Source organism: Mauremys mutica, chromosome 2 (assembly GCF_020497125.1).
Source record: "Mauremys mutica isolate MM-2020 ecotype Southern chromosome 2, ASM2049712v1, whole genome shotgun sequence".
Classification (NCBI taxonomy): domain Eukaryota; kingdom Metazoa; phylum Chordata; order Testudines; family Geoemydidae; genus Mauremys; species Mauremys mutica.
The window spans coordinates 144,819,434-144,936,426 of NC_059073.1; the positions used below are offsets into that span (position 1 = coordinate 144,819,434).

General features: G+C 50.2%; 4 protein-coding genes across 9 annotated transcripts; 2 read left to right on the top strand and 2 right to left on the bottom strand.

Moving 5' to 3' along the window:
• Nucleotides 1-6,853: 6,853 nt before the first annotated feature.
• LOC123364695 (STAM binding protein) lies at nt 6,854-33,053 on the bottom strand. The gene is made up of 11 exons (XM_045007019.1): nt 32,848-33,053; nt 31,432-31,499; nt 30,258-30,473; nt 19,832-19,907; nt 18,344-18,439; nt 17,187-17,562; nt 15,739-15,863; nt 14,019-14,156; nt 11,886-11,998; nt 10,550-10,649; nt 6,854-9,616 (listed from the first exon to the last, which is right to left on the bottom strand). The coding sequence occupies exons 3-11, from the start codon at nt 30,458-30,460 to the stop codon at nt 9,560-9,562; spliced, it is 1,284 nt and encodes a 427-aa protein (XP_044862954.1). The 5' UTR covers nt 30,461-30,473; nt 31,432-31,499; nt 32,848-33,053; the 3' UTR covers nt 6,854-9,559.
• Nucleotides 33,054-33,984: 931 nt separating this feature from the next.
• On the bottom strand, nt 33,985-47,974 carry DUSP11 (dual specificity phosphatase 11). 2 transcript variants are annotated; one of them, XM_045006157.1, is made up of 10 exons: nt 47,739-47,974; nt 45,363-45,438; nt 43,280-43,411; nt 42,043-42,166; nt 40,404-40,464; nt 39,930-39,976; nt 38,694-38,769; nt 37,656-37,781; nt 37,171-37,215; nt 33,985-36,416 (listed from the first exon to the last, which is right to left on the bottom strand). In XM_045006157.1, the coding sequence occupies exons 1-10, from the start codon at nt 47,762-47,764 to the stop codon at nt 36,146-36,148; spliced, it is 984 nt and encodes a 327-aa protein (XP_044862092.1). In that variant the 5' UTR covers nt 47,765-47,974; the 3' UTR covers nt 33,985-36,145. The 2 variants fall into 2 exon arrangements, with proteins under 2 accessions (XP_044862092.1, XP_044862091.1); XM_045006156.1 differs by lacking the exon at nt 47,739-47,974 and adding an exon at nt 46,617-46,876.
• A 96-nt stretch (nt 47,975-48,070) lies between these two features.
• On the top strand, nt 48,071-64,896 carry C2H2orf78 (chromosome 2 C2orf78 homolog). 5 transcript variants are annotated; one of them, XM_045006153.1, is made up of 4 exons: nt 59,042-59,196; nt 60,083-60,290; nt 60,491-61,285; nt 63,049-64,895. In XM_045006153.1, the coding sequence occupies exons 3-4, from the start codon at nt 60,568-60,570 to the stop codon at nt 64,686-64,688; spliced, it is 2,358 nt and encodes a 785-aa protein (XP_044862088.1). In that variant the 5' UTR covers nt 59,042-59,196; nt 60,083-60,290; nt 60,491-60,567; the 3' UTR covers nt 64,689-64,895. The 5 variants fall into 5 exon arrangements, with proteins under 5 accessions (XP_044862089.1, XP_044862086.1, XP_044862087.1 ...); XM_045006154.1 differs by lacking the exons at nt 59,042-59,196; nt 60,083-60,290 and adding an exon at nt 48,071-48,187; XM_045006151.1 differs by lacking the exons at nt 59,042-59,196; nt 60,083-60,290 and adding an exon at nt 48,216-48,978 and having other exon boundaries at nt 63,049-64,896.
• A 5,152-nt stretch (nt 64,897-70,048) lies between these two features.
• On the top strand, nt 70,049-111,858 carry PROM2 (prominin 2). The gene is made up of 25 exons (XM_045004092.1): nt 70,049-70,226; nt 78,773-78,964; nt 79,283-79,362; nt 80,141-80,343; nt 81,146-81,266; nt 86,880-86,943; nt 87,966-88,055; nt 88,547-88,746; nt 88,949-89,023; nt 89,113-89,176; nt 90,461-90,620; nt 91,409-91,561; nt 93,557-93,680; nt 97,067-97,158; nt 98,402-98,486; nt 100,847-100,993; nt 102,045-102,116; nt 102,303-102,395; nt 102,826-102,879; nt 105,369-105,449; nt 105,822-105,890; nt 107,212-107,301; nt 108,715-108,821; nt 110,043-110,129; nt 110,315-111,858. Exons 1-24 carry the CDS (start codon nt 70,049-70,051, stop codon nt 110,104-110,106), a joined length of 2,658 nt encoding a protein of 885 aa, XP_044860027.1. The 3' UTR covers nt 110,107-110,129; nt 110,315-111,858.
• Nucleotides 111,859-116,993: the final 5,135 nt, after the last annotated feature.

The window sequence follows — 116,993 nt, forward strand, 5'->3', positions numbered from 1 at the left end:
GATGTAGTCCAGAATGACTGGAATGGGGGTCCCCGAAGGAGTAAGAGCCTGTGACGCACACCAGGCTGAGAAACGCTTCCATTTGGCCGAATATGTGGACCGAGTGGAAGGTTTCCTACTACTGAGCAGAACGTGCTGCACAGGGACGGAACAGCGCAACTCCGAGGTGTCTAGCCACGCAGGAGCCACGCCGTGAGGTGGAGAGCCGTGAGGTCCGGATGACGGAGAGTGCCGTGCTCCTGGGTTATAAGGTCCAGGCAGAGGGGGAGGGTGATCGGTGTGGCTACGGAGAGGCTGAGGAGCGTGGTGTACCAGGGCTGCCTGGGCCACGCTGGGGCAATCAGTACTAGATGTGCCCTGTCCTGCCAGAGTTTTAATAGGACCCTGTGCACCAGCAGGAATGGGGGGAATGCATAAAGCAGCTGGTGCTTCCACGGAATGAGGAATGCGTCCGAGATCGAGCTTGGTGAGTGACCCTGGAATGAGCAGAACACTTGGCACTTCCTGTTAGCGCGAGAGGCGAATAGGTCCACCTGGGGAAAGCCCCACTTGCGGAAGATTGCATGGATAATGTCCGGTCTTATGGACCACTCATGACACAGGAAGGATCTGCTCAGCCGATCCGCGAGAGTGTTCCGAACTCCCAGGAGAAAGGATGCCACCAGGTGTATCGCATGAGCTATGCAAAATTCCCATAGATTGATGGCTTCGAGGCAAAGAGGGGAAGAGCGGGTCCCTCCCTGCTTGTTTATGTAATACATGGCCGTTGTGTTGTCCGTAAACACGGAGACACAATGGCCGTACAGAAGCTTGCGGAATGCATGGCATGCCAGGCGAACCGCTCTGAGCTCTCGGACATTTATGTGGAGGGAGAGCTCCTCTGATGACCACAGGCCTTGGGTGTGCAGGCGACCGAGGTGGGCTCCCCAGCAGAAGGATGACGCATCTGTCGTCAGAGACAGGGTGGGCTGCGGTGGGTGGAACGGTAACCCCGCACACACCATGGAGGCGTTCAGCCACCAGTCGAGGGAGCGCAGTGTACTCGGCGGGATGGTGACTAACGTGTCCATCACATCCCTGCCCGGACGGTACACCAAATGGAGCCCTGTTTGAAGCGGGCGGAGGCAGAGCCTGGCAAATTTGGTGACGTATGTACATGCCGCCATGTGGCCTAGGAGACCGAGGCAAGTGCGGACCGAGGTCGTGGGAAAGGCCTGCAGACTTCGGATGATCGCGGACATTGCCAGGAATCTTGGCTGAGGCAGACAGGCTTTGGCCAGAGTGGAATCCAAGGTAGCTCCTATAAAGTCCAGCCTCTGAGTGGGGACCAGGGTGGATTTGTCCACGTTGAGCAGTAGGCCGAGACGTGTAAACAGGTCCTCTGCCACTCGTATATGTACCCTCACTTGCTCCTGGGAGGCTCCCTTGATGAGCCAGTCGTCCAGGTATGGGTACATGTGGAGCCCTTGACGACGGAGGTGGGCAGCGACCACCGCCATGCATTTCGTGAACACTTGAGGTGCTGTGGAGAGGCCGAAGGGAAGGACTGCAAATTGGAAATGCCGATGGTCCGCTACAAAGCGGAGGTATCTCCTGTGCGGAGGAAAAATGGCTATGTGAAAGTAAGCGTCCTTCATGTCGAGGGCAGCATACCAGTCTCCGGGATCCAAGGACGGGATAATGGTCCCCAGGGAGACCATCCGGAATTTTAACTTTATCAGGAATTTGTTGAGGCCCCGTAGGTCTAGGATAGGCCTGAGACCCCCTTTTGACTTGGGGATCAGGAAGTAACGGGAATAAAACCCTTTGCCTCATTCGTGCTTTGGCACCTCCTCTATTGCACCGATGGTGAGGAGCGTCTGGACCTCTTGCAAGAGGAATTGCTTGTGAGAGGGGTCCCTGAAGAGGGACTGGGAGGGGGGGTGGTAAGGCGGGGTTGAAGCAAATTGGAGGTGGTATCCTTGCTTCACGGTGCGCAGGACCCAGATGTCCGAAGTCAGGTGGGACCACGCAGGAAAAAAATAAGAGAGGCGGTTGGAGAAGGGAGGGAAAGGATCCCGAACGGGGAGTGGCATGCTGTCCTCGGGCGCATCTTCAAAAGGACGACTTCGGACCCGCCTGTGGCTTGGAGGGGCCACGGCTTTGACCCGTTTGAGGACTAGAATATCGTCTGCGGCCACCGCGCCCTCGGCGCCTGCCAGAATCTTGCCTCTGCCTAGGCACAGAGTACGGTCGGAAGGTCTGGGGGCGGAAAGTGCGACGCTGGGTCACGGGGATATGCATGCCCAGGTTCCGCATAGTGACCCTGTTGTCCTTTAAGCTCTGGAGTCTAGGGTCAGATTTCTCTGAAAATAGGCCCTTACCCTCAAAGGGTAAGTCCTGGATGGTGTATTGGAGTTCCGGCGGAAGAGTGGAGGCCTGCAGCCAGGAAATACGCCTCATGGTGATACCGGACGCTAAGGTAAGGTAAGGCTTGGGAATCACCTAACTGGAATGGATAGGAGCAATCACTCGAAGAAGAAAAGATGGTTACTCACCGTTATAACTGTTGTTCTTCGAGATGTGTTGCTCATATCCATTCTAAACCCACCCTCCTTCCCCTCTGTCGGAGTAGCCGGCAAGAAGGAACTGAGGAGTGGGAGGGTCGGCTGGGGTATATATCCGGGGCCATGGTGGCGCCACTCCAGGGGGTGCCCAGCCGACCCACTGAGTGTTGCTAGGGTAAAAGTCTTCTGACGAATGTGCATGTGGCGCGCGCACACCTAACTGGAATGGATATGAGCAACACATCTTGAAGAAGAACAGTTACAACGGTGAGTAACCGTCTTATCTTTGCCCCAAATGCTCAGGGTTAAAGCTCAGCCCAGATCGGGACATGTTATGTTTGACGATACAGACAGCAACCATGATACCTTCATTAATTGGGGTGGGGTGGGGGAGCCCTCAAGAACAAAACTAAAGTCTGCCTAAGAGAGCAAGCTGTGCACAACTCTTCTAACACGCTGTGTCAACTCTGCCTCTCAGGACGGCAGCTGCCTTGAACGGACTGCTAGATAATTACAGGTGCAGTCCCCAGAATCCACAATCAACACCATCTCGGAGCTACACACACCAGGGGGAGGCCAGGCACAGTCCCAGAACAGAGCAGTGCGCTCAAAGCAAGTTAAGATGTGCCAAAGGCATCGTTTACCATGAAGTTGGGTGACCCTCTACCATGTCAAAAGTATTAACCCAAGAGTTAAAAAAATAAAATCCCGTATTAAGCCTCCCAAATCACTACCAAAAAAAAAAATCATAATTTTTAAGCCAATGCATTAGGGTTCTCTATTTGCCTTCTGGTTTATGAGCCTTTGCGGTGGACTTGGGTCACATTTTCAAGCTTTTCACCCAAACCTTAAAAACTTTACAATAAAAAAAACCCCTTGCTTTAAAAAAAAAAAAAGGAAGCAAGCTGAGATTCTTATCTATTCCCATGAGTCCAGGAGCTGGGCCTCCAAGACACACACCAAACACTGGATGACCGTTAAAAATCACAAGTCCTGCGTCAATGCAGTTTGCCTTTCAGGCCAGAGGAAAGTAAAAATTCAGAGCCAAACGTCAGGTGTGAAACAGTGACATGGGCACCTCCGCAGTTCTGTAAGCCACAGGATAAACAGAGCCGCTGGGAAAGGTAAGTGAGCCCAAACTAGAGGTCAGTCCAAAGCTCTTTCTTCAGGACTGGCCTTATCCTCACAAAAGGATTCCAAACAAGAGCAAAGCAACTCAGAACATTTGGTCCCAGCCACCAAGGCTTTTCCAGCTTACAGTAAAGTGGTATGAAAGCGCAGCAAAGAGTCCTGTGGCACCTTATAGACTAACAGACGTTTGGGAGCATGAGTTTCCGTGGGTGAATACCCACTTCGTCGGATGCACGTAGTGGAAATTTCCAGGGGCAGGTATATATATATGCAAGCAAGAAGCAGGCTAGAGATAACTAGGTTAGTTGAATCAGGGAGGATGAGGCCCTCTTCTAGCAGTTGAGGTGTGAACACCAAGGGAGGAGAAACTGCTTTTGTAGTTGGCAAGCCATTGACAGTCTTTGTTTAACCCTGAGCTGATAGTGTCAAATTTGCAGATGAACTGAAGCTCAGCAGTTTCTCTTTGAAATCTGGTCCTGAAGTTTTTTTGCTGCAGGATGGCTACCTTTAAATCCGCTATCGTGTGTCCAGGGAGGTTGAAGTGTTCTCCTACAGGTTTTTGTATATTGCCATTCCTAATATCTGATTTGTGTCCATTTATCCTTTTCCGTAGAGACTGTCCAGTTTGGCCGATGTACATAGCAGAGGGGCATTGCTGGCATATGATGGCGTATATTACATTGGTGGACGTGCAGGTGAATGAACCGGTGATGGTGTGGCTGATCTGGTTAGGTCCTGTGATGGTGTCGCTGGTGTAGATATGTGGGCAGAGTTGGCATCGAGGTTTGTTGCATGGATTGGTTCCTGAGTTAGAGTTACTATGGTGCAGTGTGCAGTTACTGGTGAGAATATTCTTCAGGTTGGCAGGTTGTCTGTGGGCGAGGACTGGCCTGCCACCCAAGGCCTGTGAAAGTGAGTGATCATTGTCTAGGATGGGTTGTAGATCCCTGATGATGCGTTGGAGGGGTTTTAGCTGGGGACTGTATGTGATGGCCAATGGAGTTCTGCCAACTCTGCCCACATATCTACACCAGTGCCACCATCACAGGACCTAACCAGATCAGCCACACCATCACCGGTTCATTCACCTGCACGTCCACCAATGTAATATACGCCATCATATGCCAGCAATGCCCCTCTGCTATGTACATCGGCCAAACTGGACAGTCTCTACGGAAAAGGATAAATGGACACAAATCAGATATTAGGAATGGCAATATAAAAAAACCTGTAGGAGAACACTTCAATCTCCCTGGCCACACAATAGCGTATTTAAAGGTAGCCATCCTGCAGCAAAAAAACTTCAGGACCAGATTTCAAAGAGAAACTGCTGAGCTTCAGTTCATCTGCAAATTTGACACTATCAGCTCAGGATTAAACAAAGACTGTCAATGGCTTGCCAACTACAAAAGCAGTTTCTCCTCCCTTGGTGTTCACACCTCAACTGCTAGAAGAGGGCCTCATCCTCCTTGATTGAACTAACCTAGTTATCTCTAGCCTGCTTCTTGCTTGCTTATATATACCTGCCCCTGGAAATTTCCACTACATGCATCCGACGAAGTGGGTATTCACCCACGAAAGCTCATGCTCCAATACGTTTGTTAGTCTATAAGGTGCCACAGGACTCTTTGCTGCTTTTACAGATACAGACTAACATGGCTACCCCTCTGATACTTGGTATGAAAGAGGACATCTCCTCTTGTGGGACTGCCCCTCCAGGTCTTTCCTCAACCTTCCTCTTCCAAAGACTGAACCAGGAGCATTCCTTTATGTAGTCTCCAAGGTAGTCACAGTGTGGTCAGCTGACCACACTATCACGTGACCTGTCTGGAGACTAAACTCCCAGTAACATTCTATGCCCCTGTGAAGGTACATCTACACTGCAAAACAGCTGCGTTTAACTTGGGTGAGCTCTCTACGGTTACAATAGCAGCGAAGACGCGACAACTCGGCTTTTAACTCAGGTTAGCAGCCCGAGTTCTACCCCAGGTTGCCCTGTAGGCTTTCACCCAGGCTGCTAACTAGAGTGAAAAGCCAAATTGAGTCACCGTGTCTTCACTGCTGTTGTACCCCGAGTTAAGAACAGGCTCTTTTGCAGTGTAGACGCACCCTGACAGATGTGAGGGCAGTGCCCTGTTACAGTCCTGCCCCGCTCTAATGCGGCTGTGTAGGAGTGGAAAGAAAGCTTTAACCTAGCACTTAGGGACGGGGGAAAGGACAGGTTACAACAGTTAAGTCTCCAAAACTCAGACACTATAAGAGGTCAGACCAGAGCACCATAATGGTCCCTTAGTCTACATCTCTCCACAGCCAGATTAAGTTTATCTCAGGCATTCAAGTCGTTTTCAGCCAGTGAGGGCAGCAGCACTGCAGACTCATCTCAGCTGTGGGTGTGTAAACCTGAAAGGAAACCCACAGGGCTCAGACAAAAGCAAAGACAGGGCCCCTCCATCCCCGGCTGATTTCCCTTCCCCTCTTTGGAGAGGTATTGAAAAGATCACCGAAGTTACTTTCCCATGGCAGCAGCTGCGGTAGTTGCTGTTGGGGGCTGCGAAGAGGTGGGGAGGTACCTATGAGGTAACATCGCCACAGAAGCATGAGCCACACTATGAATCAGTTGGCAAATGCCTGGACTGAAGATTTTGAAGCTGAATTTAAAGGAGTCATTGTCGTCGACAGCCACAGGCAAGGTGATGAAATTCTCTGCAACACTTCGTATAAAATCCAATCCAAAAGGGAAGGATCAATTCTCCATTCTCTAGGACCAATGGCCTCCACCTTGTAGATGATACATCTTTAATGTCATCCTAGCCAACTTCGGAATGGGGTCATCACTAGATCGAAGGGTCAGATTCTGAACCCCTTACTCCCATTGGATAGTTCCTTACTCCGCCAGCTGGTCTACTGAGGTGAGTGGGAGCACTCATGGAATCTAGGGCTACTAAACAAAGTAAGAGTAATAGAAACAGGCTCAAAACCAGTGGTTCTCAGCCAGGGTCCGCGACCCATGGGTGTCCATGAGTAAGTTTCAGGAGGTCCACCAAAATAAACCCGGCTTCAGCCCCAGGTGGCAGGGCTCAGGGAAGGAGCGCCGCCTCCATTCTGACTCACCTCAACGGGCCACCCAGCGTGCGGGTCCGCACCAGCAACAAGTTTCACACGAAGTAAAGCAAAACTAATATTCAGGATTTTTATTTTTGTACCTATCTTATGCTTTTCTTTTGTATAGTACAGGTAGGTAGGTAGGTAGGGGTGTGTGTATGTGTTTAGCTGTACAACTCAGTTTAATATGGCTTTTCATCTGCTGGATATGCAAGAAAACATTTGCTGTGGCACAGGTGGGCCATGGAGTTTTTATAGCATATAGTGGTGGGGTGTCTCAGAAGGAAAAAGGTTGAGAACCCCTGAAAGTCTAAACAGTTCCCAAGTAAATGAAATCTGTAACGGCAAGCCCCTAATAGTATTATCTGCTCTGCTCCTTTCTTGTTGCTAGGAACAATCTATTTCCAATTATGACCTCAAGGTCAGAGCAAGAACTCGGGAGGTAGTAAACCAAGGTCTCTCCTGGTTGCAGGACAAGTGCCCCCCCCCCCCCAAAACAGGGATCTCTCCCTCCTTTTGTATCCTGAGATGAAAAGGGTTAAATCAGTGCAAACTATTACTGCTGTACAAATAATGATCAAACAAACCCATCCAAGATAATATCAATTTGTATTAAACTGTACACCAAAGAATTTTGTTTGCCAAATATTATACAGCAAAACAGGTCAGTAAGGGCACATATTATATTCCAGACGAAAAGCCAACTGTGCATGTGTTGATAAATAGAGGCTCCAAATGTAGGATCTCATATACTACCATCAGCTGCTCCAGAACGAAAGCCTAAAATCTTTCACTCTACGCTGAGCCAAAAGTCCAGCTCATTAACATTTAATGCTCATTGACAATCTAACACATCACAGAGTTAGAATGTACGAAGAGTATTATAAAGTGGGACAGTTTCTAACACATGGTTATCTCCATTTCTTCTCCAGACTAACAGACACAGACAGACAGATGCAATGGGGGGGGGGGGAAGGGGGGAAGAGTCAGTATTTGGCATCTGACGTGAACAACGTATTACACTTGTCTACGACATTCAGTGATTCTACACAACAGGCTCTCAAACAGATCATCTCAGGACTTCATGGGAGTGTGAACTTTGGCAAGGAGAGAAACTTTCTATGACTTTGGCTTCCTAGGGGAGAAGTCCAGCAGCAGCAAGGGGTTACTGAGGTGAACAGAGGATTCTTCACCACATGACTTGAATACTAACAGGGAGGCATTTCGATCCCAACTTTGCCAGTCATCAGGGATGGCTGACCCAGAGAATGAGGACCGACCCATTCTGGACCTCGGGCCTGGTGAGTAGTTCAGATCCAGGACTCTCTGAATACAGTTAATTCTGGCATGGTTCTAACAGTTTCCCTGACCAGTGTGGATAGAGAGTCTCTGGGGTACCCTGCCCCAAATGCCTGAGAACTGCACTGCTGCTATTAAAGCATAGTTCTTCCAAGATGCTTTTCATCTGTAGATCTCAATGCACATGACAGAAAAAAGGTCAGTTTCATCCCCATTCTATAGACTGGGAAACAGACCTAGAAAAGGGAAGCAGCTAACCCAGGAACAGAACCCTGGTCTCCTGACTCACAGCCCAATGCCCAATCTGCTGGACCTTGCTAAAAAGCCCCACGTGAAGTGCCTCTAGCTCGGTTAGACTAGATAACACTTCCCATTCCTCCGCAGGAATTACCCTATCAAGGGAACACAGTGTTAGAACCACGACAACACTAGTTCACCTCTCTCTCCAGCCAGCTGTTAACACACCTTCAATGTTCTATCACATGGACTTTCCTACTGCTACGCTGTTAGAGTAATCCATAAGAAATGACCCTCTTCCATCCATATTGCACTATTAAAGAAGCAGAACAAAGACCCAAGTTATTTCCCATTTAGGAACAATAATAAAATAAAGGATCCTATTTCTCTCTCCTCCCACCCCCCCGTTAAATCTGTTTAAAATGACAAAAATGTAACCAACTATTTATGGCAACTGTGCAACTGAAACCAGTTTCCTGTCTAGCATCTATTCCTTCCATTGTGCTCACGCTACTCATTTATTGTAGGGCTGCTCGTTAGTGGCGGAGCTGTTGGCACCAGTTTCCCCCCCCCCCCACTACTCTAAAGTAAAAGAACTGAACCATTGATTTGGGGGGGAAAAGATGGCTCATTTCACATTGTTCTCAGCACACAGGAGGTCCAAATGCGGGTGAAGATGTCACTTACACGAAGACCCCTTTACAGGGGAAGTGAGTGAGTCTCGGCCCCATTGGAGCTTTACAAAAGTCCTGATCAACAGCCCACTGAAGTCAACGGAAAGACTTATGACTGTTCAACAGGCTCTGGATCAGACATGAGGGGCAAAAAAAGAAGATGGGCTAAATTTGGTGGATCCGAGTTTGGAAAGAGCTTCCTTTCAAAGGCTCTCCAGTCAGCCCAATCCAAATTCCAAGCTTTAGGAGCACCGTTATTGCCATGAGTCCTTCTGGAAGGATTGCGGAGTGACTGATTATTAGGGAGTTAAATAATCCTCATAGTGTTAGCTTTTTATTTTTTTTTTAAATCCACATTAATATTCCCTTTCACCTCTCAGAATCTCAACGTCTCCCGAGACCAGAGAGAGGCCTCAGAGATCTCGTGCGCTCCAAGTGGAGATTACCAACCTCACCGTAATTACTGAAAATCACTCTGTACGGTGGGAATCATTTGCTATGGGAGAAAAAGCTTCCCTAGGCCTACAAGTTAGATCTTTTCTGGTAAAGAAGTAGGTTAAGGCAATGGGCTTATCGAAGATCCATCAGCACCACGTCTCTCTCAGCTACTGACACATGAGTGCAGCTCTGAAAGAAAGAAAGAGGAGAAATGGGAAGGTTATTTAAATATCTTCCTCCCTTACATTCTATTGACCCTACTTATATGGCCCTCACTGTGGCCTCGAGCAACTCTCAGTCAGTGGATTTTATTCTTACACCCCCCCCCCCATTGGCAAATCAGGAATTAAGACACAGGGTACATTAAGTGACTTGCCCAAGGTCCCACAGGGAGTCTGTGGCTGAACCAGGGCCTGAACCCAGGACTCTCTAGTCCAAATCCAGCGTCCCTACCCGTTAAACCATCCCTTCTGCCAGGAATAAGTTATACTTCGCACTTAAAGCATTAGTCATCAGTAGACACTGAAGTATTTATAAAATCTGAGGCAGCATTAGCCCCTTCATTTTCTAGCTGGAGAACTGAGATACAGAGAGGGCAAAGTGACTCGCCCAAGGTCAAACAGCAAGTCGTTGGCAGAGCTGGGAGTAGAGCCCAGATGCCCCCAGTCCTATTCTCTGTCCACTGGATCATGACACCTCCATTAGAGGAGGGGCAAGACAATCTTAGAAACAGGAACAAGTCCTACGGATAAATTTGTTCCATGAATGAACATGATGACTCTGCCCCCTTAGCAAGACATTCCAAGTCCCCTCTCACAACGTTCTCAGTAGGAATTTAGCCCCATTCTGCAGGTGGGGATGCTGAGGCACAGGGTGGGGAAGCTACTTGCCAGAAGTCACAGCGCGAGTCAGTGTGAGAAACAAAACCCAGGAGTCCGGCCCCCCAGCCCTGCACTGATTACCCCAGACCAGGCTCGCTCATACATTCCATGGGGGTGGTCACACATCCCCTTCCTTCCCTGGATTACAACCCAGCCTTGCAGTATAGCTACCACTTCGGTGATTGATTGAACAAGCTGAATGAGCTGCAGTTCTCAGTGTCCCTTCTCTTCAGGTACTTACGGTGAAGAGAGGTGGATCTTTGCTGTGTGGATGAAAGCCCTTCTGCCGACAGGAAGAGATCTCCTCCAGGCCATGGTCTGTCAGCTTGAAGAATCCCGTCCTACAAAGATAAGATGCTTTTAACAACCCAGGCCTCTTAAAAAGATCAGTAGAGCAAATCCCTTTAGGTCAGACCTGTTTTGGTTTCTCATTTTCCTTCTGATGTCATCTTAACAATGCAACCCTCACCGACACCACCTCCTAGCCACCAAGGATACGTCTACATTGCATTGTAAACCCAGACTCAGCTCGGAACTCAACCTCCCCTCCCATCCCCACACCAACCTCCCTGATTCTGGTCAGCAAGCACTGGGGACCTGAGTGCTGCTGAGATTCAGGTCCAACCTCTCCTTTTGCAGTGTGGACGCAGCTCAAGCCGCAGACCCAAGTCAGAAGGTTGGCCTAGTGCAGTATGGACACATTTAGCACGGCTGCAGGACACAGGTCCAGCAACTGTACGCCCTGGTTTACAACGCAGTGTAGACGCTGAAGAGTAGGCTTGGAAACACCGAGTCCACAAGCTTGGGTCCCACAGACCCAGGTTTACAAATGCAGTGCAGACCTACCCCTAGAGGGCCCAGTGGTGCTGCCAGGAGACAGAACCATCCCTGCCCCAAAGAGCTTACAGTCTACACAGACAAAGGAGGAATTCTCTGCATTTTACAGATGGAGAACAAAGGGCCAGCCATAGGGGGCAGGTCAAACAGGACACGCGTAGCAGAGCTGGGAACGGAACCTAGATCTCTGGAATCTCATAATGCGCCCTAACCCCAAGCCAACCCCTCAAGTCCACACGATGATTCTACAATAGTTTCCAACTAGTTCTAGTGAGAGCTTGGGATGGGCTGTTCAGAAGTGTCAAAGCAACTTTAGAGCAAGAGTCCAGGGGACACGTGCGCCTAAGGCCTGCTGTACAAACGCCTTGTACTGGGTAGAACTGTCGGGTTGGGGGCCCCACGAGATTTGACTGATACAGTTATAGCAGCACCTAGTGTAGACACAGTCAGACTAATATGAAGGTTCCTATAACTGCATCCACACAGAGGGCTGTGTTATTTTAACTACACCAGGATAGCTAAAGCAGCAGAGCTTGGGTGTGTAGACAAGGCCTAAGCTGACAAGACTGTCAGCTCTGGAAGGCCTGGACCATCTTTGTACAGTCCCTAGCGCACCGGGATCCCGCTCCATGCCTGCGGCTTTGAGGCACTACCGTAATACACCTAATAAACACCACTTTTGAAAATTCCATCTGCCCAGGAACGACATGCTTGGGAAGCAAACACACTCCCCTACTTACTCCTGGTATTTGGGTGCGCACACAATGGCAATGGACTCAGCCAGCATCATCTGATAGGAGCAGTGCGTGTGCAGATCCACGCTGGAAAGAAAAGCTGTTTGCGTAGGGTGAGTCTAAACATGGATACATACAAAGGAAAGGAAAGAGTTAAGAAGCCTGGCTCAGAGATCAAGGTGACCGAAACAGCAGCAACCACTGACAAAGGGGTCACAAAGAGTATCGCTTTTTTTATTCAATGACACCGATGAACAGAGCAGTAGCATGCTAAACCTTTACCGTATTTGACAGTCCAAACACGCCTCCCACTCCCAAAACAGCCATTTCAAACTAAGATTCCCCTCTTTGTTTTAAACTAGACCGAGAAAGACACAGAAAAGGATGTAATCTTGCATCTCAAAGCACGCTTAAGTACAGTTATAAGCTACATTATATGCACCCCCACATAGGAGTCCCTTCACACACTAATGAAATGCAGCCCCTTCTGGGGTGGAACACATTAGCTGTTTAACACAGTACAGCCACACCAAACAGGGCAGGGGGTAAGAAGATTCTAGAATCCAGTCAACACTGCCGGGGATTTTAGGGTGGCACAAAGCAACTGGTCACTTAGAATTTGGCCAGAACCCTGGATTTAAACCCCCCCAACTCTTATGAAAATGGTCCTGGGGTCTGTCGGGACCTTTCGTTTTGTGTCAAATCCCGGCCTCCTTAGCTGTAACATCTAAAATAATGAAGATCAATTGGCATCAGATGGATTTAATGGGGTTAGATCCCTTCAGATGAGAACAAGTCTCCCACAACCCTTCACCCGCCCCTACAGGAAAAAGGAAGGTCTCTTTCTGCAGGTCCCTTGGCTCTTTGAGAGGGGAAGCTAGTGCCTAGAGGGACAACCTGGCCAGTATCTTGCAGTTGCCAGTGTTTTCAAGGCAGCTGCCACATTCATGCTGCGGAACGCGGTTTCCAAATATTTTGCTTGGCGTTTGGCATCACTCTGAAGGCTGAGACTGGTCTGGGAACAAGGCCAGCTCTGGAGGCAGTAGAGGAATCTGGAGCTGGCTCGCCATGTGGTGGGGCGTCTGGAAGAGGAGCTGAGGAAAGCACCATCCCGGGGAACCGCTGGGGGGTTAAGCAGAGGCACCTGGCTCAGAGCTGGACCTTCAGAAGTGGAGTTTAGCATCTGGGACAATGGCTCCGTTGAGGCAAAATACCAGAGATGTCTGTGTAGCTCAACTTGCGTAAGTGATACGCTTTTCCTCTTGAGCGCTCCAAGGGCAGGGGGCTGGGAGAATGGGGTCACAAGACCCTTCTTCATCTCTCAAAGCCCCGTATTAAACAGGCCAGCTTTCCTAGGTTGACGATGAGTGGAGCTCCCTGCAGCAAACTCCAGCGCTGCTCTCTGCTCTGATGGAGGTGGCACTTAAGACCAAACAGAAGTTATAGAGTAGTGCTTCTCAAACTGGGGTCACCACTTGTTCAGGGAAAGTCCCAGGTGGGCCGGGCCAGTTTGTTTATCTGTCGCGTCCACAGGTCCAGCCGATCGCAGCTCCCACTGGCTGCGGTTTGCTGCTCCAGGCCAATGGGAGCTGCTGGAAGTGGCGTGGATCGAGGGACATACTGACTGCCGCTTCCAGCAGCTCCCATTAGCCTGGAGTGGCGAACCACGACCACTGGGAGCCGCGATCAGCTGGACCTGCGGACGCGGCAGGTAAACAAACCGGCCCGGCCCGCCAGGGCTTTTCCCTACACAAGCAGTGACCCCAGTTCGAGAAACACTGCTATAGAACTTCTGCTTGGTCTTAAGTGCCACCTCCATCAGAGCACAGAGCAGCGCTGGCGTTTGCTGCAGGGGGGGAAGGAGGGGGGGGAAAGAGGCCCAGAGAAGGGAAAGAACTTGCCCAAGATTTTGTTTCTATGCACACGCAATGATCATTGCAATATAATGACCTAACAAAGAGGGTTTGCCACACTGGATCAGACTACCTAGCCCAGGATCTCACCTCCAGCAGTGGCCAGCACCAGCTGCATCAGAAGAAGAAATCCCATAGAGGACACTTTACCTATCCCCTTAAACCGACTTTCCAGATATTTGCTAGGTGTTTAAGATCGGGCCTGCAGACTCAGGGAAACACTTACATGGATCCAGCCCAGAGTGATGAGGCTGTCCTGATCCTGAATCAGGAAGAGCTCCTCCTCGTTCTCCGTGTTGCAATAATCGGGGCCTCCATGTTGTTTGGGGACAATGACATGTGTTATCGTGAACTCGTTCCTCAGCTGGAAGATAGCAGGGAGACAGTGGTTACTAAGAGGACAGTGATTAATTGTTCTCCATGTCCTCAGAAGGCAGGACAAGAAGTAATGGGTTTAATCTGCACTAAGGGAGATTTAGGTTAGATATCAGGAAAACCTGTCTAACTCTAAAAGCTCTGGAACAGGCTTCCAAGGGAGGCTGTGGAATCCCCATCATTGGAGTTTTTGGAAAACAGATTGGACAAATCACTGTCAGGGGTGGTCTAGGTTGACTTGGTCCTGGCCTCAGCGCAAGGGCCTGGTCTAGACAGCCTCTCAAGATCCCTTCCAGCCCGACATCGTCTGATCCCACAAGGCACTCTATGGTGGACAGAGCAACGCATCAGAACATTAGCAAGTTTTAGTGCAGCTGTACACGCTGCATTGACTACACAAGGCCCCAGTCCTGAGCCCAGAACTGAGGCCAAGGTGTCCTTTTACCACAGGATGCTAGACAACCAGAAAGCTTTGGGATGTACATTATTTAAAAAAAGCTTAGGGTCATATACCAATAGAACACTTCTACATTAAGGCGGTCGAAGTTATGAACCAGATGATGAAATGGGGTCAACAAAGGGCTGGACCCGATGACCCAAGAAGTCCCTGCCACAACTAGGTCCCCAGGAAATCTTGTAATGATGAGGTTAGCAATTTGACTAATCCACAGGAGTCATGACTGGATGTTACTACCCTCTGACAGCAGCTCAGTGACTTATTGGGTGGGTCTGAGTCCTCAGTGGAAAACTGCCCATTTCACTACTTTGATTGTAAGCCCCTTGGGGCAGGGACCATCGTTTTGGTCGGTGTTTGTACAGCACCTAGCACAATGGGGTCCTGGGCCATGTCTGGGGCTCCTAGGTCCTCTCGTAGTATAAATAATTTAAAAAACCACCCCCAGCTGCCAATGATTAATAATTTAGTAATGATAAAATACTTTGCTCTTACACAGCACTTTGAGAGGAAGAATTTATCACCGGGGGTGGGGTGTGTGTGTGTGTGGGGGGAAGCTGCAAGCACCGGGGAGAAGCTGCTATAATTAGGAAGCCTTTTTGGGGAAAGAAGCCGGTAGATGTTTAGCCGTGGGGAAGGATGGCTATCAAGGTGGACAGAGTATAAACACCCAACAGGGCTTCAAAAGAGTGACCCGATTGCCAACCAAACAAGGTGCCCAATCCTGCAATCAGATGGACCCCCGTCGATTTCAGGGACACCTGTCCGCACGCAGTCCCATTCTGCGTGGATCCGATCGCAGGATCGGGGCCCACGATGCAATTGCAGAAGGCGAGCAGCGGAGCACAAATACCCATCAAGACAAGGCTCGTGAAGGTGGAATGAACATGAAGCCACAGCCTGCACTGTTCGGGTTTTTAAAGAGTCAACAGGGCCAACTTAAGGTCACATGCAATGACAATTTAAAGGCAATGTAGGATCTGACATTAGAGTCAGAGTCAATGCAGGACATTGTAACAATTTTTTTTTTTTTTTTTTTTTTTTAAGGAGATCAAGGGGCCAAAGGGGAACCTAAGGCAAAGATATTGACATGGCTTTATCCAGAATGTGACCTTACCAGTTTCCCACAGAGGATTCCACATGTCTCCACGCCCCGGGCAGTGTTAGCATCTGCTACCTGGAGGAACTTATGGCAGAGCCCCTTGGGGATGATGACATGGCGAAGGCCCTCTGTCATTACGTCTGTGGGGACAGGAAGGGTAGATGTGAATACAAGGCAAGATTTGCTGCAATGTGCATCAGGAAAGGTCAATACCTGAAGGGGTAGGGGAAATCATTTCAGCCCAAACGACTCAGGGCTGAGGTTTAAAAATCAATAAGCTAGGTACACAAATAGCTGCTCGTCGTATTCCTAACAAGTACATGAAATCACTAGTGTTACTTTGCTCTTATACAGCACTTCTCATCCATAGATCGCAAAAGGCTTTACAAAGATGGAGATGGGGAAACAGAGGCAGAGAGGGGAAGAGGCTTTCCTAAAGACAGGTTAGCAATGGAGCCAGGAATAGAATCCACAGGAGTTTGCACTCCCAGTCCAGTGCTCTATCCGTTGGACCATGCTTCCCAAATTGTGTGTAAATCAAGTAATTGCGCAAGTGCAAAAGCCAAGATGCAAAACTGAACTGAATCAGAAAGTGAAATGGACCAGCTCATTTTCCCTCTCTCTAGCCTGGTAAAATACCAAGAGCATCAAGTGGAGAAAGGAAGTTTGATTTAAAAGAAACCATGCTCCACTGCCATGACCAAAAGGCTGAGTAACACAAGACAATAGCATATTGGGCTCAACTGTGATCTCACACTAGCGGGACTCCATTGATTTCAGTGAAGTTCCTCCCAGTTTGCTCTCATGTGAGTGGTCAAAATCAGGCCCGTTAATATTCCCCCTCTCCCCCATCTTGACAGCATCCCTTTAGAGACCAGAAATGCTTTCAGATGGGTATTGAGATTTTTAGGGCACATGTGGAGGGAAAGGCCAGAGGGAGCCTTTCAGCACTGACTTAGCTCCAAATTTTGATCTCTGATTAGTCACTCCGGTGTGTATGTAAGAGGAGAATCCAGCCCTGGATCTGAATCTGACTAGGGACTGAAGCCTGCCAGGAGCTGAAAACTGATCCCCATCCTGCAAGGCACGCAAGCACGTGCTTAGCTTTAAGCCGGAGAACAGTCCTATTGAAGAACTGGGTTAGATCAGGACCAGAGCGCTCAGCAACCTTCAGATTCAAATGCCTACTCCTCTTAAAGGGGAAGGAGCTATTTCCGGATACTCCAGAGACACACACTCAGTCAGCGCAAGCACTCATCACCCACACAGTTAGGGTGGAAGCCAGTCTCCTTGCAGGGATGAAGAGGACTAGAAGTAAAGCTGAAGGGTTTCCAATATGTTATGTGGGTGCATTTTTGCATAGGACACTTGAGACTGATACTATTTGTGGCATCTCTATTAGTGTCCAGCCTAGGTTCAGGCACCAGTGTCACTAATAGGGGTTAATTCCAAAAGGTACTAACTGTTTTCCGGACTCCCCAAAGCTCCAGGTTTCAGAGATCTGTCCACAACAGGCAGTTTTGGCAGCACTGTCCCTACCACTGGGCTTGCAGGTGGTACAGGAGATGCAGGAAGCTTTGGGCTTAAGTCAGTTGGGGGCTTTTCCACGCCTGGTATCAGGGGTCCCCCCTGAGACTCAGGACCTAGCCCTGGCTTCCCAAATTCCTGCAGGATTCTCAGACGCTCTTTCTCCAGCTCCTTGCGCCGGATCAGCTCCTCGAAGGCATTAAATTGCTCCTGCTCCGCCTGTTGCTGCTTCATCTGGGCTACCCTTTGCCTCTCCTCCTCCAGCTGCTGTTGCAGAGCCAGATTACGTGCAAACTCCTCCTCCTCCTTCTTCTGCAATGGGAAACGTGTAGGGACAACAGACAGGATGTCACTGGGTCTTGTGGTACAAACGGGTTAACTGAGCAGGGAACAAGCCTAGGCATTGTCAATCCCTTAGACTATCCTTTCCCCAGCAGGAATCCTCTGCAGATGAGCTTCCCTTCGACATGACCTGCCGAAACACATCCCCACACAGGAAGGGGCAACCAACCAGCTCACATGTTAAACAAGTGGAAGACCACTGCAGCTTTGGCCCATGGACCCCAACGGGCTCCCACATACAGCTCCAAGCTTGTTCGGACCCCCATTGTCTGGAGCATGTCTTAACTGAGTGGTTTAGGTGTGAGCCTGCGGATCAGACAAACAAGGAGGCCAGGGTGGAACAGACGGGGTAACAAAAATAGGATGTGTGAAATTCTTAATAGCAATCATGTCGTGCCACCTGTCCTCAGCTGGCAGTTTTCTCAGCAGAGGGGAGATTTGAGGAACGACCTGCAGGAGGAGGTGACTGGCTTTATGGACTCAGACAGGGAGTCTTTCCTTCCTGCCTGGCCCTTACGCAGGGAGGAAAGTACAAAGGTGATTTGGGAAGAAGCAGGAGACCCGTCTGGGACAAGGCAGCAGCGACACGCTCAGGAAGGTAGCTCCCAGCACTGTGCAATACGAGGCTGCAATGCTACATTGCAGAATCCAGCTACCCAGTTTGCAGATTCAAAGACCCTGGATATCAGTTTCCTTTGCAGCTGCAGGTTTTATTTGTGACGCTGACGTTTCACCTCGCACCATTACTCACCTTTCGCTCACTGTATTCCACATACTCTTTGGTGTAGCGCTTTAGCAGCTCCTTCTTCAGCTCCTCGGCTCTGGGAAACGCAACTTCTTTGAGTTTCTGGAGGGAGAGGGAATAAGTACGATGTCAGGACAGCAAGACCAGATGGGAATCTAAGGTCATCAAGGCCACGGCACTGAGACAAAGTAAACTCAGCTCCCATACTTACTGCAGTTAGAGGCATTAGGAGAGGTTAAGCCACAAACCGGCAGGGGGCTAGGATACGGACGGCTACAGCAGAGAAGCAGGAGTCAGAGAAAGGAGCACTCAACTCAGAGAGAAACAAATAAATGGTGCTGCAGCATCCTGCTGGTGCATCCACACGCGGCACCAGTGGGACACATTGATCACATACTGACGTATCAAGGGCGTACGGTCCTCATTTCCCCCTCCTCCCTGGCTGCTGGGCGGGGAGATGGTGTTCCATGCTGCCTGGCACCAATGGGCACTGCGAGAGCCAGCGACACACTCACGCATCTACCCAGACGTGCACATCTGCAGCCCTGAAGAGCTGCACGAGGTTTGGGGGAAAACATGCTCACAATTAGAGGGGCTCTACCCAGATGCACCGCAACCTGAGCACAAGACCGGCACTCAGAAAGTCCCGTGTCCTAATCCCTGGCCATCACAGAGACTTGTCATTTGGGGCGCTATTTTGAGAGGTGCTAAGTGCTCTGAATTCAACAGGGGCTGCAGGCAATGACAACAGACTCAGCCGCCCCTTCCCCTCCACCCCAGAGCCAAACCTTTGGAGCATCCGTGCTCAAGACTCAGCGAGCCAAGCTTGGCTGTTCTGAAGCCTGTGTCCACAACACCCCCAATGCCCACATGCAGGATAGGGAGGTGAACATGCAAGTTGGCCTGACACACCTGTGCAAACGGTGCATTCCACGTACTGACTTAAGAGTTTGGGCCAATGAATACCAAGGAGAGGAGATGATAGCAATCCAAGGACCAAAACACTGGAAGACCTAGGCTGAATTATTAGGGAAAGATACTTTCTAACAAGACCTGCCCAACTGGGAATGATCTCCCACGGGACAGGGTGGAAGCCCCATTACTTCAGAGAGCGAGTAATAGACAGGACAATACCACAGACAGTGTAGCAATAGGAACAGGGCTGGAAGCCTGGCCGACAGAGGAGAAAGGGAGGGAGAGGAACATGAACTACCATGATGCACCGCGGCAGCATTTCCAAATTGGAATTTCAGTTTTGGGCTTTTCTGTTTTCAAGTTTTTGACCAAAAGAACAACAATTTTCCACAGGAACCACCTCCCCATTTTCCTGACTGGCTCCAATAGAGAACAACCCAGCAATGGCAGGATGACAGACCACGCGACACACCAGGTCCTTTTCTAGCACCAACATCTATTATTTGAATGTTGTGTAATAGAAATTATTGAGCGAGAAAGAGACTCTCGGTAACACCATTGCGAGCTGCGACAACTTACCTTCACCGTGTCTTTCTTCTCAGGGAGGACAGCGGTTTTGTAATCGCGATGCTTCGGCAGCTTCTCTATAAACAGCCTGCAAACGCAGAGCAGAAAGATTGTATTTCCAAACAGCGGCTGCAAGACGCAGGAAGAGATGGAAGACAACAGTCGTTCTAAAAGCTGAGTTTCTTGCACCCCAGCACAGATGTGCTCTGCGTTCTCACTTGCAGTGCCCAATGCTTACATCCACTACTATGCTGTGCTTGTGTGTTCCTCATCAATAGCAACTTCCAAAGATTAACCTCCTCCCAGGCTCTTTGGGATAGAGACGGTCTTTGCGCAGCACCTGGAACACAATTATGTGTAATATCAAAGTGTCCAGGAGTTCCAGTCACGGACCAGGACCCCACTGTTCCTGGTGATGTACAAACACTCCTAGTCATTCCACAATAACAATTTCCATTAAATGATGATAATGGACAACAACAACAATTTCCATTAAAACAAATTCAAACTGGAGTAAAATGGAATAGACCCAGAATACGGCATACTATTCATGATGGCCCCAATTCAGGGTGATACCGAAGCACAACAGTTGAAGCATGACAGTTGTTCCATTAAAGTCAGTGAGGTTACTCACATACCTCAAAATCTCGCTAACTCAGGGCCTGCAGAAGGGAAATGAAACCATTTACGCAGCAGCTGGGGAAATCAGCTAATTTCCCCCATTCTTATGACTTAAATAAAAGCGAGCATCTGAGTTGAGAACCAGGAAGAGACAGAGGGAAGAGACCAGGAAGAGACAGTTGAGAACCAATGAACAGAACAGGATAATTATTGACTGATTCATCCCCTGCTGTCCAGTCCAAGCTTCTAGCAGTCAGAGGCTTAGGACACCCATAGCAAGGGATTGTATCCCTGACCATCTTGGCTAATAGCCATGGATGAACCTATCCTCCATGAACTTTTCTTCTTCTTTTTTGAACCCTGTTATACTTTTGGCCTTCACAACATCCCCTGGCAAGGAGTTCCACAGGTTGACTGTGTGTTGTGTGAAGTACTAGTTTTAAACCTGCTGCCTATTGATTTCATTCAGTGACACCTGGTTCTCGTGTTATGTGAAGGAGTAAATAACACCCCCCCCCATTTACTTTCTCCACACTAGTCATGATTTTATAGACCCTCAATCATATTCCCCCCTGCCCGCCTCTTGTCATCTCTTTTCCAAGCTGAATAATCTCCGTCTTTTTAATTTCTCCTCATATGGAAGCTTTTCCATCCCGCTAATAATTTCTGTTGCTCTTTTCTGTATCTTTCCCGTTTTTTGGAGATGGGGTAACCAGAACTGGATGCAGAGGTGGGCGTACCATGGATTTATATATCAGCATTAAATATTTTCCGTCTTATTATCTATCCTTTTCCTAATGGTTCCTAACTGTTAGCATTTTTGACTGGCACTGCACACGGAGCAGATGTTTTCGAAGTCATCATGGATAGTTCTCCAAGATCTCTTTCTTGAGTCGTAACAGTCAATTTAGACCCCATCGCTGAGTATGTGTAGTTGGGATTATGTTTTCCAATGTGCATTACTTTGCGTTTATCAATATTGAATTTCATCTGCCATTTTGTTACCCAGTCACCCAGTTTTGTGCAATCCCTTTGTAGCTCCTTGCAGTCAGATTTGGTCTGAAACTATCTTGAGTAATTTTTCATCATTTGCAAACTTTGCTACCTCACCCCCTTTCCAGATCATTTATGAATATGTCGAACAGCACTGGTCCCAGTCCCCTAATGCCTAGAGGGACCCTGCTATTTACCTCTCTCCATTGTGGAACCTGACCATTTCTTCCTACTCTTTGTTGCCTATCTTTTAACTAGTTACTGGCTCATGAGAGGACCTTCTCTCTTATCCCAGTGGGAGAAGAGCACCTACTCACAGGGCATATTAATGCTTACACGGCACTCACATGTCTAGACTTCAGGCTAAGCAGCTATAAATGCCAACTATGATGTATCTGCTACAAGGCACTTTTGGCTGTGTCACCATCTCACAGCGTGGCATCTGCTCCAGTGTCTGAACTGGACTTTCAGCCACCCTCCCAGCTAACCAGCTAGGAGCAGCAATAGTGACTGGCAGATACCCAGTGGAGGGAAGAGGGACAGAAAGGACTAAGCCGTAGCCCAAGGAAGAGTGGTACAAGGAAACAATCAGACCATACCTGACCCAGTAAGAGTTAGAGCTGTCACGGTGATCACAAAGATGAGCAAAGGGATGGAGTGCAAGCAAAGGCTGAGGGAACGATGTTTAGTTTGGAAAAGAGGAGATTAAGGGGGGATATGAGAGAGGTCTTCAGACACTTGAAAGGCTGCTGTACAAAAGATGGAGAAAAGTTGTTCTCTTGCCACACAAGGCAGGACAAGAGGCGACGGGTTCAAACTACAGCACAGCAGATTTATATTAAATCTCAGGAAAAAACTTCCTAACTGTAAGAACAGGAGGACAATGGAACAGACTGCCTAGGGAGGTTGCGGTAACTTCTTCACTGGAGGATTCCAAAGGAGGCTGCATGGTTTAGACACAACAAATCCTGCATCTTGGCAGGGGGTTAGACCACCTGACCCTTACGGTTCCTTCTAACCCTCGGAGTCTATGACCACAGTTTATATTGGAGAGCGCATGTGTGCGCTAAACCTAAGCTGAATTAGAGCTGCAGTCCCGGCTTTCCGGAGCCTAGATTGCTCCTCACCTCTATGGTGAGTGCATACACCAGTCCCCAAAGACCAGAGCGAGAATGGCCCAATCGGCCAGCAGCCTATTAATTAGCATGAAAAACATTCCTCATGCCGACTGGTGTTCCTGGCTGGCCTGCTGCTCCCTGCACGCAGTTGCAAAGCAGGCGACGTGACCCTTGGATCATTGCAAACCACTTTTGAAGCTGAAGAGGAGGGAGAGTCATTCCGATGGGGCAGGAACAGGAGCTGCACATCTGGGGTGTGGGAAGAAGGCTGGGTTTCAGCACATGCTCCAAAGGGGGATTCCACAGATGAGGAAAAGCTACGTGGCAGAACCGACATGATCATTAAGGAAAGAGAGGAAACCCAGGTACCATGAAATTAATCAGGTCAGAGAACAGAGACACGAAATAAACCCACCCGTGTGTTACAAAAGTCTCTGTTTATGTACCCCTTACTCACAGAAGTAACTCCTTACTTGTGGGGGTAAAGGGGGTAAAGAAATACCTATGGCCAGCGAGTCTCACAGCCTTGGTCTGCAGACTGAGGCTTGCGCTTCAGTGCTAAAACTAGCCATGTAGACGTTCCAGAGCGGGCTCTGAAACCCAGACCCCAAGGTCCAGCCACCCAGGAACATCTACACAGCTACTTTCAGTGCTGCAGCATGAGCCTGAGTCTGGAGAGACGGGCTCTGAGACTTGCTGCTGCGGGGGGTGTGGGGGGGTGGCTTTTTGCTGTGTAGGCGTACCTGATGGGGCTACGGGCATGGGTGGGCAAGTGCTGCGGGTTCAGCTTTCAACAACTGCTTTGCCCCGAAAGGGTGACACCACCACTTGGCTCCCAGGTGACCTTTGCAGACGCACAAATCGGGAGCAATAGGTCCAGAGGATTGCAATGGGACACAGAGGGTTTCCCCTCCCTCTCACGCACCAGCGAGAATCCAAGCCAGGCCAACCGGGACTCAAAATCCCTGACCATCTCATGGCTTTTCACTGGCTTGTGTGGAACTGGTGACCTCAGTCCATCAGCCAGCCGGCAGGTGCCCCTAGAATATAAGTCACTCCCCAATTGGCTTCTTGCATTGGCAGGCTCAGCAGAGAGGCCAAGAACTGAATGTACCAAAGAAGAGACAACTCTGCTTGAGATCAGGGGGCCCAGTCAGCCCCATGCCCCTCCAGCCAGCTGGGCTGGGAGCACCAGACGCAGTGACAAGGTGGGAGCACGTTCTTATCTGGATCCAACTGAGCAGATCTATGCCAGGCAAAGCTCCTCTGAAGCTAATGCATGGATCCCAATGTAGGATCAGGGCCTTAATGCTCCATAGAACTTGTGATTCTAACTGCAAGACTATCAGACACGAACACAGAGCGGCACCTGTTAGCATTGGCTGTCTCCCTCTACGGGCTAGATGAACTCTGGAAATGAAAGTAAGAGCCACCACTGCCTGAGCCTCCAAACCCGGCCTATTAGCATAACGACAGCAGCAGCAGCCTGTCATCCAGCCACTGGGGGCGGATAAATAGCCCCACTGTGTTAACACGAGTTACACATGGTTAAAAATCAAAGTTAGGACAATCAAGAGTTAAAGCTCCTACAGCTGAAACCCACCTCTGTGCAGAGCCAATCACAAGCCCCTCCCCCTCAATTCTATTTAAGCTCAGTGGGATGAGGGACTCCTCTCCACCATGCAAAACCAGACCTGGGAGAAGGCTGGATGCTGCAGATCTGTTGGAGGATGTAACAGACCCAGTGCTGCAGGAGATCTCGTTACAGCCCAATGCTTGGGGAGAGCATGCAAGACAGCAAGTCTGCGCACCCCACCCCCATGGCAGTGTGCCGTGCCCGCTAAGGGAACAAAGTAGCCCTGAAAATATTGGATATTTCATGGTCAGGCTGTTTACAGCCCTGATCCCTGGCTGTGGAAAGGGGAAGTGGCTTGAGGTGCCTGATCTTGAGACTGCTCTGTGCTGGGGCAGTCCCCTAACAAGGTAGAAAAACTCTGCTCTTGCTAAAGGCAGCCAGGGATTTGCTGGGACCCAGGATGTCAGCCCATGCTGCTTTCCCACAAACACGTCCCGAGCTGCAGGAAGCGTCACGGCTGTGTGCCCCACCGGAGGCATCACGTATGCTGGAGCGAGCTTCGTCCAGCTGCCTAAGGAGGGCTGAGGGCAGTTTGGGGCCAGAAATGTATTTGTGTAATTAGAGAAATCAAGTCCAGCCGATGCAGAACACACTGCTGTGCGGTATCTGGCTACAGCACGTAGCCACACCCACCCACCCACCCGTTTGTTACGGGACAATCTCTTGATCGCCCAACCAAGCCAATTCAGGGTAACGACCACTGACGTGCCTTTGGCGTTACACTGATGGAACAGGGGAGTCTGGTCCTATAGCTGGAAAGGGGCGAGCAGGGAAGATTCATAGGGTACAAGGCCAGAAGGGACCATTATGATCCTTTACTCTGTGCATTACACAGGCCAGAGAACGTCACCTCGTGACTGTTCCATCAAGCCCATGATGCCTGCTTGGGCTAGAACAGATCTTTTCACAGTCTTGTCCTAAACCTCTGAGCGATGGCAAATCCACCACAACTAGGTACATTGTTCCAGGGGCTAATTACTCTGACCGTTACAAACGGGCACCTTATCGTTAGTCTGAATGCGTCTAGCTTCAGCCTCCAACCCGGATCTCGTTCTGCCTTTGTCTGCTGGATTAGATGACACAGGAGCAAATGCAGAGGGCTAGATTCGGGCCTCCTTTACAGCGACACAAGTCCAGAGTAACTCCACTGAAGTCAATGGAGCCATTTCAGGTTAGCGCCGAAGTAGGTGACACCAATTCTGGACCAGGGGAACTAAATAAAATATCCTGCCGAGTAAATCAAATCTAGGTAGAATGAAAGGCTAATTTCAATTTACCAGCAAAGTGCCAGGACCCAGGTCTCCCCGCCCAGACCACATAGCTTCCAGGGAAATGTACGTGCCACAGCTCCTGGAGAGGGAACCCACCACCATCTGCTACCATCAGCATGGAGAAGCGATTAGAACATTTGTTTAGCTAAAGGAGGTTTACGCAGCAGCGTGTGAGGAAAGGAGCTGGAAAGATTCCACTTGGTTTTACACTTACCAGCCTCCCACAGAGCCCAGAGCAATGTCCATAAAAGCCCAGGAAGTGGCAGGGGGGGAAGAGAGGCTGGAGTCCAAGCTAATCAGAGAAAAATGTATTGAATTTAACAAGGTCGGGTGAGGAAAACTGTACCGACGCCCTGGAAAGGCAAGTGCCAGCAGGACACTGAATGGCACTGTGGGTAACCATCATACTTTGGGGAGTGGGCCCTCTTTTTTTAAGTTCCTGATTAGATTCAGGGAAAGTGCATAAAATAAATTGAAGCTGGAGTTTGCAAATGAGCCTAAGGGAGTGTGATGTTCATTGGGACTCAGGCATCTAACTCCCTTAGGCACCTGTGAGAATCCCAACGTTAATGCATTAAAGAGAGCAGCCTACGCAGTTCAACCTTTTACAGCTTGAGATCCCAGCCTGACAGAACATAAAAGCTAAGCAGGGCCTGGCTGGGTTAGAAATTAGATGGGAGATCTCGAAGAAGAAGCCACAGATCTGCGGGAGTAGGTGAGGGCAATTCACAGCTAGGTTCCAGATGGTGCTGAGCACTCATGAAGGTGGGTGGGCGTCGATAATGGCCTCTCAGGATCAAGCACTTAACACATTCCCATACTGAACCAGTGTCCTCAAAGCAGCCTTTCAAATGAGCCTCTGACCCTTGGTAAAAATCCCAGGCACTCCAAGAAGGTATTATTCACAGCCTGGGGCTAAGCAGCTGTCAGGTTTCACCCCGGGGTGGGTGAATTTCTGTGCTGGGCAAAGCAATCACCCAACATAGTTACATTTGGAAACCTCCATGGCATGACACTCTATAGAGATATGACCATTGCCCCTATGTACAGCCGGGCAGCAAGAGAGGAGCTGGTGACAAGGAAGAGTCTCTCCCTGCCAATCCAGAGCAGAGAATAAGGATCACAATGCATCAGATTCAAAACAGGGTTGCAAAGACCACCCTGAGGAGACACTGTTGGACTTCACACCATACAGCTGCAGTGCAGAGGACAGTCTTTATAGGTCAAAGGCATAATCAAGGAAGGGTAGAAGGGAGTACAGCAAAATAGAGACAATGGATTTCAGGAAGGCGGATTTTGGTAAGCTCAGAAAGCTGATAGGTAAGGTCCCATGGCAATCAAGACTGAGGGGAAAAACAACTGAGGAGAGTTGGCAGTTTTTCAGAGGGATACTATTAAGGGCCCAAAAGCAAGCTATTCCGCTGGATAGGAAAGATAAAAAATGTGGCAAAAGACCACCTTGGCTTAACCACGAGATCTTGCATGATCTAAAAAATAAAAAGGTGTCTCATAAAAAATGGAAACTAGGACAGATTACAAAGGATGAATATAGGCAAACAACACAGGAATGCAGGGGCAAGATTAGAAAGGCAAAGGCACAAAATGAGCTCAAATTAGCTACGGGAATAAAGGGAAACAAGACGACTTTTTATCAATACATTAGAAGCAAGAGGAAGACCAAGGACAGGGTAGGCCCACTGCTCAGTGAGGAGGGAGAAACAGTAACAGGAAACTTGGAAATGGCAGAGATGCTTAATGACTTTGTTTCAGTCTTCACCGAGAAGTCTGAAGGAATGCCTAACATAGTGAATGCTAATGGGAAGGGGGTAGGTTTAGAAGATAAAATAAAAAAAGAACAAGTTAAAAATCACTTAGAAAAGTTAGATGCCTGCAAGTCACCAGGGCCTGATGAAATGCATCCTAGAATACTCAAGGAGCGAAGAGAGGAGGTATCTGAGCCTCTAGCTATTATCTCTGGAAAATCATGAGAGATGGGAGAGATTCCAGAAGACTGGAAAAGGGCAAACATAGTGCCCATCTATTAAAAAGGGAAATAAAAACAACCCAGGAAACTACAGACCAATTAGTTTAACTTCTGTGCCAGGGAAGATAATGGAGCAAGTAATTAAGGAAATCATCTGCAAACACTTGGAAGGTGCTAAGGTGATAGGGAATAATCATCATGGATTTGTAAAGAACAAATCGTGTCAAACCAATCGGATAGCTTTCTTTGATAGGATAACGAGTCTTGTGGATAAGGGAGAAGCGGTGGATGTGGTACACCTAGACTTTAGTAAGGCATTTGATACGGTCTCGCATTATATTCTTATCGATAAACTAGGCAAATACAACTTAGATGGGGCTACTATAAGGTGGGTGCCTAACTGGCTGGATAACCGTACTCAGAGAGTAGTTATTAATGGTTCCCAATCCTGCTGGAAAGGTATAATAGGTGAGGTTCCGCAGGGGTCTGTTTTGGGACCGGCTCTGTTCAATGTCTTCATCAACGACTTAGATATTGGCATAGAAAGTACGCTTATTAAGTTTGCAGATGATACCAAACTGGGAGGGATTGCAACTGCTTTGGAGACAGGGTCATAATTCAAAACGATCTAGACAAATTGGAGAAATGGTCTGAGGTAAACAGGATGGAGTTTAACAAAGACAAATGCAAAGTGCTCCACTTAGGAAGGAACAATCGGTTTCACACATACAGAATGGGAAGAGACTGTCTAGGAAGGAGTATGGCAGAAAGGGATCTAGGGGTTATAGTGGACCACAAGCTAAATATGAGTCAACAGTGTGATGCTCTTGCAAAAAAAGCAAACGTGATTCTGAGATGCATTAACAGGTGTGTTGTGAGCAAAACACGAGAAGTGGGTATTCCATGAAAGCTCATGCTGCAAAACGTCTGTTAGTCTATAAGGTGCCACAGGATTCTTTGCTGCTTTTACAAAACACAAGAAGTCATTCTTCCGCTCTACTCTGCGCTGGTTAGGCCTCAGCTGGAGTATTGTGTTCAGTTCTGGGCACCGCATTTCAAGAAAGATATGGAGAAACTGGAGAGGGTCCAGAGAAGAGCAACAAGAATGATTAAAGGTCTTGAGAACATGACCTACGAAGGAAGGCTGAAAGAATTGGGTTTGTTTAGTTTGGAAAAGAGAAGACTGAGAGGGGACATGATAGCAGTTTTCAGGTATCTAAAAGGGTGTCATCAGGAGGAGGGAGAAAACTTGTTCACCTTAGCCTCTAAGGATAGAGCAAGAAGCAATGAGCTTAAACTGCAGCAAGGGAGGTTTAGGTTGGACATTAGGAAAAAGTTCCTAACTGTCAGGGTGGTTAAACACTGGAATAAATTGCCTAGGGAGGTTGTGGAATCTCCATCTCTGGAGATATTTAAGAGTAGATTAGATAAATGTCTATCAGGGATGGTCTAGACAGTATTTGGTCCTGCCATGAGGGCAGGGGACTGGACTCGATGACCTCTCAAGGTCCCTTCCAGTCCTAGAATCTATGAATAAGTCTAACCTGTGACTTTAAAGGGAGCATTTTACATTTTAACACTGTAACAGGCTCACAGCCTTTGCCAGACATGCTCTGCCTTATTAGCAGGCGTTGAAAGGGAGAAATGGGTTCACTGAGGCAGAGGACTCATGATCCCCACCTCAATATAGTGGAGAAGGGATCTTGCATGCGGGCTGAGCAGTCCTGAAGGAGAAACTGGAGCTGCAGGCAAGCCAGGGAAATTGCTTGAGATAAACTTTGATTGTTAATTTCTTTGCCAACAAAAGCAAACCCCAGGAAGTGGTAAACTGACTTTTCACCATGAGTGGACTGTTTCCAAACAGATTGGGAAAGGCCCCTGCTCCCAGACCCTTACAAAATGCTGCAGTCACCTGGCAGCAGGAGGAGCAAAGGCTGACAGTACCGGCTGGGCAGGGGCCTCAGCAGTAGAACATTTAGTGATCGAGTGATGAGGCGAGGGCATTTCCCAGTTTGCCTGGGACAGCAATACATCTTGGCTGCCATCACAGCTAAGGTTGTGCTGGTGCACCAGGGAGAGCTATGCCAGCAGTCAGAGAGAAGAGGCAAGTTAAGATCTTGAGTGCTATTCACTCTGCAGTCCAATGAAGGAAGCCCCAACATCCAACCCTGTCCCAAAGCCCAGACCACAAGATCTGTTGCTGGTTTCTACTCATTGGCCAGTAAATGCCAGGTCAGATGAGAATGCACAGCCAAGGAGGATGAGAATGAGAAGAGCATTAAGCTGGGCAGGGCAGCAGGAGAGAACTGCTCTAGGGTAAGGGGCTCTTGTCAGAGATAGGGGCCTGGCACTGCGTGAAGAGGAGGGAACAGCTGGGAGTGGCAAAGAGGATGAGAGATAAAGCGACCATATACTTGTTCAGTTCTTTAAGGGTTAACTTAAGCTTCCCCGTGGTAGAGAGAATGTTTCTGGCCTGGATGGTTTGGGGGATGTTGGACTTTAAAGCTGACCCCTTGGTCTAGCCATTCAATGGTAGCAAGACTTGGCACCTATGTACTGCTTTTCATTCATTGTGAAGAGGCGGGTAAGAGTCATCATCCCCATTTTACAGATGGGGAAACTGAGGCACAGAGCAGGGACGTGACTTGCCCAAGGTCATACAGGGAGCAAGCAGCAGAGCCTGGAACAGATCCCAGCTCTCCTGACTCCTAGTCTCTCCTGGCTTGTAACGTATGGTGCATGACATCCAAGACAAGACAACAGCCCCAAAGAGCTTACGGTAAGTTATCCCCATGAAAGGCAAAGGAGCCCTTACGTGATATACTTGTTGTACAGTATGAAGGCGCGCTCAATGTTGCCTTCCTCAGAATAAATCGTTGCCATACGGATGATTTCGAGCCCAGAGCGGTAATACCGCCGTGGCGGGACATCTTCATTCACCTCCACGGAGCTCCCCATCTGGATCAGCCTCCTGACTCGCTCCTCCGGAAGGAGGCTGACATCCGTGTGGTCAGGCATGAAGGCCAACAGGCTAGAGAGAGAATGAACATAATGTATGGAAATAGACATTACCCCAGCATATTCTCTATATCCAAATTTATCAGGGACATAGTCTCACTGGGACACAAGGGAGGTGGGAACGGCTTTCCTAGGAAAGGGGATATAGTGTGTGGGCTGAGCAATCCTGTGGGAGGAACCCTAGGAGCAGCGAAGCTCTCTTCAGCGCTCGGCTTTTCAGATATATGCATTTTTTATTTGGGGGCAGAAATTCATTTGGGATTACCTGAGCCTCAATTACCCAGATTCAAGTTTTCAGGGGAGATCAGACTGAACCTGAATCTCACCAGTGTCCACCACTGGGTGTTTTGCAAGACACCTCTTTAAACAAGCATTTCCCCGTAAACAATCATGTCTCAAGACAATTGAGGAAGAATCAGTCGCCTACCCCCACTCGCTGTAAGAAACTAGGTTATGGCGTGTCTGCTACAGGTAGGGTGACCAGATGTCCCGATTTTATAGGGACAGTCCCGATTTTTGGGTCTTTTTCTTATATAGGCTCCTATTATCCCTTACCCCCAGTCCTCATTTTTCACATTTGCTGTCTGGTCACCCTAACTACGGGTAAGTGATACATTCTCATACAGTGTTCTGATTCCATGGCAATCGCTGCCACAGAATATAGGATACCTAAATAACAGCAAGAATCCGCAGAATCTCCCTCTAACCACCAGAAAGCACATTACCCCATCCAACCTGCCCTGCTCCTGATCCCACCTGGCTCCTGCAAACACCCTCTTCACCCTAGCAATGCCAGATTCCACCCTCTCCTCCCTTCAGGGCCCCTTCAAACATGTTCCTGAGTGACCATTCACCTCCTTTCTGGTTCCCAATGATAATTTCAGGAGCCTGAGGCAGGCTGCAGGCAGAAAACACTGCAAAGGGTTCAGGAAGCACCGCAGAATGGAACGCTTTCACACAAGAATCCTTACCTGTGTCACCGCCCTGTTGATGGAGACTGCCCTCTTTGCTCCCCGACTGGTGCTAGCCACCTGAACTCCTAAAAGCAGAGAGTTTCCAAGTATCACTTACTGGGAACTAGACAGCTTATGGATTAAGCCTTTGGTGAAATCACAGTGCTGGAACTGTAACATCCTGTAAATCCCCCAGCCACATGACTGCTACCAACCATCACTGCGTTATGATTTCTTGCATCCTCCCACTAAACAAGGGGAAAGGTCTTGATCAGAGATAACAGGGCCCTGGGGATGTGAAGGGCTACAGGCAAAAGTAGTATCATTTCCAGCTTTACTTTCATGCAAGAGCCCCTTTTGAAGGCCTCAAATCCTGCAGTTCTTCATCCTCACTCTGCCAATATGCCTGCTGAACTCAATGGGAATTTTTCCTAAACAAGGGCTGTAGGATTTGACCCTTAAACAAACATCTTATACTCTGTTCATCTTATAAACATAAGACAGTGGACTCCACTTTCATGACCTAAGGCTGCACAATACTGAGCTCCATCACACAAGAACAAGGGAAACCACTGTTCAGAAGCAGAGTTGAACTCCCGCCCCTGCTCAGTGCCTGCAGAACCAGGCTTATAGTGAAATAATTTCTCCCACATATCTGCCCTGGCGGTCAAATTCCAATCTGCACCTTGTAAACCCACTGATTATTCATGGCTTTCATCCAACTTTGCTATAAAGGGAGTTTCAGTCCAATTCCCTGTATAGACGAATACGCCTTTACAGCAGCAAGCACCTGTATACTTGCCAGTACATAACATACCACCTTCCCCTCCACTTAACTACAACTCTGGAGCCATTCAGCGAGCCACCACTAACAGAGAGCGTGGTGTTTCGGCAGCCCAGTAAGACACAGCTTGCTCAGCACTGGCATAAGACGCAGGGCAGGGGCAGCCTTCAGGACAAGCACCCACGTTTTGGGGGCAGAGTCGCCATCTGTCCTGGTTTTCCCAGGATCACCCCTTTTTTGAGGCAGCCGCCCTGGGAAACCTGAAAGGGTGCTCAGCACACACCGCCAGCCGGCCAGTGGCGGGGGCTATGGATCACCCAGGCTACCCCAGTGTTGTGTTTTGGTGGCAGCCCTGTTTGGGGGCCCGGCCGCTCTCAGACTCGCCCACACCCTTGCCCCGGGGTGGTGGGGGCCACGCCCCCTCCCCTGCAAGTCAGCACGACTGGGGGGGGGGGGGCAGGGGCTCTGAGGGCTCAGCAACGGCCCCGCCCGTCGCAAGGTGGCCGGTCCCATCTCCTGGGCAGTGGGGACAGGGCGAGGGGGTCTCACACCTCCCGCAGCCCAGAGATGGGGCGGGGCGGGGCCGGGGTCTGCTCGGCGCCCCTCCCCAGGCCTCACCCCGGAGCCCCCCGCCGCGGACAGGGCCTGACCTGCACCTCGATGCGCCGCGGGTCCCCTCAGCCCAAAGGGAGGGGGGGGGGTGTGCGGCGCCAGCAGCCCAGAGCCAGCCCCACTTCCGGGTGGCTGGGCTTCCCTCAGCCTCGGTCTGGGCTACGGGCCACGCCCCGTCTGAATGAGCTCTATTCGGGCCTCGCGCAGGCGGGCCGGCCTCGCTCTCAACAGCCAACCAGACGGCTCCTCCGCATCCGGGTCGGCTCACGGAACCTCCCATATCCGGTCTGGCGTCTCTTGCCTTTTAGCCACTCCGGTCCGGGAAGGGAAAAGGCGGAGCGGCAGCCGGAAGTCCTGGGAGGCGGCCATCTTGGTATAGGCAGGGGGACAGGAACTGAGACCGTGCCTGTTATGAGAGGGGGGGAAGAGAAGAGAGGGGAGTCGCCTCTTAAAGGGGCCGCCGCCTGTCAGAGGAATAAGGTGGGGGTGTAGTAGGGGCTTAGCCCTGCCTGGACAGGGGCTGCCCTCGTTGTTGCGCCCCTGACTGCAAAAACGTCACTGGCCTCGGGCTCCCCTGAGGGCTCAGGGAGCAGCAGGGGCTGGTGCCAAAGACCTGGAATTCAACTCCAGCCCCCCAGGGCCCTGTACAAGGACAAGGGCTAAACTCTGTGCCCAAACCAGGCTCTCCAGGCTGCATGACATGTTGAAAGAGGACCTGTTAGCACCATATTCAGTACATAAAAGGACTTTGTCCTATAGGTCAGTAAAACATCAGACATAAGAGATCTGCAAATGCATACTTGAGTTGTACCATAAATGCCATTCTTTGCTCGAGTGGGCACTATCTGTCACAATGGGTTAAAGCTCATGTGCCCTGTGTTTTCCTTGCAAAAAAAATTTTTTTTTAAATGTATCATGCTCTCACAACAATCCCATTTGTCCTGCACCGTAAACTCCAAATGCCAACATCCTGCACAAAAACCATGAGGCCTGAGCTAGCTGCTTAACTCCTTCCATCCAATGATCTTAAAATAATGTTACAAAGATGGGTGTGGGGAAATACCCCAATTTTACAGATGAGGAAAATGAGGCACAGGCAAGTTAAATATAAAGTCAAACAGCAAATCAGAAAGAGCCAAAAATAGAAACCACACCAGTGAGGAAAGATATCGACCTCCTAAATCAAACCACATTTTATTACAAGCTGCTGCCAAGCAAGTGATAGCTAGCTAGAGTCATTTATAAAATGCACAAGAAGTTTATGAAGCACTTCAGGAGCAGCTCATTAATACAGTTTATTAAGCTTAAACTTTACTTCCAATTTAAAACAAACTTTCACTGACTGTAGCAAACAATACCTCCACAGAGATGTGAATAACTTAAATACAAGAATTGATATTCCTGAGGAAGCTGCAGACTGTTGACTTACCTTCCACACCACTGGTCAATTCTTGCTCTCAGATAGCCTAAGTGTGAGGAGCTTTACTGCATAAGCCAGCCAGCAACTGAACAAGGAATGAAATTATGATGCCAAGGCACATGCAATCCTGTCCACCTGAAGCTCTCAGGTTAGGGAGAAAACTTGATTTCTCTTATTCAAGGACTATGGCCCTGGAATGAACACACTTTAATTTAGAGTAGCTTTCAGTGTGCATCAGCAAAGTTATCCTAATCAAGAATCAATCATGCCAGGTTCAGAATCCTGTTGCTGGCAGAGGACACGTTGGCTATTAATTCACAGAGCAAACCCACACTCAGGGTTTGTCTTCACTGACACACAGTTGTTTTTCTCATAGGATAACATGGATTACAATTCTGCTGCAAAAAACAAGGCGCTTCAGTTTTACTGTGAGAAACTCGATGTGGTCAATTCCAGGTAGAAGTACGGTGCAGACCTTGCCTGGCCACCTCACAGAAAACACAAGTGCCTTGTCTCCACTTTAGGATGTTACAGTAAGAACTGCCCTGCATTTATCATCTTGCTGCAAAGCAATCCTCTTTTTAAGCAGTGAAGACAAAGCTTGAGTGACACTATCCTTTCCACGTTCTCACAGAACTAGGACCATGATGTTAGCCTCACTAAATGGGCACAAGCAACTTGTTTTGAACATCTTTGTTTTAGTGCTGGTAAAATGAAGTGCCAGGCTGAAAGCCCTGGAGATCAGTCTCCATTTCCCCACAGAGCAGGAACAGTTAATACAAGTCTCCTGGACATAAATGACAACATGTCTCCATGCTGAGCTCTGCGGTAAGGAGGTAGTCTCTGCTTCCATCTTCGGCCTCTGTGAGACTGCCACAGACTGATAACCATGGTGGTCTGCAACAATCACCTGTCTCATGGGTAGTGGATAAGGAGCAATGACCTTGCTGACATTCAATTTCAATCTGAATAACCAACCTTTAGGCTTCCTAGAGCCACCCAGTCCCTCACCTGTTACATTTAGGAGAATACTAAGGTTAAAAACATGTTTAAAACAATGTAAAATGAAAATGATCACGCTAGATTTTGCTCCTCTTGAAGAATGGAAAAATTAGGCTATTAAATAGAACTGGTCCAAAGTTTTCCAGCTGAAGGTTTTTCTTTGGCACAATGCCAATCATCAAAATTGAAACATCCTGTAGAAACCTCTCAATTTAGACAGATCTTGTGATGGAAAACAGGCAACCAGAAATCAGACTTCATAGGGAGCTGGGCAGCAAGCCAAAGAATTCTGTGGGAAATCAATCAAGTGGGATTTTTTCAGTCTATCCTTCCCATGAAGCTTTTTTAATTTGATCATTGGGGTGAAAGTTCTCAAAAATTTGAGATTTTTTTCACAGGATGGAAAGGCTGATCTCTGGCCCGCTCTACTATTCAATTTCACTTTGGTTACCTTTCCAGGTATTGCCATGCTGTGCTTTGGTTATAAACAACTGCAGGGGAAGGCATTCGTTTAAAACACAATTCCCTTAAGAGTTTAAACAATGCACACAACGTTTCTCATGGAAACCACCTAGTCAGTTTGGGCCCATATTTATCCTGGGTGTCCATTTAGAACTAGAGAAGTCCTTTTAACATGGATGTCACAATATTTCAATACAGTAAAAAGGTGAGGGTTTGTTATGAAGGTGGTTAGGAAAAATAAAACTTTTAAAAACAGTCTCAATGTTAAAATTAATGATTCCTTCCTTTGTGTTTCCTGACTGGCAATTGGCCAGCGATGGGCACCACAGCAAAGGAATTAGAATGAATAAAAGACTCATTCTCGAATAAAGCTTCTAGATTAAAAAAAAGCTGCACAGAGTGGATACCATATAGCACACTATCAAGTTCTTCCACCAGATGAGCTCCTCACATTAATATGGATAGTGACTCCTTTTGGGTCTGTTGAACATTTTCATTTTATATGTTTCCTGTTGTATATAATGAGGATTTTGCACTGGAAAGTATGGTCCATTGTAACCACTATACTGTTTGTTATAAGGTAGGGGAACAGGGTAGTTGACAGGTCCCAAGTTGTAAGGGGGTGTTTGCTGGGCCAGGTTGGCTGTAGGGACACATTCCTTGTAATAAGCAGATCTCCCATTGTCGTAAACCCCGTGGAAATTCCTGACAGGGTACAGGGCTCTGAAAGAGAAAGATCAAGGTCATTTACTTGGATGGCCGAGCTGTTCATGAGAGCTCAACTCTTGAAGCTCCTAAGCTACACCAGAGATCAACTGCACTAGTGAGGCATCAATTGTACTTTGACAGGCCTTATTAATCATGTTAAGACTCTCAGTCTCTTAATACTTTGCATTTACATAGATCCTCAGAGGGAAAAATGCTAAGATGTTTTACAAACATGAAGCTTTACAGTACCCTAAAGTGGTGGTCAAGTATTACTACTGCTTACCTCTCTTGTACGCAAGTCAACTGCAGCACAAGAAGTCTTCACAGTATTCCCTTGCCTCCCACCCCTTCCAGTTTGTCCTAACAGGAGGAATAACCCCTCCTGCTCCCCACATTTTGGCCCAGAAGAAGTTATAAAAGGTTATGAAACATTCCCTTGGCCACTTGGGTTTGATTGTCAACCATACACTGGAAGGTTCAGTTCTGTATTATGTAACAGATTAACTCTGAAGGAGCATTCTTGTACTTTTATCTCTTTCAACTTACAAAAGCCAACCAGATATGTTTGTAACCCCCAAATCGTGAACTATGGAAGAATTAAATTCAGCCCAATAATCTACTAAGATTTAGGAAGAGGAACTTCACCCACACATCCATGAAGCAAGGACCAGAGAGGGTTACTTAAGAGGTGGGAGCTGCAGATGTGGTATCATATCATGACACTTGGCATTTGCACTTCCATCCCAGGAGTAAAGAGGAAGCCATTTACCTTTGTTCTCTTTTTCCTCCCTTTCCTCGCCAAGAAGGGAAGAGCCTAAGAGCAGGAGAAGAAGAGTTACAGCCTTATTATGACAAAGGCAATTCTGCACAAGAGTCACTGAAGTCTGAATCATAGGGAAGGGCCCTTCTTTGTGCTAAAGTATCCTAGAGTAGTAAAACTATTTCATTACCTCTACATTCATTTATTATGCACCTGCCACAATGTATCTAGGCACAGTGCAAAATGTAAATAATTGCCACAGAAGCAACCAGATCGATAGGTCTTGTCCAGACTATGGTTGAAACAGTCTTAGCAACTGAGTTTAAACTCAGTTCCTAGACAAAAGTGAGTTTTGGGACCAAGATTCAAACTTGAGTGCCTGGCTTGCAATCTTACGCTCCTGTTTACCTTTGTCGCTTTCACAAATATACCTTTTCCCGTGATCCAATCCACTCTACCAGACCCGACGTTAGCAAAGAAAACTAAATACCAACCTGCCGTCTGCCAGCGGGAGCTGCTGTGAATACGGATGATATCCAGCTAATTGGAAATCCAAATTTGGTGCCGTGCTGCTTTGTCCTTTGATTAAATCAAATGCTAGTCCATCTGCAGCATGGTTCCTGAAACAAAAATGTTCCATTAGCTCAGCCCAAATCTACAGAATCACTCAATGAATCATAGACTATCAGGGTTGGAAGGGACCTCAGGAGGTATCTAGTCCAACTCCCTGCTCAAAGCAGGACCAAATCCCCAGACAGATTTTTGCCCCTACGGCCTAAATGACCCCCTCAAGTATTGAACTCACAACCCTGGGTTTAGCAGGCCAATGCTCAAACCACTGAGCTATCCCTCTGAGGGATGTTTCTCAAGACCTGTGGTAAAAAGGGAATGGGAGGAAAGGCATATCTGAGACTGTCTGTCCATGACAACAGGAGAGCATGGTCCTGGAAGCTGTGACCTATAGCTCCTCTGGAGAAATACAAGTGAAGCTTCCTGTTCATTTGGGACATGAAGAGATCCCATTGAGGTGTTCCCTACTAAGTGAACATCTAGCTCAGGATAGAGCTGAGTAACTCCCACGCATGGTTTGCAGAGAAGTGTCTGCTCAGGTTCTCTGTTGGGGAGTTTTGGGCATTTGGAAGGTATGTGGCTGGGACTGATGTGGTTTGTGATGCCCCAGTTCCAAAGCCTGACTCCTACGAAAAGGGGAAGACATCTTGCTGAAGCTGCAGGGAAGTTTTTCATTCTCTTTACAGTCTCAAACCACTTTAAGAGGTGGGTGAGATTCCCATTTTAAAGATAGGGAAACTGAGGTACTGGGAGGCAGAGTGACTTGCCCAAGGTCACCAGCAGAACGTGGAACACAGCCCAGATCTCCTGGCTTCCAGTCCTTTTCCCTATCCACTGATCCCTGCTTCTTCATCAGCTAACAGGAGCGAAAAAGCTAAACTCAGGTCCATTAAATAGCTGACAAGCTCATTATTCTCCATTCTAGCAATCAGACACAAACAGATATCGAAACAGTGACTTACATTCTCATGGGGCCCTTCTGAAGGTCCTCAATATAGTTCTTCCTCTCTATAGAATGCCCTCGCGACCTGTTGAACACTATGAGGAGGGAAGAGTTAAGTTACATAGATATTTTACACTAGGCTACTCAGGACAGGGGATAGATCATGTGTTGGCAAAGCACTGAAGAGACACCCCGTATAAGCAGTAATAAAGAACTCAGAATGATTTTAACTCCTTGGTTTTGACACTGAGCACACCCCAACTTATTACCAATAATTCAGTTAGGGTCATATGAGCACAGGTTAAGCATATAGGTATCGGAGGGTTGGATATTAGGCAAATGTCCTTTAAGGTGCAGAAGAGAGATGCAGACTGGAACGAAGGGATGCCATTTAAGACATCAAGGTGCAACTCCATTTCTACATAATGCCTCTTTGATGACAGCTCATGGTTGCATGAATGACCCATTGGGCGGAGCAGGCCTTCTCTTGTTTATAAAGAAGAACTACAGAGCTACGAACACCAGAGTTATGAACTGATCAGTCAACCACATACCTCATTTGGAACCAGAAGTACACAATCAGGCAGCAGCAAAGACCCTCCCACCCCCCAAAATAGCAAATACAGTACAGTGTTAACCATAAACTACTAAAATAATAAAGGGAAAGTTTAAGAATGATTTGACAAGGCAAGGAAACTGTGCTTGTTTCATTTAAATTAACATGGTTAAAAGCAGCATTTTTCTTCTGCATAGTAAAGTTTCAAAGCTGTATTAAGTCAATGTTCAGCTGTAAACTTTTGAAAGAACAACCATGACGTTTTGTTGAGAGTTATGAACAACCTCCATAACCCAAGGGGTTCATAACTCTGAGGTTCTACTGCAAGAGACGCAATGAGATGGTCTGGTAATGGAGCGGAACATTGCTCAATTTACTTTGCATTCCCACCCATAAGTCACCTGGGTTGGATTCACTGACATCAGTCTGGCTTAAGATGGATTCCAAGGGCACTGTAGCAAAAATCAATCCATTGTCACAATAAACCTCTTCCTCTTTGCCCTCCCATTTTCTATTATCCATCCACTCTTCCAATCTTTCATTTTCCTATAGTGCAAAACTGATCTTACAAGTTCTCCCTCTGTGCTCTTCTCCTAGAGCCAACCTCCTAGCTCTCCTAGAGCCTTTTGAATGCAAGCTATTAGCCAGTGTTTTGCCCCATAAAAGAAACAGGAAAAACAGTGATCTCCTTATACTTACGCTCTATAGCAACATTCGGTTCCATGCCTTCAACATCAATTAGGTACCTGAATAGAGCAACGTAATACATGAGCTCTAATTACGGGAATAATGCTCAAGAATGAAAGACAAACCTTTATCTCTCTGGATGCTTTTTTTAGATTATGTATTTACAGGCCATGATGGGCTATCGAAGTACTTACAGCTTTTACAGCAGAGGTAAATTTCTGATTGCTATACCAAGGCTCATTCACAAAAAACTTGCATGCCCTGGGAGCATCTGTACTTATCTGCCCAGAGAACTTCTAATCCTGGTCTGTTCATGAAAGCCAAGATTTTATATGGTTACTGGGCCCTTGACCAGTGCACTTTATATTAGAGTCCAGGATTAGCTATAGTGAGGCAGACATTGGATAAGTAATTTTCCCATCCCTTGTGCTACTAGAGAAATACCCATCTAGCACAGCTCAGCTACAAGAGTTTGAGATATCTCACCTACAAACAAGGTAACCAGTTCTGTTTAAGCCATGCGTGCAGTGAACTCCAATGAGTTTATCTATGAGACAGGAAATTCAAGTTATGCTTTTTAATAGAGTGCTCATTTTCAGGCAGGCAGTGGGCATCAGAAAGGAGAAGGAAGCAAATCTGATTACATTTGTTAGTCATTCACCGATTACGCCAACGTAAACAAATTAACATCTCTACCAGATTTTTTTGGTGAACCTCAGACCTGCACCGGACTGTTTAACAGCCAGGATTCAAACCAGGGTCTCCCACACCCCAGGTGAGTGCCCTAGCACAGTGGTTAAAGGTTTAAGGGGCTAGAAGCAGCAGCAGCTCCACCACCACCTCCTTCCAACCATTTTACAAATGGACAAAACTACTGGTGTGAAATTCACAAATAAGTCTGCGATTCTTTAACGGAGGTCACAGAAATCACAGATTCCAGGACTTTCCACAGCCTCTCCAGGCAGCAGCTGACTTCAGAGCTGTTCTAGCAGCTGGCCCAAAGGTCCACAAGACCAGCTGTACCAGCCACTGCTTGGGAGGCAGCTGGCTCTGGGGACCACCTGAGCAGCAGCCGGTGAGGCTGGTCTCACAAACCACCTGCGCAGTGGTCCTGGGGAGTGCTCTGGAGCCAGCTGAACCAGCTGCTGCTTGGATGGCCCTGGGCAGCTGGCTCCAGGGAGCACCCAAGCAGCGGTCCTGCGAGTACCCTGGGGACCGCCTAAGCACCAGCAGTCTGCGGGGAGAGAAGGGGCGCTGGAGCAGCAGTCCCAGGAGCAATTGGAGTCTGTCCGGAGAGCAGCCCCGAGAGCAGTGGCTCGGGGGCAGTCAACCCCCAGCCCTGGAGCAGCAGGGCCCCAGAAGTAAAGATTTATCCATGGATATTTTTAGTTAAAGTCATGGACAGGTCACAGGCCATGAATTTTTATTTATTGCCCATGACCTTTCCATGACTTTTACCAAAAATACCCATGACTAAATCTTAGCCTTATTCACAAACAGTTATAAGTTGACCGAAACTGCACTTTTTGTCAAATAAATTTGTCCAAAAATTCATTTAGTGCTAGATGAAACCTCACGGTGCTTGACTATACTAATAAGAACATAAGAATGGTCATACTGGGTTAGACCAAAGGTCTATCTAGCCCAGTGTCCTGTCTTCCGACAGTGGCCAATGCCAGGTGCCCCAGAGGGAATGAACAGAACAGGGAATCATCAAGTGATCCATCCCCTGTCGCCCATTCCAGCTTCTGGCAAACAGAGGCTAGGGACACCATCCCTGCCATTCCTGGCTAATAGCCACTGATGGACCTATCCTCCATAAACTTATCTAGTTCTTTTTTGAACTCAGTGTTCACTTAACCATTAATCCAATGTTACTGCTACTGCCAAAGGCAACTGGCATTGTTGCCTTGACATCCTCTTGGATCTTCACATGCCAAGATGAGACAAAACCCACATGGGTTACCAAAGGCAGGGAACTAATTGTACACAAGATTATACGAGAACTTCCCTAGCACACTGAAATCTACAAGAGATTGTGTTCATTATAGCTCGAGACATTTTAATTACAATGGAGTTTTTAATCAAGGGAAGCGGATAAGAATTAAAGGCCATCTATGCTCACCGTTATCTCTGTTCTCCCGTAAAAACTCTCTCACGGCACATTTAAATTTAAAAATTGTTTCGTTATCTGGTACTTCATGTCCAACTGTCAAGATCTTGGAGTAGCACAGTGTCTCTGGTAGCTCCTACAAAAAACAAAGGGGAATCCAACACATTTTTGTATGGACCATAAAAACCAAACATTTCTATCACTGAAAGGGTCCACATGCTTTACAGAAAGCAAATCCTTCTATAGTTTAAAAACTAAATCTGAAAGGGTGCCTGTGAGATTTTAGTCTGGTAAGTGAAATCCTCCACAATAACTCAGGTAAGTTACAACAGCACCATATTGTCAGATATACCATGCATCTCCCAGAAGTGCTTAAATACAATTATGTATAAACACATGGAGTGAAATTTGCCTGAAACAATTCTTACAGTGAACCAGAACTGATGTGAGGGCTCTAATAAAACACACACCATAAAGAGTTCTGAACTAGAGTAGTTTTACACTAGACTAATATGGAGACTTTACAGCCCATATTTAGTAACAGTGATTCACAAGTGACTACCAAGATGCAAAATCTGATAGCCCACTTAGTCCTCCTAGCAACAAAGAGTTTGTTAGTTTATAAGGTGCCACAGGACTTTGTTGCTTTTTACAGATCCAGACTAACACAGCTACTCCTCTGATACTTGGTCCTCCTAGTGACAACTGAGGTACCAACAAAAATATTTTTGACCAATACATTCCTTTGCTATTGTTTATTTGTCCCAGGTTTCGTTCCCATCTGTCTTTTACAAACACAAAGTGCATGTAGCAGAAGGGCTAGGGGAATATTTTAAACAATTGTTTCCGTGTAATTAATGCCACCAATAAATAACAGTTTGAACTGGAATTCGGAAGCCTTTGTTTAGTGTTGCTGTGAGAGCGAAACAACAGAACATGGTAACATGTAGTCACTTACAGAGTCCACCATATTCATAGAAAAACTGAAGTCCACTTCATTCACTTGGGCATAGTGAGGGGATTTTTAGTCCTGATCCTGCTTTCAGATCCACACAGGCACAATCTTCCCCCAACCCCCATTACTATAGTATGTGAGTCTCACAATTTTCAATGGATTAATCCTCCCAATGCCTCTGAGATGGGAAACTGAGGCACAAGGAGGCTAACCAACATGCTCAATGTCCCACAGAAAAATCTGTCTGGGAGCAGAAGTACTGGGGCCTAGGATAGTTGTTGCATCCTAACTTACCTCCGGTCCATAATAGCGCGTTGTGTATGTTAGATCAATGATCATGCCAAGTTCTTCTTTCTGTTCTCTAATTTTCTTAATGAGGTCAAAAGGAGAAAATCTGTCTTTTGGGTCAAGTCTCCATTCAAAACTCTGGCGAGAAATATTAATATTTAGTAGTATATCGTGCACAATTGCAGCACCCTATCCAAGAATCACAAGGCACTTTACAAATATAACACCTCACAACAGCTTTGGGAGGGAGAGTTCCCATGCACTCTAGGGACCACAATAGTAAAGACTTAAATCACCCACCAACCCACAGCCCAATGGTGTACCCCCTAAAAAGGTAGGTGTGTCAGAATCTAGGTACGAAACAGGAAGAGGCCTCGGGCATAAGCAGATACATTTAATATTGAAGTGCCTTGATATTGATCTATTGAGAGCATCTTCTCCCTGACATTAGTGCATCAGATTGCTCAGCTGTGTTCCAAGAATCCCACATACTATAGTGATTGGAGCTCTCTACATGTAGACACATCTGACAGTAATCCAAGAGGATACACAAATGGCAGAGAAATGCATCTAAAGAGGTGGAGGTTCACCTTCGAACATTGCTGCTGGTGCCAGTCATATGGCCATCTGTCAGTATTCACAAGCTTACCATCCTATGCATTTTTAAATACTCAAGCACGGTAAAGAAATAAACAGATGAAAATCTCAGCATAGCAACTGTGATATTAACACAAGGAGGCAACAAGGGTCTTAAAAGCAGAATCATCTAGATATTTCTGATAAAGGAATAACAGCTACTACTTATATTGATAAAAAGGACAAACCCCTTAGTAGCTGGGTACTCCAGGTGAATGAGGTAGGCCAGCAGCAGTAGCCTTCATATAATTCACTGGCTATTAATTTGAAAGTATTGGGACTAATAGAAAGATCAAGGGAGACAGATTGCTGAATCAAATGTACTAGATTACAGACCAAGTCAGTTCTGCATATTTAAAGGAGTGATTAGACACATGTATCTTTATAGTGGAAAAAGATCTTTCAACAACATTACTGTCACAAACAGCTAAATTTATCACAAAGCAAATACGTCATGATCTATTTTTAATTTCCAAACTCCAGCTGAAGTGCTGGTGGCACAATTTGCTTGGATGAAGATTACCACATTTTTGTCAGTTTTTTTTTTTATAAGAAGCTCTCTGATGCCCATCAAAATGATACATGAAATTCATTTGAATGAGAGTTCCCATGGTATGATGCTCCATATGTGGAACTCACTATCCCACAATACTTTATAGCAGAAGGATTCCAAAAAAACCCAGCCTCACTGTGCCTAGAGAGGCCACATAAAATCACCTATGGCTCAAGTTTTCAGAGCCATGGGTGACTACCATCTCTAAACATCTGGCCACTCATGTTCAACAAGCTTGGTGAGAAATCTCCAGGAGCTGTTACTTAAAGCACAATGGTAGCAATATAAAGGATACTGCAGTAGCTTTAACTCAGTTTACTTCTTCTAAAGTTTTAAAGGGTGATGGTCCCATCAGGCTTTTATTTTCTATCCCAAAAAGTTATAATCTCCAAATTTTCCTTTATGTTTTCATTTAGCATAAATCAAATTTAGGCCACGTCTACACCAGGAGTACTTTACCAGTATGGGAATAACAGTATACCATATGGGCAAAGCATTCCTTGTGTGGATGCAGTTATACTGGCAAAGCTGTGCTTTGTAATGATATCATAAAACTGCATCACACAAGTGAAACAAGCTATACCAATAGAAGTGTAGTTGGTATAATTGCATCTACACAAAAGACTTCTGTTGGCCAGTTCTTGGTGATGGGGTGTGAAGAGCTGTGATTCTCTGAAAGAATACTGTGGCGTAGACCTGGTCTGAATCGCCTGAATGTTCAGATAAGTTCCTCTCAAAGAGTGCAAACATTGGAATAAAGTTCTCCCCTCAACACATCCAACCCGAACATCTTTGAAAAATCCCTGCTCTGAGATCACTAAATCCATGTTTTCTGTTAGTTAAAAACTGCAGATCCGAAACAACCCCAAAAGAGCCCAAACTCAATCATCTTTCACTTACCTTTTTTAAAGGAACTTTAAAAGCGATGAACCTAGTACCCGGCATTCTTTGTCCAAGTGGGAGATAGTCTGTCCATCTAGAAGAGAGATGTGATGATTAATGCCACAACTTCCCATAGGTGGAATCTTGGGGAATGTCTACACTGCAAAGTTGTTGATAAAACTTGTATTTCACAGGTACTTAAAAAAGCCCCCCCCACGAAAGACAAAAGTTTTGCTGATGAAAATGGCAGTGTGAATGCAGTTTGTGTCGGCAGAAGCGCTCTCCTGCTGACAAAGTGAACGCCGCTCGCAGGGCTGGAAGTATCTGCCGTGCTGACAAAGTACTGCCAAAGAGCGTTTACGCACACTGACTATTCTAAAAGCGGTGTGCTGTAGACAAAGCCTTGCCTTTTACATTCTGTCTTCATTCCATGCCTCCCTATTACTGGGCCTTATTTCCTTCCTGCTGGCAAAGCTTCTTACAAACTAATACAGATGTATTACCAAATCCCAATTTCTCTGTGTCAACTAATCCAGATCAGTTAGCATCACTGATGGAGCCCTTTAAAAAATAATTAAGGCCCAGCTATTGAAATTAGTGCTGCAACCCCCTTGCTGTATATTGCAAAATCAGTTTATTGCCAAGGGAAAAAGCTAGAACAGGCCAAGTCACACTTATTTCAACCCCCCTTCCCCACATTCTATTGGGCACATGTACAAGTAGTAAAATAGTCATCAGAAATGCAAATCACTAGCCACAGTTCAGGCAGCGTTTTGCACTCAACGCAGGGTTACATGTGATAAACGTGAGAGTAAAACTTACTGGTGTCCTGATTTCATAGCAGTCTGCCAATGATTTCATACAATTCACAGAGACCCTCCCAAAGGAAACATGCGGACAAAGGCTCCGTTACTGTTGTGTCCAGCCCGCTACACGCAGCCCCAGACACTTTGGATAGCAGGGGGGATGAACCTGAAGGGTCTCAGCCGCCGCCCCACCCCGGACAGGGCAGGATCCCAGAAGCTCTCGGCTCAGTGGATTCGGGGAACGGGGGATTTCAAGTCCCTGCTCTCCCCTGGAAAGCGAGGCGCCACCAAGAGCTCCCTGGTCGGGGGGAGGAGGGGGCGGTTGCTTTCAACGTGGCACCATTTGGAAAGAGGCGGGGGAGGGGCTCCAGGTAACATCGACCCCCCGCCCGCCAGGCCCCGGGGCCCGCAGGAGTCTCGCGCCGGCGCAGAGGGGAAGGGCCCCGGCTGGGGGAGCTGGTCTCACCTGTCCGGCAGGCGGGTCTTGCCGCTCCCCGGCATGGCTCCGGCTCCGCCCCGGCTCCCCCAGCGAGGCCCCGGCCCCGCCCCGCCGCCCAGCGCCGCCCACCCGAAACCCAGGCCGCGGCGCGGCGCCAGAGACGCTCCCAGCTCGGGGCCCCGCAGAACCCAGCCGGCGCTCGGCGCTTCCGGTTCCCACGACCTCACGCAGGGGACGTGACCGCGCCACGCGCACGGCCGCCCCCGCCAGCGTGCCCCGCCCATTCTGACATCACGGCCGGCCGCGCCGCGCCCCTCCCCCCTTTTGGCCCCTTTGCCCCGCCCATTCAGCTGGCCCTGCCCCTTAGGAAAGCCGCGGATTGCGGCACGCGGAGCCTCGACCCCGCGCAGCAGGGGCCGGCCCAGCCTTTACCCACAATCCCCCTGGGGCCCAGCCCTGGCGCCTCCTCCTCTGTTACCCACAATCCCCCTGGCCCAGCCTAGCCCCCTCTTGTCTGTTACTCAGAATCCTCCAGGCCAAGCCCCAATGTCCTGTTCTCTGTTACCCACAATCCCCTGGGACCCAGCCCAACCCCAGCACCCCAATCTCTCTTACGCTGATTCCCAGATGCCTACCTAGCTCTAGCAGTAGGTTCTAAGGATACGTCTCCTCTACACTGCAGTTAGAGTCCTGCAGCTGATTCAGGCTGTTCGGGTTGGGTTTAAGGGGCTGTTTAATTGCGGTGTAGACTTTGGGCCTTGGGCTGGATCCCTGGCTGTAGACCCTGCAAAGTGGGAGGATCCCAGAGGTTGGGCTGCAGCATTTTTTAAAAAGCTGCTATACTGGATGGTACCAAATGTTGTACCCATCTTTAGAAAAGGCACTAGGGGTGTTGTCAAGTCAGTCGGAGTGGAGGGGACTCAGCACGTCTCAGACTAATGACCCCGTAGGGTATCTGTTAAGTCCTTTGAGAGTCTCTGATGGCCAGCTTTGTCTGTCTTTCTGAGGTGTGTTGTAGCCATGTTGGTCCCAGGATATTAGGGTAATATCTTTTATTGGGCCGACTTCTATTGTTGAGAGAGACACACTTCCAAGCTTGTTTCTCTCACCAACAGAAGTTGGTCCCATAAAATATATTACCTCACCTACCTTGTCTCTCGCAGGAAATTGATCATCTAATGAGCCTGATCCAGAAGGATGATTCCTGCACAGTTTTCCCACTCATCCCAAATATCAAGCAGCATAAACCACTCCTACTCCCAAATGTGCACACACAGTCCAGTGCAACAAAGAGGAATGGTGTGTCCCTCTGCAAGGAGCGATGTCCTTTGCTGGAGCCAGACCGGGTGGCAACAGCAGCCGAATAATGTCCTGTTGAAGAGACAGTGGACGGTTCCATGGCAGTTGGGAAACAGCAGTTGCATTCAAAGGGATAGAGAGGAACAGCGGATGGGGGGGTGCCTCAGGCAGAATCTGGGGTGGGGTGCCTCAGGTAGAATCTGGGGCGCAGGAGAAAGGATTCCCATATTGTTTGCCAAGCGTGAGAAATAAATGAGAGCTGACATTATAGCAGTGATTGCAGGGGCCTAAATGTCCTGGTGAGTGCCTGGCCTAAGGGAAATGGGGATGAGTGGGTGAAAGAGACAGGGGAATTTCACCCACTCCCCCATAGAGACAGCTAGAGAGAAGGGATATACCCAGCAGTGATGGGCAGAATAGGGACTGAGGGATTAGTGCAGAGGGAAAGCAGGATTGGTTTTGGAAAAGAAACCTAATAAACCTGGTATCTGGGCATGTTGTGATAGTCAGGTATAGACAGAGCTAGTGGATTGCAGCTTTAAAGCTACATTCCATACCGGGGTGTGTAATACAAAGGAAGGAGATGCTTCTTGCTCTGCTACATGCAGAGAGGGCAAGAGTTTGGCAACAGATGAAAATTCAAGAACCCCTCTATGACCTAGCTCCCAACCTGGTGCTGCTAGTGCATTTAATCTGGGCCACTGATTCCTGCCCTGTAGCAAGGGACTGTCCAGGGGAAATGAGTGGATTAGACAGAACATTAACAGGGAGGGATAAGGAGGTAAAAGTAGTGTGATGTATTGGGTGCCGGAGAAATGGAAGGGAGAGAGCCGATGGGACAATGGGGTGGAGAGAGGGGAGACAGCTAGGATGAGGAGAGGAGGGAAGAGACCATATGGGTTTGGAGATCACCAGGAGAAAGGAGAAGACAAGAGGAAGGACAGAGTGCAGGAGAGGCAAAGAAGGAGACAAAGAGCTCAGGCCCCCAGGCACTACACCTCTTGGCAGACAGAGAGAAGGGATTTACCTTCCAGTAAAGGCGACAAGGGGTGGCAGGAGGTATGGGGAAGCTCCGCTCACCCCAGTCACGGTAAGAAACAAGGGTGCCCATAAGAATGGGGGCTGGTCCAAACACCTCTTATCTACAGGAGAATTCAATTATAGGTCCAACCCTCACATCTAGCCCATCTGACCCAAACCAAAATCCCAGATTGGAGCAGCCCTGAATTTTGGGAAGATTGGGGTATGGAGCTGAGCTGTACAGGCCCAATTCTGCTCTCACCTTGGTGTACATTATGAGTAATATGTGTACAGCACCTAGCACAATGGGGCTCTGATCTCGGTTGGGTCCTGTAGGCATGACTAACACAAATGTTGCTGCTCCAGATTTGCCCTGGGGTATCAGAATAAAGTCCTTTGCCTCAGTGTTAAAGGGAAACAGAGGAAGATAAGAGCATCATTGCAAATTCACCTATGGTTTCTAGCAAAACCCTTCCAGAGGTCAAATGAGCTAGATAACATTGTAACCTTTGTCAGTCAAATTACACAGGAGGACAGTACCTCCATGTAGATGTTAGGCTTGGCTCAGGAAATGTCCCTGGTATATTCATAGATTCATGGAGTTAAAGGCCAGAAGGGTCCTTAGATCATTGGGTCTGACCTACTGTACCACACAGCCCGTTCAGGGTACGTCTACACTACAGGATTATTCCGATTTTACAGAAACCGATTTTGTAAAACAGATTGTATAAAGTCGAGTGCACGCGGCCACACAACGCACATTAATTCGGCAGTGTGCGTCCATGGTCCGAGGCTAGCGTCGATTTCCGGAGCGTTGCACTGTGGGTAGCTATCCCGTAGCTATCCCATAGTTCCTGCAGTCTCCCCCACCCCTTGGACTTCTGGGTTGAGGTACCAGTGCCTGATGGGCAAAAATCATTGTCGCGGGTGATTCTGGGTATAGCCTCACCCCTCCCTCCGTGAAAGCAGCAGACAACTGTTTCGCGCCTTTTTTCCTGGGTGAACTGTGCAGACGCCATAGCACAGCAAGCATGGACCCTGCTCAGCTCAATACCGCAATCTTGGACGTTGTAAACACCTCGCGCATTCTTGTGCAGTCTATGCTGAACCAGAACCTGCAAAGCCAGGCGAGGAGGAGACGGCTACGGCAGCGCGGCGATGAGAGTGATGAGGACATGGACACAGAATTCTCTCAAACCGTGGGCCCCTGTGCTTTGGAGATCCTGATGGTAATGGGGCAGGTTCTAGCCATTGAACGCCGATTTTGGGCCCGGGAAACAAGCACAGACTGGTGGGACCGCATAGTTTTGCAGGTGTGGGACGATTCGCAGTGGCTGCGAAACTTTCGCATACGTAAGGGCACTTTCATGGAACTTTGCGACTTGCTTTCCCCTGCCCTGAAATGCCATAATACCAAGATGAGATCAGCCCTCACAGTGGAGAAGCGAGTGGCAATAGCCCTCTGGAAGCTTGCAACGCCAGACAGCTACCGGTCAGTCGGGAATCAATTTGGAGTTGGAAAATCTACTGTGGGGGCTGCTGTGGTGCAAGTAGCCAAAGCAATCATTAAGCTGCTGCTACGAAAGGTTGTGACTCTGGGAAACGTGCAGGCCATAGTGGATGGCTTTGCTGCAATGGGATTCCCTAACTGTGGGGAGGCGGTAGATGGAACCCATATCCCTATCTTGGCACCGGAGCACCAGGGCACCCAGTACGTAAACCACAAGGGGTACTTTTCCATGGTGCTGCAAGCACTGGTGGATCACAAGGGACGTTTCACCAACATCCACGTGGGATGGCCGGGAAGGGTTCATGACGCTCGCGTCTTCAGAAGCACTGCTCTGTTTAAACGGCTGCAGCAAGGGAATTACTTCCCAGACCAGAAAATAACAGTTGGGGATGTTGAAATGCCTGTCGTTATCCTGGGGGACCCAGCCTACCCCTTGATGCCATGGCTCATGAAGCCATACACAGGCAGCCTGGACAGTGGTCAGGAGCTGTTCAACTACAGGCTGAGCAAGTGCAGAATGGTGGTAGAATGTGCCTTTGGCCGTTTAAAGGCGCGCTGGCGCACATTACTGACTCGCTCAGACCTCAGCCAAACCAATGTCCCCATTGTTATTGCTGCTTGCTGTGTGCTCCACAATCTCTGTGAGAGTAAGGGGGAGACCTTTATGGCGGGGTGGGAGGGTGAGGCAAATCACCTGGCCGCTGATTACGCACAGCCAGACACAAGGGAGATTAGAAGAGCACACCAGGAAGCGGTGCGCATCAGAGAAGCTTTGAAAACCAGTTTCATGACTGGCCAGGGTAGGGTGTGACTGCTGTGTTTGTTTCCCCTTGATGAACCGCCCCCCCCCTTGATTGACTCATTCCCTGTAAGCAACCCACCCTACCCCTTCGATTACAGCTTGCTTAAGGAAATAAAGTCACTATTGTTTAAAAATCATGTATTCTTTATTAATTCATTATAAAAAGAGGAAGAGAACTGAGAAGGTAGCCCGGGTGTGGTTTGGGAGGAGGATAGGAGGGAAGGAAAAGGCCACTAAAAAAATTTCACAGTAATGACAGCCTTTTGGTTGGGCTGTCCACGGGGGTGGAGTGGGCGGGTGCACAGAGCCTCCCCCCACGCGTTCTTACACGTCTGGGTGAGGAGGATGTGGAACATGGTGAGGGGTGAGGGTGGTTATACAGGGGCTGCAGCGGCACTCTGTGATCCTGCTGCCGTTCCTGAAGCTCCACCAGACGCTGGAGCATGTCAGTTTGATCACGCAGCAGCCCCAGAGTTGCATCCCGCCACCGCTGATCTTTGTGCCGCCACCTCTCATCTCGAGCGTCTCTCCTGTCCTCATGTTCGTCCCTCCTATCCTCACGTTGGTCCCTCCTATCCTCACGGTCACTGGCATCTTTTCTGTACTTTGCTACCACATCCTTCCACTCATTCAGATGCGCTTTTTCATTGCGGGTCACTTCCATGATTTTGGAAAACATTTCTTCTCGCGTCTTTTTTTTCCGCCGCCTTATCTGAGATAGCCTTCGGGACGGAGTAGGGATGCTTGAAAAATTTGCAGCTGCATGAGGGAGGGAAAAAAGGGAGAGAAGTATTTAAAAAGATACATTTTACAGAACAATGGTTATACTCTTTCACAGTGAACAGCACTATTCACCTTACATAACACATGTGATTTCACTACAAGGTCGCATTTTGCATCTTAATATTGAGTGCCTGCGGCTCTGGTGTTACAGATCTCACAGACGCAGGTCCGGGCATCAGAATTCAGCTTGCATGCGGCCATGGTAAGCCACTGTCTTTCGGCTTCTGCAGCCTTCATATATACAGTGCTTTACCCCTCTCCCCACCGCATGGCTGGTATCATGAAAGCTCACTGCTAATCACCCCCCCTTGCCCTCCCCACCGCGTGGCTGGTAGCTGGGAAGATCCCTGCTAGCCAAACACAAAAAAGCTCATCGCTATTTCACTCCTCCCCTCCCCCCGCTTGGCTATGTGCAAGGAAGGATTTTTTTTAAGCAGCAGGCCACGAACCCAGTAGGAAAATGGGCATCTCTGTCCCCTTAATTAAATTCCTGATTTTCAACCAGGTTACCCTGAACGATATCACTCTGCTGAGGATAACACAGCGAGATAAAGAACGGATATTTCTTGAATGCCAGCAATCACCGGGACCATACGCAGCTATGCTTTGCCATGCAATGATACCCGATTACTTGCTACATGCATGGCATTGTAAAGTGTCCTACCATGGTGGACGGAACAAGGCTGCCTTGCCCAGAAACCTTCTGCAAAGGCTTTTGGAGTACCTCCAGGAGCGCTTCATGGAGATGTCGCTGGAGGATTTCCGCTCAATCCCTAGACATGTTAACAAACTTTTCTAAGTATCAGAGAGGTAGCCGTGTTAGTCGCCACAGGATTCTTTGCTGCTTTTACAGAACCAGACTAACACGGCTACCTCTCTGATACTTGACACCATGCAAGGCACTGCATTTAGCCGTATGGAGTGGAAATCCATCAACCTCATGAAGAAACTTGCACAAATACAGACGGATATCATCTTCCTTTCCAAATGCAAACGGATGGACATCATACCTAATGGACTAAAGGTAAAAAATCCACTGCTATCTACATACTACACAGACCACAGCGAGAGATTATGCCATACTCTATCAAAGAAACTGAGGAACCACCTGATCAGCATCCTATACAGCAAACAGGAAAACATCAAAAAAGAGCTCTCCAACCTGGAGACTCTCATCTATAACCAAACTTCCATACAAACAGACTTCACTGAAATAAGACAGGAGATCTACATTACTCACTTCACCTCTCTACAAAGGAAAAAGGACTGTAAGCTGTCTAAACTCCTACCTGCCACATGGGGCCACAACCGTAGTACCCCTAACCCACCCAGCAATATCGTCAATCTATCCAACCACACACTCAGCCCAGAAGAACAGTCTGTCCTATCTCGGGGACTCTCCTTCTGCCCTGCCACCCCCACCAACATGATACAGTTCTGTGGCGATCTGGAAGCCTACTTTTGCCGTCTCCGACTCAAAGAATACTTTCAGGACAACACTGAACAGCGCACTGATACACAGTTACCCTCCCACCAACAGCACACGAAGAACTCCACATGGACTCCTCCTGAGGGTCGAAATGACAGTCTGGACCTATACATTGATTGCTTCCGCCGACGTGCACAGGCAGAAATTGTAGAAAAACAACATCGCTTGCCTCACAACCTAAGTCGTGCAGAACGCAATGCCATCCACAGCCTCAGAAACCATCCTGACATTATAATCAAAGAGGCTGATAAAGGAGGTGCTGTTGTCATCATGAACAGGTCTGACTACCAAAAGGAGGCCGCCAGACAACTCTCCAATACCAAATTTTACAGGCTACTTCTCTCAGGGTATGGCTACACTTACGGTTTGCAGCGCTGGTAGTTTGCAGCGCTGGTCATCCAGCTGTGTAGAAGCAGCGCTGGTGTGTGGCCACACTCACAGCTACCAGCGCTGGTGTGTGGCCACATTTGCAGCATTAGCAGCGCTGTTGGGAGTGATGCATTATGGGCAGCTAATCCAGCATTCAAGTGGCCGCAACGTGCTTTTCAAAAGAGGGGGGTGGAGTGGGGTCTAGTGTGACAGGGAGCGGGGGGAGAGAGAGAGAGTGGATTTTTGGAGCCAACACTGTGTGTTTAGCTTCCTGCCTTGAAAAATCAGAACATGTTTCCAACCCCTTAGTCTTAACTCTTAATTGCAAACAGCCTGCAGCCAACACGACTCCCCGCTGTTTCATTCACTCCCTGCCTGCAATCTCATTTGATTGTTTACAGCCAGGTACAGATGATCACAGCAAACAGGAGCTCTGTTTGTTTTTTAGATAAGCAGCAGCGGCAACGGCAACGGAGCTCCGGAGCTCCACGCGGAGCTCGTTCACAACAAAACAAAGAGAGGCTGCATAACAAAACAAAGAGAGTAATTTAGTTAAAAGCATTCTGGGATACATCCTTATACCCTGGAGGCCAATCACAGCGCTGGTGTGTGGCCACACTTGATGACCAGCGCTGCAGCACCAGCGCTGGAATCCTTATTCCCCATGCTGAGTGAGGTGTACGGCCAGCGCTGCAGCCAGGGAGTTGCAGCACTGGAAGTGCCCTGCAGGTGTGGCCACTTACTAATTGCAGCGCTGGTGGAGGCTTTCCAGCGCTGCAAATCGCCAGTGTAGCCATACCCTCAGATCCCACTGAGGAATACACTAAGAAACTGCACCATCTACTCAGGACACTCCCTACACTAACACCAGAACAAATCAACATACCCTTAGAGCCCCGACCAGGGTTATTCTATCTACTACCCAAGATCCACAAACCCGGAAATCCTGGACACCCCATCATCTCGGGCATTGGAACTCTCACTGAAGGACTGTCTGGATATGTGGACTCTCTGCTCAGACCCTACGCCACCAGCACTCCCAGCTATCTCCGTGACACTACTGATTTCCTGAGGAAACTACAATGCATTGGTGACCTTCCAGAAAACACCATCCTAGCCACCATACCTGCACATCCACCAATGTAATATATGCCATCATATGCCAGCAATGCCCTTCTGCTATGTACATCGGCCAAACTGGACAGTCTCTAAGGAAAAGGATAAATGGACACAAATCAGATATTAGGAATGGCAATATACAAAAACCTGTAGGAGAACACTTCAACCTCCCTGGCCACACAATAGCAGATCTTAAGGTGGCCATCCTCCAGCAAAAAAACTTTAGGACCAGACTTCTAAGAGAAACTGCTGAGCTTCAGTTCATTTGCAAATTTGACACCATCAGTTTAGGATTAAACAAAGACTGTGAATGGCTTGCCAACTACAGAACCAGTTTCTCCTCCCTTGGTTTTCACACCTCAGCTGCTAGAACAGGGCCTCATCCTCCCTGATTGATCTAACCTCGTGATCTCTAGCTTGCTTCTTGCTTGCTTATATTTACCTGCCCCTGGAAATTTCCACTCTTGCATCCGACGAAGTGGGCATTCACCCACAAAAGCTCATGCTGCAAAACGTCTGTTAGTCTATAAGGTGCCACAGGATTCTTTGAAACTTTTCTAAGTAACTTTACTGGCTGCAAATGCATCCCAAGTCCTCAGGGCAAATCAATCATTAAAAAATGCTTGCTTTTAAACCATGTTTTATATTTACAAAGGTACACTCACCAGAGGTCCCTTCCATGGCTTCATTGTCTGGGATAGTGGCTTAGGAGGGCTGGGAGGGTAATTCCGTCTGGGTCAGAAAAAGCTCCTGGCTGTTGGGGCTAACAGAGTGCTGTGTGCTCTCTTTGCAAGCTCGTCCTCCTCTTCTTCATCGTCATCTTCCCCGTCCACATAATCCTCAGCCATGGCAGAGATTACAACCCCCACCTCGGAATCCACGGACAGGGGTGAGGTAGTTGTGGCGCAGCCCCCTAAAATTGCATGCAGCTCAGCGTAGAAGCGGCATGTTTTTGGCCCTGCACCGGGCCTTCCATTTGCTTCTTTGGTTTTCTGGTAGGCTTGTCTGAGCTCCTTAACTTTCACTCTGCACTGCAGTGAGTCCCTGCTGTGGCCTTTTTCCATCATAGCCTTGGAAATTCTTTCAAATACTTTTTCATTTCGTCTTTTGGAACACAGTTCTGTTAGCACTGAATCCTCTCCCCATATAGCGATCAGATCCAGTACCTCCCGTGCAGTCCATGCTGGAGCTCTTTTTCGATTCTCAGGAGATTGCATTGTTACCTGTGCAGATGAGCTGTGCGTGGTCACCTGTGCTGATGAGCTCTCCATGCTGGGCAAGCAGGAAATGAATTTCAAAAGTTCGCAGGGCTTTTCCTGTGTACCTGGCCAGTGCATCCGAGTTCAGATTGCTGTCCAGAGTGGTCACAGTGGTGCACTGTGGGATACCACCCGGAGGCCAATACCGTCGATTTGCCGCCACACTAACCCTAATCCGATATGGTAATACCGATATTAGCGCTACTCCTCTCGTCGGGGAGGAGTACAGAAACCGGTTTAAAGAGCCCTTTATATTGATATAAAGGGCCTCTTAGTGTGGACGGGTGGGGCGTTAAATCGGTTTAACGCTCCTAAAATCGGTTTAAACGCGTAGTGTAGACCAGGCCTCTGTTTCACCCAGTTACCCCTGTACTGAGCCTAATAACTTCTGTTTGGCTAATACGTTTCTTCCAGAAAGGCATCCAGTCTGGATCTGAAGACATCAGGAGATGGAGAATCCACCACTTCCCTATGTAGTTTATTCCAGTGATTAGCCATCCTCACTGTTAAAAAAAATTGTGCTTTATTTCACCTTTGAATTTGTCTGGCTTCAAATTCCAGCCATTGGGTCTTGTTCTGCCTTTCTCTGCTAAATTAAAGAGCCCTTTATTACCTGCTATTTTCTTCCCATGAAGGTAGGGTGACCAGACAGCAAATGTGAAAAATCGGGACAAGGGGTGGGGGGTAATAGGAGCCTAAATAAGAAAAAAGACCCAAAAATCAGGACTGTCTCTATAAAATCAGAACATCTGGTCACCCTACATGAAGGTGTTTATACACTGTAAGCAAGTCACCTCTCACTCTTCATCTTGATAAACACTTTAAGTCTCTCACTCTCAGGCATTTTCTCCATCCTTCAGATCACTTCTGCACCCTCTCTAGCTTTTTCACATCCTTTTAAAATATGTGGACATCAGAAGTGTAGCAGCGTTCCAGTATCAGTCTCCCCAATGCCATATACCAGGGGTAGGCAACCTATGGCACGTGTGCCGAAGGCAGCACACGAGCTGATTTTCAGTGGCACTCACACTGCCTGGGTCCTGGCCACCGGTCCGGGGGGCTATTCATTTTAATGTAATTTTAAATGAAGCTTCTTAACCATTTTTAAAACCTTATTTACTTTACATACAAAAATAGTTTAGTTATATATTATAGACTTATAGAAAGAGACCTTCTAAAAACATTAAAATGTATTACCGGCACGCAAAACCTTAAATTAGAGCGAATAAATGAAAACTCGGCACACCACTTCTGAAAGGTTGCCGACCCCTGCCATATACAGTGGTAAAACCACCTCCCTACTCCTTCTGCCTATTCCCCTGTTTATACATCCAAGGATCGCATTAGCCCTTTTTGCCAAAGCATCACACTGAAAGCTCATGTTAAGTTGCTGGTCCACTGTGACTCTTAAATCCTTGTCAGAGTCACTGCTTTCCAGGACACAGTGTCCCATCCCCCGTCCTCCTGCAATTCTGTAGGTACAGCCTGCCTTCCTTGTGCTTAGATGATAACTTTGCATTTGGCTGCATGCATTAAAATGCATTTTGGTGAATGGGATCAGCTTACCAAGCGGTACAATCACTCTGTCTAACTGCCCTGCCTTGTTTTCATCATTGTTCACCACTCAGCCAATCATCCGCCCATTTTTTCAGCCGGGATTTTATATTTACTTCCAGATCATTGATGAAAAAGTTGAATGGGAGAAGGGAGATGAGGTATTTGCCAACGTGTTCAAATTCAGAAGCCTGAAGTTAGGCACCTGAAGAGAACCTGTCCAATGTTCTGATTAGCTGAGAATTCACAGCAACCATTGAAATCGCTGGGCGTTCAGTCAGGGTGGCCAGGAGTCTTTTAGTTTGATCATGAGTCTTGCAATATTGTGGTATATTTTTTAAAGCAATAGAATCTGGTGTGAATACAACAGAATCTCAGCTTTTGTTTGATAGGAAAAGTAAGATTCTAGTCCTCGTGGTTACAGGGAAAAGCTTAAAACCATGAAACCAAATGCTTCAAAAGCCGGATGGTAAATGAAAAAGACTCTCAATTGAAGACAATGGGAATGGGACCAGGATTTAATTCCAACTGTATTATTTGTTAAATCTCTTGATTTTTAAGCCAGTCCAGTGATTTTTGTGTGTGTGTGTGTGGGTGGCTGATTCATGATTTTTGGATGCTTCAGGTTGGCAATACTGCTTGAAATTGATACTATAGGTTTATCTACGCTGCAGCTGGGAGGCGTAGTTGCCTCCTGTGTAGACATACCCGAGACAATTTTGACTGAGCTAGAGCAAAGCTGGCTTGGATAACAATAGCAGTGAAGCCATGGCAGCATGGAGGGTGGCCGCTCAAATATGGACTCAGGGTCCTGGGTAGGCAGATCTTGATCAAATCTAGCTACACATGCTGCAACCAGGCCTCTTGATTGCAGTGTAGAGGTACCCTCAAAATCAGGGCTGACTTTTGAAAATTTGGGCCGCATCCTCTCAACCTCAGTTTTCCCAACTGTACATGGGGGATGGTGTCACCAATGCCAAGGACAGCTGTGAGGAGTCATTCATTGATGTTTGTATAGTGCAATGAGGTTGAGTTATCCCACCTATGGTCTCGCTGAGGCTTTACCCCATGGCCGGATCATTTTCCTTCTTTGCTAATTCACTATTGCCTTCTTGGTGGCAACCCTGACACCCCTTTCCCCAATAAACTGCCCCCACGTTATGACCTCATCTTTCATCGTAAGATTCTCTGCCCTTCCCCTCCCCTCACAATCTTCAATGACATGTTAGAATCTTCAGGGTTACCGTGGGGCTTACCACTAAACAAATTTGTATCCTCACAATGTAACAGAGCATTCTCTACCGGAAGGGTGCTCTGGTTAACTGCGGGGGGGGGGAGAGTTGGTCCCTCCAAGGAACATTGAAATAGATACAGCGTTAATCATTTCCCCTCAGTCATGGCAGGTAGGGGATAGATATTGTCCAGAGGGCCAGATTGGGTCCCCATGATTCATAGGTAGAGGGGAGTATTTGTAGGCACAGTTCCCTCATGCCCATGTGGAAGGGCCAAGCTGCTTCCACAGCAGTACCACTCTCCCTTCTCCAAGCTGGACAGGTCAAGCTAGGCATGGAGCTAGGAAGACCATGTTGGGGAACTTGTGACACGCTGGGGGTTCTGGACAAGTGATAGCAATAGATGGTGGGGATGAGGAGAAGAGAGCACCTGGGGTACCAAAGATACAGGATATGTTTACTTAGAGTTTTCATGTAATCGGCTTACAAAAGAGATGGGTGTGGGGAGTGGGGCTGGTGGGAGGCAGCCACTTACCAGGAATGGGTTGTCGGTCTCAAGCGTAAGAGACACAGAAAACTTGAAAGGTCTTCATTTAAAAACGAAGGCACTAACCATAGTTCCAGCAAACAAAAGGAAGTTCTTCTTCACACAATGCATACTCAACCTGTGGAACTTCCTGCCAGAGGATGTTGTGCCAAGACTATAACAGGGTTCAAAAAAGAACTAGATAAATTCATGGAGGATAGGTTCATCAATGGCTATTAGCCAGGAGGGGCAGGGATGGTGTCCCCAGCCTCTGTTTACCAGAAGCTGGGAATGGACGACAGGGGTTGGATCACTTGATGATTCCCTGTTCTGTTCATTCCCTCTGGGGCACCTGGCATTGGCCACTGTCGGAAGACAGGATACTGGGCTAGATGGACCTTTGGTCTGACCCAGTGTGGCCGTTCTTATGTTCTTATGTCCCTGCTCCTGAGTCACTCTGGCATTGTGAAAGCAGAGGCAATCTCAATTTCCTGTTTATAATTGTTTTTCTCTCCTCTATTGCGGCACGAGAGACCCACACAGACAACACTAGGGGACCCTTAACTGACTGTGCAGGGAAACTGCAACATGGACACAAAATTCTCTCCTGAGATATAAAAATCTTGACAAACCATTTTATGACAACAGTGGGAGCCCAATTGAGCTCTCAGTTACACCCATGTAAATCCGCGGTGACTTCACTGACTTTGGTGAGAGAGAGAAGCCCCGGGCTAGTCTGGTGAGTGGATGGATGGGCCGAACAAGCTTCCCATCCCCGGGATTTAATAGCAGGTTGGGCTGTAGGTTTGCGGTAGCTACTGCTGGGTCTCCAGTTCTCAAGGCAGAGTTTGGGGTCATTTTCCAGTCCTTTATCTAAGGCTGGTGGTTGCTATGGGAGCTTGGGAGATGTTAGGTTCATCTGTTTGTTTTTCTGTGCAGACAACTACAACTCTCTATCCTCAGAAGACCCAGACCCTGATCATCTGAGCTTCCCTGAAGTGACTGACAGTCTTTCAATGGGAGGAGGACTTCATAATTTCTCCAGGCCATCTGTACCAGCTGCCGGCTCAGCTTGGCTTGTACCTTCCGGCTCAAGCCAGCCCATTCAAGCTAATCCAGGAAACACCAATGCTTTTATATATCAGCCTTCAGAAACAGGCCTATGGCCAGAGATACGTGGCACGGGGGCACAGATACAGGTCTCCAGTTCAGCTGCTCCGTACCCCACCGTCTATGAATGGGGAGTGAAGGGTCATTCCTATGGAGCTGCAGCGATCTCTGCACACTTCCCTGTAACGCTCGTAGCCCAGGAAGTGCCCAGCCCTGCTCCCTCTGCACCACCTCCGTTTAACAACGCCAGCAGAGTCAACCCCATGGGCCACCTGTACGGGTGTATTCAGCCTTCCGCAAATGCCCGCCTCATGCAGATTCAGCCCCCGACTACATCAGTGCAGGCTCATCAAAGCCAAGGCCATGGCCAGCAAGTTCCTTTGCAGGACTGGAGAGGAGCCTACCTTTACAACCGTGACATGAGGAGTCAGGAGTCAGGAGAGATGGGCTCCATTGTGCAAAGAGGCAGGGTCATTAAAGTGCCAGCCAACACCCAGAGTGAAATGGTTCTGGTCTTGAAAGCCATCCAGCCAATGGGCACCCACCCTTCCTCTTCGGCCAGTTTGTACTATCCAGTTTCAGCCCAGCCCAGGGATTCCCAGGCCATCGATCCAGGGTTCAAAGGTGAGCAGTGAGCTGATTAAAGGAATATTCAGTTGCCCATTCTGTCTATGTCCCTGTCTTTGGTATATGCACAATGCACATTACTTATCAAAGTATCTAAGCACAGCAGGTGAGTTGGGTTAAAACCTTCATCTAAGGTGTAGGGAGAATAGACCATTTGCTGGTAGGACTCATGATGAAGTAATTAAGGGAGGGTCTAATCTAAAGCATACTGAAGTCAAGGGGAGTCTTTCCATGGGCTCAGAAAGGCTTTGGATTAGGCCATTAATGAATCCATGGGCAGAGTATTAATAGTCAAACTAAGAGGTTCTTTGGGAGTACTTATAATGGGAGACCTTGTCTGCTAATATAACGTACTTTCTTATTCTGGGATGATGCCCCCAGCCCATGTTGCTGGGTGGTGAATCTTTCATACCTCAATTGCTCCATTGTCTTGAGACCTGAACTAAAGGTTGTTGAATTTACTGGGAGATTTTCCATTGACTTCCTTGGGCTTTGGATCAGGTCCTGAGCGATTAGAGGTGAAGATGGAGGATCCATTCAGATGGGGCTGGGAACTGTGTTCCCTGAATAATTTTTAAGCCTGGTTTTAAAATGATTAAGGATAATTCAGGCTGGAAAGATAGGTTGGCTGGACAATGGATATGGGGCCAGACTCTTCCGAAGCTGAGGATGTCTCAGGCAATTGGACTTGAAAATGGTTTCTACATATAGTTTGGCTTCGCTCACGCTATGTTTGAAATGAATCAGGCTCAAATGCCCTGAGCTGACAGTGCATAAAGGGAGTTTATAATGGCAGGAAGAGAAACCCTTCTGCTTCCTGACCAAGTAGATAGTTGCTGACAACATTAGAGACAGAACTCAGATCCTCCTACTCTTATGGACATCCACTGTTAGAGCAAATTTCTACTAGCCGTTAGCGGTATGGGGGCCTATGACACACATTTCAGCCATTCTGAGTATATCCACCAGAGGGCACTAGCCAGCTCATTGTAATACTGTCATAAATTGAGCCAGGTGAAATTTTTTGGTTGAACATTTTTGGACAAAAATGCAAATTTAGGGCAAACAAAATAACTAATGAATTCATGTCCAATTTGCCAAATTGTTTCACCTGGGAAAAAAAATTCAGAATGAATGAAATGTTTCATTTTGAAGTTTTGGAAACATTTCATTTTTTCTCTTCCAAATGACATTTCATCTCAAAATAGCCTTCATTTTTGGATGAAAAAAAATGGGTTAAAAAAAAATCAGAAATGAAAAGAATGTTTTTTCCATGGTTTTTGGTTCGGCCAATGAACTGGAAAAAAAATTGCGAATTCGGACAGCTTTCATCATCAAGCACTAAACTGTGGTAACGGAGGTGTGGCAACATTCCAGTTTGCTAATACGTATTCAGTAATGGGCAACAGATAGCTGGATCTTGTTATTATGGATATGCTAATTCTGCCACAGAGTTCACTATTGTAGAGCCACTCCTTACTGAGCTCTACTCCCCCAGACTATTGATATTATAACAAAGTACAACTCTGAAACCAAATACAATAACACAACAATGAACCTATAGGTTGATCCAGTGCTTGAGTCTAACTGAAGCCCCACAGTGAGACTTTAGTGGCCCACAAACCTTATGCTGCCCCTCTGCACAGGGTGGAATTTCACCCTTAGTACAGTGTGTTGGACGCTGTTGTCGCCCTGCCGGGCCCAAACACAACAGCTTCTGCTTCACGTGTCACTGACTTTTCCTGATTCTTTCCTTTCAGGGGCGGACCCCTTGCCTGGAACGCTGCATGAGCCCAGGACCTTCTGCCTACAATCAGGCTCAGCTCCGCAAGGAGGCGGAGTGAAAACAGTCAGCCCAGAGATGCTTCCTGAGGCCCTGGATGGGTCTCAAATGCCTCAGGGATCACAAGGGCCACCACTGTTCCCCTTAGAAATCCCTGATATTAACCAGCTAATGGCCTGCATTGAGTCTGTTCAGGCAACTAGCTCCTTGTCACACAGCGACAGGCTCGTTGGTCCCAGGCAGGTGACAGGAGGTGATTCCCTCCAACAGATGCCTCTAGGGAAACACATTTCTCAGGAGAGTGTTGGGGAAAAGAATATCATCAAACCTCCACTCGCTACTGAATCCCAGGACGGAGCCTCATGTCCCGCACCTGGGAAGGGCAAATCACCCAGGAAAGCTTCAAAGCAGGCAGAACCCTCGGCACTTCCTGCCACTGTGCCCCCAGTGGGGTCTGACAAGCCTTCTGCTGAGCGTGGACTCAGACTCGCTGATCCCCAGAAATTAGGAGCAAATCTTTCTGAGATGCCAACAGCTACTGAACCAGCTCAGCCCTCTGAAGAGGACCAAACAACGGGCACTAAAAGGCTCGGAGATGAGAAGGAGACAGCATCAGGGGATCATCTCCCTGAAGATCCATGGGAAGGGAATCTGGAGAACCGTCACCCTGCTGAGAACACCACTGACACCAGAAGTGTAACCACCTTAGGGGACGGACGAGAGAGTCCATGCGCTGACTCGAAACAGAGGACAACTGACCTCAATAGGCAGCCTCCGAGGAAACCGGTGGACCAGGCAGATGTTTCTAAGACTGAAGAGCGGCAGCACAAAAGACTAAGTAGCTCAGGGAATGATAAGGGGAAAAGTACAAATCAAGGCAGAGGAAAATTAAAACCGGAGGATAAACAACCTGGAAGTCAAGAGGGTGGGAAAATCTTCCAGCCAGAACGAGAGCCTTTTAAAATGCCCCGGAGCCACCTGGGGCTACACATGCTGGAGTCTATCCAGGTTTTCCACCCGTTGGGAAAGAAACTGATTCCACTGGGCCCTGCTCGAGGAGCTCCAGCTCTGCAGTCCAACAAGGCTGAAGGAAGCTCTTCCAGTGTCTGGCCAAAGCCACTGCTGGGTCTCAAGAGAGCCCTGGGGCCTCCTGAGGACCCAAAATCAACCTGTGGTGGTAGGAGGGATGGACAATGGGAAGTCACTGGCAAACTCTGTCGTGCCCCAGGAAATACAAGGCCAGTTTCCTTAGCATCACCTAGACGTGTCGCTCTGAAGCAGGGCAGCAGCCGAGCGCCTCCCACCAAGCCCTCCTTTGGGAAGGACCTGCCTCCGCCCCACGAGCGCACTCCGCTTCCTTCTCTCACCTCCACGCCTGCCTGGCGTCCCGGAGGGGGATCCCAGCCCACTCCTGCCAGTCTGAAGAGCCGGCCCCTCCAGGAGCTGGAAGTGTCGCTGCCCATCCCCCCGGAGCAGAGAGGGGAGCGGGATGCGATGAAGAGGAGAGCGCAGAAGGAGAGGGAGCTCGCTGCCCAGTACACGGCCCTGGGAAAGAGACAATTTTTTGTGGAAAGAGAGAGAGACCTGACGATAGCGGAGGAGTTTGGCTACATTTGACCTCTGTATATAGCGCTGCGATTTCCCCTTCTGCTAGCCATACCGACCAGACCCCTCTTCAGTTGTTGCCCACTCTCATCTTGGCCTTGAATTCTCTATAGGGAGAGCGGAAGATACGGCCATAGCCATGGAGTTCGGGTGTCTGTAGCGTCCCGATCTCTTCTGTGAGCTGGAAGCCATTTCTTTGCAGTGTATATTTCTATTTATTCATAGTCCTGTATTAAAATTCTAGGTCATTCTTGTTTCTCTGTCTACAGTTCAGTCAGATGGAAATTTCACATTTTCGGACACATTTTAAACACAGGTCTGCCCCACATAATTCATGGGCACCTTATGGGTGAATCCACCTCTGTGCAAAGAGTCAGCCCAAGGCCCAGGCTCCACTTTAGTTCTATGGAAGCTCTCCTGATAGAAATAAAGTGGTGCCTGGGCCACTGTTTAAACATTCAAGCCCCTGATTCTCTTCTCATTTCCACTAATTTTACACCAATGTAACTATTGACTTGAGTGGGGATACTCCTGATTTACACCAATGTAGGGGAGAGAAGAATCAGACCACCAAGGGTTAAGAGAGTGACCCCCCCCCACCACACACACACACACTGAAATCAATACCAAGACCCCAATTGACTCAGATGGTGCAGGAATTCATCCTGACACAGAGATGCAAAGCTCATTTGCAAAGCTCATCAGTTTCCAGACACCACCTTGCCTTGCACCAAATTAAAACTGACCAAAGGCCTGATTCTGATCTCCCTGACGTTGTCTTTATTTTGCAGTTACTCATGATTTGCACCAGTGTAAATGAGAGAGAAATAAGCCCACTGGAAGAACTCAATGCGGCTGCACTGATATAAAAGCTGAGCGAGGTCAGAATCCCGTCCAGTGGGATTTCTGCTGAGTAAAGAGTGCGGGATTGATCCCATAATGCTGCTGTATTTTTTCTGCTTCTCCAACTACAAAGTTGCATGATCATTTGGCTTCTAACAGTTGTTATATAGCCACTCAGTTTAACTGCCGGACATTTAAAATGTAGTTGTCATGGTTATAGGGCCAGCTGCACCATTGTCCCCTTTCTTGGTCTCTCTGCGGGTCCATCCACCTACACTGCAGCTGGGCAGTGCAAATGGCAGCTTGTGTAGATGTACACACGTCAGCTGTACCCTAAAAACAGACATGAGGCTGCAGCGGTCAGGGCTGTGCAAGCGATTGCCCGCCCAGGGGGGTCAGGCGGTCTGCAGCCTGCTCTGCTGCGTCCTCACTGCTATTTTTAGCGAGCTCACGAGATTAAAGCAAGTGCAGGTACATCTACATGAACTACAATAGCACCCCAGCTGCAGTGTAGATGTACCCAGTGCGTGCCCTCCTCAGGTATCCAGGGGCGGCTCCAGGACCCAGCACGCCAAACGCATGCTTGGGTGGCAAGCCGCGGGGGGCACTCTGCCGGTGCTGCGAGGGCGGGAGGCAGGCTGCCCTCCTCGGCTTGCCTGCGGAGGGTCCGCTAGTCCCACGGCTTCGGAGGACCTCCCTGCCTGCCGTGCTTGGGGCGGCAAAATTCCTAGAGCCGCCCCTGCAGGTGTTGCCCCCTGGGCCTTCACCCCTCTACAGGTGGAATCCCACGATTTTCCCTCTCTTAGGTCCTAGGGTACAGGACCCTGTTTATCAACCAGGCTTACCCTGCAGGATTTGGATAACTGCAGTTCTTACCTTCACGAGCTTCTGGCCAGCAGTGACTATCGTGACCAGGCAGCCTTCTTAAAATAAAGGATTGTTTAATCTTAACAGCAGGAAGAAAGCATAGCATAAGAGAAAAGAATTTTTAAAACAACATCAAGTTTACATGCATGTCTATCTGGGGTTCCAGACAGGCCTAACTTACCCCAGGACCTCAGTCTGTTCCCCTTAGCTCTCTCTGCCCCTGTCCTCGAGGGCTGGTCTTTAGCTCCAGCCCGAGTTCTTTGCTTCCTCAGCTCACACCCTTGGACATGCTGCCCCAAGCCAGTCTGGTGAGCTCCCGGGCATCCAAAGTGAACAGCTCTTGCATTGTCTCTTGAGGGTTTGCTGGGAAGCGTCTGTCTCGTTCCACCTCCCACCCTTCCTGGGTGCATTGCCTGACCATCCTGCTATTGAATTCCCTCCATATAAGAATATACTAGACATCCCACTAATCCCGGGCAAGATACAGTAAACCTCCCCTTACGACAGTCAGATAAATATAGAGAACATTAGTATTCATAAATTATTACAGGTAGCTCCACATTTGTCACAGTAGTGACTCATTGGACACTGACAGAATAAAAGACTTTCCTATCATTAATTATTTTTAATATTAATAGGGAGTTGCATACTTTGTTGCTTACGTAGACCGAGCTGTACACCCAGCCAGACCCCTCACACCCACTATGGCCAGCACCCTCCCCCAGGGATGAGGTTGGGGGGTAGGTAGAGTGAGGGCATGGGTCCTGTCTGGGGGGCTGGCCAGAGAAGGTGTGAGATGCTTCCAGCAGCCTCATTTCCATTAAAAACAGGCCCATACCATGCCCATTTGGTGCTGTGGGCAGAGGAAGCTCTTGCCACCCAAACTCAAATACCCAACCCCTAACCCTAACCTAGACCTAAGCCTGAGATCATTGCCTGACCCCTGCATCCAGAGCCTTATAATTACAACACTTAGATTAGTGGAAATCAGGCCTTCCTGCTTCTTTGATTTTCACCAAAATCAACAGGGTTTGGCCCATTGAGACCAAGCACAGTCCTTAACATTTTGGAATTGCTCAGATGCAGTTTTCAAGTTTTCGGGTTGCAGACAGACGGACAAACTAAAATGCCACTCAACTGAGCGTAAGCCCTCGCTTTGCTTGGCCGATTAATTATGATGATCATTTCCTAACTGTATTACTGTAGCTCCTAGAGGCCCCAACCAAGATTGGTCATTCAGTGGAGTTAGTCCAAAATTGGAGTTATTTGGCTTGATTCACCACTGCTTTACTCCAGTTTAACACCATTTTGACTCCATCGGGCCAAATCCTCGGCAGGTGTAAATCAGCACCGCTCCCCTGAAGTCAACAGCGCTAATGGGATTTATACTAGCTGAGGATCTGACCTGCAGAGCAAATGATTTTGAAAGAGGATAATTTGTACGGTGTCCCCAGGGACGTGACAGTACAGCTAACAAGCTCCTGTCTTTGCTTGTAGACAGCAAACCCTTAAGGGAGGGTTGAACAGATGTGAAAGCATCTTCTGGAGGCAACATCTGGTGGAATTATTCTGTAGATTGTCAGTGAGATTTCTCAAGTGGACAAGCTTGGCCATATATTGAACTTTGCCCTGCTATGACCATAGAGATGAGACATGATTGTGAACAGAGTGTCTCAACCCCACTTCCTGTTTGACTCAGTTTCCCTGGGAGATGGCGGTTCCCAATGAGTGGCCGACGAAATCTCAAGTCTCCCCAGGAGGGAGAGGGAGCTTGAGCTGGCTGGGCTGGAAATGCTTCCCAGTGCCCCCAATATTCCAGGGCATCCCCAGGGGAACCCCCTGCCCAGATTCCACCAGCCCCTGGGATCCAAATCCCTCAGTGAAGCTGCCCTGGACACACCCACTGCACCAGGCTCTGCCCCCAGGTCCTGCTCAGAACCCCGTGCCTGTGTGTGATACCCCCACCGGGGAGGGATCCGGGGCCTTCAGAGCCCAAAGCACGAGTTTGCAGCCTGAGCATGTCTAAGAGTGTAGAGAACTGTACTTTCATGACCTGTTAGTTGAGAGAGGACAGTACACAATGTTGCATTCTCTTGACTCTGTCTCTGGATGCTGACACATGGTGTCAGAAGTGAGTCTGCTCTGTGGGGAAGTGAAATCAGACACCAAGAATATCGTGAAAATGAAGAGAAAAGCATCATCCTAGCGCTATAGCAGATTCCTGTTCCCAAGCAGATGGACATGGATGGGATGTGTTTAGCAATTGGGCATTCCTTAGATCACAGCGGGAAAGCTGTGAAATTGCAACAGGTCTGGCTAAAAAAGAAAACAACATAAGAGCAGCCAGGCTATTAGCTGTAATGGACAAAGGCAGTGACCTGTGCCAACAGCATCTGGGCATGGCAGCAGCAGAGCTGGACAACCCATGTAAAATCCTAGACGTGCACCCGACGCGTTTTCAGCCCACAAAACATGTCCGATCTGAACAAGATCTTTTTAACTAGTGTCATCCAGAATCTGGAAAAACAATTTACATTATGCAAAATGGCCAACTCAAGTGATTATTAAAAGATGAACCTAACTCGTGGCAGATTAGGAGTCGGGATGAAAGACGCAGGAGCAAAACAGCAAAACCCCAAGGCTTAAACACTCTGACTAGCAAAGATAAGGTGGCGGCACACAAACAAACAGGAAATTGAATGCCAAATAGGTGGTGGGTTATCAGGGAACGTGCCAGGTTACAATGGCTTCCTCGACATTATGCGAGAGAAGAAAGTGAAACTGCCACCGAGCAAAGCTAAATTAAAATTGGATAGTGGGCACAATCAGAATACCACTCGGACCATGTCAGTTACAAGCAGAATACCAAGGAAGAGTACTGAGGCTGAAATTTCAGGTAGTACAGGCGAAACAGAAGCTAATGTTTTCTACTAAAACAAATAATAGAATTATAGAATCATAGAATATCAGGGTTGGAAGGGACCTCAGGAGATATCTAGTCCAACCCCCTGCTCAAAGCAGGACCAATCCCCAACTAAATCATCCCAGCCAGGGCTTTGTCAAGCCTGACCGTAAAAACCTCTAAAACCTCAAACACCTCAAATGCATGCATGACAATCTGAGACAAACAATTTATACAATAGACACACAAGCAATGCAAAAATCATATCCAGAGCAGACAATATACTGTGGTATTCCTGCAGTAAAGCTGTTAAAAGATTACCATGAGATTTTTGAAGGACCGGGCTGTCTTCTAGGCATGTTATACCTAGAAATAGAGAAAACAATTCAGCCAGTACATCAGCTGGCTCTCAGAGTACCCACTGCATTAAGAGAACAACTAATGGTAGAAATAAAGCAAATGGAAAGAGAGAGGAATTGCTGCTAAAGTGACAGAGTCCACAAGTTGGATAAGCCGCATGGCAGCCATTGAGAAAACAAGCAAGCTGTGCATTTACGTAGACCCAATCAGCTTAAACATAGCAGTATAAAGAGCTCAGTATCTGATGCCTACAGCTGAAGAAATATTACCTGACTTAGCAAAAGCAAAACTATTCTCAGTACTTGATGCCCAAGATGGCTATTGGCAAGTGTTATTGGATAAGGAAAGCAGTTACCTCACCACATTCTGGGCACCAGCCGGTAGATACAGATGGCTGAGAATGCCGTTTGGGATCAAACCTGCAGTGGAAGAATATCAACAAGACATGCTAACAGGACTTGCAGGGATCAGTGTCATCGCTGAAGACATTCTGGTGTACAGACATGGAGACAGCATGGTGGAAGTTGTGGCAGATCATGACCATAACCTCCTCTGCCTGCTAGAAAGGGGCCAGGGAAGTAAATCTAGAATTATTAAGAACATGAAATTGTGGTGCACTGCAGTACCATACACAGGAAACTTGAGGACCTCTCATTGTCTGTGACCCCACGCTGAAAAGGCAAAAGATGGTCACATCTAAATATATTCAATCTCTTGATCAGTCAATCAAACTATTAGGATGTGAGTGGACAAAGATTCAGTATGGACACGGGTACCTCGACATGATGCAGCCATCGTAAGAATCAAGGAGCTGATGACCAACTATGGGTCCTTTGGTGACTGAGGAGTCCGATACCTTGAGCTGCAAACTCATTGACAGACATTGCAGGTGATTTTGGAAGGCAGGGTTGGGTCATGATTGCTGCATGTCAGTCGTCTGTACTTTCTTTTCTGGCGTTTTTCTGCGACCTGGGCAAGGCGATTTTCCTCAAAAGTGAGTGTTCTTCCTCTGACAAGTCTTCGTCACCTAGCCCTGTCCTGGGCTGCTGTCTCCCAGTGCGTGGTATCAATGCCATATCTCTTGATGTTTATCTTGAGGATGTCTTTAAAGCATTTCTTTGGCCTCCCCGCTCCTTTCTCCTTCGGTGAGCTGTGCATACAGCAGTTGTTTTGGTAGGCGTGCATCAGGCATGCGCCCACAGTGCCTGCTCCACCTCAGCTGGTGCTGGGTAATCAGGGCCTCAACACTGAAGGTGTTGGCCTCCAGGAGGACACTGACGTTAGTGCGTCGATCCTCCTGCTTTATGTTGAGGATCTTCCGGAGAAAGTGCTGGTTTTTCAGGAGTTTTCTGTAGGTCACCCAAGTCTCACAGCCGTAGAGGAGAGTTGGGATTACCACTTCACCAATTGCCCCTTATATTGTTCCCTGTTCCCTCCACCCACTTCCTTTGCATCCACCTCTCCACCTTCTACCTCTCTTGCATCCCACTCCGATTGAAATTTTCGAGGTTCCCCTCCCCATGAGTCCTCTTCCATCGATCCCCCTGCTCCGAACTCAATTCCCATTGTTCTCTTCCCCCCATATTCCCATGCCCCCTGCCGACCACTGACTTTCCATCCTTCCCCTTCATTCCTTTTTAAATTTCAGTCAAGCAAGTATATGAATGAATTACCCTTGCGATGTCTCTTGCTAGCTGTTTTGATGTCCTGTTGTGGCGCTAAACTAGAGATTTAAGATTCCTTAGGAATTTGATCCATTTTATTTCTCAAAATGAAAACGGGACATTATGGAAACTCGAATGGAGACAGTTTCATGACACTGTAATAAAGTTGAAAAGACTGAGTTTAACACAGAATGTTAACACTTCTCAGGAAAGAAAGAGCCAGTCACTGCAAACTAAGCTCTCATTCCTCAAATCTAATCACACGGTGGTGAAATTATCACCAAATGTCATCTGCGGGGTAAACTTAATGCTAACATTACATCCTCAGTTAATTACACAATAGTGGTATTACACTAATTTTCTACTCTCTGAGTAGGCATTTTTGGTGCCAACAGAGACTTATGTATCCAAGGAAGAAAGTGAATAGGGAAGTGTTATTTACCCCTTCACATAACATAGGAATTAGGGATCACCTGATGTAATGAATAGGCAGCAGGTTTAAAACAAGCAGAAGGAAGTACTTCTTTACACAGCACACAGTCAGCCTGTGGAATTCGTTGCCAGAGGATGTTGTGAAGTGTAAATGTATAATCGGGTTAAAAAATAATTAGATAATTTCATGGAGGATAGGTCCATCAATGGCTATTAGCCAAGACAGGCAGGGATGCATCCCATGCTTTGGATGTCCCTAAATCTCCAATTGCCCAAAAGTGGGACTAGACAACACAGGATGGATCACTTGAAATTGCCCTGTTCTCTTCATTCCCTCTGAAGCATCTGGCACAGGCCACTGTCAAAGACAGGATACGGGACAAGATGGACCATTGGTCTGACCCAGTATGGCCATTCTTAGGTTCTTATGTTCTCATCCTCAATATAGATCCTTCACTTGCCAGTCCAGTTATATGCCACACAACTTTAACACTACTTAGATTAAGTACCATCAAAAGATGTTTCAATTAGCAATGTGTGAGACTGTATACCCCATAATAATGCTCCCATTACAATGTGGAGAATTAGACAATTGTGTAATTGCTGAATGACAGAAAGGGTGTAACGAAATTATGTCATGGACAGAACCTTCACCTTAAATGTACTAATATCATACTCTGAGAGAACACAACGAACCCACCCTAGGCTGCTGCTAAATGAAAGTTATTTTAATTTCTCTTACCCTTTGAGTATCAGCATATTGGTAACCTGCAATCCTATTCTTAATATACTATAAAAACTTTAATTTCTATGGCAAAAGCTCAACACTAGTAAATCTGCTACTCTAAACATCACTTCAAGTTTCTGTATCTCTTTAAGGAACTGTCTCACTTGTTGATGATCACAAATCATGTGTCCAGGCGCCATTTACTTTAGGTGTTAAGGTATTACTTCAGGTAATGTAGATAAACTCACCTCCCGTTAGAATCATCCTATAGTTAACTAGTGTAGCAAGTTATTCAGTCTCAGCACATTTCGGTCACTTAGTGAGAATATTATTTCTAGATATTTACTGACAAACATTCTTGATGGCAAAGTACAAATATATTTCACTCTGATAACATTCCCAAACGTTATAAATCAAGTACACACCATATTAGTATTTAGATTAATACAAATCCATATCACTGACACAGAACATAGTATGCGTAGGAGAGAAGTTTCTTTGTTACTGATCAATTTACCAATTCATGATGATGGTGTCTCTAGAGGTAGATGCGTAGAAGATGCAAGTCAGTTTGGGAGTTGTTCACTTGAGATGATGAACAGCTGCAATCCAGTTCTTTCCCAGTATCGCTGTGGGTTTCCTTCCTGAGGATGTCAAGTAGAAAGAGTTAATAAAGAGTCATCTCAGAGTTTGCTTGTAGCAAGTAATTGATAGTTACCAGCAGGAGGTGCTACCCAGAGGCCAGTCAACAAAATCCTGCTTTTCTTGGCATTCTGGTGTCCCAGTGTCCTGGATGTGGAAGAACAGGGTTTTGATGGCTGATGGAGTCTTCTCTAATAAGAACTTTGGTGGGCTGTCTGATGGCAATTTTTCATTTTTGCAAATCTGGCCCAGCCAGTCATGCCACAGTCCCCATCTCTCATGAGAAATTGTGATTGTCCAACCCTAATCTTCTTCCCCTGAGTGGTCACCTTTTCATCATCCAATAAAATGAAAAGAATGTCTCTGGGAAGAGGTAGACTAGGCCCAGAAGCCCCTTGCTGGAGGCCTCAGGGTCCTGCCACACCCCCATCCCAAAGAGGAGCAGAAGAGAAGTCCCCCAAGTGGTCTAGAGTGGCTGCAGGTGAAGCAGCCAATCAGAGGGGCTGCAGGAGCAGCCAATCAGTGGTCAGGAGGGCCATATAAAAAGCAGCAGCAGAGCCAGAGTCAGTCCGTTGCTGCCTGGATCTGGAAGAGAGGACTGGGTTCCTAGCTGACTGAAAGAGCAGCAGAACCACTGACAGCTCAGTGCGGGCAGGGACCTGGGGAGCTAAGAAGGAGATCCTGGCTGGTTGCTGGGACTGAGCCCAGGGAGGGCTGCAAGAAGACAGTATCTCCAGGGAGGAAGCCCTGGGGGTATGGCCCCATTCCAGGGCCAGGCGAAAGTAAAGACTGTATACCCTAGAAGGGATTTGTTCTGTTCCACCTACAGACAGACAGAGGGCTGAGTCACTGAGCACCCATCGAAGAAACCATTGACCACGGAGGGGGGCACTTGTGAGAGGTGAATGCCACCCCATTCCACGAACTGCATGGGTGCCAACCCTGTTACAGACTCCCTTAGAGTTTTACCTGTAGCCACCAGAGCTCAAGACTCATCAACTTCATGTGAAACTCATTATGGGCTTTTCCTTGGTTCTTATTTACAGACCTTAGTAGTGAAGGTGTGGTTGGATACCTGCCAAGGGCACCTTGGGAGTGTTTGTGGAAGACCCTTGAAGCCCTCAGTTGGGTGGTATCCATCTCCTTGGTCACTCTTGCAAGCCTCCGTTTCTAGGCTGACGATCCTTTCTAGAAGTCTCCATTTTTGTCTCGCTGATCATTTGCAGCTTTCCTGTCTTCTTCTTCGGTGCTCTAAGGCTCAATCCACACAAAAGGCAGAAATGACTTAGCTATTTTTTCTTGGCTTGGCTCAGTAGCAGAGCAGAAGAAAGTTAACCAAATAGCAAGCCACAATAGCTGTGTGCATCTGCACCTGCTGATGGTTGTCCTTTTCAGTTATGTCATTACAATCGCCTGTGCCTCTGTTTTAAAGCTGGGTTTGTGTTTTATTTTTCTAGCAACTAACTCTCACTAGTCAAGTGGTGAGTGACCTGTGATCAGGCACTCAGTTGTAAGACACTTGTGTTTATTCAGACCTAAGATACTTACCACTGGCTTTACGACCATAATCACATGGCAGAGTTAATCCATTTTAGTATCAACAGTAAACTGGCCAATAAATTCATTTTGGGGAGCACAGATTCAGGTTGAATTTGGCAAATAGTTCCAGCTGAAAAAACCTGAAATTTTTTTTTCAATTTGAATCAACAGTTGAAATGTTTCATTTAAAATCTCTTTGTTTTTTTCATCTCATTGAGGGAAATCAAAAGATTCAGTTTCGGTTCAATACTAATAGATTTTTGGTTCAGCCACTGAACCAAAAAAAATCAATTATTTGCTCAGCTCTCTACCTGTTCACCTTTCAGGACTGGGGCTGTATTGCTCCCAGGTTGCTTCCAATTAATAGAACCATAAACTATCAGGGTTGGAAGGGACCTCAGGAGGTATCTAGTCCAACCCCCTGCTCAAAGCAGGACCAATCCCCAACTAAATCATCCCAGCCAGAGCTTTGTCAAGCCTGACCTTAAAAACCTCTAAGGAAGGAGATTCCACCACCTCCCTAGGGAACCCATTCCAGTGCTTCACCACCCTTCTAGTGAAAAAGTTTTTCCTAATATCCAACCTAAACCTCCCCCACTGCAACTTGAGACCATTACTCCTTGTTCTGTCATCTGGTACCACTGAGAACAGTCTAGATACATCCTCTTTGAAACCCCCTTTCAGGTAGTTGAAAGCAGCTATCAAATCCCCCCTCATTCTTCTCTTCTGCAGACTAAACAATTGCAGTTCCCTCAGCCTCTCCTCATAAGTCATGTGCTTCAGCCTTTTAATCAGTTTTGTTGCTCTCCGCTGGACTCTTTCCAATTTTTCCACATCCTTCTTGTAGTGTGGGACTCTCACCATCCGAGGGCACCAACGAGCTAGAGGAAAAGAAATTCCATTTCCAAAAAAGGTCTTTTGAGGTTGTCTCCAAAAACAAGCTGGAAATCCCAGTGCTGGTTTTTTTTATGCCAAAGAAATAGCAAATCGGTGGGCGATAACACTGCAGCTTATGGCCCTTCGGATTTCTGTTTAATGTTGGTTAAAACTAGAAGCTCACACCATGATGAGCATTAGATAGATGGATGATAAAGTATGTACGTGTGGTGATAGACAGATCCAAAACCAAAAGGTTGATGAACAATACTTTACATCACTGTAGTGTCTTTCATGCAAGGATCTCTAAGCACCTTCCAAAACACTAACTCATTCAGCCCCACAGCAGCCCTGGGAGACAGGCCAACATTATTATCACCATTGTATGTATGGGGAAACTGAGGCACAGAGAGGTTAGCCACCTGGTTTTTCCAGAGGTGCCAAGGACCTGCAGCTCTCACTGAAATCAGCAGGTGCTGAGAGTGCCCACCACCTATCAGCAGTAGGCAATAAATGATGTACCCAAAAAGAGTCGGTGGCGGAGTTGAGAGAGAACCCAGGAGTCCTGATTCCCTGCCCTGAGCTCTAACCCTTAGATGTGTTGAGGGTAAGCCTGTAATCACCAGCAGTTACTTCTTTCACACTTCACCAGTCCCTACACCATATGGCAGCAAGCGCAATGGGCTGAGCCTTGAGGTGGGGTGTGTACAGACACCCCCTCTGGCAGAGAAACCTTTGGCATCTGAACTGGAAATGTCACCCCTGCAGGTCCAGCAGGCCCAGACCATGCACAGGGTGGGGGAAGGCAGCTCTGTCCCTCCTCCTCCATGGGAAGCTGTCTGAGCAAGCACCCTGCCCCAGGCTTGTTGGTGAGTAAGCACCTAGTCGGCAAGTCTGTGCTGGCCCCCAGAGTGGGAACGCCAGAGTCACGCCTAGAGCCCGTTCGTATCTCTCTCCGCTCCACTGCTTTCTCCTCCCTTCTGCCCACCTGCTGGCCATGTACCAGGCTTTCCACTATACGGTAGCAGCTGGGCCCAGGTCAGATTCTGGCTTACTCTGTCCTCCCTCTGCCATATTGTTCCTGAACCCCAGGACAGTGGGTGCTCTGGCTGGTCACCCAGAGGTGGGTCAGTGCCACACAGAGGGTCTCTCAGATCCCCTCCTGAGTCAAGCCTTGGCATTGAAGTATCTTTCCCAGATTGCTGGCAAGAGAGTCAGTTTGTCAGCTCCACGGAGCAATGTTCTCTGTGCCCACGCCTGGGCAGCAATTCCTGGAGGGAATCGGCACCTGTATGCGGCTGGGTTGCTTTTGACACAGCTCCATGCCCCGTTGTGACTCTGTTTCCCTTGTGCAGCTTGGTTATTCTCAGGCCTCTCTGCTTTTGTGCCTTCTGCTGTGTGTTTCCCAGGCAGAGCTGAGGTTTGGCTTTGCTTTTCTTGTAGAAAAAACAAACATAACAAAATACACATGACCGTCTCAGAATACATGAACTTCTCGGAATATATGAACCATTTGCTGCCCAGCCTTAGCTATATTTTTAAATGTTTAATTCTCTATAATATGAATGGTTACAATAGAAATCAATTATTTGCATAAATGAACCAATGTTGCTTATCAAAATCCAACTAGTTTAAGAAAAATTATTAAAATAAGATAAAGAATAGAAGCAAAATTAGGAGGATGGGAATAAAGACGGGAAAAAAGTGGGTAGAGACGATGGTAGGGTGACCAGATAGCAAGTGTGAAAAATCTGGGTAGGGCAGGGGCGATGAAGAGTAACAAGCTGGTATATCAGATGTCTGGCCCCCCTCGAAGAGGGAAACATGAGGGGGGGCATACTTTAATAGGAGCATTCAGATACCTCCAGGAAAGTATCCCATATCTCTGATTTTTTCTTGGGTATTTCTCTTATAATTCTTGCCCTGGTGGCCAAGCTCATGATGTCAAAGCTCCAGTCTTCAGCTGTTGGTCGCTTTTTGGATTTCCATTTTTGCAGTACTAGTCTTTGAGCAGAGCACTAATCATTGCTAAGCCAAAGTTGTTCGGCTCTAGTCAGCTTCCATTCCACATCCATTAGGTTTAAAATTACATGTTTAGCCAACTCACCTTCATGACTTGCAGGTCAGCTTTTCTCTGCTCCCATCTCCCACTGCATTACCCAGCATGCTGCGCTTCCCTGCCATTTCACCGAGGCCTCTGGTCGGGTTTTGTTCTGATTAGCAATGAAAACCAAACAGTTCAACATTCCCTGGCTGTGTAATGAGAACTGAAAGTGGGAGAAAACAGCCCTGGACATATAACCCCCGGCTCAGATGCCTTCCCTGACTGGAGCAGAGCTGGTTTTTTTGACTCTACGTATCCTCATTGAAGGTGGCGTGTCAGGGTCATGTCCAGAGCGCATGGCACTATAGCTATGCTATCATTCCCTGGGGCCATGGGAAGCAGAGCATAAGTTAGAGCAGCCCGGAGGCTGCTGTGATTTACACTGAGGGACCAGACCAGACCCTGCATGCCCCCTGGAGTATGGAGATTAAAGCCACTTTAAACTTCTCCTTAGGGAATTGGCTACTTAATGCCATCAGCCCCTAGATTAGGCATGAGGGGCTGCACTGCCAGTTCCCTGGGGGTGGGGAGTGAGGGGACCGCACAGCCCCTGTCTCCTCTCCCGCCCCCTTGGGCCTGCTGGTCTTTCCAGGCCACCCTTGTGGAGAGGGAGCACTGGCACCGAAGCGCTCAGTGGCTCGGGACAGCAGAGCGGATTGTGAAAGGGGCCTGGAACATCTGCTGGGAGAAGCGCCTCGCCCCACCCTGCCCCATCCCTGGAGCAGAGGGAAGCGAGCCCAGCCGCAGTAGCAGCGCCTGGGCCCTCAGGAGGCATCAAACCAGTCGGGCCAGTTTCTGAGGCACTCCAGCTGCAGACATAATCAGCTGAAGAGGAGGGAGCGCCAGAAACAGGGATGCCTCTCCGTGCGCCCTGCATTGTGTGCGGGAGCTGGGAGCACTGAGGGGGTCTGGGCACCTCCAAGGAGACCACCCGGCACAGCGGCTTCCAGGCATAGCCCCCGCGGGAGGGAATTCTCTGCCTCAAGGGCTGGGTCTCCTTGGAGCTCCATTGCAATCCAGGTGATAGAGCCCCCTTCCCCCCCATCCCCCGGGCTGTTTCTGGACCAATGCAGGCCCCTCAGCCCAGAGGTGTCTGGGGCACAGCCTCCGCTCTGCCTCTGCATGTGTCTCTGGCCTTAGCCTGGGTTCTCCTGGATCCAGTTCGCTCCCAGCAATGTCCACCTGGAAACCCCCTCCTCGTCCACCAGTTCATGGAGATAGGCGCTGACCAGCGGGTCCCCGCCCAGCACCGGGTCCCGAGCTCGCTGGATCCGCTCTATGGCGTTGTCCGGCGCTACCTGGATGTGGTCCAGCAGAACCCTTTCCCCACAGGTGAGCCAGATGGGGGGGGACAGAGAGCCCTGGGGCAACTTGGGGAACCCCCCAGTGCCAGAGTAAGAGGCATGCACAGTGTCCACTCAGAGGAGCGGTCAAAAATCTCGCCCTGCTCTGGGACTGCATGTGCCTGAAATTGTGGCCCTGACGGTGGCTTGTGATCCCTGCCGGCTCCGAGTTCCTAGGGAAACCTGGCCCCACCGCTGGGCACAAGATGGAGGGGAAGAGCATCCTCACGGGCAGTTTGGCGCATCCTGACGGGGCAGTGGTAGCAGGGGGAAGGCGAGGAGGGGGAAAGGCGGCTGGGTTCGGGAGTTCGACGGGACATTGGTTTTGTTTTAACAGAGCTTCTCCGTGTGGCCCTGAATGAGCCGTCATCAGTCAGAACCTCTCAGGTGAGCAGGGGTGGGGTTCGTATCTGTCCTGGGTGGCCCCGCTTCACTCACTCCTCTGGGGGCCCACCTGTGGCACTGCGGACACCAGGATTTCCTTGGCTTACGGCGGGGGGGGGGAGAAGGGCAGGTGAAGGATGGGCCCGAGGGCAAGTACACATTGGGCTGGCTGAGTGAAATGCAGGGCAGGGGGAGATGTATGGGGTGGTGTCAGAAGGGTGAGGTGGAGAGCATGGGAGGGATGGGGCAAAGGGAAGGCATGGGTGAATGGGAGAAAGGTTAGGGGCAAGGAGTAAGTGGGGGGCAAGGCAAGGGAAGAGTGTGGGGGACTGGTGGAGGGAAGGGCAAGGGGAAGGAGTGGGGAACTGGCGGGGGAGCAGGGCAAGGGGGGTGTGGATGTGGGTGTGGGAGGGCGGGGATGGGAGAGAGGAGCAGGGGGATGGATGGGGAGGCGGGGCAAGGGGAGGGCATGGGGGACTAGTGGGGGTGGGGCAAGGGGCTGTGGAGGTGGGTGCAGGGCAAAGGGTGGGCGTGAGAGGGCGGGGTGGGTGGGGGAGCAGAGGGGATGGGTGGGGTCAGGGCAAGGGGTGTGGAGGTTGGCGTGGTAGAGCAGGGATGGGTGGGGGAGCAGGGGGAATGGCTGGGAGCGAGGCAAGGGCGTGGGGGTGGGCATGGGAGGGCAGGGGTGGGAGGGAGGAGCAGGGGCAGGGGAAGGGCCTGGGGGATGGGTGGAAGCGATGAGCGGCACCCTCCCTGAGGAGGCCCTTGCTCGCTCCCCCAGGTGGTGCGCTACCAGGCTGGCTATGTCATCTGCGCTGCGATTGCTGTGCTCTTCTTTGTGGCGGTGCCAGCGACGGGTCTGTGCTTCTGCTGCTGCCGGCGCCGCCGGCGCTGTGGGGGACACATCAAGGCCGACCGCCGCTCCCTCACCTGCCAGCGCAATCTCCTCACGTTCTGCCTCTCCCTCACTACCGCCATCCTACTGTGAGTGAGGGCCAGCGCCGGGCTGGGGGAGTGCGGGGGTCAGGCACGTGTATGATGGATGGAGGGGAGCGGAGATGGCGGACGAGCCGCTCACTGGTGATGGCATGCGGGAGCTAGTCCAGGGGGTACCACGATGGGACAATGCATCGTAGGGCACCACATGGGGGCAGGGCGGGTCTTTCCACGTAGGGCAGGTGCCACTGGGGGCTAATCTCCCCTTGGGCATTTCCTGGGCACTGGGGTTGGCACGTCAGGGGCTGAGGGAAAAGGGGCATTAGGGGCCCTCCATGCAGGAGAGGATCTGGGGTTAGGGCAGGGAGAGATGTACGGGGTCCCATAGGGCACCCAGAAATGGAGGCACCCCAAATCAGAGGCTGCATATGAAAAACATGGCCTGAAACCCTGAATTTTCAGCCCATTTAGGATGAACCCCCCCTTTTCCCCTCAGCCCAGCAACTCCCAGTGACATGTTCCCCCTGTTCTCACCCTGTCATCCCCCACTGACCTGCCCCTGGGTCCCTCTTCCCCTTCACCTCTGTCCCGCTCGAGAGCACCGAGAACAGCTGAGATACAGAGTTGGGATGAGACTCTGAACCGGGACAAGGTCTGGGGTCATTTGCATAGACCTGGGGACTGAGTTTGGAGCAGCCATGGAGCCCAGAGCTGGATCTGAAGACCCTGTCCCAACCTTTGGGGTTGCTTCTGGTCCATGGCATGTCAGAGGACTGTGGGACAATAGGCGATTTGGTCGCTCTTTGGAGCACTAGGCATAGGTGACCCGCTTTGGCCTCATCTCCCGCAGGGCTGGCGTTATCTGTGCTTTCCTTGCCAACCAGTGGGTGAAGGAGCAGATGGAGCCCGGGGCCCGAGCCGTGCCAGCCACTTTACACACTTTGAGGAAGAACATTGACAGCATCCCACAGGTAAGCCGGAGCTGCCTTGCCTGTTGGCTGTCAGCCCGCAGGGCCAGGAGAGAGAAGAGCAGCCGCCCAGGGATCTCGGGGTGTGTCTGTGCTGGAGAAGGAGAGGCATGCAGGTATGGGGCCCGGTAGCCAATGCTGCATATCAGGGGAGCTGTGGCATCCCACTTGCCTCTGGATTCCTGTTTAGGCCCTAAGTCTCCTTCTGAGTCCCCGCTGCTTACACAGACTTTGGTAAGATGGGCATCTTCTGCCTGCTGGCTGGGGACGGGACTGACGGGCAATGGCAGAACTGGACTCTGCCCCAGCTCTGCAGCGCTAGTGGGGAGGGGATCCCCTGCGGCAGCAGTAGAGGGTCTGGCGGATAAGGACTAAAGAGCAGTGGTAGAGGGGAGGGAGCCCAGGCTGGGATAGCAGGGGCTGCGGTCGGGATTGAGACACATGCTGGAGGGAACCCAGGCCAGGGACAGCAGGAGGGGCTGCAGGTCAGGACTGAGGTGCATCGGCAGGAGTGGAGAGCCCAGGACTTGGATAGAGAGGGGCTGTGGATCAGGAGTGGTGGAAGCTCCCTAAAAGTGTGTGTGTATAGGGGGAGGGGGCGCTGCCGCCCCTGCCCCCCACGCTGCCTCTTCCCCCCCAATACCCTGTCTGCTGCTCGCTCCTGTCTGCCCTCTCCCTCTGTCGCTTGCCCTCACGGCTGATAAAAAGCGAATCTCTCAGGTTGGTACTGTGACGGGTTTGGGCCCTTTGGGGTGTCACCTGATGTGCTGGGGTGCCACTGAGTCAGCCTGTTCTGCCAAGCTGGGTCCCCTTTACCTCACAACCCTCTTCCAGCCAAGCTCACAGGCAGGGCCACACCCAGCTGCACAGAGACAGAGACCCGCTCTGGGAAGATTCAGCCTTAGGGGCTCCCCCAACACTCTGGTGCCCACTTCCTTTAAGGGGGACAAACCCAAAGGTTTTATGAAATTCGCCCCCTCCCTCAATGTGGAGGGAGATATGCGCAACGTCTTTCCCCTCACCCCCAGTTAGAAATTACATAAACTGGGTTATATTATAAACAAGAAACAAGTTTATTAACTACAAAAGGTGAACTTTAAGTGAATATCAGAGATAACAGACAGAACAAAGCAGATTACTGAGAAAATAAACCAAAGTATACAAGCTAAGCTCAATAGACTTAAGAAACAGGTTACACAATGTAAATTCTCACCCTAAATGTTATTTTAGGCAGGTTGCAAAGTTTCTGTGGTTCAAACTTCCAGTTATATTCCTTTTCAGACTGGACCCCCGTCTCAGTCTTGACTGCCCCCCGCCTTCCCTTCAGGTGGCTTTAGCAGTCCTTCTTCTTAGGCAGACAGGCCATGGAGAGGAGGAGTCCCCTTTGCCTTCCTCCCCACCCTTAAATAGGATTTACATAAGGTGGGAATCCTTTGTTTCCCAAACCTGACCCCGCCCCCTTCCCTTCCAATGAAAAGTTACAAGAAGTCCCAGGTATCAGGTGACAGACCACCTGACTCTGTAGTATCCCAGCATCCATGAGTCAATGGCAGTATGGAGGGTCTGCAGGAAGGCCAAAGCTTTTCACAGCCCATTGTCCTCGCTGATGGGCCACCTGCCTTTTCTGGCTTTTCCATTGTTGTACCTGACCTGTTAGCAGTGAGCATTACCCAAAGTAGCGGGTTTCAGAGTAGCAGCCGTGTTAGTCTGTATCTGCAAAAAGAACAGGAGTACTTGTGGCACCTTAGAGACTAACATTTATTTGAGCATAAGCTTTCATGGGCTACAGCCCAAATACAGATACAGAGTCAATATTCCTAACTTCAGATATAGAAATGATACAGGCACACAAATTGGATAATCACATGCAGTAAATTATAATCTTTCCAATGATATCCTACAAGACCCATCTGGCATAAAGTATCTCTCAGTTATGTCATATTCATATCATAAGCATACTTTCATAAAGAATATGGAGTGAAACATCACAGGTACCTCCTGGTTTGATCCAGGGCTGCCTTTCTCCGGTATCAGCATGCCCAGCCCTGTACCATACCCAGAGCGCTATACCATCAAGAAAACAAATGTATTCCCAGCACTTTTTCATACTCTCAGATGTGGCACAAACAGGGGGATGTAACCATTGAAATCAACGAGCTGCACTCACTTAGACCTGCCAGGGCAGTCAGATACCATGGAGATGGGCACATTAGATAGAGAAATACCCTAAGAAGGATGGGTGGGTGGGTGGATAGATAATCGAAATCTTGAGAAGAATAGATGGTGGGGCGTGTATGTGAATAGATAGATAAAGGGAAGTGTATGGGGATGGATGGATACATGAGAAAAGGGGGTGTATAGGGATAGATAGATGATAGAGGGGTGTCTATGGGGATGAATCGATAGAGGGGTATGTATGGGGATGGATAGATTTGGCCCCGGGATCTGTAGGGAGGGTCTGATCCTGTCTGAGCCAATCCGCTTTGCAACCCCTGCGCGTGCTGTGGGTGCCGACTCAGAACCGCGTCTGCTTCAGCATGCGGCAGCTGCTGCACAAGAGGAGGCTCTGTCACGGCGGGTGCGTCAGCCACTTGCTCAAACATGAAAGTTTTCTGCTCCAGTCGGCTCAGAACCCCCCACTGCAGGCTGAGTGTGCTGCCCGGCCACCGCCGCGGCAGGGCTCCTCAAAGGCTGGTGGACTAATGCAAGGAGACAGGCGGGTATCCTCTGAGACAGCCAGGAATCCAGGGCATGGAAATCAACATGAACCTCCCCCGAGCCTGGAGATGACACACGTCACCTCTGCAATGTGCTGGGGGAAGCACTGAGCCGGGGAAAGGCCGAGGAGGGGCCCTCCAGCCAGGGCAATGATCAGCCTGGCCAGCTGGGCAAAGATGCACCAGTGTCCTTCTTGCACAGTGGGTTGGGTGCTGTGCAGAGGGGTGATCCAGGGTGGGTCGGGTGCTGCCTAGAGGGATGATCCAGGGCGGGGTGGGTGCTGCGCAGAGGGGTGATTCAGGGCAGAATGGGGTATCCTGTGGGATGGGATGAAGCACAATAGTGTACAGTACATTGTGGGGTTGAGCAGAGGGCTGTGCCCAATGCTGGGTGCAGTGTGGTGCTACATAGTGGAGCAGGGTGGGGATTGTGCTTTGGGGTGATGGCAGCCGGGTGGGGTCTGGAGCACTGGAGAAGGGTGCTGAGGAGTATTTTGCAGTGGGGTTGGGTACATTGTGTGGTGAGGTGGAGCAGAACGGCGTACTGTGCCATGGGGCACTGTGCAAAGCAGTGGGATGCCTGGGGGCACTGTGCATTGGGGCACCAGGTACTGGGATGCTGCACATTGGGATGGGATGCTGCAGTGGGGTGCTGTGCCTTGGGGTGCTGGCAGCGTGGTGGAGCCCTGTGCACTGGCTTTCCTGTGGGCCCAGGGAATATTAGCAATGGGGCAGGATAGTTCACCGTGATTGGACACGTTCCCTTCCTACGATCCTGTGCCATGGTCATACAGGGGACCCCTTCCTCTGCCCTGCTAATTGCGCAGGTGGATGCTTTTCATGCTGCACAGGAGACGGCTGCTGGATTCACTCACCCTCCTGCATCGGGGACGGAGCTGGATCACCCTCCAGGCAGGGCGGAGACTCCTCCAGCTCCATGTGAGATGAACAGAGGGGTCTCAGCCCAAGTTCTCAGCAGCTCCACATCACGGAGCCCTTGGCCCGGATCCTCCTGGGCACCCACCCTCCCTCATGGGGCAGCACCCCGGCTGGGCGTGGCTGAGACGCGACAGGAAGTGGCTGTGGACGGCTGACGTAGGGGTCAATGCCGGAGCAAGTGCGGGGAGGTTTCAAGGGTGCCCACTGCTTTCTGTAGATTGGGGTCATGCTCTCTCCCAACACCCTCGGCTCCGCTTCCCTGCCTTGGGCCCCTGGGCTAATCTGGCTCCCCTAGAGGGAAAATACCATCCTACACGCCCCCGCTCCAGCCTCTGACCTTCAGCTATCTCCTGGCTGTCCTGCGGCTGCCCAAGAACTGCCGGCATGGTGGGGCCGGCCTGGGTTTCACTGCTGGAGCAGGCACAACGTGCTGCAGCTTCATTAAAAATGCATTTTTAATTGCCAAGTGCTGTTTCGTTCCCTCCCCGCTGCTGCCTGGCCAGGCGGTTTGCTCAGTCTGCATTCTGCACTCTGGCACAGCCCTGTCCAGCCGAATGGAGCCAAGGTGAGGGCTCAGACCCGGTACATACCTGGGAGCTACCGGCAAAGCCACGGGCTTGAGGGTGGGGTTAATGAGACGCACAGCGCTTAATAATCAGTGCTCTAATGCAATGGTGTTTTCCTTCCTTCAGGGCTAAATCCTCAGGGCCCTCCATTCAGCGGAACTGGCGTGGCCCCACTGATCTGGGGGGTCCCTCCCACTCCCTGTGCCCCACCTTGCCCCTAAGGCAGATCTGCAGAGCTGAGGTTTGGGTGTAGGCGGGAGCCAAGCCAGCGTGATGCTGCAAATAACCCTGTGCGTAGGGACTGTAAAGGGTACTTCATCCCCAAGGCTGTTGAGGGGCAGTGTGGCTGCTCTGGGGCCTGCCGCTGAGGTAGGGAGGAGGGTTTCAAACACCTCAGCTTTCCAATGTATTCAGGCTTTGCCCAGGGACCTGGATTTTCCCCATGGCGCTGATGGGGGCAGGCTAAAGAGGTGAGCTCCCCTGGCTGCCCAGGGCTTGATCCAGCCTTCTCCAGTGGCGATCTCAGCAGGGGCCAGCCGATGATTTGGGAGCTGTGTTTGAAGGGAGGCCCAGGACGGCACCATAACTACATCTCTCCCAGAAGCCCTCGTGTAGGGCGTTGGGTCCCCGCCCCAGCACCTGGCCACAGAGCCCAGGGCCAAGCGGGCAGTTCAGTTGCTGTGTGAGTGGAGAGAGTGTCCTGGTTGCGTGGAGTTTATAGGTTATTGTTTAGGGAAGGCGCCACTCGCTAAGTCTGGGTGGAGATTTGCTCAGGAAGCAGGGTTCCCACCTCTGGGTGGTGGATGGAAAAGCCAGTGAAGGGGATCTTGGGGAGTTGTGTGCTTGCCTGGGTGGTGTCCTGTCAGTGAAAGCCTGTGTCTTTGCTAGGATGTGGTTAGAACACGCCTGGGAGAAGTGGATTTAGCGACCGTGGTGCTGGCCACGCGTGCCTGGTGAGAGGGGACCCAGCCATGATGTTACTTGTGATTAGACCCCACTAGGACCAGCCGTTAGCCACAGCACGATGGGGACCATGACCCGTCCTTGGCAGCTGACTCGGCTCATTATGGTCACGATCCACTGCAGTAGGCCGAGGCTTGAGTGGGACGATCCCTCATGAGAACTGGGTGGGGCCTTACAGCGGGTGCTGGGGTCCAGGAGAATTAACTGAGCAAAACTGGGATGGCTACATGGAATGGAAAAAACCCAAGGGCTATCTGCTCACACGGGGGACCCCTGTCCGGGGGCAGGAGCACGATGAACCGTGCCCAAGCTCAGAGGCAGAGCCCAGCCAGGCCTCATGGGCCCAAGCGATGGAGGGTCCCAAGCCAACTGACCATGTTGGGCTCCAGGGGGCCGAGTGAGACCTTTCTCTGCTTCTCTCTCTCTGGCAGGGGGTGCAGTCTGTCGTGGAGCAGTTTTCAGTGCCGAGACAGCAAATAATCAGCGACTTGAACAGTGAGTGTCTATCTGCATGTTGGCTTTTCCTTTTCTAGGCCAGAGCAGTCTCTCCTGTTCCTGGGAGGCTTGGTACCTGGGGGAGAGGAAAGCAGCTCCGTGACCTCTGGTCCCAGCTCTCCTCTCTGAGCAGTTGTCACATGTTTCTTTGCATGACCCCAACTCCCTTCCACCATTCCCTGCTCCCAGCGACGTCATGGCAAAGCTCCCGTTGACTTGGACGGGAGCAGAATCAAGTCATTAAGCCCCAACTGTATCCACAGCATCTGGACTCCCATTGCCCCAAATAAACTCTATCCCAGGCGCCCGGGGTCTTTCTCAGTGCTTGCCCGACAAGAGGAAAATTCCCACTGGATCACACAGCAGCCTTCTGAAACGGCAAGGAGCGATTTCTCAGCAGCTTGGCTTTAAACCTACCCCAAGCGCTCATGGGCATCTCGTGTGCATGTCCGTAGCCCTCGTCCTAACCCTAAGCAAAGCCCCCTTTGGAGCAGGGGGAGACTCTCCCGAACGCTTTGCGGAGCTGGGAGTCGTTATTCATGGTTGGTTCAAATCAGCGTAGGTTGTCCAATCTATACAGAGATTTTGAGCAGGCCTGGGTGGACGTCGGGTCTCTGACCCCACGAGGGCAGGGAGAGAGCGTGACTGTCTCCAAGGTTCACCCCGAGGGAGAGGAAAAGGCAGAGATAATGCCAGATCCTGCTCTCAGTTATAAGCGCAACGTCATGGAAGTCGAAGTTTGCGTTGTGCAGCATACTGGCTTTGTGTGTGTTAGTGAGAGACGGCGCCACCTAATGGCTGCAGCCCACTGAGAGACACGCCACTCCAAACTGCTGTAGGAGGTGTCCTTTCGCTCAGGTCTGGTGTTTATAAAGCTGGGTTTCCAGACTCCAAATTCCAGCTCCCCATGTGTATGAGACTCTGCCGCAATGGAGCCTGACTGCTTTGTCTGAGTCAGAGCAGCGTCTGTTCTGTGCAGGGCGGAGGCAGCAGCTCACAGAGGGTGGTTTGGTGCTTTTCAGATGTCAGCCACAGCATTGGCTTCACCATCCATTCGCTGCTGAAGGAGCAGGTGTATTCAGTGCTGGAGGCCATTCAGGGCAGAGCACAAGGTAAGATGGAGGCTCACCTTCTCCTGCGAGTGGGACTGTCCTTCACTGTCAGAAATGAAAGGAGATGACTTTAGAGTCCTCTCGACCTGTCCTTGGAGCCTCCTCATGCCAGACTAGGATGGGGATGGGTCCAAACCTCTACCTCCCAGAGATCCTCTCTGCCTGATGCTGGGATCCCTGCCCCTCCCTCTGCCCCCCATTGGCTGGGGGCTGGCTTCACATCTCATCCCTCATCCATATCCTGAAGATGCCTTAGAACTTCCTCTGTTCCACTCCCCTCTTCTGGTGACCAGACATGCTATCTCTAGTCAGAGGCTGGGGCCCAGGGGGGTGGCATCTGCACTGAAGATGCCATCTGTTGAGCTGCTCCATAGCTACTTGTGTAGCAGCAAGGCAGGAGGGCCTGGGGGCCAGCCTGCTGGCGAGGGGAATAGCATAAGTGGCACAGACAGAGCAGAGCGCCAGAACTAGCCTTGGGTTTTCTCTTTAAGACCTACAGAACTCGCTGCACCATTTACAGATTCTCCACAAGACCGTGCGGACTCTGACCCATTTCCAGGACGAGCTGGGCCTGGCGCTGAGAGATCGTAAGGAGAGCACGGTCTCCCTGCTGGACAGTCCGCACTGCACGTCCTGTGCCCGGGCACTGGGCAAAGCCCAGAGCTTGGAGCCGGGAGCCGACTACAGCAGGGTGAGTACAGGATCGTAGAGAGAGGGATGGGTCTGATGGAGGGATGGGTCTCTCTTGCCACTTGGGCACCTTTGTGTCCATTCCCTTGGTGCGGGACATCCCGCAACACTGCTCCACGCACATACGCTGGCTCAGCGGGGACACTCTGCCAAGTCGTAGAGGGGAACTCACCTGTTCATGGAATGATGCTTTTTTCCTGCAGGTTCCTTCGGTGGAACAGGTTTTGAAGACACTGTCTGGTCTCCCCAAAGCTAACTTCCCAGACTTGATTGACCAGGTATGTGACTGACAAGGCCTGGGGCCTGTTTGCAAATGTGAAAGCTGGTTTGATTTTGGGGGAGAAAACATCTATTTTTGCTCTTCCAGGGCAACAGCACCTTCAACTCGATGCCAGACCTAGCTGTTGCGAAGATGGCCCAGGTTGTGCAGGGTGAGCAAAACTTTTTTATGGTCAGTAGGGTGTTGCACTTCCAAACTCTGGAGCTATGCAACCACAATGCCTTTGGTTCTTGCGAACTGTCCCTTTAAATTACTAAGAAAAAAACCTGTCTGCAGAGACAGCAGCCATTTTGTTCCCAGCATGGCTTCAAACTGTTAGGATACGCACCCCCTGTGCTCTCCTCTGGGGACTTTACTTTTGTTCCCTCTTATTTTGTTGTTTCCTTTAATCCATGCACCTGTCAGATACTGGGGCCCAGATCCTCGGCGGGATTTAGCCACCTAACTCTCACTGATTTCAATGGAAGTTAGGCACCAAAATACCTGCCCCTGGGAAACAATCCTGCTTGTATTCAATGAAACTGCAAGAAACAAGAAAATCTTTATATTGGGATCATAAACCCTTGGAAACTGGAGTGAATAGTGGCAATACTGAAAGGCACTAAACCTTAGGGAAGTGAGAGTCTCAGCCAAAGAGCCACAGCAGAGACCAGGCTCCCACTGTGCTTGGTTTGGTTACAGTAGGAGACAGGCCTTGCCCTGCAGAACCTTACAGTCGAAATATACAGGACAGACAAAGAGCGAGAGGGTAAGTGACAGGCCCAGGGTCACCCAGCACATCAGTTGCAGACCATTTGCCAACCCTCCAAGATTGTCCTGGAGTTCCCAGGAATTAAAGATGGATCTTTAATTAAAGACAATGTCATGTGATGGAACCTCCAGGAATTCATCCAACCAAAGTTGGTAACCCTAGTTGCAGAGCTGAGCTGAGCGTAGAACCTATGTCTCCTGAAACACAGGCCAGCGTCCTACCCATTACAGGGGACTCAAACTGGGGTAATACGAGTCTCTGAGGGTATGGCTGCATTGTAAGCCCAGCCTCAGACTTAAGTTTGAGCCCAAACCCCCGTACTGTCCACACACAAATCGCTCTGACACAGGTCAAGAAGCATTTGGGACCTGAGTCTTAGGACCCATCTGAGCCTGACAACTTGGTCTGTACCTGAGACTTGAGTCCAAACCCTGTCCTTTTGCAGAGGTTCGGTTAGGGTTAGGGTGTGTTTACTGCACCAGGTAAGGGGCAGACTCTTCTAGGACTTTGGCACAGGCTGGGTGAGAGGGTCTGTCCTGAACAGAAGAGGGATGTATTTTGTGAATGGTCCTGTAAGATCCAGCCCCTTGGGACTGCAGAGAAGGACCAGTGCTTGCCTACGCCCATCCCTGCCAGCTTGGTTCCCACTAAGTCCCCCCTATGTCTCCCACTCTCACCTTGCAGATCTAAAGGACGAAGTGAACAAGGTCAGCAAGAAGGTCCAGTCTATTGCAGACAGCTTCCCAGTCTCTGATTACACGCAGCCCTTGAATGATGCCCTGATGCAGGCAGAGAACAAGAGCCGCCCTTACCTCCAGGAGGTGAAACACTATGAGAAATACAGGTAACGGGGGAGTGGCTGCAGCTGTGTGAGTCTATGGATCTGATTCTGAGCTCACACCAGTGTGAATCAGGAGTCACTCCAGTAAAGTCAAGCAGGTAACACCTGTATAAAACCAGGGGAAGTGAACTCAGAAGCAGGCTAACAATTTTCCCAGTTCAACGTCTGGGAATGGCTAAATCCCTTGTATTATCCTCCACCCTCTACCATTTGAGCTAAAGGAGCCATTCTATTAGCAGGAAGCAGTAGTAGGCTTTATCCTCTGGTGGACCACTGCTAGCAGAAGAGAACACATGAGCATTCTCAGTGTGTCACACTTCTTTAAGAGGGTCCAGAATGTATCATACCATCCCTAGCTGCTCCTGGACTGAAGCCCCCCGCTGCTGATAGTCCACTGAGGAGTTCAGGGCTCTCCTCAAAACTTTCCAGCTGATCACTTGACTTCTTGCTAGCAGGCCCTGGGTGGCTCTGAGGCTGTGCCAGGGTCATGAAATCCCAACAGAGTGAGTTCAAATCCAGTCTAGTGTAGAAAGCTGAAGTAGAGGAGTGGGTGTATTGTTCCCATCTGCTTCTCTCAAAGGGTGATTTTTGACTTCCTGCCTCCGCTGACTAACAATGATTGTGGGCTCGGGCCTGAGGCTGAATTTAGGGTTTGCTCCCAGTCATGGCAGGCAACGGTGCAGGCTCCCTCCTGCCACCGGGGATGGGGGAATGAGCCGGAAGTGGGGGGAGGGCTCGTTCTTTAACTGCCATTGTGGCTCTTGACTTCCTCTGACCTCTTCTCTCCACAGGTGGATTGTGGGCATCGTGCTGTGCTCTGTGGTTCTGCTGGTTGTAGCCTGTAACCTCCTGGGGCTGTCCCTTGGGGCCTGTGGGCTCGCCATGCGGGAGGATCCGAGTGACTATGAAAGCAGAGGAGAAGCTGGGGCCAAATTCCTTTTGGTGTAAGGGACTATTACTGTACTGGGCGGGGCAGGGGAGAGTTCAGGGCCCTCACACCTCAGTTGGGGGTGATGGGGAGAGAATATCTCTGTGATGTGGTGGCATTGGTGGCGTGTGCTATACAACAGGTCAGACTACATGATCTGGTGGTCCCATCTGGCCTGAAACTCTGTGATGGGCACATGGCATTGGGAGTGGACTGGAGTCCAGCCCTCCTCTGTCAGCTGGGAGGCTCTCCATGGTGATGTGGCACTGTAAAAGGTGGATCGTGTTACAGTCAAAGTGTGCCGGGGTGGGAACGGAGAGGTCCTCTGGCTGGGTGGTAGGCTGAAGCCCAGCAGATGCAGGAGCTTGCCTAGGCACTCACTTCTCACTTCTCTTCCCATTTGGGTCTCCTCGGAGATAGCTAAGAGGCAGCTCCACCTCTCACTGAAATGTTTCTGGTGGACGTATGATGCCAGGTGACCTGAGCATGGTTGCTACCAGCAGCAGGTTCCTTATCAGCAGTATGTGCTTCACAACATACTAGCACCTTTCACACTTGGGTTTGGACTCTTCTTTACGTAATATGGTTGATCTTTACAACGAATCCTTCACCTGACCACAACACGTTTCATCTTAAGTTTGTTCAGTTAATGTGAATCTGTCCATACTGCATTTCGTGTTATGTTTGTGTGGTTCGCGTGACCATAGTATGTCTCACGTCACATTTGGATGGTTGGTGTGACCATAGCATGTTTCAACCCATTCTAATTTTAAAGTTGTACAGACGTAGTATGAATGTTTTTCACTGAAAGTTTTTTCAATGGAAAATGGCTTTCTGACCAAAAGTTTGTGTAGAAAATCTTTATTTTGGTCAAAATTTTCCAACAACTGAAAAATGTTGGTAAAAACTCAGTTTTTCAATGAAAAACCAAGAAGTTTTGAATGAAAGAAACACTTCTGAAATTTCCCCACAAAGAATAATTGATGTTTTTCAACCAGCGCTACTTAAAATGTTTCCCCTTTGGGGCATGTGGCCTCACAGGACCATTGGAACAAGTGACCTAGGGCAGGGTGTATTGTCCATGACTCGCAGTCTTTCAGACAAGACTGGATGCCTTTCTGAAAGATCTGCCCTCGCTCAAACTGAAGTTATAGGCTTGATGCAAGAATCATTGGGTGACATTCTCTGGTCTCTGTAATGCAGGAGGTTAGACAAGATGATCATGACAGTCCCTTCTGGCCTTACAATCTATGAATCTATGGCCTTAGTGAGTTTCTTGTTTGGTTTGTGCACTTGGGGGATGAGAGAGAGTCCTTCTCACTATCCCCGTGTTGTGATTCACCGCGGAGCACGCTGGAGCCTGGACTCCCTCTGAACAGTGGGACTCTGCAGGCCTGAGGATCCGCATGAGACATATGGTATGTTTACACTTTAATCAGAGGTGTGACCTCAGCACATGTAGATCTATATACCCATGCCAGCTTTGCTCTAGCTAGTTCTGGTTCCAATAGCAGTGAAGCCACAACAGCATGGGCTATACAAGCCCACCCGGGACCCTCGAGTGGCTGGCAGTCACACCTCTGTTTGCAGTGTAGACATACTGTGAGCCAGCGTGGCTCAGATTCTGCTCCTTTTCCAGCCCAGAGAGGTTCCTTCTTCTGGAGACTGCCTCAGGAGGGGCTGCTCTCTCCTGCTGCAGTTGAGATGGCGTTAGCTGAAGCTAGCTGTACAGCAGCTACGTCTGGCCCGATCCCTGGGGCGTTCTCCCATAGTGGGAGTGGACTCTAACCCGCCCAGCAGGTCTGCAGTCAGTGCCTTCCGGTGCGGGCGTGGCAGTGTTGTGGGATGGTTCTGTGCAGCTGCGGAGACATGTGTGCGGATGCCAGGGACTCCGAAGAGAAGCAGGGCAGCTCCCAACTTGCCCTCTTCCCTGCTTGTCCCGGCAGAGTCACTAGGATGGAGGACTAGCCGGCAGGGCGCTCCCTGTAACCCATCTCCTTCTCTATTGCAGGGGCGTTGGCTTTAGCTTCCTCTTCTCCTGGCTCCTGATTCTCTTGGTCTTTGCCACCTTTCTGGTTGGGGGTAATGTCCAGACGCTGGTGTGTAAGAACTGGGCCAATCAGGAGATTTACAAGGTGGGTTCCTGCTTTCTTGGTGTGCCGAGCCTGGCGAGCTGTCCTGTAAGCTCCCCAGGCAGAAGAACCAGCTCAGGCTGGGCTGAGTTAACCAGACAGAGCTGCCCAGCGCACACACTCATTGCCGTATGGATCCTGTGCAGATTATTGTATGCACACACACCATCTACACACATCTGTGCACTCTGTCCTTATTACTCACACCCCATCACACACTCATCCCCACCCCCACCTGTACTCACTCAGTGCACACACACCTACCCCAGATGTATACACTCATTACTATGCTCACTACTGCACACTTACACCTGCAGCTGCCATATCACACTCACACAGTCAGCTCTCTCGCACACACTCATTGTAGCAGACCCGGGACATCATCGCAAACTCCCGCTCTCTAACGCAATCACAAAGGCATGCTCTGGCCTTCATTTATCATTGCCCTATGGCCGCTATACTCTCCTGACATACTGGGGCCATAAAGCTGTCAGATCTAATCCTGGGGCTGGTCCCTGGGATGTGGGGGGCCCTGTGGTTGGAGTCCCCACACACGGGACTCAACCATTTGCACAAGTGTGTATAAGTGTACGAATCAGGGCATGAATGACTATACGTGGCAGGTAGCAACCTGCAGGCTACTGACGACTCTACTGAAAACTTTTTGCTTCATTGTAAAAACTTCTCTTCTCCATCACCAGAATAATTTGTTTCGGGTACGTCTCCACCGCAGCCAGAGGCGCACATGGAGGCGTACCTAAGCTAGCTTCGATCTAGCCAGCTTAAATATCATTAGCAGTGAAGCCATGGCAGCACAGGCAGCCTGTACAAGCCCATCCGGGACCGTGGGTATATATTCAAGCAGCTAGCTCGGGCTGCTGTGGCTTCACAGCTGTGATTTGAGCTATCTAAATAGAAGCTAGCTCAGGTATATCTCCATAAACTGCAGCCAAGGGCTCTGGTTGCAGAGCATATGTACCCTGAGCAAGCTCTGGGCTTGTCAGCCTGTGAGCGAGCCCGCCAATCAATGCATGCGTGTGTGAGCGTGCATGGGTTATGACAATATCTTTGTGACATGACGTGATGGAAGAGATCCATGCTCGTGTCTGCCCCACTCAGTGTCCAGCCAGGGTTACGTCCCCTTTCTCTCCACCTAGGGTGACCAGATGTCCTGATTTTATAGGGACAGTCTCAATTTTGGGGCTTTTCTTATATAGGCTCCTATTACCCCTCAACCTCTTCCTGATTTTTCACACTTGCTGTCTGGTCACCCTACCTCCACCAGGCTTCTAGCTTGCTTCCCGAGGCTGAGGAATCTCTCTCAGTGGCCAGTTACACTGGCTTCCCGTCTGCCTCGCACGTGGTGCAGTGCAAGGAGCTGGAGGGCAGGCTGAGGATCTGGCCCATCGTGTCACATACAGACCTGCACGGGTGCACGCTGCCGTACATGGATACATTTAGCTGCGTGCATACACAGAAATACTGTACATCAATTCAAACGCAGTTCCTCCGCGTTCAGCCAAGTTCCCCCAGGGATGACGTGACCCAATGATGAGATGATCCGTCCCGAAACCCCGTCCTGTTCCGCAGCGTCCGGCGTGTAATCTAATAACGTGCTCGCTGCATGCTGCAGAATGATCCAATTATGCCCACGCCTGGCCCTTTGCACTGCTTTACCCCGGGCACAGTTGGCATGCACAGATCGTTCCAGTGAATTAATTAAAGCTCCTCAAACAGTGGTTAACATTTGATCTCTGTTTGGAAGCCGACTGTCACCACAGCTCCCCCCCCCCACCGCCCCCCACCACCGTTGCCCAGCTGGAGCTCAGAAAGCGGAGAGATGCACTCAGGGGCTCTGCCCAGCCCGGAGAGGCAGGGGCTGGACAGCTCTGGCTGCAGAAGGGCTAGCAAGGCTCCTTTTCCTGCCCAAAGACTGAGTCTCCCATGCGGATTAAAGGGAGCCAGGGCTCGCAGCACAGAAGGGAAGCTCCGAGGGAGGGATTCCAGGTCTGTCAACCTGCCACGGACCATTGCAGTGACCACGAGATGAACCCTAAGAAGGCCACTACAAGTGCAGGGAGAGGAGGGGCCAGGGGCTAGTGCTAAGGTAGAGCACAGTACTCCAAGGGGTGATGCTATGGAAGTACTGGGTACCCCTGGGGGGATTGCTATAATATTAGGGTAGTCAGGGGTAGTGTTGTGGTGGTATTGGGTACTCCAGGATGTAATATAGATTCTCCAGGGCATAGAGCTATGGTGGACGGGGTACCCCAGAGGGTGGTGCTGTGGTATTGGAGTTTGCTAGGGGGTAGTGTTGTGATATTAGGGTACCCCAGGGGGTAGTACTAGGTTGGTACGAGGTACCCCGGGTGCAGTACTATGCGCGTACTGTGCACCAGCGGTTTCCAATGGAACCCAAGACAGCCCATGGGATAGAGGCTACTGGGGGGCACTTACCACTGACCCCCAAATTAGGGGACTCACCCCTGGTGCAGATGTGGGGAGCAAGAGGAAATCATGCAGGATGTGTGTGCTGGGAGAAGTGCCGGTGTTTAGGTTGTTGGGTGTAGCCTGTGGTGTATGACTTGGGGACTGGCTGAACTGTGGGGTGGCACTGGGGGTCATTCTTTATGGAACAGACCATGTGGGGACCAGGGTATGGGTGCTGTAGGGTGAATTAGCCCCTAGTACTGCAGGTCAGGGGGGAAGGGTCACCTTTGGTACAGATGTTAGCGAGATCAGCCCAGTGTGGATGCAAGAAGAATCCCCTTGGAGGAGATGCTGGGGTTTTGTGGGATATGAGCAGTGTAGGATTAGCCCATGAGGGGGCTTTAATATGGAGATATACCGATCTCATAGAGCTGGCAGGGACCTTGAAAAGTCATCGAGTCCAGTCCCCTGCCTTCATAGCTGGACCAAGTACCATCCTTGACAGGATTTTGCTCCAGATCCCTAAATGGCCTCCTCAAGGCTTGAACTCACAACCCTGGGTTTAGCAGGCCAAGGCTCAAACCACTGAGATTGTGCCCAAGTACAGAGGGTGGGGAAAGCAGCCCGAGAAGTCTGGTCTGAGGGGAATGTCCATGATACAGGTGCTCGAGTGGGGAATTGCCCATGGAGACAGGGATCCCTAAAGGTACGGATGTGGAACCCCATCCTCTCCTTGCTTTCCAAAGCCCGTCAGTGACTTTCTCTGCTAGGGGTGATTTTAGCCCCGCATTACTCCAGTCAGTTCCCAGAAGTAGGATCACATCCCTTCATTGCTCTTTTCTACCTCCCGAAATGCTGTTGGGACCAGCACAGCTGTGCTCCCTCTCTTCTTCAACACACCCTGCTCTCCCCCCCGACCGGGACCCTCTTCATGCCTCATTTCTCCCCCTACTCCCCAGTTTATCGACACTCCTGGGAACCTGCCTCCATCCACGAACCTCACCCAGCTACTCAACCTGAAGAGGACCCTCAACCTAACCTCTGCTTACCAGTGAGTACCCTGCTATGGGGCTGCCCTGGAGACCCCCCCCCACACACACATCCTGAATGCCACTGCTCATGCTGTCTGGCTGCTTCCTATCGGACTGGCCTCATGAGGAAACTCCTGGAAACGAAGGCCAACTGTCTCAAACTGGGGGTGGAGCTTAAATCAGAACTAGACCCCTGATTTTCCCAAGTCCCAGCTCTCACTGACCTCTGGGGATGGGGCAGGTCAAAAATGTTCTAGTGAAACTCTTTTTCGACTGAAAATTGGGTTTTTGGCTAAATGGGCATTTTCCCAGGAAGCAGCCACAGCGTTCCTCGAAAAGTTTGGATTTTTTCCGACGAAAAATCAGACATTTTTCATCCCAGGCCAAAATTTTTTCTGGTTTTTAGCAGGTCGTGGCTGGAATTCTTTGGTTTTCAGTTTTTATTGATGTTTTCCGGAGGGGGTGGAAATATTCATTTTCCAGCCAGCTCATATTGTGGGTGCATCAGGATGCCTGTCACTGAGGTGCCTGCAGATGTATTAAGTGTCCAACAGTTGAATATTTACCCAGCAGCTCAGATTCCACCTTTGGTTGCCCCTCCTACCGCTGAGGGCCAACCTAGGCCAGTCGCGCTGACCTAAAAACACCTCACACAGTTAGTTCAGCGAACTGTGATCTCCAGCCCACCTGGCCCATTCTAAGCTCCTTTGAAATCTCCTCACCTTGCTGCTGACACCAGTGATCTGCTTATGCCACCTACCAACTTCTCTGGCTTTAGGGTTACGGTAGCGGAGCCTGCCGTCAGCGCTTCTGTTACCAGACAGGCTCCAGTGTGCAGGGCTGGCTGGAAGCAATTCATCCCGGCCCCCAAAGGACAGTCTCAGCCCTTCACCATCTGGCCATGTCCCTGGGACAGGAAAGGGTTCGGTGGATGCAGAGAGTTTTGAGGCACCTTCTGTTGTTACCAGCCCCAGTAATCACAAGGCAATGACCTACCATGTCTAATGGAGAATGTAGAGTAGGAGGAAAGGGGACCCGAAGACAAGTAGAATCTGATCCAGTGAGAAGCCTCCCGTGGACTGAACTGGGAGCTGCTTGGTGCCAAACTGGACTTGGGGCGCTAGGGAGGCGCGTGGGGCTGCAGTAGCCATGTGGAGCCAAGGCACAGGCTGGCTTTAGGCAGATCCCCTCGGGGAGCGCTGCCCGGGAGTCTCCTCTCCCCTCTCCCGCCCACGCTGACTCCCCCCCTCCACTCTGTTCCAGGGAGTGCAAGAAGGGTGCAGGCCTCTGGGATGTTCTGCAGCTCAGAGATGCCTACGATCTCGAGGATCACCTCCACCTCAGCCAGGTGAGTGGGGGCTCTTCCCGGGGGGCACCTGCCCTCCAACTCTCGCCAGCCCTGTGGAGTCCCTAAGCAAAGAGGGAAATTAAACCTCCACATTCATACATCAGAGGGGTAGCCGTGTTAGTCTGGATCTGTAAAAGCAGCAAAGAACCCTGTGGCACCTTATAGACTAACAGACGTTTTGCAGCATGAGCTTTCGTGGGTGAATACCCACTTCTTCGGATGCAAGTGGTGGAAATTTCCAGGGGCAGGTTTATATATGCAAGCAAGAAGCAAGCTAGAGATAACGAGGTTAGTTCAATCAGGGAGGATGAGGCCCTGTTCTAGCAGTTGAGTGAAAACCAAGAGAGGAGAAACTGGTTCTGTAGTTGGCAAGCCATTCACAGTCTTTGTTTAATCCTGAGCTGATGGTGTCAAATTTGCAGATGAACTGAAGCTCAGCAGTTTCTCTTTGAAGTCTGGTCCTGAAGTTTTTTTGCTGCAGGACGGCCACCTTAAGATCTGCTATTGTGTGGCCAGGGAGGTTGAAGTGTTCTCCTACAGGTTTTTGTATATTGCCATTCCTAATATCTGATTTGTGTCCATTTATCCTTTTCCTTAGAGACTGTCCAGTTTGGCCGATGTACATAGCAGAGGGGCATTGCTGGCATATGATGGCATATATTACATTGGTGGACGTGCAGGTGAATGAACCGGTGATGGTGTGGCTGATCTGGTTAGGTCCTGTGATGGTGGCACTGGTGTAGATATGTGGGCAGAGTTAGCATCGAGGTTTGTTGCATGGATTGGTTCCTGAGCTAGAGTTACTATGGTGCGGTGTGCAGTTACTGGTGAGAATATGCTTCAGGTTGGCAGGTTGTCTGTGGGCGAGGACTGGCCTGCCACCCAAGGCCTGTGAGAGTGTGGGATCATTCTCCGGGATGGGTTGTAGATCCCTGATGATGCGATCAGGGATCTACAACCCATCATATGCCAGCAATGCCCCTCTGCTATGTACATCGGCCAAACTGGACAGTCTTCAGGACCAGACTTCAAAGAGAAACTGCTGAGCTTCAGTTCATCTGCAAATTTGACACCATCAGCTCAGGATTAAACAAAGACTGCGAATGGCTTGCCAACTACAGAACCAGTTTCTCCTCTCTTGGTTTTCACTCAACTGCTAGAACAGGGCCTCATCCTCCCTGATTGAACTAACCTCGTTATCTCTAGATTGCTTCTTGCTTGCATATATAAACCTGCCCCTGGAAATTTCCACTACTTGCATCTGAAGAAGTGGGTATTCACCCACGAAAGCTCATGCTGCAAAACGTCTGTTAGTCTATAAGGTGCCACAGGATTCTTTGCTGCTTTCACATTCATACAGTTTCACACTGTCCCCTGCCCCCAGATCGGCCCACTTAAAGGGAGATTTAGCTTTACATTGATTCAGCCAAGGGCTTCTCCAAGAGACCCAATCCCTGGCCTCTCTTTCCAGTCTCCATTTTCCATCCAGTCCCGGGTTTCCTCCAACTTCCCCCTCCCAGCACAGATGTGGTGGAACCATCTGTCCTAGCGCAAGGGGAGACTCTTCCTTTTCCATCTTCCTCCATTCTGGGCTTCCAAGAGAGATTGTGGTGGGAAGGGAATTTGGCCTTGCAGCTGTGTGCATATAAAGTACCATGCCACTCCTTACCTAGAGGGCTCATGCATGAGGTGAAAAGGGCAGGATGCAAAATGCCGGGCCTAGGAAAAATACGAATGCGTGTGTAACCCACTGAGTTTGTTATAGCTCCCTGCCTAACCCACAGAGGGTGTGAGTCTATGACAGTCCTAGTTAGGAAGTTTTAGCCCTGGAGGCTCCCTGGTTCAATCCCCAGTATAACGCCCATCTCTTAAACACTGCAAAATAGCATGAGGCTAATTTCTCTTGCATGCAAAATGGGCCCTAGCTGCTCAGGTTCAACATTCAGAATTTCTGAAGAGCGCTGAGTAATTCATCCCCCCGGCAGTGAGCTGGCCTGAGTGGAACGAATGGGAAATCTGGGTCTGAGATGAAGTGTGTGTCTAAGAGGGAGGAACCTCTCGGATGCTGGGTGAAGCATCATACAGGGGCTGTCCTGCTTTTATAGCACTAGGATGGGGCACATGGATTTGCCTTTACTGAGTTAACTGGTTTGGGGGGTCATCTGATTTGCCTTTACTGGGTTGACTGGTTCTGTGATGCTAGGTAGGAGCAGGATCACCCAGCCTATAAGGAACTAGGGCCAGATCCAAATCAGGAATCAGTGGAATGGCTCCCCTGGACTTCCCTGGGCTGTGGGTCAGGGCCCTAGCCTGGACCAGCACCCATGGGGCTGGCAGTCATGGCCCTGCCTTGCCCTCAGTACACCAGAGACTTCCAGAAGCGCCTCGACAACTTCAACCTCCACTTTGAAGAAATCCACTTCCTCGACGGGGCTGGGAGACGGGACCTGGAGACCTTCCGGCAGAGCGGGATCGACCAGCTGGACTACCCTATGTTCCAGGCCGAGGTGAGAGGTGCCGGAGCAAAGCTACTGCCAGTGCGGTGACATCAGGCAGGGGGTCGCCCTCTCGGTTTGCATCCTCTACAGCAGCCCTTCCTCCTGCCGGGTCTGGGAATTGAGACTGGCTGATCATGCCGCTCCGGCCGAGCTCTCACCCTTGCAGATCCTGGGTCCACTCCCAACCCTCCCCTGGCCCTGACGGAGGCATCTGCCCCATGTACAGACCCCCTGCCTGTTCCTACTGCCTTTGAGCCCATCCCACTCCTGGATAAGGCTTGTCAATATGCACCCGCACCCTTTGCCTGTTCTCCAGCCGGCTCCCTTCCACCTCATGGTGGCAATCGCCCCCAGGCAGACACCCCAACCCCGTCCTGTCTTCCTATCCTTTCTCGCTCCTGCTCTCTCAGACAGAATCTGTGCACCTTGGGTGAGCTAGAGAAATAGTCTTCTCCCCAGCTTTACCAATGGGCAAACTGAGGCATACAGAGGTGGCGTGACTGGGTAGTGGATTAAGGCATTGGACTGGGGGCTCGGGAGACCACAGTTCAAGTCCTTGGTCAACCACAGACTCCTCTGTGTAAATCACATAATCTGCCTCGTGTGTCAGCTCTCCATCTGTAAGGTGATAATAATCCCTCCCTACCTTACCTACCTTTGGGAGGGTAACGTCCATTAATGATTGTGATGGAGGCTGTATAAGTAGCTAAACAGGGTGGCCAAGATCTTGCAGGGAGTCAGTTACACAGCTGGGAATAGAACCCAGGAGTCCTGACCCCCCCACTCCCTGACTCTAACCATTTGAAAACACTCCCTCTCGGTGGCTCATTGTAAAGGGAAGGATGGGGGAAGGGATCCCTGTGCCCTTGGCCTGTGTTCTGCTCTTGGTTACCCCTGAGCATGGCTGTAGCTGAAATCAGGCCCCAGTCAGTGGTTTGTGGGGTAACGTGCACGCCGGAGGCTCATCACTGGTGCTCAGGGAGCGTTCGTAAAGTGTGCCCCGCACTTTGGGACCTTTGGCTGACATGGGGCTGTTCATACGGCTGGCTCCTTTCTCTAGATGCAGAACCCTGTGGTGAGGACGAGCCTGGAAGACCTAGCCAGGGACCTTGAGGGCCTCCGAAAAATTCAGGTGAGTGCAGAGTTGACCTGGAGGGAAAGGAAGGGGTGATCCCCAGGGGCGGGGAGGAGAGATGCCTGTGCTTTGCCTCCTGCTGCCCAGCGATGCCATCTCTCTCCCCCCTGCCAAGGGCTCCCGTGCTTCCCAGCTGACCAGGAAAGCCATCAGTGACTCTGGTCTCCCTGCTGTCCCCCACAGAGAAACATCACAATAGCAGGACGGCTGGCCAACGAGTCCCAGGCCCTGTGGAAAATCCAGAACGCCACCGTGCTCACCCAGGAGGCCCTTGTGGTGAGTGTGACGGACCCAGCAGCAGTCACCTCCAGGCCAGGCCAGGCCAGGTCCAGACCCTGTCCTTGGCTCAGGAGCTTTGGGGTACATGCCGCTTGGGAAGGGCATCACGGGAAGCCTCCATAGGGGTGTGTCATTTGCGGGGGTGCTGGCGTTGATCCAGTTCTTCCTGGGCAGGTGAAGCAAAACCTGCCCACGCGACCGGGCAGCCACTGCTGAGAGCTCACAGAGGGGATGGCCATGAAGAGCAAACCCCCCGGGGCAGGGCCGGGGCTGAGGCCTATGGGTGTGAGGTTGGAAGGGAAGGCTGCTTTCCTCCTGACTGCCCTTTGCCTTCAAAGAAGGCCATTGGGCTCCAGGCTGCAGCCCCCTCTCCCCCGCCCCACCTTGAAGTGGAGGGGATGCATCTGAGTCTCCCTTTGCCTTGCAGGTGAAGCTGAATGAGAGCGTGCAGTTCTTATCCGCCATGGCACCCCACCTCCAGGTACGGTTATCGGGGGAGACCGTCCACCTGATGGAATGGCCATTGGGAGGGGGAATAATCCCACATGAAGGGGGTGGGCAGTGGTGGCCCAAGGTCCTGGGAGTTACAGGCACAAAACGCCCAGCCCTGTAGTGACCATAAGGAGCAAGGCCTCAGTGCTTCATTCCCAGCGGAGCCCAGGGACTTTACCACTGCTGTAGGGAGATGGGGAGCAAGCGGTGGTTTCATGGCCAGGAGCTCCCAACCCCCTGGCGCAACGGTAAGGCACCTTCAGATGGGCAACCCAACAGCCTGGGCGTGCGTGCAAAACACCCCACAGGTGCTCCCCACTTTTCATGGACATCATCCAGGGCCCAACCCTGACCTGCAGGGAGCCCTCCTTTTCTTGAGGTGAGAGGGGAATTCAGTCCCCGTGGTCATGCATTTTAGACTGAGCTTCCTCCATTGACTCTGAAGGGACCCTGCTCTTGTGAGGTGACCCATCCTTGGGCAGGACACGCTCTTCCTCTCTGTGTGTCCCCTTCCCACGAGTGTGGGTGGCTCCTTGTTCTACGAATCTTCCTCAGTCCGAGCCCTTGGAGAGAAGGAAATTTGCCTTCTAGTCTCTATGTTCACCTAAGCCTGGTTTTCCCTCTACCCTGCTCCCCGCTCCTGACTGCCAGGGACCACCCCCTTCTGGGGAGTGGAGAGAATTCAGTCCCCTTGAGTTGGGCTCCCAAGTCGTTTAGGCGCTTTAGAAAACCCCATCCCTCAGGGACAAGGTAGGTGAGGTCACATCTCTTAATGGACCGACGTCTGTTGGTGAGAGAGATGAGCTTTCGAGCCACACGGTCCTACCTGAAGAAGAGCTACGTGTGGCTCGAAGGCTTGTCTCTCTCACCAACAGACATCGGTCCAATAAAAGATATCACCTCCCCCACTTTTTCTCTCTAATATCCAGGTACCAATAAGGCTACCACTACATTTCATCCCTCAGGGTTTATTCAGTACTGGGCTCCACCCACACATTGTTCTCTAGCCCTGACCTATCAATCAAAGCTCAGTAATAATAATACTGCTTAGGCGTATGAAGCCAGTCACACTGGATCAGACCCAAGGTCCATCCTGCCCAGACTCCCATCTCCGGCAGTGGCCAGAACCAGCTGCGTCAGTAGAAGGTGCAAGGAACCCAGCAGGGATGAGATAGCCTCAGGTTCTCACCCTACCGGGGTCACGGCGATGGCTGGAGAGTAAAGTGATTCTCCATCCTGATGGCTGCTCGTCTGCAGCCCCTGTCACTCGGAGGGTGGCTTGGGCCAGGTGGGCATTTCATGGGGTTAACCCTACGGTACATGCTCAGCAGCCACACGAGGAGCCAGCTGATTTTGTCGTATAATGACAGGAGAAAGAATCTTCCACCTTCAGTCAATTCCCCACAATGCTCACTGCCTCCCAGCCTCCATGGCAAATCCATATTGCGGTGCTTCGGCTGCCAGAAAGAGACATCTGTCAGCCTGTCTCCCCAGTGGCACAGGCTGGCCAGAGCCCAGCACCTCATTGGCTTCCCCTTGGACACCAGATCAAACTCAAAGCTTTGCTCTTCCCCTTCCAAGCCAATGCTGGGACTGGCCTGAGGGACCATCTCACCCTATCTGATCCTGACCTCCCATGACAGATCTGTTCAGCCTCCAGGGTGAGACCTCCTTGTGCAGGAGGAGGGAGCTTCTGAGATGGAAGTTCTGGAGGAGATCAACAGCACAGACTCTTGCTAGTGCCTCCAAAGCTAGATGCAAAACCCACTTCTATGACCAGAGTGACCCCTTCCCAACCAAACACTGGAGATAGTCCCAGTCCCGCTGCTTGCAGAAGAGATAGCTCAAGATATCTCTGTGAGCACCACCTTGAGCAACACCAAAAATCAAGCCAAGGCCTGCTTCCTCCCCCGAACCCAAGCTGAAGAGGCAAGCTTTTCTGTAGCCATGAGCAGTAGCAGGCTCACGTTCCCCGTGGCTGACACACAGAAGAGGATGTGTGTCACACCCTGCCCAGTGGCTTCTGGGCACACTTTATAAACACTGGGAAGTGTTCAGATACCAGGGAGATGGGCGCTATAGAAGAACCTAGATACATTCCTAGCTAAGTATGATGTAGCAGTCTGAGCTTGGTGTCAGAAGCCAGGAATTCCTGTGTCCTAGTCCTACCTCCAACCCCCTCAGTGATCCTGGGCAAGTTTCACCCTGTCCCACCGTGTGCCTCAGTTTCCCCACCTGTTACATGGGGATAGGGACATTTACCTCCTTCCCATGGCTGGTGTGAGGATCAGTGAGTTAACGCTCATGTATGCATGCTGCTGCATGATAAGCCTACAGCTCCATCTTTAATTAGAACCCCCGCTCCCAGAATTCCCCATCTCAGTGGTCAATCCCCCCCTCCCCATGATTCCTAGCACCATTCAGCTCTCCAGTGCCCTCTAAGGTGCCTCTCTCCTCCCAACCCCACTCTCCCACCAGCTCCTCTTGAAACAGACGATGGCTGAGATCGCCCTGATCGAGACCATGCTGCCAGTGCAGGCGCAGCGGCTCCTGAGACACGTGAGTGAGGAGGGGACCTTAGCCCCACAGGGCATTGAAGGGCAGAGCTGGGACGCAGCAGTCAGCTGGAGGGAACCGCAGAGATATCTGCATAGTAGCATTGAGATTCTTGCGGGGGACGGGACTCCTGCTTGATAACCAGCTCCATGGGACCTGCCTACAAACCCAACGCTTGCTGGGGCATCTGGGACTGCAAACCCAGAGGCAGCATGACCTACACTGGGGCAGAATCTGGGTAGCTGGAGATCCAGCCAGCAAACCCAAAGCCTGTGTGAGCCTACACTGGGCCAGACTGCGCACTGGGGCCCTGAATTCCTCACGAGCCCTTTGGAAGCCAGTGTGTGTCCTTCAGGCTTCCTTCTGTTCCTGCAGGAGATCGGCTGCTTCACAAGGAAAGAACTGGGCTATTTCTCGCAGTACCTGAACTGGGTGAGACGCACGGTAGGTGCTAACATCAGCAGAGGAGCCCCGTCAGAGCAGGGGTTGCTGTGGTTGTGATTTATTTGTGTTACCGTTGCGGGTCGGTGCCCCAGTCCTGGACCAGGAGCCCATTGTGCTAGGTGCTGTACAGACACAGAACAAAGAGGTGACAATCTAAGGCTGTCTTCACTTGAAACGCTGCAGCTGCACTCAGGGTAGATGCTTAAAGCAGTGACGGGAGGTGTTCTCCAGAAATCCACGTCCCCGGGAGGTGGCAGCGAGGTCGGGGGAAGAATTCAGTGCAGCCCCCCGTACGACAAGAGACAGCAGATGGAGGCAGGCAGCTGGGGTCTCAGCCTAACCGGTGGCAAGTTTCTTGTAGGCATCAAGGCAAAGGAGAGGTTAAAGGAGGGCTTTGAAGGAGGCTAGGGAGTGAGTTTTGTGGATGAATCCAGGGAGCGCCTGCCCAGAGTGAATAGCGAATGAGAGGTGATAGGGCAGAGATTGGTCACGAAAGGCCTGGACAGTGAAGACAAGTATCTGATATTAAGTACAATAGAGAAGGAGCTGGCAAAGAGCGTTATGGTCGAAGTGACGGGCTCAGAGAATGATCTCCCCGAGGGCATTTTTAGTTTGAAGCTCTCACCAATGCTACAAGGCCGCATGTAACCGAGCAAGGCAGCTATGCAAGTACCCCAGGGGATGGTCTTGTGGTTAAAGGGCTGGCCTGCAGTGTGGGTTCGATTCCTGACACAACCTCCCTGTGTGACCATGAACAAGCTGCTTGTTGTTGCTCGGTGCCTCGGTTTCCCTTGATTTGAAATAGAGATAACAATCCCAAGCTCTTTCCTAGTACTTTTTATCCATAGATCTCAAAGCATTTTACAAAGGACATCTGTGTCTTTACCCCTCCGTATTACAGCAGGAGAAACTGAGGCACGGGGGAACACGACTCGCCTGAGATCACCCAGCACAGTAGTGGCAGAGCTTGAAATTGAGTCCCACTCCAGTGCTCTCTCCACTGCTTCCCCACAGAACGCCTCCCACCATGGGGATAGACCTCCAGGTCCTTGAGGGGCGCTCAGAGATTAGGGTGACGAAGGCCAGCTGTGAACCTGAGTGAGCCCTGTCAAGGGCTTGGCTCCCATTGTTACACCTCTGGCCAGCTCAGCACCTGCCATGCCCAGCTCTGCGGAGAACCTAGCCCCGAGAGTGCAGCAGAGCTGGCTAGCAAAGGCAGAGGCCAGCTGGTTGGGTATCTGTGCACAACTGGGTTTGTGACTGTGTCAGCCTCCACCCAGGTCACTGCCTGGATAACTCACCCTCTTCTCTTTTGTTCCAGTTGACTGAGGACGTGGCTTCCTGCCAGCCACTCGCCACGGCGCTGGATAACGGCCGGGTGATCCTCTGCGACCGCATCGCCGAGCCCTGGGTAAGGCCAGCAGGACCTTCCACTCCCTGCCGCTGCTTGGGCGCTAGCCCCCCTTCCTTCCTGTCCCGGGGTATCTGTTCCCGGGCAGGGTTGAGTGGGCAGCTCTCAGGCACCATGGAGACAGCACTAGCTGGTCTGCCCCAGAGCTCTCCCATCCCCAGGCACTGAGTGATGCCCAGTCTCCACTCCCATCACCCCGGCATCGAGAGCATGGGGGAGCAGAGGCACTCCCAGCAGCTGCAGGCCGTCTCAGCGAGCAGTTTCTGTGCAAAGGGGTAGTTGTGGGGGTCTATTATTTTATAGGTATTATAGGAGTGCCATGAAATTGGGGCCTCACTGTGCGAGGGACTGCACAGATACATAGTAAGACAGTCCCTGCCCCTAGAGCTCACAGTCTAAATAGACATGGGGTGGGAGGGGAAACTGAGGCACAGACAGAGGGTTGCCCGAGGTCACTGACAGATTGAGGGAGAGCACCCGGGTCTCCCAACACCTATTCCAGCACCCGACCCACTAGGCCATGCCGCATCCACCAAAGGGATGTGAATCGAACAGGAAATGAGATGCAGCCCGGGAGCCAGCACAGTCCTTGCTGCGACCATCTCGGTCCTGCCATAAGCCAGATCCGCTCCTGTTGATGTCAGGAGACGCGGGCTCCACCCTGACTGACCTCTCACACCGTATCCCCCACAGCTGTTACTAACTGGAATCAGCCCCTCCACCCTACCCTGTCTCCTGGGACCCCGTCTCCCTCTATCTCCTTGCCTGCTCATGGTGCTGCCAGAGCCAACAGACACAGAGAGGGGATAAATGAGGCTGCCTAATCTTGTCTGACCAGCCTAAGTTGCCCCAGGGAAGATGCAGCCTTTGCTGAGATAGGCCAGTGCCGGACAAAAGCAGCCAGCTTGGGGGCGTCTATGTACCATTCAGGGTGTTCTCCTCCTAAGCAGGGCTGCCCAAAGATTCGTTGCATGGCAGGATTTCCCAGTTCCCTGATCTGGCAGCAGGAGGGGGACCATCTACGATAAATCTCAGCATGCACTGTGTGTGCGAGCACATGCATGCCACTGCCCTCTGCTGGATGGTATCGGAGCTATTCCACTGTGTGTCATAGGCTCCCTATTACCAGCCAGTGAATCCCTCTGAGTTAGGACTCCATGGGGCATGCCTCTTGCTGTCCCTCTATGGAATAAGGTGGCTACTGCAGGCCAGAAGCTAATGGCATTGGGACAGTGACCAAACTCCCATTGACTTCATCAGGCCAAGAAACTGGCTCCTAAGCAAAGGGTTAGAGGCTCTCTGTCCAACCTGCTTCCATCTGTATCCAGAGTAATCGAGGGGCTAGCTCCCCCACTCTTTCCCCCCATGCCCCGCCCAATGGAGCTGATCAGGGTGTTTGTTGTGTCCTTCCAGAATGCCTTCTGGTTCAGCCTGGGCTGCTGCACCTTCTTCCTCATCCCCAGCATCATCTTCGCCATCAAACTTACCAAGCACTTCCGCCCCATCAGGAACCGGCTAATGTAAGTGGCAGGCGCCGTGGGTGCTGGGACCTATGCTCCGCCCGCGTCCTCCCCATGCCATGACAGCAAGGGACCCACAGGAAAGGGGAACGCACCAAGCAGCAGCTGGCGGGTGTCATTCCCAGCTGGAGGAGACGTACGGGCACTAGCTGGGAATCACATCTCCTGTCTGCTGTGTAGACGTACTCCTGGAAGGACCCCATTTGAGCCACCCCCGCAAATGCCCCATCAATAGGCCCAGCTGTGGCAACCCTGGGCACATGCCCACCTAGGGTCCTCTGGTGTCTCTCCATGTAGACGTTTGGCAGGAGCCCAGCAGCACCTCGATACAGAGGGGTATTTACCTATAGGTTGGATGGACTGAGGCGAAGGGCCACAATCAGGGGTCGAGGAAGCGAAGAGGGAGACAGATAAAGTTCCATTTGCTTTTGATCCAGTCCTGGATGGATCTCTGATCCCTGCAATCCTGTGTCCAGTAAGCCCATTGGATGGATCCATCCAGTGGGTGGATCTCTTATTCCTTGGATCTTGTCCCCTTTTGTATGCTCCCTGAATCCTTGGACACATTGTCCAAGATCCTGTGCATACTCAGAACTTTACCTGTTTGCAGAATGCTGTGACAGCGCCTGATGCAGCCTGCAGGGGGCACTTATTTCCTGTTCTTAGGTGAAGCCACCTTTGGAGTGTTGGCCCAGGAGAACAGAAATGGTTAACACCCCCGCCCCCAACACTCCACCCTACTGCCCTCAAGGGCTCCCCCTCAAACATGCCTGGAGCCCATAGGCCCTCATCCCCATACATGGAGGGTGAACCTGCGTGTGGTCTATGCCCCATTGCACACAGGGGTTAGTTAACTGGCTCACGGCTCTGTCAGCTCTTCTGCCCGGGGCTCAGTTCCCTGAGAGGCCGGGATAGATCCCGGAATTGCAGTGCATAATTCAGAGGTAGATTAAGGACAAACGGGTAACTACCGCCCTGAACTACAGCCTGCCCCAGGCCTATCCAAGCTCAGCTCACTGAATTCTCCCATGTGCCCCTCGTTACTGTATATTCTTATGGCCCCTGAAGTCCTCTACAAAGAGAGGGTCATTTTGCCTACCAGAGTAATGCTGCCTCCTCTGGGGCAGAGCCTGGCAGGTGTTTATCTGGCTGCAAGGTGACAACAGAGATAATATTGGCTTCTCCCTTATGCTCTCTCCTTTTCTTCCCCACCACCTGCAGCTCTACTGCCTCAGAGGAGACCTATCCCTTCCACATCCCCCGCGTTACAGCTCTCAAGCTATAGGAAGGGGACTCCGGCATCTCCAGGTAAGGGGGAAACTAATTAATCTGGGAACTCGTATCTCTGTGGTGGAGGACTCCTGAAATCTGAGAGTCCTGGGGTTCCCCAGGAGTCCTGGAACTACAGACCACTGGTCCCAGGCAAGCTCTAGGTGGGCTCTGGGACCTTGATGTCACCTGGGGATGGACATTCATGGACCTCTCTTTTGCAGGTCCTCGTCAGAGCTCCTGGACCCCTGAACCAAGGTTTCTCTTGGGGATCCTGTACCTCAGTGCCATGGGACTCTTTGTGGATACCAAGCTGCCATCTTGCAAATATTTCTGGAGGTTGCCCACACCCCTGAGTCGAAGCTGCCCCTGAGTTCTCCCATAGGTTTCCGTCACAGGTGTTCTGGGGGGTCCATATCTCCCCAGGTAACTGCTAATGAGTCCATTCACTTGTAGGTCTCCTGGGAAAGTGCCTGGATTCCTCCAGGTGCCAAAACCGCCCCCATCAGAGACACTTCCCTTCCACTCTGCCTCACCTTCCCCATGTTGCTTCTGAGCTGCTGAAGGAGACTCCTGCAATGACCCCACTCCTCAGCTCTTTCTCCCAAGCACCCCCCTCTAGTGACCCCCACTCACTGCAGCGCCAGAGGATTTGCACAGCACAGCAAGGCAGAAGGGAAAATTCCTGCCACATAGCAGCACCCCTCCAGGGTTCGACATCTCCAGCCATCCCAAAGGGGAGCCATTAAAACCCACCGATGCCCATGTTACCTCCCGGATTAATTCATGTCTGCGGCGTCCTCCCAGCTTCAGGCTGCTTTATGGTTCCAGCAAGTTTTTCTTAGGATCTGTGAGTGAGTGAGCCTGTCTGGCTCACTCATCTTCCTCCCTGGCCTTCTGCAAACACACACACACTGGGCCGTAATGCTAAATCCACCGTGCACAATCCCAGCCCATGTATCCCACCGGCAGCACTGCCAGGATCCAGGGCTCTCACTCATTCAGGTTGGTGGTGGTTAAGAGGATGCATATATGACCCGATGACTGGTCAGGGCTCTTCCCCTTAGACACGAGCCTGGACCAGCTCCCCAGTGCTGCCAAAACCCAGATCTGAATCTGAACCCGGCACCCTGGTCATTGGCTTGCTAATGGGCCACACACAAACCTCCGCTCCAAAGATCCCAGGAGACGGGGCGAGGGGGGATGTGAAATCCAGATCTCAGTTTTGCAGCTGGGGCTCGTCTCTGCTCCCCAGGTCAGAGCTCTCGCCAGGACTCTTGCTCCTATGTCTGCTGTCCCCACCTGGCTCTGGAGCGCCAGGCTCACAGAATGTCCTGTCACTGTTGCTTGGGTGAAAACCTCCCTGGGTCTTTGGGGACTCCTCCAGGTGGTGCAGGGCCCCTGCTGCCAGAGGAGAGGACACGGGTCTAAATTTGATGCCCAGCTGGGAGATCGCCCCTTCTGTCCCCAACTCTAGGCACCTAAAGGAAACTGGTCTGGCTCTCTCTGGGGTGAAGATGGGTCCTCATGCTTCTCTGGACTTTTCTGCCAAAGGGCAGGCTACTAAGGTCCTGTTGTATTTTAACCCATCCTGGAAAGCCCCGGCATTGGGATTTAGGGTACAAAGGGGTGTCAGTGCTGGAGGATGCTGATGCCATTAAAGCACTGGCCCCTTTTCTAACCGTGGCTGCTTTGTGCGTCCATTCTGGTGCTGCGTTCCGGAGGGGAGGGATGGGTGAGGGGTTGGGATAAATCCTCTCTGTTCTCTCGAAACACAGTGGATTCCCAAGGCATCCGTCCTTGTGGATCTGCGCCAGAGGGCCAGGCTGGACAGGAAGGCTAGCCTGGGTCTGGGGAGAGCCTACAAGTGTCCTGCTCTGGTATAGGCTCTGTGTGTGACCTTGGGCAACTCACTTCACCTCTCGGGGTATGTCTTCACTGCACAGTCAGCCCAGGATCGGTGACATTTCCCAGGGTACAATCTGGACCCCTCAGTTCTCCACCCTTTCACACTGCTTTGCTGTGAGAGTTACCACTCCTGGTCTGCCCAAACACAGCCTCCAGCATGTAAGTTACTCCTAGTCATAGGGTCTGAGCACTAGGGGCAGCCACTCATGAATTACACTGCAGAGCAACACCAGCAAATTCCCAGTCCTGGACTTTCCCGCAGGAATGTGCGTCTTGTACTGCCCAGCTCCCTCCTGGACAATACAAGCTCATCTAAAGTCCGTCATTTCATTAATAGAAAATGATATGCACAAATTCTGTTCTCTCAAATGGCGTTTCCCCAAACACTGGTTTAGATAAAACAATAAAACAAACGTATAAACTATGAAGAGATAGAGTTTAAGTGACCGCAAGTAGGGAGGCATAAAAGTCAGAATTGGTTACAAGAAAATAAAAATAAAATGCAACAAATGCCAACTTAATGAGCTAAGTGAATTCAAAGCAAAGTCTCTCTCCCCCCATGTTCCAACAGTCTTACTGGCTGAATTTCTTTCAGTCAGGATCTCTCCCCCAGTCCAGTGCTGCTTCCTTGTTCTTCACATGTTGTCGATGCTATGGGTAGAGAGAAAGGGGGAGATAATTTGGGGTGTCTTCTCTCCCTTCTTATAATTCTTTCTCGTCTTTGAGAATCACCTCTGGCTGAGGTTGAGGAGACAGAAAGTCTGTGTAGACGGGAACCCCAAGCTGTTTCTTTGTCAAGATGTTGCTCTTTCACCCACACCCTCTTTCCTGCCAAAGAATGGTCACTTAACCAGGTGATGGTCCATTTGATTTCTGGCCAGTGCTTTGACTAGCCTTTTGTCTCTGGGGAACTGGTTTGTGACGGCTCCCCAGACTTGGGACATGTCTTAGTAATATCACACAGTAGAGTCTTACAATTTTACATACACTTGCCACACATATTTTACCAGGACAATAATAATCAGCAAATTACGAGTTTTCAACCTCACAAGGCATACTTCGTACAAAATGTATCACAGTCTTGTAAAAGGGGTGAACAGAGGGGTTCAGATGGTCACAGGATCTTATCTGGGTTTTAGCCCAAACTCCCTACTGTGCACACAGTACCTCTGACTTGGGTTTGGGGGTGCTTTAAGTCCAGGCTAGCCGATCCAGCTTTGAGGGTGGGTTAGAGCGCTGGCTGGAACCCGTAACTACTCTGCAATGAGGATGCAGGCAAAACTCACTTGAGTGCTGCCAGGCCTCCAGTGCCCTTCCCAGAATTGTCCCCAGTGAACCGACAAATTTCCCCACAATTGACATTCCCCCCATGGCCCCTGATTGGGCCAAGCATGCTATTTAACTATGGAGGGTGCTCCAGAAAGCTGTCTGGGCAACCTGGCAGTACCCGGCCTGCTGCTACAACAGACCCCGCTCTCGTTCCTTGCTTCAGAGCCCGGCTCTGTTCCTTGGCTTGACTCCTGATCCCTGACTCCGGCTGCGATCTCTGACTAGACTCCCGATTCCTAACTCTGGTTCAGACCTTTGGCTTACTCCCAGTTTCTGGCCCTGGCTCCTGCTCCAACCACCAGGCCCGGCTCCTGTGCTGACCATTCGGCCCGACCCTTGGTCCTACCCGCTAAGCTGGACTGCCCATGTCCCGTGTGCCAACACTGATGTTTGGGAGGTGCTCGGATAGTACAGGAATAGAGGCTGTAGAGGGGACGGGGGACCAAGTCTTATTACCACTGACATCTGCAGGCTTTGCATCAGTGCAAAGAGCGCTGGCCCATTGGAGTTTGATGCCAGGGCCCACTCTAGCTTTTTTGCCGCCCCAAGCAAAAAAACCCCAAAAACCTGCGCGGCGGCCGGAACAGCAAAGGGGGCGGGGGGCGGGAAACCAACCTGCCGCCCAGCTGGAGCAGCAAAGGGGGGGGGGTGTGAAACAAACCGCCCGGCCGGCCGGAGTGGCAAAGGGAAGAAAAAACAAAAAACCAAAAAGAAAAAAATACCTGCGGGGCGGCGGGAGCGCGGGTGCAGGGGGACTCCCAGCCCTGCAGACCCCGAGCAGCGGAGTGCACATCCCAGCTAGCGGGGGGAAGGGGGAGGGAGAGAAGGGGGCGGCCATGGCTTCCTTAAGCGGGTGCTCGCCATGCGGCCCCTCCCGCCAAGCCGCCTGCTGGGTGGGCTCTGCGCTGCTCCGGGGGGCAGGCAGGGAAGGACGCGGGCTGCCGTGCCGGGCTTGCTGCAGAACTGGCACCACTCCCAGCAGCTCCCCTCCTCTGTGCCGCCGCCCCCTACAGGGCGGCAGGAGCAGCAAACCAAAAGAAAAAATCCTGCAGGGGCGGCAGAAGCGGCGAAGCGCAAAAAAAAAAAAAAAAAGGTTTGGGCGGAATGCCGCCCCTGGGAATCTGCTGCCCCAAGCACCAGCTTTCTCGGCTGGTGCCTGGAGCCGGCCCTGTTTGGTGCCTAAATACCTTTGAGGACCTGGGCCTTTGTCTGTGGTGATAGACACCCCCCAGCCTGTCTTGTTCCTACTCTCCTAGGACAGTGACTCTCGCTAACATCCCGCGGCTCTAACCTCTGACTGCTCCTGATGGGTTGGCGCAGGGAGAAGGCAGCGCTTGGCCCTGAGGCTTTGTGGACTCCCTGGGAGCTGCGATGCTTGAGGAAAGTCAAAGGGCCCCGGGAGCGTGGCAGGGATCTTCCCCTCCAAGAGCGTCGCTGGGATGGTTGGGGAGGGCTGGGGAGAAGCTGCTCACTTTCTGTCATCCCTCAAGTCAGCCGTGCAGGGGGAAGATAACTGGAGAGAGCAGCTGACAGCCCCAATTACCAGGGAAACCACTCTGCTAAGGAGCGCCTCCTGCCGACACTTCCCCAGCCCGTCCGCCAGCGAGGGCCCCTCCAGCCGGCTCCTCTGCCTGAGCAGAGATGCTCATCCCAGCAGTGAAAGAGACAGCAGTCACAGCACTCCCCATTTGTGCTTCCTCCAAGCCCCCCACAGATGCTGACAGCTTCAGCCTTCCCATCCCCTGGGAGGGAGCTGCTTTGCACGTCTGGGGAAACTGAGGCAGGGAAGGTCCAAGGTCACACAGTGATTCCTTAGGCCACACTGCTTCAGATGTGTAGGCGCACATCCACACTTGCACAAACATGTTCACACACACACACACACACACACACACACACATACACCAGCTGGCACACATTCACACATGGCTCCATGCACACGCACTTGTGTGCTCACAGATGCACGAACACATGCGCCCACTGACGTAAACCCGCATGTGTAAACTGACCCAGCAGTACACACGTCCTCGCGGATACACGGGCGCACACACACACACTGACACACGCCCATGTGTCCTCAGCCAACATAAACTGGCCTAGAACCTCTGACAGAGCCCCCCGGGGATCCGTCTCTTTCACACCCTTTTCCCACGCTTGCCCGGCAGGCCACGCACACTCTGATTGGATTGAACTGGATCTCAGGATAAGCACTGCACCAGGCTGTCAGGCTGACTCAGTGTTGCGGGGCAGGAACAGCGGTCCCAGGGAATCTGTGTAATTCAAACCCAAGGCTCAGCTGGCATTAAGCCATTCCCTCCAGTCCGTAAATTTTCCCTTCTGCCTCATGGTGAGTCAGGCATTCCTTCTGGGCCCTGTGCTCTGGAATCATTCTGGTTGCTGCTGTGCTCAGAGGCAGCAGGGGCTATGAAAAAGCAGAGCCGGGTGAAATTTTTCCAGCCCAAGAAGGATCCTAACCAGCTCCAGATGGAGGGTCTGGGACAGCAGAAGATGGAGCATGATAAGTTTATGAACCGGACGATGACAGGGCTGCCTGAAATAGCAGGGCACTGGAGGTGATCATCCAGTCGATCCCTTCTGATCCGTGACTTGCTTGCTCTGTGTAGCGATGAAGCCCCTCCAGTCCGGTGCCTGGCTATTGCACAGTGGTTAAGAGCAAATGCATTTAAAATGGAAAAGGCAGGGGCAGCTAATGCTGGCTAGCACCAGGGGCTCTGTGGGGGTTATGTGCGCACCAGAGGGGGGCACTGTGCTGCGTGCTGCAGTACAAAGGACAGGTTGGAGCTGGCTTCAGGAGGAGAAGGTGCGGGGGTGGGCGCGGTGAGGAAGGCTCAGGCAGAGATTAAAAAGCGAGAGTGGGTTTTAATCAGTGCTGCTGAGATTAAATTGGATTAGGGAGAGTTGGTTTGCAAGGGGCTGGGAAGCATTTCTGTCTTCTCCTCCCCCCACCCCCGACACACAGTTCAAGGGGAAGGCAGCGTCAGCGTCCACTGCAGATGCCCAGCCCATCAGGCGAGCGGACAGTGTCTTGCAGTTAGGGTCAAATCAGGAGAGGTGCTGAGCATGCTGGATAAAGCTCCCCGCTGGGCAGAGGGCCAGCATGAGGCCTAGGCATGGCGGGGGTGGAATGTCACCCCAAATGATGCTGCCAGGGGCTCTGCAGAGTCTTGAACCTCTGTGATGCAGGGAGTTGACTCCACTAGGAGGCGCTCAGCACTGCCCACTGCTGATCCCCAGTCAGGCCCTTTTCAGACCCTGCCCCTGGAGTCCCATTTAGCCAAAGACCGGAGCTCTCTGGATACGGATGCTGGACTCCAGCAGGCAGGGGGGTGAGGTTGTAAATCAGGAGATGTGGGTTCTAATCCTGCCTCTGCTGTTAGCTTGCTGAGTGACCTGGGGGGGGGGAGAAGCCATTTGCGCTCTTGCTGTGCCTCAGTTTCCCTATGTGAAAAATGACCCTGTGCCCTGTCACCGTGCTGTGAGATCTGAATGGGGAGCAGTGTTAAGAACAGTCACTCTGGGTAGCAGAGAGCCGCTCTGTGCTTTGTACAAATGGAGAGTGTGGACCTGAATGTGAGCTCACGGGCACCAGGGTGGAAATCCAGTGAAGCCAAGAGCCTTCGCTGGTGTGACTGAGATCAGACTCCG

Bases quoted from the DNA above. Each gene is read 5' to 3' on its own strand.
- LOC123364695 (XM_045007019.1), bottom strand. From the start codon at position 30,460: ATGCCTGACCACACGGATGTCAGCCTCCTTCCGGAGGAGCGAGTCAGG. The intron at 15,864-17,186 runs GTTAGTACCTTT...CTGTCCCCACAG, and splicing joins TTTGGGGAGTCCGGAAAACA to ACGTAATGACAGAGGGCCTT. The intron at 9,617-10,549 runs GTAAGTACCTGA...TCTTTCTTTCAG, and splicing joins AAGATCCACCTCTCTTCACC to AGCTGCACTCATGTGTCAGT.
- DUSP11 (XM_045006156.1), bottom strand. From the start codon at position 46,873: ATGGGCGGGGCACGCTGGCGGGGGCGGCCGTGCGCGTGGCGCGGTCAC. The intron at 43,412-45,362 runs GTAAGTGAAAGA...ATTTCTCGCCAG, and splicing joins TTAAAGTTCCTTTAAAAAAG to AGTTTTGAATGGAGACTTGA. The intron at 36,417-37,170 runs GTAAATGGCTTC...TTTCTCTTTCAG, and splicing joins GGAGGAAAAAGAGAACAAAG to AGCCCTGTACCCTGTCAGGA.
- C2H2orf78 (XM_045006151.1), top strand. From the start codon at position 48,684: ATGTATTGGGTGCCGGAGAAATGGAAGGGAGAGAGCCGATGGGACAAT. The intron at 48,979-60,490 runs GTAAGAAACAAG...TTTTCTGTGCAG, and splicing joins CTCCGCTCACCCCAGTCACG to ACAACTACAACTCTCTATCC. The intron at 61,286-63,048 runs GTGAGCAGTGAG...CTTTCCTTTCAG, and splicing joins CATCGATCCAGGGTTCAAAG to GGGCGGACCCCTTGCCTGGA.
- PROM2 (XM_045004092.1), top strand. From the start codon at position 70,049: ATGCCGTTTGGGATCAAACCTGCAGTGGAAGAATATCAACAAGACATG. The intron at 90,621-91,408 runs GTAACGGGGGAG...TTCTCTCCACAG, and splicing joins AAACACTATGAGAAATACAG to GTGGATTGTGGGCATCGTGC. The intron at 107,302-108,714 runs GTAAGGCCAGCA...GTGTCCTTCCAG, and splicing joins ACCGCATCGCCGAGCCCTGG to AATGCCTTCTGGTTCAGCCT.